The 144,179-nt window shown below is 38.2% G+C and overlaps 5 protein-coding genes across 5 annotated transcripts; 1 reads left to right on the top strand and 4 right to left on the bottom strand.

Moving 5' to 3' along the window:
• Positions 1–33,718: 33,718 nt before the first annotated feature.
• On the bottom strand, positions 33,719–35,061 carry LOC141615322 (PLAT domain-containing protein 1-like). The gene is made up of 2 exons (XM_074433727.1): positions 34,931–35,061; positions 33,719–34,335 (listed from the first exon to the last, which is right to left on the bottom strand). The coding sequence occupies exons 1-2, from the start codon at positions 35,009–35,011 to the stop codon at positions 33,919–33,921; spliced, it is 498 nt and encodes a 165-aa protein (XP_074289828.1). The 5' UTR covers positions 35,012–35,061; the 3' UTR covers positions 33,719–33,918.
• Positions 35,062–43,020: 7,959 nt separating this feature from the next.
• LOC141614679 (PLAT domain-containing protein 1-like) lies at positions 43,021–43,338 on the bottom strand. The gene has a single exon (XM_074433423.1). It carries the CDS (start codon positions 43,336–43,338, stop codon positions 43,021–43,023), a length of 318 nt encoding a protein of 105 aa, XP_074289524.1.
• Positions 43,339–65,599: 22,261 nt separating this feature from the next.
• LOC141615321 (PLAT domain-containing protein 1-like) lies at positions 65,600–67,060 on the bottom strand. Its single transcript, XM_074433726.1, has 2 exons — positions 66,918–67,060; positions 65,600–66,325 (listed from the first exon to the last, which is right to left on the bottom strand). Exons 1-2 carry the CDS (start codon positions 66,996–66,998, stop codon positions 65,909–65,911), a joined length of 498 nt encoding a protein of 165 aa, XP_074289827.1. The 5' UTR covers positions 66,999–67,060; the 3' UTR covers positions 65,600–65,908.
• Positions 67,061–82,965: 15,905 nt separating this feature from the next.
• Positions 82,966–84,507, bottom strand: LOC141615320 (PLAT domain-containing protein 1-like). The gene is made up of 2 exons (XM_074433725.1): positions 84,365–84,507; positions 82,966–83,774 (listed from the first exon to the last, which is right to left on the bottom strand). Exons 1-2 carry the CDS (start codon positions 84,443–84,445, stop codon positions 83,358–83,360), a joined length of 498 nt encoding a protein of 165 aa, XP_074289826.1. The 5' UTR covers positions 84,446–84,507; the 3' UTR covers positions 82,966–83,357.
• Positions 84,508–104,617: 20,110 nt separating this feature from the next.
• Positions 104,618–130,757, top strand: LOC141614678 (uncharacterized). The gene is made up of 8 exons (XM_074433422.1): positions 104,618–105,020; positions 110,914–110,997; positions 111,079–111,154; positions 111,273–111,561; positions 116,273–116,771; positions 116,907–117,302; positions 129,061–129,869; positions 129,939–130,757. Exons 1-8 carry the CDS (start codon positions 104,618–104,620, stop codon positions 130,755–130,757), a joined length of 3,375 nt encoding a protein of 1,124 aa, XP_074289523.1.
• The last annotated feature ends 13,422 nt before the right edge of the window (positions 130,758–144,179 follow it).

Here is a 144,179-nt window from a genome sequence, read left to right as displayed (position 1 = left end):
ATTGACACAGGCGCCTACACGAACATCATGTTCAGGGAGTGCTTTCTTAATCTCGGTCTGAAGATTGGAGAGCTGAGCCCCTGCATTAACCCGCTATACAGCTTCTCTGGGGCCGGCCTGGTACCCCTGGGGTCAATCAGACTGCCGGTGATGTTCGGCCAAGGGGATGCGGCTAAAAATGTTTTGTTTGAGTTCGTGGTTATCGATGGTTCGTCTGCTTACAATGTTCTCATAGGCCGGGTCACTTTGAGCGAGGCCGATGCAGTGATGTCCATCCGGGCCCTGACATTGATGTACGTCTCGGACCGGGAGGAAGCGCAAAAGCTCATCTCAAAGGACGAGAAAGATGAAATAGTCAACATCCAAGTGTCTGCCAGGGGGTGCAACATGCAATCCCTCAAAGTGGCGAAGAAATCAGAGAAAGGGAAGAGCCCATCCTTGCAGCAGGAGGGCGAACCGATGAATACCAATGTCGGCATGGTCGAAGGAGCCGAGACCGAGGAAGTGGAAATTGACCCAGAGCGCACCGTAACTGTCGGTGTTGACCTGGAGCCAAAATTCAGAGCTGATCTCCTAGACCTGCTGAGGAAGAACAAAGATGTCTTCGCATACTCAGCTGCCGAGATGTCAGGCGTGAGCCGGAAGGTGATCGTTCACAAGCTGAACGTACTCTCCACCGCTCGGCATGTCAAGTAGAAGATGAGGAACTCCTCGGCCGAGAAGGATGAGGCCATCAAAGCCGAAACAGACAAATTATTAGCGGCGGGCTTTATCATGCCTTATACTTACCCTGAGTGGCTAGCAAATGTTGTAATGGTGAGGAAATCATCAGGGGTGTGGAGGATGTGTGTTGATTTTACCAATCTTAATAAAGCGTGCCCTAAAGATTGTTATCCCTTGCCTCGAATAGATAGCTTAATTGACGCCAAGGCAGGCTACACTATGCTAAGCCTGCTAGACGCCTTCTCAGGGTATCATCAGGTATTCATGGTCGAGGAAGATATGCCTAACTGCGCATTCATCACCAGACACGGCACATTCATGTATAAAATGATGCCGTTCGGTTTGAAGAACGCTGGCGCAACTTACACTAGGTTGGTGGACAAAGTGTTCCGAAATCAAAAAGGGGAAAACATCGAGGCTTACGTCGACGATGCTATTGTAAAAAGCAAGTCTGACAGCGAGCACTTAGCCGATTTAGGCGAGAAATTTTTTTCACTAAGGAAATATAACATGAAGCTTAACCCAAAGAAATGTAACTTCAGTGTCCGAGCCGACAAGTTCCTCGGCGTGCTTGTCAGCGCCAGGGGAATTGATGCCAATTCGGAGAAAGTCCAAGCAATACTAGACCTGCCGGAGCCGAGAAATCGAAAAGAGGTTATGACGCTGACCGGAAGGATGGCGGCTCTCGCCCGCTTCATCTCTCGGTCGGCCGATAAGAGCACTCCGTTCTTTAAAGTGCTGAAGGGGAATAAAAACTTTAGCTGGGGGGAGGAACAGAGCACTGCTTTCAGGCAACTGAAAGCCCACCTTCTGACACTACCGACCCTGTCCAGGCCGACGCTGGGGGAGACACTATATCTATACTTAGCAGTTACCTTAGCCACGGTCAGTGCCGTAATCGTCAGGGAAGAAAACAAGCAGCAATACCCAGTTTACTTTATCAGCCATACACTGCTGGCCGCCGAAAGAAATTACCCACTAATCGAAAAGGCAGCCCTCGCCGTCGTCGTTGCCGCAAGGAAGCTGAAACCCTACTTCGACGCACATCCCATGACGGTCTTAACCGACCAGCCATTGGAGAAAACATTAGAAAGATTCGAACAATCCGACAGACTTATCAAATGGGCAGTGGAGCTCTGCGGCTTTGGCATTCAGTACAAACCGAGGCCTTCGATAAAGGGGCAAGCGCTTGCAGACTTCCTGGCCGAGTGCACCTATCAAGAAGAATCGCATCCCGGCGTGTGGGAAGTGTATAACGACGGGTCCTCCACGGCGAACAGCTCAGGAGCCGGCATCCTTATCATCAGCCCTAACGGAAACGAGTTTGAGTATGCCTTGAAGTTTACCTTCTCGGCCTCAAATAACGAATCCGAATACGAGGCGGTGATAACTGGAGTCGAGTTAGCTAGAGCTGCCGGGGCGGAGCATATTGTGTTGAAAACAGACTCGCTCTTAGTGACTAATCAAATCCGAGGAGAGTATGAGACTCGAGACGATGGGATGGTAAGGTACCTGGAGAGGGTAAAACCTGACACCTCAAAATTGAAATCTTTCCAAATACAGTGCATCCCCAGGTCTGAGAACAATCGAGCCGACGCTCTCTCAAAAATTGCCAGTTCAAGCATCAAGAATGTCAGTCGAACCGTGCTGGTGGATATCAGAAATGCTAAAAGCATCACTGAGACCGTCGGTATGGTGGACGACATCGAAGTCGAGACGACGTGGATGACTCCGATAATGAAATACAAGCTGACAAAAGGGTTGTCGGAGGACCGCAGTCTGTCTCGGAAGATAATAAGGATCGCTACAAGGTACTTAGTGTTCGAAGGAGAATTGTACAGAAGGTCCGTAATAAGACCACTCTTGAAATGTGTCGGCCCAGCCGACGCGGAGCTTATACTGACAGAGATTCACGAAGGCATCTGTGGACATCACATGGGGGCAAGAACGCTAGCCCACAAAGCTCTCCGAGCCGGCTACTTCTAGCCTACCATGCTGAAAGATTCCAGGGCAAAAACCAAGAAGTGCAAGAATTGTCAGATGCATGCTCCGGTAATACATGCACCTTCCCGAGACCTGCAACCAGTACTTAGTCCCCTACCATTTGCACAGTGGGGGATGGATTTATTGGGACCATTTCCGACGGCCTCCGGAGGAAGGAAGTACCTGATTGTCGCCGTTGACTACTTCACCAAATGGGTCGAGGCTGTCGCGGTACCTGCCAAGACCACGGCGGCCGTAAGAAAGGTGATTTGGGAGAACATCATAACTCGTTTTGGGTTACCCCAAGTCATTGTATTTGACCACGGCCGAGAGTTTTGGAGCGACATGGTGATGAATTGGTTGGAAGAGCTCGGTATCAAATTTGCATACTCCTCCGTCCGCCACCCTCGAGCAACGGGCAGGCGGAGGCGCCTAATAAAACAATGCGAACGGGTTGAAGAAGAAGGTTGAAGATCTAAAAGGAAGATGGGTGATGAACTACCGGCGCCCCTGTGGTCCCTTCGAACCACGGAGAAAGAAGCAACAGGGTACAGTCCATTCCACCTAGTCTATGGGTTTGAGGCCGTCCGCCAATTGAAGCGGCCGATGCCGACATTCGTAACGCAAACCTTTAACCCGTCGAAAATGAAGAAGGCACGAGAGCCTCCCTAGACCTGGTCGAAGAAAGTCGAGATACGGCACGGCTCAACTTGGCAGTATATCAAAACCGAATGAGAAGAGCCTACAACCGTAGGGTCCACAAAAGGGACTTGAGAGTAGGAGATCTAGTCCTGAGAAAGTCAGCCGCAACCAATAAAGGAAACATCCATGGTAAGATGACGGCCAACTGGGAGGGACCCTACAAAGTGGTTGAAGAAATGAGGCCGGGGACATACCGGCTGACAGACATGGAGGGTGTGCCTTTAATGAGCCATTGGAACACGAACAATCTTAGGAAATATTTCATATAACGGCGGAGGTGTCCGAGACCGTTGTGGGCACCCCAACGCGTGATTATATCTTATGAAGAGTGATCCAAGTTTTCCATCGAAATGCTTGTCCCCTCCGAAGTCGTACCAAAGTAGATGCCGCGGCCAAAGCCGGGCAGTCATTACCAAAGTAGACGCCACGGCCAAAGCCGGGCAGTCACTACAAATGCAGTTGATACTCGCGAAAGCGACCAACATGCTTAAGAACGTATAAGTACAGTTGAGAACGCAAATCTGACTGCCCCGGCCAATCCGGGAGTGGCAGAGGAAGCGATCAATATGTCTATAGATACGAGTGCAGTCGAGCCGTAACCTCGATTACCTCGTCCAAAGCCGGGAGCTACGGGGAAACGACCGATATGCTAACATGTTCACAACAGCAGTTGGGAAGCGCAAATCTGACCGCTCGGCCAGACCGGGAGTGGAGGAGGAAGCGACCGACATGCCAACATGTTTAAAAATGTTTAAGTACAGTTGAGATACGCAATCTAACTGCCTCGGCCAAGCCGAAGGTAAAACGAAAAAAAGCGCTCAATATGTTTAAAAACGTAAGAAGACAACTGAATGGAGGATGAGATCAAAGCCTCGGCCAAGCCGAAGGCAAATAAACAAACTTCATTAAAAATGTTTACAAGTGCGACAAAATAAAGTCGACGGCCGTCCCGATAAGGATAGCCTAAACTCAACCTACCAAAGTTTAACAAAAAAAGAGAAGGAACAACAAAAATTACAACATTCAGACTTGAAGCGCCAAAAGGATGGCAAGGAGGAAAGGCTCAAAAGTTGGCACCCGAACAGCTGAAGCTGTCCGAAAGGCCAGGTGAGTCTGGTGACGACCGCCCGTCTCCCTATGCTTGTTGCTGCTCGCCACCGGCAGCAGCAGCAGCATCACCATCGGTGGGCGGCTCAGAGGACGACTTGGCAGCTTCACGTGCCCTTGCCCTCTCAGCCTCCTCTCTAGCCTCCTTCACCTTGGCATCATGGGCCGCCTTGGCCGCAGCTTCCTAAGCTGCCTTCGCCGCCTTCGCCTCGGCCGCGGCCTTGGCCTCCTCAGCAGCCGCCTTCTCATCCAGAAGGCGGTCAAAATCTTGCCACGGAAAAGTGCCTTCAGGAAGGAGAGCCTTAATCGCATCCCTGGTAGCATCTTCAGCTTGGTCCCGGTACCGGGCGCACATTTCAGGGATGATGACGGTTTTCAGCATCTCAATATCCTTCTCCCTCTGAGCAAGGACAGCCTTTGTGCCCTTCTGTTCCTTCGCCTCGACCGAATGCAGGGTCTTCCATCTTTCCCTCTGCTCAACCATGGCCTTATAACCGCCCTCAAATTTGTTTCTCTCCTCCCGCAGCTTAGCGGCATCAGCCAACGCAGACTCAACCTTAGCTCTCTCGGCCAGGACCACCTTCTCAGCGTCCTCCTTAAGCTTTCGCTCAGCGAGGAAGTCCTTCATGGTGGCCAGGAAGTCCTTCTTCGTCTTCTCGGCCTCCGCCTTAGAAGCGGCAAGCTCAAGCCTAAGCCGTTCGAGCGTAGAGGCAGTTTGAGCCACGAGCTTTTCTTGCTCGAGAAGATGAGTGCCGGCAACTTCAGCCCACTTCACTAGCCTTTTGGCCAACCTTATGCCGTCCGCCCTGAGCTGAACGAAGGAAGCCTTCTCGGAAGAGGAGTCGGCGGCGACATTTTTGTCGCCCGTCTGCACATGCTGCTTCTCCCATTGCCGTTCGGTGAGAACAATAGCTGGCGACGGCTGATCTATAAAAAACCCAGACAAAGCGTCCATGTCAACATTCATCGACATATCAGAAAGCCTGTCATCAGGAATACATAAGGAACCTGCTAAATCCGAGCCATGGGTTAGATCCGTACCAGTCTTGGCCTTCTTGGATTGAGGGCCGACTGACCCCTTCTCTTTCCCTGCCTCGGTAACAGCAGCAGCAGGCGTTGTTTCCTTCCTCTTATGAGAAAGAGGAGGACCCTCCAGAATGGTGACGTCCTCGTCAACATTGGCGACCACCTTATCCTTTTGAACTACGGGGATTGGAGAGGTTGACGTCGTAGCCGCCGCTGCTTTTGGTCTCCGGCGCGACACGTTACCGCCAATCTCTGCCTGAGTCGCCCCCACATCCATTGCTTTCAACGCCTGCTCCATGAGTTCGTGCGGGGCCAGTTTGCGATCACGCGGCGCGGCCTTGGGGTGCAGTTCAACAACTCTCCTGTCCTGGTCAAGCCCCAACTTGTTTAGGATGGAGACAGAGAGATCCCGGCCAAATCGATCTGCAAGAAACAAAGTCAACAGTTAAGCGAAAAAAGTAAACCGAGGCTCAAACATCGAAGCATAAAAGCAAAGGAGGGCCTCATACCGACCCCACTCACCCTGGCTGAGGGCCGGTATGAGGCCGACGTGGCAAAGCGGCTCGTCTTGAAGGACGATCTGCGTCGGAGGCATCCATCCCTTCGGCGTGCCATCCTTCTCAGCCTCGAACATGCTCATGGCCCGCACTTCGTCGTCTTTAAGATAGACCTTCTTGGCGTCCATCTTAATCTTGTTACGGGAGACATATCTTTCATGCTCCCCCTTACTCTCACAGCGCAAATTGACACGGCGCTGGAAGGACCGGGGCAGTGGATAGTCCTCCGGCACCTCGACATATACCCACCGCCCCTTCCAGTCTTTGCAAGATGTCAACTTGGAAACGGTCACATAACCCGGTTCCGTCTGCACGCTGTACCACCCCATGACGCCTTGGGTAGACAACCGAAGATGGTGGAGCCGGCGGAAAAGGTTCACCGTTGGGACCTCCCCCTTAAACAGACAAAACCACACGAAGCCAATAATCGTCCTAATGGCCAACGGGTGCAGTTGTGCCACGGCGACATTCATGGCCTTGATTATGGCCGCGACGCGTTCATGAAGAGGAACACGGAGCCCATACTCCAGATGCCTAATATACACGCCTATACAGCCTTCGGGAGGGCAAATGACTGCCTGATCACCCTCAGGGACAATAATTCTATACCCCCTGCCGAAGGAGTAATGGTCTTCAAAAAGTTCAGGCCCGGAGACACTAGCGAACTTGTTCGTCCAAACACGATCGGGTTTAATCGAGCAGGCTTCGCCGTGCCACAAGTAATGCGGCCTCTCTGAATCAGATTGGGTCTTTTCCTCCACATCATCATCAAAATCCTCCAAAAATTTCTCATCAATTTCAGGAGAAGGCGACTTGCGACCCCCGAACCCTACCGGGGTGACAACCAGTGGCTCCTGTTCATCAGGATGCGGCGGTTTGCCCCCCGGGGTTGAGGTACTAGCCGGAGCGTCAGCAGCAGACATGGTGGCAAACGAATACTTAACAAATAAAAGTTGGGGAAGAATTTGTTTTTACCTTGAAATAAAGTGTTACGCCGAGTAACGCTTCGAAAATTAGAGAGAGAAAGAAACTCTTCGAAAACTAGAGAGAGAAATTTTTTCTTGAAAATGAAATTTGTACGACAAAATGAGGGGCACACTGCTCTATTTATAGAGCAAAGCCCATTCAGTGGACCAATCAGAGCAAAGCCCATGAAACGTCCACCAATCAAAACCAGGCCACGTGTCAAGCATGCAACCGCAAAATGTTAATCGACATCTTCTTCAACACGCTTCTTGGTATTTACTTGCCAACGGCCAGCTGATCAACCAGGCTTGGCAGCACCGGCCAGGGGCAATCAAAAGCACACGGCACTCCCAACCTTGGTCTCGGCCAGCGCTATTTTCTTTTCCACATTCGATGTCCATTACACAACCATGTGGAAGGGGGATATGGTACGGCCTGAACAGGACCAAGCCGAGGAAGAAGTTCGACATACGCAGAATACGCTCAACACGCATCGAAGGTCCATACCACGGCATAGACTACGCTGGGGGCAAATTGATGGGGCATATTCTGCACCCACTGACCGAGTCAACATATTGAACAAGGTCAAAGCTAAAAGACAGCAAGTCAACATATTAACAGCCTAACCGACAAAGCCTGTCGGCTGTCACTGGGTCTCGGCCCAAGAACTAGCCGGCCGAGAGGCATTTCCGCGTACTCACATCCAGTCCCCTCGGCATGGAGTCAACCAGGCCTGCCGGCCTGTCATGGGTCCCTCGGCCGAGGGTAAGACAGTCTTTCCACCGGCTACGCCACTTCGCCACTTGGCCACTACGTGACAAAAGGTGAAAGTCTATAAATACTCATCATCTCTCATTAAGAAACTAACTGGAATATCTGGTATAAACTCCCTTATCTCTCTACAATATACTTTGCCAAGTTAACACACAACTTATCTCTCTAAGTTTACTGACTTGAGCGTCGGAGTGAGTACGCTCGGTACCAAGCCGAGCCCTCAGTTTGTTCACCTTTACAGGAAAGAGTGAAAGGAAGAGACAAGCAACGACATCACCTTTAAACCGAATTGTTAGCTAGTTTTTCATACTTTCTCCATTGTTCCTACTGTTACTTTTATAACATTTGTTTCACTACTGTTACTTTCACTACTCCCGCCATCAATATTTTTTTTAACTACTTAATACTATTAATTTCACTATTCTCATTCTTGCTACTATGACTTTCACTATTCTGGCTTTTATTAGTGTTACTCTTACCACTCAAATATATGATATCATATTTATTACATGAACTATTACTACAATTATTTTCACTATTTATTGAGTTATTTGCTAGTTACACAATTTTATCAAGCATATATATTTAAATAAATTTATCAAATTTTTGTTAATTTTTTTTGCTTAATTTTATCATATTAAATATTATATTAGTTTATTATCTAAATGTATTAGAGTTATATATTTAAATAATTACGAAATATTATACTAAAATAATATTAGTCTGATACTCCGTATGATATATTAGACTAAAATAAGTATTATATGGACCTATATTATATATTTAATTAGACTGTCAAATTCGGCTTGACCCGATCCGACTCGTTTTTCAGGGTCAAGACCGAAACTTTTGACCCGACAGCCCGTTTGACCCGCACTTGAAACGACTCGTTATTTTAGGGTCGAGACACTACTCGAATGGATCGTTGGGTCGAAGATAAATCAAGAATTTTATTAAAATATTAATATTTATATATTATATTTGGAAAAATAGTTAAAAAATTATTTTTTTTATCATTCAAATATTTTTACATTTTTAGAAGAATATTTTTTTGATTAAAAAAATCGTTAAATAAAGGCGATATGTATATTGGAGATACATTAAATGTAAATATTGGTACAAGTAATAATAACCATAAGTAAATAAAATATTTTGTTCAATTTTTTCCAAGTGCATTTAACTAACTCAGCAAATACATTACATTGAATATAAACTAAAAGTATATATTTAATAATAGTTATTATAGGTAAATATTATTATAACTCAGATTTTACACATACATATAACAATAGATTTACAAGTTTAATAAAGAGATTGATGTGTTACAATGGTAATAGCAAATATATGTGAACCAAGAGGTCACGAGACTTATCAATTACATTTTGGAGTTTTGACACTTCTTTAATCCAATGAACTAGAATAAGTAACAACTTAACTAGACATGTAAAATTACTAACTTAATCCTAAACTAACCACCTAAGATTTAGCTTAACTAGACATGTAAAATTATTAACCTAATCCTAAACTAACCACCTAAGGTTAAGTCTTCCTAAAACTAGAAGAAAAAGTATTCTCAACATATAAATAAAAATAAAAATATGCCTGGGAAAGTAAGCAAGTACGTTGGATTGAAGCACTTGTGGTCGTTCATAATTCACGATTAAATAATGGATAAAGGTGGCGGTGACGGTGGCGGCAGTGGTGGTGGAGCACGGAGGTTCCGCTTTTTACGAGGTTATAACTTCTCCCTTTAGTTCTGCAAAATTTAGGAATTGGTTTTTTTTGGGTGACGGGGTAATTTGTAGCCGCTAACTTCAGTGCGTACTAGTAAACCCTCGGGCGGAATTGAGACCTTGGGAGTTTTAGCCACTAGACTACCCTTGCGGGCGGAATTGTTTATTGTTAATCGTCATTAAATTGCCTGGTGATTTTCCTCAAATTGCTTTTTTTTTTTTTTTTTTTTTTTTTTTTTTTTTTTTTAAGTTTTTGTAACCTATAGTGTAAAACCGTCTTACAAGAGACGAATTGTCTGATGATTAGCCTTATGCCCTTACAAGACTATGAAGTTTGAAATTCTCTTTCATGATGGAAATTCGAGTTTTTGAGTTTTTAGAATCGTCCATCAAAGTTGTTGTATTTGTAATTAGATGAAACCCTAATTGAATGAATGAATAGTTCGTCACGTTTTACATAATGAATAGTAATATCTTCGTATGTGGTTCTCGTTGAGAGGGCCATTCCTTTATTGGATTCTATATAAAAGAATTGTCATTTTTCTTGGGATAATGCCAAATTTAGAATCATAGTAATATCTTCATCGGTAATTCTCTTATACAACGATGTCGTGTATCTTCATATATGGTTTTCGTTGGAAGGACCATTCCTTGTTTGGATTCTATAAAAAGACGGGTTATGTATTTTTTTTTTTTTTTTTTTTTTTTTGGTACGGGGGTTATGTATTAATGTGACATGGACATTACAATACAATTGAAAAAACGTACCATGCAACTCTATGATTTTATTGGCTCTTAAATTATAAAGAGATATGTCCTGGCCGACCTAGATTTTAGATTTTGGTGTAGCAGAAAAAAAAAAAAATATCAATAAGTCTCTTAAGAGGATATATCCGTATCCGTCTTAAGATAAAACGAGTCAAAGAATCAACGACTTCCATAGATATCGCACGTTTCACTACCTTTCTTCGACATTCGTTTAACCATTCAAGTTTGAATGTCTTACTAATTTGAACATTGGCAAATTTATTATTGAAAAATCAAAATATACTGAGTACTATTATAGAAGTTTAAGACGGTTTGACATTTTTATGCAGTTTACTTAAAGTACTCTATTATTGTTGTTTTATACTCACTCCATGACTCCATACCACACCAAAAGTAACCGTTGATTTTTGGCATTATTTATGATCGTAGGAAATCTTTGATATTATTCTTAATCTATGAGACAAAATATAGTCATGTGAGATCTTGTTAGATTTATCTTGAAGTTACTCTATGTTTGAATTATTGCACAATTTATTATTGTCTTTGTTGTACAATGATCTAAAATCTAATCTAAATTCAGTACATTACATTACATTTGCACCAAATCACATTTAGTCAATAACGCTCCCACCTCATATTCTTTTTGAATTGCCAAGTTTATTTTACGATTTACACCACCATGCTTGTAATTCTTGTATGTTCTCTGTGTTTAGTAACGTCTTTCTCGGCCTCTTTTGTTCGCAATAATCACCCAAAATCCTTTTCCTATGTTAGCTTATTACAGTTTACACCATGCTTGTAATTCTTATATGTTTTCTATCATCTAATGCAGGACGTGTTGTATCGTCACTCGAGCATCCGTATTCCCCTTTCACCTTGTGAAAGACCCCTCAAGTAAAAATGGGTATTGGTTTTGCCACTAAATTTTGTGCCTAATGCGTCCTGTCTTCTTATTGTGTTCATGGATTCATGTATAAAATATTCTGAGCTCTTTACACCTATACAGTGAGGACAATAATGGTGAAGGGTCCCTCAAGGTGAACGCGTTAGGTACTTTCTTGTTTATGTATGTTTATTGTATTATTCGGAGTACAACATTCGTCTATCCATGGGCGGCCAAGAGGGGGAGCATTTCAGCTCTTTGCACCGGGGCCCAACGGCAAATAGGGCCTCAAAATTTTGAGCCAAATCCCTACATACAGTCAAAAATCATACTCGGTGTAGAAGACATCTACTATTCTGCTTCTTTGTTTCCCACTTTCCCCACTTTTTTTTTTATTATTATGTAATTGGTTTATAGTCTACACAATAGTAGTAAACTATTACACATCAGTCAGAATTTTTATAAACACTTTTACCCTTTTTATTTTTGTGTTTTTTTTGTGACAATTTTATCTTTCAACTTTTTACAATAATTATTATATTAAAAGGTATTATATTGTGAGACGATTTTATTAAGTAAAAACAAATCATTGTTAGCATTAAATAAATAGTTATTTTATAAAAATGAACCGTTTTATGGTGTCAGATTATACTATTTTATAATTTGTTTTATTTACAAATGCCTAAAATATATCGTAGCATTTCCTTTTTTCAAAAAAAAAAAATCCCTTTTGATTCGTATCAATTACTGTGAGTCGGTGAACAGTGATCAATAATTTTCATTTAGGAGCGCAAATAAATTGTAATTTAATTTAAGTTTTGGGGCCTCCAATTTATATTCGGTACAGGGCCTCCCGAACTCATTGGCCGCCCCTACGTCTATCATCTTCATTTTAAAATTTCCAGACCTTAATTTAGAGATTGTCATGTTTTTAATATTTTATGCGATCTGGTTTGGTAGGTTTTTCTTGGATTTGGATCGGACCGGTTTGGCAAGAAAGGTTTTTGTGCTTTTTTTTTCAAGTTGGACTTGATCGAACCGGAACTAAAACCAGTCTCCATCTTTTTGTTTATCCAAAGACCGGACAGGGTACAAGACCGGACTAAAAACCGATTACTGTTTTTGTAAACACGTTGACTAGACCGAACCTCACCGGCCCGGTACTATAGCAAGTAGCTAGATTGTTTCAAGGTATCCAGTTCCCATGATTATTTGTATGTGATGAATCCGATAGAAAATCGCTGATATGCACAATTTATGATAATGTAATCAACCTTATTTATTCATTCATTCATTCATACGGAGTAGTACTAAATTAACTAAAACACGAACTGACACGATGGTTGATATATTAGGTAAACATCTTGATAAGCAACTTTTAAGTTGCATTAACTCTTACCCAAGTTATGTCCCTCAAGCAAGGTCTAGCATTTTGAGAACGGATTCCTTAACACCGCCACAGGTGTCCCTTACAACAATAGGCGAGATTATGTCGTCAATGTCAAAGTCCTTGGTTGTGCAATATATTTGGGGAACAAAGTGGTGACGTCCACGTAATCGACTTTCCAAGCGGGATTATCACCGTATTGTCGTGGCTCAACTCGATTTTGCAAATGAGGTTAGCTAAGCATTTAGTTCGGATAGCGAATGCATCCAAATTATTAGGCTCGAAATAGTTGTGACCTTTAGGCATAAGTCCAAACAATTCAAGGTCTGCTATTTCCACCATATTACCTTGGTTGTCATATAGCTTTAGGTTCACCTTCGCATCATTCTGCAGATGTCTCATCTCTTGTCTTCACGTATATATTGTACACACGGTTTCCCGCAACCATATCAACAAATATACTCACACATATATAAGAAAAAAAAATAATCAAAAAAAGGTTTTTCTATGTGGTAAACTGTGTTTTTTCGAATTTTACGTGGTACCCCTATGTTTTTTGAAACATCCGCATACGTTTAAACTTACTAAAATGTTCTCAAAATACCCAAACTACTAAAATTCATATTTTAAAACCATTTAAATTTTGTAAAAAAAAAAAACATGTTTACGATCGAGTAAACAATGTTTATGTTAATGACATGACAAATTATTACAAAAAAATTAATCAAAAATGTAAAGACTAAACATTTAAAAGAGGCTAATTAGAGCATTTTGGGTATTTTAAGATGAGTTAACACCAAGGTAAGAAGGACCTATACTATTGAAGTTTTTTAGTTAAGAGATTCAACTTTAAAATTATCGTCAGTTAAGGACCTTAACGTTAACACCGTTATATTTCCTGTTACCGTAAAAAGCGAGATAAAATACATACACATTTTAATTTGTCGAGAAGTAAAAGTTAACGAGAAAAATTAACAATATTTGAGTTGAGATGCTTAACTATAAACTTTTATAGTTGAAACTAAATTATTACCCTATCTGAGTGAGCAACGCAAGCAAAAGAGAGGAGAAGCATGAACATAAGAGCATTTAAACATGCACCACATGATGCCATGATTTGTTATTTTTGTTAATATAAACTCGTTTATTTGTTTGTGTTATTTGTTGAATATTTTAAGTTGTGGATTGATAACCAATTATCATAGCCTTTTATAGGAAAAGTGGACACCAAAAGTTTGAAGATTATATTTTTAAAATATTTTTTCACCAAAAAAAAAAATAAAAATAAATAAATCACTGATGTATCAAGTACGGAGTCACAACTATTCAACTTAGTAAGTACAACGTTTTTTGTTACATAAAATAATCCCCGCGGGAAAGAACTCACATGGTAAATGTCGGGGAGGATCCAACCTCCTCGTCATCAAAAAAAAAAAAAAAAAACATAAAAAAAATGTAATAAACGTACATATGTCCTTGTTGAAAAAGTCATATTATGATGTACTCCTCTTCTATCTAATTTCATCATTCACACTCAATTTATTCAACTTGTCATTTAGTAATTGGCTCTTTCCCTTTTCCTTGGTCTTTGTGTCAAAACCATAGGATAACAAATGATCGGGACGGAAAGAGTATAATGCAGTGCAGATCTTCTATCCCATTTTGTGTCTTATCTTGTGTCTCATCACTTTTCCTATTGACACATAATCACTATGATATATATTATTACCATTTCTATTATCTTATGTGTGATGTGTCAAGATCTTAAGGTAGTGGGACATGAGATGGGACATAAAAGTGAGACAGTGATCTTAATCGAGTATAATGTATGGTGTATGAGTTATATGGTTTATTTTAATAAGCATTTCACCAAAAAAAATACTCACTCCAATTTGCTATAATGTTCTCTATTTCACGAAACGGATTATTCAAGTAATGTTCCCCTTTTCTTTTTTTGGTAACTTTTACTCTTATTTTATTCATCACTCTCTCCCATTACCAAACCCCACACAACTTTTTTACTCTTATTTTATTACTTTCCTTAATGTTTTGGTCCCACAACTCCTTATTTAACTCATAATAATTCATCTCTATCTCCTATCAACAAACCCCACATTTGTCCTTTGTTCATTTTTATTCATTTTTCTTAAGTATTGTGTTCATCTCAAAGGAGATCATTATGATGAATTGGAGGCAGTATAATAAACGTGTAAGCACCAAGTTAGGGTAAAATGGTAATCGAGGTCGATATACTTTGTTCATGTTGTTCCGGGTGTAATTCCGGAGCAGGATTTGTGACCACGTAAGCTTGATGAATGATGTTTTTGCTTGACTCTTCCTTTCGCTCTTTCCTGTTTAAGATGAACAAACTGAGGGCTCGGCTTGGTACCGAGCGTACTCACTCCGACGCTCAAGTCAGTAAACTTAAAGAGATTAAGTTGTGTGTTACTTGGCAAAGTATATTGTAGAGAGATAAGAGAGTTTATACCAGATTAATAGTGAGTTTTAGGATGAATTGTAGATCGTTTTCTCAATGTGGATTGAGGAGTATTTTTAGACTTTCACCTTTTGTCACGTAGTGGCCAAGTGGCTAGCAGGTGGAAAGACCATTCTACCCTCGGCCGAGAGACCCATGGTAGGCCGGCTGGCCTTGTTGACTCCATACCGAGGGGTCTTGGATATGAGTACGCGGATATGCCTCCCGGCTGGCTAGTTGCCTAGCCGAGACCCAAGTGACAGCCGACAGTCGCGTCGGTTAGGGTGTCTAATACGTTGACTTCTTTGTCTTTTGTCTTTGACCTTGCTCAATATGTTGACTCGGTCGGCGGGTGCGAGAATATGCCCCATCAATTTGCCCCAGCGTAGTCTATGCCGTGGTATGGACCTTCGATGAGTTTTGAGCGTATTCTGCGCAAGTTGAAATTTATTCCCCGGCCTCCTCTTCCTCGACTTGCTTCTGTTCAGGCCGTACCATATCCCCCCTCCACATGGTTGTGTAATGGACATCCGATGTGGAAAAGAAAATGGCGCTGGCCGAGACCAACGTTGAGAGTGCCGTATGCTTTTGATTGCCCCGTACGTCTTTGCCAAGCTAGGTTGATCGGCCGGGGCCGTTTGGCAAGTAGATACCAAGGAGCGTGTTGAAGAAGATACGTCGATTGGCATTCTGCCAAGGAGCGTGGCTGCATGCTTGACACGTGGCTCGGTGTTGATTGGTTGACGCTTCATGGGCTTTGCCCTGATTGGTCCGTTTCATGGGCTTTGCTCTATAAATAGAGCAGTTAGCCCCTGATTTTGGCCACCAAAAATTCACTTTCTCGAAAAACAATTTCCCTCTCTTAGTTTTTCGAAGGAATTTCTCTCTAGTCTTCAAAGCGTTACTCGGCGTAGCACTTTTCCCAAGGTAAACAAACAAATTTCCCCAACTTTTAATTGTTAAGTATTTATTGTTACCATGTCTTCTGCGGATGCTCAACTCAGTACCTCTGCGCCGGGGGGCGAACCGTCGTATCCTGATGAGCAGGAGCCACTGGCCGTCACCCCGATAAGGTTCGGAGGCCCCAGGTCTCCTTCTCCTGAAATTGATGAGAGCTTTTTGGAGGGTATTGATGATGACGATGATGAGGCGACCCCTTCTGTCGTAAAGAGGCCGCAGTTCTCGTGGCACGGTGGCGCTTTGTTCGATCGATCCCCGATCGTGCACGGACGAACAAGTTCGCCAGTTGTTCCGGTTCTGAACTTTTTGAAGACCATTACTCCTTCGGCAGGGGGTATAAAATTGTTATCCCTGAGGAGGGTCAGGCCGTCTGTTGCCCTCCCGAGGGTTGTATCGGCGTATACATCAGACACCTGGAGTATGGGCTCCGGTTTCCTCTGAATGAATACGTTGCTGTTATAATTAAAGCCATGAACGTCGCCGTGGCCCAACTGCATCCGTTGGCCATCAGGACGATTGTTGGCTTTGTATGGTTGTGCCTTTTTAAAGGGGAGGCCCCAACGGTGAACCTCTTTCGCCGGATTCACCACCTTCGGGGGACTACCCTAGGCGGCCCGGGCTGGTACAGTATACAGACTGAGCCAGGTTATATCACCGTCTCTAAGCTGACATCTTGCAAGGACTGGAAGGGGCGGTGGGTATACGTTGAGGTTCCGGAGGACTATCCGCTGCCCCGGTACTCACATCCAGTCCCCTCGGCATGGAGTCAACCAGGCCTGCCGGCCTGTCATGGGTCCCTCGGCCGAGGGTAAGACAGTCTTTCCACCTGCTACGCCATTTGGCCACTACGTGACAAAAGGTGAAAGTCTATAAATACTCATCATCTCTCATTGAGAAACTAACTGGAATATCTGGTATAAACTCCCTTATCTCTCTATAATATACTTTGCCAAGTTAACACACAACTTATCTCTCTAAGTTTACTGACTTGAGCGTCGGAGTGAGTACGCTCGGTACCAAGCCGAGCCCTCAGTTTGTTCATCTTTACAGGAAAGAGTGAAAGGAAGAGACAAGCAACGACATCATCCTACAAGCTCAAGTGGTCACAATCCTGCTCCGGAATTACACCCGGAACATAAATAAAATATTTTCTTAAACCGAATTGTTAGCTAGTTTTTCATACTTTCTCCATTGTTCCTACTGTTACTTTTATAACATTTGTTTCACTACTGTTACTTTCACTACTCCCGCCATCAATATTTTTTTTAACTACTTAATACTATTAATTTCACTATTCTCATTCTTGCTACTATGACTTTCACTATTCTGGCTTTTATTAGTGTTACTCTTACCACTCAAATATATGATATCATATTTATTACATGAACTATTGCTACAATTATTTTCACTATTTATTGAGTTATTTGCTAGTTACACAATTTTATCAAGCATATATATTTAAATAAATTTATCAAATTTTTGTTAATTTTTTTTGCTTAATTTTATCATATTAAATATTATATTAGTTTATTATCTAAATGTATTAGAGTTATATATTTAAATAATTACGAAATATTATACTAAAATAATATTAGTCTGATACTCCGTATGATATATTAGACTAAAATAAGTATTATATGGACCTATATTATATATTTAATTAGACCGTCAAATTCGGCTTGACCCGATCCGACTCGTTTTTCAGGGTCAAGACCGAAACTTTTGACCCGACAACCCGTTTGACCCGCACTCGAAACGACTCGTTATTTTAGGGTCGAGACACTACTCGAATGGATCGAATGGGTCGAAGATAAATCAAGAATTTTATTAAAATATTAATATTTATATATTATATTTGGAAAAATAGTTAAAAAATTATTTTTTTTTATCATTCAAATATTTTTACATTTTTAGAAGAATATTTTTTTGATTAAAAAAATCGTTAAATAAAGGCGATATGTATATTGGAGATACATTAAATGTAAATATAGGTACAAGTAATAATAACCATAAGTAAATAAAATATTTTGTTCAATTTTTTCCAAGTGCATTTAACTAACTCAGCAAATACATTACATTGAATATAAACTAAAAGTATATATTTAATAATAGTTATTATAGGTAAATATTATTATAACTCAGATTTTACACATACATATAACAATAGATTTACAAGTTTAATAAAGAGATTGATGTGTTACAATGGTAATAGCAAATATATGTGAACCAAGAGGTCACGAGACTTATCAATTACATTTTGGAGTTTTGACACTTCTTTAATCCAATGAACTAGAATAAGTAACAACTTAACTAGACATGTAAAATTACTAACCTAATCCTAAACTAACCACCTAAGATTTAGCTTAACTAGACATGTAAAATTATTAACCTAATCCTAAACTAACCACCTAAGGTTAAGTCTTCCTAAAACTAGAAGAAAAAGTATTCTCAACATATAAATAAAAATAAAAATATGCCTGGGAAAGTAAGCAAGTACGTTGGATTCGAAGCACTTGACAGTCGTTCATAATTCACGATTAAATAATGGGTAAAGGTGGCGGTGACGGTGGCGGCAGTGGTGGTGGAGCACGGAGGTTCCGCTTTTTACGAGGTTATAATTTCTCCCTTTAGTTCTGCAAAATTTAGGAATTGGTTTTTTTTGGGTGACGGGGTAATTTGTAGCCGCTAACTTCAGTGCGTACTAGTAAACCCTCGGGCGGAATTGAGACCTTGGGAGTTTTAGCCACTAGACTACCCTTGCGGGCGGAATTGTTTATTGTTAATCGTCATTAAATTGCCTGGTGATTTTCCTCAAATTGCTTTTTTTTTTTTTTTTTTTTTTTTTTTTTTTTTTAAAGTTTTTGTAACCTATAGTGTAAAACCGTCTTACAAGAGACGAATTGTCTGATGATTAGCCTTATGCCCTTACAAGACTATGAAGTTTGAAATTCTCTTTCATGATGGAAATTCGAGTTTTTGAGTTTTTAGAATCGTCCATCAAAGTTGTTGTATTTGTAATTAGATGAAACCCTAATTGAATGAATGAATAGTTCGTCACGTTTTACATAATGAATAGTAATATCTTCGTATGTGGTTCTCGTTGAGAGGGCCATTCCTTTATTGGATTCTATATAAAAGAATTGTCATTTTTCTTGGGATAATGCCAGATTTAGAATCATAGTAATATCTTCATCGGTAATTCTCTTATACAACGATGTCGTGTATCTTCATATATGGTTTTCGTTGGAAGGACCATTCCTTGTTTGGATTCTATAAAAAGACGGGTTATGTATATTTTTTTTTTTTTTTTTTTTTTTGGTACGGGGGTTATGTATTAATGTGACATGGACATTACAATACAATTGAAAAAACGTACCATGCAACTCTATGATTTTATTGGCTCTTAAATTATAAAGAGATATGTCCTGGCCGACCTAGATTTTAGATTTTGGTGTAGCAGAAAAAAAAAAAAAATATCAATAAGTCTCTTAAGAGGATATATCCGTATCCGTCTTAAGATAAAACGAGTCAAAGAATCAACGACTTCCATAGATATCGCACGTTTCACTACCTTTCTTCGACATTCGTTTAACCATTCAAGTTTGAATGTCTTACTAATTTGAACATTGGCAAATTTATTATTGAAAAATCAAAATATACTGAGTACTATTATAGAAGTTTAAGACGGTTTGACATTTTTATGCAGTTTACTTAAAGTACTCTATTATTGTTGTTTTATACTTACTCCATGGCTCTATATATACCACACCAAAAGTAACCGTTGATTTTTGGCATTATTTATGATCGTAGGAAATCTTTGATATTATTCTTAATCTATGAGACAAAATATAGTCATGTGAGATCTTGTTAGATTTATCTTGAAGTTACTCTATGTTTGAATTATTGCACAATTTATTATTGTCTTTGTTGTACAATGATCTAAAATCTAATCTAAATTCAGTACATTACATTACATTTGCACCAAATCACATTTAGTCAATAACGCTCCCACCTCATATTCTTTTTGAATTGCCAAGTTTATTTTACAGTTTACACCACCATGTAATTCTTGTATGTTCTCTGTTTTTAGTAACGTCTTCTCTGGCCTCTTTTGTTCGCAATAATCACCCAAAATCCTTTTCCTATGTTAGCTTATTACAGTTTACACCATGCTTGTAATTCTTATATGTTTTCTATCATCTAATGCAGGACGTGTTGTATCGTCACTCGAGCATCCGTATTCCCCTTTCACCTTGTGAAAGACCCCTCAAGTAAAAATGGGTATTGGTTTTGCCACTAAATTTTGTGCCTAATGCGTCCTGTCTTCTTATTGTGTTCATGGATTCATGTATAAAATATTTCGAGCTCTTTACACCTATACAAAGTGAGGACAATAATGGTGAAGGGTCCCTCAAGGTGAACGCGTTAGGTACTTTCTTGTTTATGTATGTTTATTGTATTATACGGAGTACAACATTCGTCTATCCATGGGCGGCCAAGAGGGGGAGCATTTCAGCTCTTTGCACCGGGGTCCAACGGCAAATAGGGCCTCAAAATTTTGAGCCAAATCCCTACATACAGTCAAAAATCATACTCGGTGTAGAAGACATCTACTATTCTGCTTCTTTGTTTCCCACTTTCCCCACTTTTTTTTTTATTATTATGTAATTGGTTTATAGTCTACACAATAGTAGTAAACTATTACACATCAGTCAGAATTTTTATAAACACTTTTACCCTTTTTATTTTTGTGTTTTTTTTGTGACAATTTTATCTTTCAACTTTTTACAATAATTATTATATTAAAAGGTATTATATTGTGAGACGATTTTATTAAGTAAAAACAAATCATTGTTAGCATTAAATAAATAGTTATTTTATAAAAATGAACCGTTTTATGGTGTCAGATTATACTATTTTATAATTTGTTTTATTTACAAATGCCTAAAATATATCGTAGCATTTCCTTTTTTCAAAAAAAAAAAATCCCTTTTGATTCGTATCAATTACTGTGAGTCGGTGAACAGTGATCAATAATTTTCGTTTAGGAGCGCAAATAAATTGTAATTTAATTTAAGTTTTGGGGCCTCCAATTTATATTGACAGGGCCTCCCGAACTCATTGGCCGCCCCTACGTCTATCATCTTCATTTTAAAATTTCAGGACCTTAATTTAGAGATTGTCATGTTTTTAATATTTTATGCGATCTGGTTTGGTAGGTTTTTCTTGGATTTGGATCGGACCGGTTTGGCAAGAAAGGTTTTTGTGCCTTTTTTTCAAGTTGGACTTGATCGAACCGGAACTAAAACCAGTCTCCATCTTTTTGTTTATCCAAAGACCGGACAGGGTACAAGACTAGGACTAAAAACCAGATTACTGTTTTTGTAAACTTGTTGACTAGACCGAACCTCACCAAATAGTACTATAGCGAGTAGCTAGATTGTTTCAAGGTATCCAGTTCCCATGATTATTTGTATGTGATGAATCCGATAGAAAATCGCTGATATGCACAATTTATGATAATGTAATCAACCTTATTTATTCATTCATTCATTCATACGGAGTAGTACTAAATTAACTAAAACACGAACTGACACGATGGTTGATATATTAGGTAAACATCTTGATAAGCAACTTTTAAGTTGCATTAACTCTTACCCAAGTTATGTCCCTCAAGCAAGGTCTAGCATTTTGAGAACGGATTCCTTAACACCGCCACAGGTGTCCCTTACAACAATAGGCGAGATTATGTCGTCAATGTCAAAGTCCTTGGTTGTGCAATATATTTGGGGAACAGCAGTGGTGACGTCCACGTAATCGACTTTCCAGCGGGATTATCACCGGTATTGTCGTGGCTCAACTCGATTTTGCAAATGAGGTTAGCTAAGCATTTAGTTCGGATAGCGAATGCATCCAAATTATTAGGCTCGAAATAGTTGTGACCTTTAGGCATAAGTCCAAACAATTCAAGGTCTGCTATTTCCACCATATTACCTTGGTTGTCATATAGCTTTAGGTTCACCTTCGCATCCTGCATTCTGCAGATGTCTCATCTACTGTCTTCACGTATATATTGTACACACAGTTTCCCTGCAACCATATCAACAAATATACTCACACATATATAAGAAAAAAAAATAATCAAAAAAAAGGTTTTTCTATGTGGTAAACTGTGTTTTTTCGAATTTTACGTGGTACCCCTATGTTTTTGAAACATCCGATACGTTTAAACTTACTAAAATGTTCTCAAAATACCCAAACTACCAAAATTCATATTTTAAAACCATTTAAATTTTGTAAAAAAAAAAAACATGTTTACGATCGAGTAAACAATGTTTATGTTAATGACATGACAAATTATTACAAAAAAATTAATCAAAAATGTAAAGACTAAACATTTAAAAGAGGCTAATTAGAGCATTTTGGGTATTTTAAGATGAGTTAACACCAAGGTAAGAAGGACCTATACTATTGAAGTTTTTTAGTTAAGAGATTCAACTTTAAAATTATCGTCAGTTAAGGACCTTAACGTTAACACCGTTATATTTCCTGTTACCGTAAAAAAGCAGATAAAATACATACACATTTTAATTTGTCAGAGAAGTAAAAGTTAACAGAAAAATTAACAATATTTGAGTTGAGATGCTTAACTATAAACTTTTATAGTTGAAACTAAATTATTACCCTATCTGAGTGAGCAACGCAAGCAAAAGAGAGGAGAAGCATGAACATAAGAGCATTTAAACATGCACCACATGATGCCATGACTGTTATTTTTTGTTAATATAAACTCGTTTATTTGTTTGTGTTATTTGTTGAATATTTTAAGTTGTGGATTGATAACCAATTATCATAGCCTTTTATAGGAAAAGTGGACACCAAAAGTTTGAAGATTATATTTTTAAAATATTTTTTCACCAAAAAAAAAAATAAAAAATAAAATAAATCACTGATGTATCAAGTACGGAGTCACAACTATTCAACTTAGTAAGTACAACGTTTTTTGTTACATAAACATAAAAAAATGTAATAAACGTACATATGTCCTTGTTGAAAAAGTCATATTATGATGTACTCCTCTTCTATCTAATTTCATCATTCACACTCAATTTATTCAACTTGTCATTTAGTAATTGGCTCTTTCCCTTTTCCTTGGTCTTTGTGTCAAAACCATAGGATAACAAATGATCGGGACGGAAAGAGTATAATGCGTGTGAGATCTTCTATCCCATTTTGTGTCTTATCTTGTGTCTCATCACTTTTCCTATTGACACATAATCACTATGATATATATTATTACCATTTCTATTATCTTATGTGTGATGTGTCAAGATCTTAAGGTAGTGGGACATGAGATGGGACATAAAAGTGAGACAGTGATCTTAATCGAGTATAATGTATGGTGTATGAGTTATATGGTTTATTTTAATAAGCATTTCACCAAAAAAAATACTCACTCCAATTTGCTATAATGTTCTCTATTTCCCGAAACGGATTATTCAAGTAATGTTCCCCTTTTCTTTTTTTGGTAACTTTTACTCTTATTTTATTCATCACTCTCTCCCATTACCAAACCCCACACAACTTTTTTACTCTTATTTTATTACTTTCCTTAATGTTTTGGTCCCACAACTCCTTATTTAACTCATAATAATTCATCTCTATCTCCTATCAACAAACCCCACATTTGTCCTTTGTTCATTTTTATTCATTTTTCTTAAGTATTGTGTCCATCTCAAAGGAGATCATTATGATGAATTGGAGGGAGTATAATAAACGTGTAAGCACCAAGTTAGGGTAAAATGGTAATCGGGGTCGATATACTTTGTTCATGTTGTTCGGGTGTAATTCGGAGCAGGATTTGTGACCACGTAAGCTTGATGAATGATGTCTTTGCTTGACTCTTCCTTTCGCTCTTTCCTGTTTAAGATGAACAAACTGAGGGCTCGGCTTGGTACCGAGCGTACTCACTCCGACGCTCAAGTCAGTAAACTTAAAGAGATTAAGTTGTGTGTTACTTGGCAAAGTATATTGTAGAGAGATAAGAGAGTTTATACCAGATTAATAGTGAGTTTTAGGATGAATTGTAGATCGTTTTCTCAATGTGGATTGAGGAGTATTTTTAGACTTTCACCTTTTGTCACGTAGTGGCTAAGTGGCTAGCAGGTGGAAAGACCGTTCTACCCTCGGCCGAGAGACCCATGGTAGGCCGGCTGGCCTTGTTGACTCCATACCGAGGGGTCTTGGATATGAGTACGCGGATATGCCTCCCGGCTGGCTAGTTGCCTAGCCGAGACCCAGTAATGACAGCCGACAGTCGTCGGTTAGGGTGTCTAATACATTGACTTGCTGTCTTTTGTCTTTGACCTTGCTCAATATGTTGACTCGGTCAGCGGGTGCAGAATATGCCCCATCAATTTGCCCCCAGCGTAGTCTATGCCGTGGTATGGATCTTCGATGAGTTTTGAGCGTATTCTGCGCAAGTTGAAATTTATTCCCCGACTTCCTCTTCCTCGGCTTGCTTCTGTTCAGGCCGTACCATATCCCCCCTCCACATGGTTGTGTAATGGACATCCGATGTGGAAAAGAAAATGGCGCTGGCCGAGACCAACGTTGAGAGTGCCGTGTGCTTTTGATTGCCCCCGGCCGGTGCTGCCAAGCTAGGTTGATCAGCGGGTCGTTTGGCAAGTAGATACCAAGGAGCGTGTTGAAGAAGATACGTCGATTGGCATTCTGCCAAGGAGCGTGGCTGCATGCTTGACACGTGGCTCGGTGTTGATTGGTTGACGCTTCATGGGCTTTGCCCTGATTGATCCGTTTCATGGGCTTTGCTCTATATATAGAGCAGTTAGCCCCTGATTTTGGCCACCAAAAATTCACTTTCTCGAAAAACAATTTCCCTCTCTTAGTTTTTCGAAGGAATTTCTCTCTAGTCTTCAAAGCGTTACTCGGCGTAGCACTTTTCCCAAGGTAAACAAACAAATTTCCCCAACTTTTAATTGTTAAGTATTTATTGTTACCATGTCTTCTGCGGATGCTCAACTCAAGATACCTCTGCGCCGGGGCGAACCGTCGTATCCGATGAGCGGGAGCCACCGGCCGTCACCCCGATAAGGTTCGGAGGCCGGGTCTCCTTCTCCTGAAATTGATGAGAGCTTGTTGGAGGGTATTGATGATGACGATGATGAGGCGACCCCTTACGCCGTAAAGAGGCCGCAGATTCTCGTGGCACGGTGACGCCTTTGTTCGATCGATCCCGATCGTGCACGGACGAACAAGTTCGCCGATTGTTCCGATTCGAACTTTTTGAAGACCATTACTCCTTCGGCAGGGGGTATAAAATTGTTATCCCCGAGGAGGGTCAGGCGGTCTGTTGCCCTCCCAAGGGCTGTATCGGCGTATACATCGGACACCGGAGTATGGGCTCGGTTTCCTCCGAATGAATACGTTTCGCTATAATTAAAGCCATGAACGTCGCCGTGGCCCAACCGCATCCGTTGGCCATCGGACGATTGTTGGCTTTGTATGGTTGTGCCTTTTTAAAGGGGAGGCCCCAACGGTGAACCTCTTTCGCCGGATTCACCACCTTCGGGGGACTACCCTAGGCGGCCCGGCCGGGTACGATAAGATCTGACCGAGCCAGGTTATATCACCGTCTCTAAGCCGACATCTTGCAAGGACTGGAAGGGGCGGTGGGTATACGTTGAGGTTCCGGAGGACTATCCGCTGCCCCGGTACTCACATCCAGTCCCCTCGGCATGGAGTCAACCAGGCCTGCCGGTCTGTCATGGGTCCCTCGGCCGAGGGTAAGACAGTCTTTCCACCTGCTACGCCACTTGGCCACTACGTGACAAAAGGTGAAAGTCTATAAATACTCATCATCTCTCATTGAGAAACTAACTGGAATATCTGGTATAAACTCCCTTATCTCTCTACAATATACTTTGCCAAGTTAACACACAACTTATCTCTCTAAGTTTACTGACTTGAGCGTCGGAGTGAGTACGCTCGGTACCAAGCCGAGCCCTCAGTTTGTTCATCTTTACAGGAAAGAGTGAAAGGAAGAGACAAGCAACGACATCATCCTACAAGCTCAAGTGGTCACAATCCTGCTCCGGAATTACACCCGGAACATAAATAAAATATTTTCTTAAACCGAATTGTTAGCTAGTTTTTCATACTTTCTCCATTGTTCCCATGTTACTTTTATAACATTTGTTTCACTCATTACTTTCACTACTCCCGCCATCAATATTTTTTTTAACTACTTAATACTATTAATTTCACTATTCTCATTCTTGCTACTATGACTTTCACTATTCTGGCTTTTATTAGTGTTACTCTTACCACTCAAATATATGATATCATATTTATTACATGAACTATTGCTACAATTATTTTCACTATTTATTGAGTTATTTGCTAGTTACACAATTTTATCAAGCATATATATTTAAATAAATTTATCAAATTTTTGTTAATTTTTTTTGCTTAATTTTATCATATTAAATATTATATTAGTTTATTATCTAAATGTATTAGAGTTATATATTTAAATAATTACGAAATATTATACTAAAATAATATTAGTCTGATACTCCGTATGATATATTAGACTAAAATAAGTATTATATGGACCTATATTATATATTTAATTAGACCCGTCAAATTCCGGCTTGACCCGATCCGACTCGTTTTTCCAGGGTCAAGACCCGAAACTTTTGACCCGACAGCCCGTTTGACCCGCACTCGAAACGACTCGTTATTTTAGGGTCGAGACACTACTCGAATGGATCGACTGGGTCGAAGATAAATCAAGAATTTTATTAAAATATTAATATTTATATATTATATTTGGAAAAATAGTTAAAAAATTATTTTTTTTTATCATTCAAATATTTTTACATTTTTAGAAGAATATTTTTTTGATTAAAAAAATCGTTAAATAAAGGCGATATGTATATTGGAGATACATTAAATGTAAATATAGGTACAAGTAATAATAACCATAAGTAAATAAAATATTTTGTTCAATTTTTTCCAAGTGCATTTAACTAACTCAGCAAATACATTACATTGAATATAAACTAAAAGTATATATTTAATAATAGTTATTATAGGTAAATATTATTATAACTCAGATTTTACACATACATATAACAATAGATTTACAAGTTTAATAAAGAGATTGATGTGTTACAATGGTAATAGCAAATATATGTGAACCAAGAGGTCACGAGACTTATCAATTACATTTTGGAGTTTTGACACTTCTTTAATCCAATGAACTAGAATAAGTAACAACTTAACTAGACATGTAAAATTACTAACCTAATCCTAAACTAACCACCTAAGATTTAGCTTAACTAGACATGTAAAATTATTAACCTAATCCTAAACTAACCACCTAAGGTTAAGTCTTCCTAAAACTAGAAGAAAAATTATTCTCAACATATAAATAAAAATAAAAATATGCCTGGGAAAGTAAGCAAGTACGTTGGATTGAAGCACTTGATGTCGTTCATAATTCACGATTAAATAATGGGTAAAGGTGGCGGTGACGGTGGCGGCAGTGGTGGTGGAGCACGGAGGTTCCGCTTTTTACGAGGTTATAATTTCTCCCTTTAGTTCTGCAAAATTTAGGAATTGGTTTTTTTGGGTGACGGGGTAATTTGTAGCCGCTAACTTCAGTGCGTACTAGTAAACCCTCGGGCGGAATTGAGACCTTGGGAGTTTTAGCCACTAGACTACCCTTGCGGGCGGAATTGTTTATTGTTAATCGTCATTAAATTGCCTGGTGATTTTCCTCAAATTGCTTTTTTTTTTTTTTTTTTTTTAAGTTTTTGTAACCTATAGTGTAAAACCGTCTTACAAGAGACGAATTGTCTGATGATTAGCTTTATGCCCTTACAAGACTATGAAGTTTGAAATTCTCTTTCATGATGGAAATTCGAGTTTTTGAGTTTTTAGAATCGTCCATCAAAGTTGTTGTATTTGTAATTAGATGAAACCCTAATTGAATGAATGAATAGTTCGTCACGTTTTACATAATGAATAGTAATATCTTCGTATGTGGTTCTCGTTGAGAGGGCCATTCCTTTATTGGATTCTATATAAAAGAATTGTCATTTTTCTTGGGATAATGCCAGATTTAGAATCATAGTAATATCTTCATCGGTAATTCTCTTATACAACGATGTCGTGTATCTTCATATATGGTTTTCGTTGGAAGGACCATTCCTTGTTTGGATTCTATAAAAAGACGGGTTATGTATATTTTTTTTTTTTTGGTACGGGGGTTATGTATTAATGTGACATGGACATTACAATACAATTGAAAAAACGTACCATGCAACTCTATGATTTTATTGGCTCTTAAATTATAAAGAGATATGTCCTGGCCGACCTAGATTTTAGATTTTGGTGTAGCAGAAAAAAAAAAAAATATCAATAAGTCTCTTAAGAGGATATATCCGTATCCGTCTTAAGATAAAACGAGTCAAAGAATCAACGACTTCCATAGATATCGCACGTTTCACTACCTTTCTTCGACATTCGTTTAACCATTCAAGTTTGAATGTCTTACTAATTTGAACATTGGCAAATTTATTATTGAAAAATCAAAATATACTGAGTACTATTATAGAAGTTTAAGACGGTTTGACATTTTTATGCAGTTTACTTAAAGTACTCTATTATTGTTGTTTTATACTCACTCCATGGCTCCATACCACACCAAAAGTAACCGTTGATTTTTGGCATTATTTATGATCGTAGGAAATCTTTGATATTATTCTTAATCTATGAGACAAAATATAGTCATGTGAGATCTTGTTAGATTTATCTTGAAGTTACTCTATGTTTGAATTATTGCACAATTTATTATTGTCTTTGTTGTACAATGATCTAAAATCTAATCTAAATTCAGTACATTACATTACATTTGCACCAAATCACATTTAGTCAATAACGCTCCCACCTCATATTCTTTTTGAATTGCCAAGTTTATTTCTGAGTTTACACCACCATGCTTGTAATTCTTGTATGTTCTCTGTGTTTAGTAACGTCTTCTCTGGCCTCTTTTGTTCGCAATAATCACCCAAAATCCTTTTCCTATGTTAGCTTATTACAGTTTACACCATGCTTGTAATTCTTATATGTTTTCTATCATCTAATGCAGGACGTGTTGTATCGTCACTCGAGCATCCGTATTCCCCTTTCACCTTGTGAAAGACCCCTCAAGTAAAAATGGGTATTGGTTTTGCCACTAAATTTTGTGCCTAATGCGTCCTGTCTTCTTATTGTGTTCATGGATTCATGTATAAAATATTCTGAGCTCTTTACACCTATACAGTGAGGACAATAATGGTGAAGGGTCCCTCAAGGTGAACGCGTTAGGTACTTTCTTGTTTATGTATGTTTATTGTATTATACGGAGTACAACATTCGTCTATCCATGGGCGGCCAAGAGGGGGAGCATTTCAGCTCTTTGCACCGGGGCCCAACGGCAAATAGGGCCTCAAAATTTTGAGCCAAATCCCTACATACAGTCAAAAATCATACTCGGTGTAGAAGACATCTACTATTCTGCTTCTTTGTTTCCCACTTTCCCCACTTTTTTTTTATTATTATGTAATTGGTTTATAGTCTACACAATAGTAGTAAACTATTACACATCAGTCAGAATTTTTATAAACACTTTTACCCTTTTTATTTTTGTGTTTTTTTTGTGACAATTTTATCTTTCAACTTTTTACAATCTATATCTATATATAAAAGAGAGTTTTTTCGAGCGATTCTAGAGCGTACACATCATCAAAAATTAATTTAGGAAAGTGTAATAAATAATATTTTCCACATAAAAAATAAAGTAGAGCATCTTTTAATTATTATAATATCTATATTTCCTATTTTATATTCATGAGAAGTTTCTAATTTTTATATAAAAACTTTGACATTTCATTTGGCAAAAAAATATCATTATAAAAATTATGAAGATAATATAATTAGATTCGTGATAAAAAATGCTTTCATTAGAGTATAGATTTCATATGATTTGTATATATTAAAGATGGTGTAATTCTTAATATGTTATATGTCCCACATTGAAAAACAATGTTAGGGTTGTGAATATAATACGCATAAATTATGGAATTGTCCCACATCGAAAGATGAACATAAGGTGGGTGATCTTATGAGTTATGACTATAAATATGAGTCATCATTGGAATCTATATACCAACGAAAAACCTTTTGAGTCTCTTAAGTATTGTTTTGGAGACTCTTAAGAGTTTATATCATTATTTTCACAGTATGATATATATATTTTCTATATTATATATTATATTCAAGTGATGTTTATAAACTTTGTATAAAAGCTTATACATCTCATTTCCCAAAATTTAATTAAAAAAATTATATTATCCATAGATTCTTGGTAAAAGAAATGCTAGCATTAAAATATATTATCCATATTATTTGCATATATTTTTAATTATGATAAAAAATAAAGAACAAACGTACCAATATTAATAAATAGTTTTCCCTCCATTCAAGGCCAAATACAACATTTTCATTTACACACTTGTCAAGACACAAATTACAACGTCAATATCTTTAAGTTTACATTTAAAAAAAATTAAAAATTTGATATTCTCATTGTACTTTATAGGTAAATCAAATAAGATCCCACATGACCATATTTTGTCTTACATATTACAAGGAATCGTAAAGATTCTATTCGTTCATGGATAGTGTAAAAAAAGGAATGTTGTATTTGGTCTTGAATCGAGAGAGTATAGAATTTGCTGATTATTATTAACCCGGGTTAGATGTCGAATTATGTGCGAAACAGATGGTGTATTTCTAAGTATGTTATTTGTCCCACATTGAAAAATATGTTGGTGTGGTGAATATATTACGTATAAATAATAGAATTGTCCCACATCGAAAGTTTAGCGTAAGGTGGGTGATCATATGATTATAAATAGAAGGCATCCTTAGAACCTAAATACCAACCCAAAACCTTCCGAGTCTCTTAAGCATTATCTTAGAGAGCTCTTAAGAGTTTATATCATTATCTCCACGGTATGATATATATATTTTTTATATTCTGTCCAAGTGATGTTTATAAGAAACCAAAAGAGGAAATAAATTCTTAAAATATGCATTAATTGTATTGGTTAATGTGTAATTTAGTTCTTAATTCCTAAATTAATACCCAAATTAGAAGGTATTTAATGCTTAAATACAACCCACTGGGTTGTATTTAGCATTACCCTTAAAATATAGTATCATATTATTTGCACATATTTTAATTATGATAAGAAGTTAAAAAAATATATTATACAAATATTAATAAATAGTATAGTATTTGCTTATTATTATCAAACTGGGTTAGATGTCGAATTAGATGCGAAAAAGATGGTGTATTTCTAAATATATTGTTTGTCCCACATTGAAAAATAATGTAGCTATGGTAAATATATTACATATAAATAGTTGAATTGTCCCACATTAGAAGATTATCATGAGGAGAGGTATCACATGATTATAAATAGGAGTCATATTTGAAACTTAGGGGTATTAATCCAAAATCTTTTGAATCGCTTAAATATTATCTTAGCGAGTTCTTATAAAAGTTTGTATTGACGACAAACCTTAGTTACAACAATACCATACGAATATTAATCACGTAGATATTTATAAAACCGATTATATATTACTATATTAGTGATATTATAATGTTTATTTTAAGACAATCGATAGTATAATAACTTTATTTAAGACAAAATCATAATTAAAAAATAAAATGGGTGCTAAATATACATAAATTGGTTATTAATGTGTTATATATAATGATAATCTCTACACTAAAATAGAAAATTTATGAATTATAATACAATCAAGTGTTGCATAAAAAGATCTTGAATCCACAAACAAGTCAATAATGAGCTTTTTTACATTGATAAATAGTAGAATTAAATCTTTTTAACTTTCAAATATATGTAATTATTATGCCTCATTACATTTGAGTAACTAAAACACATCATAACTTTTAACCATTAATCAAAATTGCACCAGATTTTTTTTTTTTTTTTTGCATTTGTTTATACATTTTATTCCTCCCTCAATTACATCTAAAAAGTCGTGTTAGGAAAAAAAATGTGATTTAAATCATATCATTTGTACATATTGTAGTTATGATAAAAAAAATGGAAAAAAATGTACGAATATAAATAGATAGTATAGTATTTTCTCATTATTAAATCGGGTTGGATATCGAAATAGGTGCAGAAAAGATGGTGTACTTTTTAGTGTGTTATTTGTCCCACATTGAAAAATAATATAGGTGTGGTAAATATATTACATATAAATAATTGAATTGTCCACAACAGAAAATTATCATAAGGTGGGGTGATCCTAAAAATTAATTTAGGAAAGTATCATAAATAATATTTTTTGATGTAAAAAATAAAGTGTAGAATCTTTTAATTATTATAATATTTATTTCCTATATTATTTTCAAGTGATGTTTCTAATTTTTATATAAAAACAATTACATTTCATTAGGCAAAAAAATACCATTAAGAAAATTATGAAAATAACATAATTTGATTCGTGGTAAAAATGATATCATTAGAGTATAGATTTCATATAGTTTGTACATATATAAAATTATGTACCTCTTAGTATGTTATATGTCCCATATTGAAAAATTATGTACGATTATATAAAAATAATTGAATTGTCCCACATCGAAAGATTAACATAAGATGGGATGGTCTTAAGATTATAAATATGAGGCATCCTTGGAACTTAGATATCAACCTAACATCTTTTCCGTCTCTTAAATAAGATGTTTTGACTTTTGATCATATCTAAGTAAATGATTAGACATAAGATGTAAATATTAAGAACTTATAACCATTTTTTGCACTAAGTTAATTACCCCGTTGCAACGCACGGGCAAACAAACTAGTAATTATTATATTAAAAGGTATTATATTGTGAGACGATTTTATTAAGTAAAAACAAATCATTGTTAGCATTAAATAAATAGTTATTTTATAAAAATGAACCGTTTTATGGTGTCAGATTATACTATTTTATAATTTGTTTTATTTACAAATGCCTAAAATATATCGTAGCATTTCCTTTTTTCAAAAAAAAATCCCTTTTGATTCGTATCAATTCTTCGTGTGAGTCGGTGAACAAAGTGATCAATAATTTTCGTTTAGGAGCGCAAATAAATTGTAATTTAATTTAAGTTTTGGGGCCTCCAATTTATATTCGGTACAGGGCCTCCCGAACTCATTGGCCGCCCCTACGTCTATCATCTTCATTTTAAAATTTCCAGACCTTAATTTAGAGATTGTCATGTTTTTAATATTTTATGCGATCTGGTTTGGTAGGTTTTTCTTGGATTTGGATCGGACCGGTTTGGCAAGAAAGGTTTTTTGTGCCTTTTTTTTTTCAAGTTGGACTTGATCGAACCGGAACTAAAACCAGTCTCCATCTTTTTGTTTATCCAAAGACCGGACAGGGTACAAGACCGGACTAAAAACCATTACTGTTTTTGTAAAACCGTTGACTAGACCGAACCTCACCGGTAGGTACTATAGCAAAGTAGCTAGATTGTTTCAAGGTATCCAGTTCCCATGATTATTTGTATGTGATGAATCCGATAGAAAATCGCTGATATGCACAATTTATGATAATGTAATCAACCTTATTTATTCATTCATTCATTCATTCATACGGAGTAGTACTAAATTAACTAAAACACGAACTGACACGATGGTTGATATATTAGGTAAACATATTGATAAGCAACTTTTAAGTTGCATTAACTCTTACCCAAGTTATGTCCCTCAAGCAAGGTCTAGAATTTTGAGAACGGATTCCTTAACACCGCCACAGGTGTCCCTTACAACAATAGGCGAGATTATGTCGTCAATGTCAAAGTCCTTGGTTGTGCAATATATTTGGGGAACAGCAGTGGTGACGTCCACGTAATCGACTTTCCAAGCAGGATTATCACCAGTATTGTCGTGGCTCAACTCGATTTTGCAAATGAGGTTAGCTAAGCATTTAGTTCGGATAGCGAATGCATCCAAATTATTAGGCTCGAAATAGTTGTGACCTTTAGGCATAAGTCCAAACAATTCAAGGTCTGCTATTTCCACCATATTACCTTGGTTGTCATATAGCTTTAGGTTCACCTTCGCATCTGTTCCTGCAGATGTCTCATCTGCTGTCTTCACGTATATACTGTACACACAGTTTCCCTGCAACCATATCAACAAATATACTCACACATATATAAAAAAAAAAATAATCAAAAAAAAAAGGTTTTTCTATGTGGTAAACTGTGTTTTTTCGAATTTTACGTGGTACCCCTATGTTTTTTGAAACATCTGATACGTTTAAACTTACTAAAATGTTCTCAAAATACCCAAACTACTAAAATTCATATTTTAAAACCATTTAAATTTTGTAAAAAAAAAAACATGTTTACGATCGAGTAAACAATGTTTATGTTAATGACATGACAAATTATTACAAAAAAATTAATCAAAAATGTAAAGACTAAACATTTAAAAGAGGCTAATTAGAGCATTTTGGGTATTTTAAGATGAGTTAACACCAAGGTAAGAAGGACCTATACTATTGAAGTTTTTTAGTTAAGAGATTCAACTTTAAAATTATCGTCAGTTAAGGACCTTAACGTTAACACCGTTATATTTCCTGTTACCGTAAAAAAGCAGATAAAATACATACGCATTTTAATTTGTCAGAGAAGTAAAAGTTAACAGAAAAATTAACAATATTTGAGTTGAGATGCTTAACTATAAACTTTTATAGTTGAAACTAAATTATTACCCTATCTGAGTGAGCAACGCAAGCAAAAGAGAGGAGAAGCATGAACATAAGAGCATTTAAACATGCACCACATGATGCCATGACTGTTATTTTTTGTTAATATAAACTCGTTTATTTGTGTGTGTTATTTGTTGAATATTTTAAGTTGTGGATTGATAACCAATTATCATAGCCTTTTATAGGAAAAGTGGACACCAAAAGTTTGAAGATTATATTTTTAAAATATTTTTTCACCAAAATAAATAAATAAATAAATAAATAAATCACTGATGTATCAAGTACGGAGTCACAACTATTCAACTTAGTAAGTACACCGTTTTTTGTTACATAAAATAATCCCCGCGGGAAAGAACTCACATGGTACAGGCGCCTAGCAGGGTGGGGTCCTGTATCCGGGGAGGATCCAACCTCCTCGTCATCAAAAAAAAAAAAAAAAAAAAAAAAAACATAAAAAAAATGTAATAAACGTACATATGTCCTTGTTGAAAAAGTCATATTATGATGTACTCCTCTTCTATCTAATTTCATCATTCACACTCAATTTATTCAACTTGTCATTTAGTAATTGGCTCTTTCCCTTTTCCTTGGTCTTTGTGTCAAAACCATAGGATAACAAATGATCGGGACGGAAAGAGTATAATGCAGTGCAGATCTTCTATCCCATTTTGTGTCTTATCTTGTGTCTCATCACTTTTCCTATTGACACATAATCAATATGATATATATTATTACCATTTCTATTATCTTATGTGTGATGTGTCAAGATCTTAAGGTAGTGGGACATGAGATGGGACATAAAAGTGAGACAGTGATCTTAATCGAGTATAATGTATGGTGTATGAGTTATATGGTTTATTTTAATAAGCATTTCACCAAAAAAAATACTCACTCCAATTTGCTATAATGTTCTCTATTTCCCGAAACGGATTATTCAAGTAATGTTCCCCTTTTCTTTTTTTGGTAACTTTTACTCTTATTTTATTCATCACTCTCTCCCATTACCAAACCCCACACAACTTTTTTACTCTTATTTTATTACTTTCCTTAATGTTTTGGTCCCACAACTCCTTATTTAACTCATAATAATTCATCTCTATCTCATATCAACAAACCCCACATTTGTCCTTTGTTCATTTTTATTCATTTTTCTTAAGTATTGTGTCCATCTCAAAGGAGATCATTATGATGAATTGGAGGGTGTATAATAAACGTGTAAGCACCAAGTTAGGGTAAAATGGTAATCGGGGTCGATATACTTTGTTCATGTTGTTCCGGGTGTAATTCCGGAGCAGGATTTGTGACCACGTAAGCTTGATGAATGATGTCTTTGCTTGACTCTTCCTTTCGCTCTTTCCTGTTTAAGATGAACAAACTGAGGGCTCGGCTTGGTTCCGAGCGTACTCACTCCGACGCTCAAGTCAGTAAACTTAAAGAGATTAAGTTGTGTGTTACTTGGCAAAGTATATTGTAGAGAGATAAGAGAGTTTATACCAGATTAATAGTGAGTTTTAGGATGAATTGTAGATCGTTTTCTCAATGTGGATTGAGGAGTATTTTTAGACTTTCACCTTTTGTCACGTAGTGGCCAAGTGGCTAGCAGGTGGAAAGACCGTTCTACCCTCGGCCGAGAGACCCATGGTAGGCCGGCTGGCCTTGTTGACTCCATACCGAGGGGTATTGGATATGAGTACGCGGATATGCCTCCCGGCTGGCTAGTTGCCTAGCCGCGACCCAGTGACATGTGGCCGACAGTGTCGCGTCGGTTAGGGTTGTCTAATACGTTGACTTTGTCTTTTGTCTTTGACCTTACTCAATATGTTGACTCGGTCGGCGGGTGCGAGAATATGCCCCATCAATTTGCCCCAGCGTAGTCTATGCCGTGGTATGGACCTTCGATGAGTTTTGAGCGTATTTCGCGCAAGTTGAAATTTATTCCCGGCTTCCTCTTTCTCGGCTTGCTTCTGTTCAGGCCGTACCATATCCCCCCTCCACATGGTTGTGTAATGGACATCCGATGTGGAAAAGAAAATGGCGATGGCCGAGACCAACGTTGAGAGTGCCGTATGCTTTTGATTGCCCCCCGTCCGCCAAGCTAGGTTGATCGGGCCGTTTGGCAAGTAGATACCAAGGAGCGTGTTGAAGAAGATACGTCGATTGACATTACGCCAAGGAGCGTGGTGCATGCTTGACACGTGGCTCGGTGTTGATTGGTTGACGCTTCATGGGCTTTGCCCCGATTGGTCCGTTTCATGGGCTTTGCTCTATAAATAGAGCAGTTAGCCCCTGATTTTGGCCACCAAAAATTCACTTTCTCGAAAAACAATTTCCCTCTCTTAGTTTTTCGAAGGAATTTCTCTCTAGTCTTCAAAGCGTTACTCGGCGTAGCACTTTTCCCAAGGTAAACAAACAAATTTCCCCAACTTTTAATTGTTAAGTATTTATTGTTACCATGTCTTCTGCGGATGCTCAACTCAAGACCTCGGCGGGGGCGAACCGTCGTATCCGATGAGCAGGAGCCACTGGCCGTCACCCCGGTAAGGTTCGGAGGCCCCAGGTCTCCTTCTCCTGAAATTGATGAGAGCTTTTTGGAGGGTATTGATGATGACGATGATGAGGCGACCCCTTCTGTCGTAAAGAGGCCGCAGTTCTCGTGGCATGGTGACGCATGTTCGATCAGTCCTGATCGTGCCTGGACGAACAAGTTCGCCAGTTGTTCCGGTTCTGAACTTTTTGAAGACCATTACTCCTTCGGCAGGGGGTATAAAATTGTTATCCCTGAGGAGGGTCAGGCCGTCTGTTGCCCTCCCGAGGGTTGTATCGGCGTATACATCAGACACCTGGAATATGGGCTCCGGTTTCCTCTGAATGAATACGTTGCTGCTATAATTAAAGCCATGAACGTCGCCGTGACCCAACTGCATCCGTTGGCCATCAGGACGATTGTTGGCTTTGTATGGTTGTGCCTTTTTAAAGGGGAGGCCCCAACGGTGAACCTCTTTCGCCGGATTCACCACCTTCGGGGGACTACCCTAGGCGGCCCGGGCTGGTACAGTATACAGACTGAGCCAGGTTATATCACCGTCTCTAAGCTGACATCTTGCAAGGACTGGAAGGGGCGGTGGGTATACGTTGAGGTTCCGGAGGACTATCCGCCGCCCGGTACTCACATCCAGTCCCCTCGGCATGGAGTCAACCAGGCCTGTCATGGGTCCCTCGGCCGAGGGTAAGACAGTCTTTCCACCTTTACGCCACTTGGCCACTACGTGACAAAAGGTGAAAGTCTATAAATACTCATCATCTCTCATTGAGAAACTAATCGGAATATCCGGTATAAACTCCCTTATCTCTCTACAATATACTTTGCCAAGTTAACACACAACTTATCTCTCTAAGTTTCCGACTTGAGCGTCGGAGTGAGTACGCTCGGTACCAAGCCGAGCCCTCGGTTTGTTCATCTTTACGGGGAAAGAGTGAAAGGAAGAGACAAGCAACGACATCATCCTACAAGCTCAAGTGGTCACAATCCTGCTCCGGAATTACACCCGGAACATAAATAAAATATTTTCTTAAACCGAATTGTTAGCTAGTTTTTCATACTTTCTCCATTGTTCCCTCTTTGTTACTTTTATAACATTTGTTTCACTATCATTACTTTCACTACTCCCGCCATCAATATTTTTTTAACTACTTAATACTATTAATTTCACTATTCTCATTCTTGCTACTATGACTTTCACTATTCTGGCTTTTATTAGTGTTACTCTTACCACTCAAATATATGATATCATATTTATTACATGAACTATTGCTACAATTATTTTCACTATTTATTGAGTTATTTGCTAGTTACACAATTTTATCAAGCATATATATTTAAATAAATTTATCAAATTTTTGTTAATTTTTTTTGCTTAATTTTATCATATTAAATATTATATTAGTTTATTATCTAAATGTATTAGAGTTATATATTTAAATAATTACGAAATATTATACTAAAATAATATTAGTCTGATACTCCGTATGATATATTAGACTAAAATAAGTATTATATGGACCTATATTATATATTTAATTAGACTGTCAAATTCGGCTTGACCCGATCCGACTCGTTTTTCCAGGGTCAAGACCCGAAACTTTTGACCCGACAAACCCGTTTGACCCGCACTCAAACGACTCGTTATTTTAGGTCGAGACACTACTCGAATGGATCGACTGGGTCGAAGATAAATCAAGAATTTTATTAAAATATTAATATTTATATATTATATTTGGAAAAATAGTTAAAAAATTATTTTTTTTATCATTCAAATATTTTTACATTTTTAGAAGAATATTTTTTTGATTAAAAAAATCGTTAAATAAAGGCGATATGTATATTGGAGATACATTAAATGTAAATATAGGTACAAGTAATAATAACCATAAGTAAATAAAATATTTTGTTCAATTTTTTCCAAGTGCATTTAACTAACTCAGCAAATACATTACATTGAATATAAACTAAAAGTATATATTTAATAATAGTTATTATAGGTAAATATTATTATAACTCAGATTTTACACATACATATAACAATAGATTTACAAGTTTAATAAAGAGATTGATGTGTTACAATGGTAATAGCAAATATATGTGAACCAAGAGGTCACGAGACTTATCAATTACATTTTGGAGTTTTGACACTTCTTTAATCCAATGAACTAGAATAAGTAACAACTTAACTAGACATGTAAAATTACTAACCTAATCCTAAACTAACCACCTAAGATTTAGCTTAACTAGACATGTAAAATTATTAACCTAATCCTAAACTAACCACCTAAGGTTAAGTCTTCCTAAAACTAGAAGAAAAAGTATTCTCAACATATAAATAAAAATAAAAATATGCCTGGGAAAGTAAGCAAGTACGTTGGATTCGAAGCACTTGACAGTCGTTCATAATTCACGATTAAATAATGGGTAAAGGTGGCGGTGACGGTGGCGGCAGTGGTGGTGGAGCACGGAGGTTCCGCTTTTTACGAGGTTATAATTTCTCCCTTTAGTTCTGCAAAATTTAGGAATTGGTTTTTTTTGGGTGACGGGGTAATTTGTAGCCGCTAACTTCAGTGCGTACTAGTAAACCCTCGGGCGGAATTGAGACCTTGGGAGTTTTAGCCACTAGACTACCCTTGCGGGCGGAATTGTTTATTTAATCGTCATTAAATTGCCTGGTGATTTTCCTCAAATTGCTTTTTTTTTTTTTTTTTTTTTTTTAAGTTTTTGTAACCTATAGTGTAAAACCGTCTTACAAGAGACGAATTGTCTGATGATTAGCCTTATGCCCTTACAAGACTATGAAGTTTGAAATTCTCTTTCATGATGGAAATTCGAGTTTTTGAGTTTTTAGAATCGTCCATCAAAGTTGTTGTATTTGTAATTAGATGAAACCCTAATTGAATGAATGAATAGTTCGTCACGTTTTACATAATGAATAGTAATATCTTCGTATGTGGTTCTCGTTGAGAGGGCCATTCCTTTATTGGATTCTATATAAAAGAATTGTCATTTTTCTTGGGATAATGCCAGATTTAGAATCATAGTAATATCTTCATCGGTAATTCTCTTATACAACGATGTCGTGTATCTTCATATATGGTTTTCGTTGGAAGGACCATTCCTTGTTTGGATTCTATAAAAAGACGGGTTATGTATATTTTTTTTTTTTTTTTTTTTTTTTTTTTTTTTTTTTTTTGGTACGGGGGTTATGTATTAATGTGACATGGACATTACAATACAATTGAAAAAACGTACCATGCAACTCTATGATTTTATTGGCTCTTAAATTATAAAGAGATATGTCCTGGCCGACCTAGATTTTAGATTTTGGTGTAGCAGAAAAAAAAAAAAAATATCAATAAGTCTCTTAAGAGGATATATCCGTATCCGTCTTAAGATAAAACGAGTCAAAGAATCAACGACTTCCATAGATATCGCACGTTTCACTACCTTTCTTCGACATTCGTTTAACCATTCAAGTTTGAATGTCTTACTAATTTGAACATTGGCAAATTTATTATTGAAAAATCAAAATATACTGAGTACTATTATAGAAGTTTAAGACGGTTTGACATTTTTATGCAGTTTACTTAAAGTACTCTATTATTGTTGTTTTATACTCACTCCATGGCTCTATACCACACCAAAAGTAACCGTTGATTTTTGGCATTATTTATGATCGTAGGAAATCTTTGATATTATTCTTAATCTATGAGACAAAATATAGTCATGTGAGATCTTGTTAGATTTATCTTGAAGTTACTCTATGTTTGAATTATTGCACAATTTATTATTGTCTTTGTTGTACAATGATCTAAAATCTAATCTAAATTCACTACATTACATTACATTTGCACCAAATCACATTTAGTCAATAACGCTCCCACCTCATATTCTTTTTGAATTGCCAAGTTTATTTTACAGTTTACACCACCATGCTTGTAATTCTTGTATGTTCTCTGTGTTTAGTAACGTCTTCTCTGGCCTCTTTTGTTCGCAATAATCACCCAAAATCCTTTTCCTATGTTAGCTTATTACAGTTTACACCATGCTTGTAATTCTTATATGTTTTCTATCATCTAATGCAGGACGTGTTGTATCGTCACTCGAGCATCCGTATTCCCCTTTCACCTTGTGAAAGACCCCTCAAGTAAAAATGGGTATTGGTTTTGCCACTAAATTTTGTGCCTAATGCGTCCTGTCTTCTTATTGTGTTCATGGATTCATGTATAAAATATTCTGAGCTCTTTACACCTATACAGTGAGGACAATAATGGTGAAGGGTCCCTCAAGGTGAACGCGTTAGGTACTTTCTTGTTTATGTATGTTTATTGTATTATACGGAGTACAACATTCGTCTATCCATGGGCGGCCAAGAGGGGGAGCATTTCAGCTCTTTGCACCGGGGCCCAACGGCAAATAGGGCCTCAAAATTTTGAGCCAAATCCCTACATACAGTCAAAAATCATACTCGGTGTAGAAGACATCTACTATTCTGCTTCTTTGTTTCCCACTTTCCCCACTTTTTTTTTATTATTATGTAATTGGTTTATAGTCTACACAATAGTAGTAAACTATTACACATCAGTCAGAATTTTTATAAACACTTTTACCCTTTTTATTTTTGTGTTTTTTTTGTGACAATTTTATCTTTCAACTTTTTACAATAATTATTATATTAAAAGGTATTATATTATGAGACGATTTTATTAAGTAAAAACAAATCATTGTTAGCATTAAATAAATAGTTATTTTATAAAAATGAACCGTTTTATGGTGTCAGATTATACTATTTTATAATTTGTTTTATTTACAAATGCCTAAAATATATCGTAGCATTTCCTTTTTTCAAAAAAAAAATCCCTTTTGATTCGTATCAATTACTGTGAGTCGGTGAACAGTGATCAATAATTTTCGTTTAGGAGCGCAAATAAATTGTAATTTAATTTAAGTTTTGGGGCCTCCAATTTATATTCGGTACAGGGCCTCCCGAACTCATTGGCCGCCCCTACGTCTATCATCTTCATTTTAAAATTTCCAGACCTTAATTTAGAGATTGTCATGTTTTTAATATTTTATGCGATCTGGTTTGGTAGGTTTTTCTTGGATTTGGATCGGACCGGTTTGGCAAGAAAGGTTTTTTGTGCCTTTTTTTTTCAAGTTGGACTTGATCGAACCGGAACTAAAACCAGTCTCCATCTTTTTGTTTATCCAAAGACCGGACAGGGTACAAGACCGGACTAAAAACCAGTTACCTGTTTTTGTAAACCTGTTGACTAGACCGAACCTCACCAGCCGGTACTATAGCAGTAGCTAGATTGTTTCAAGGTATCCAGTTCCCATGATTATTTGTATGTGATGAATCCGATAGAAAATCGCTGATATGCACAATTTATGATAATGTAATCAACCTTATTTATTCATTCATTCATTCATACGGAGTAGTACTAAATTAACTAAAACATTTAACCGACACGATGGTTGATATATTAGGTAAACATCTTGATAAGCAACTTTTAAGTTGCATTAACTCTTACCCAAGTTATGTCCCTCAAGCAAGGTCTAGCATTTTGAGAACGGATTCCTTAACACCGCCACAGGTGTCCCTTACAACAATAGGCGAGATTATGTCGTCAATGTCAAAGTCCTTGGTTGTGCAATATATTTGGGGAACAGCAGTGGTGACGTCCACGTAATCGACTTTCCAAGCAGGATTATCACCAGTATTGTCGTGGCTCAACTCGATTTTGCAAATGAGGTTAGCTAAGCATTTAGTTCGGATAGCGAATGCATCCAAATTATTAGGCTCGAAATAGTTGTGACCTTTAGGCATAAGTCCAAACAATTCAAGGTCTGCTATTTCCACCATATTACCTTGGTTGTCATATAGCTTTAGGTTCACCTTCGCATCTGTTCCTGCAGATGTCTCATCTACTGTCTTCACGTATATACTGTACACACAGTTTCCCTGCAACCATATCAACAAATATACTCACACATATATAAGAAAAAAAAATAATCAAAAAAAGGTTTTTCTATGTGGTAAATGTTAGAATGCATAATTCAAATGTATGCTTAATTTTAGGACTTAGTCAAGTCATTGCCTTAAATTAAGGAGCATTGTCTGGTAGATGTTTTCTGTTTTTCAGCATTCTGTCTTTTTGTTTAGAGTAGTGCTCCTAGTTTTAGGCATGTTTTCAGCCATGCTTTGAGGTGTGGTCCGTGTGGATGCTTCTTTTGTTCCTTATTTAAGGTTCCTTAATTTTCCAGAATTATAATCACAACAATATAGTTTCTCCCTTCCAATTTATTTGGTGTTTGTTAAATATAATTTCACAAAACTCTTAAACAAATACAACAATTTTGGTATCAGGTCTTCAGGTTCGATTCAGGGTGTTCATAATGTCGAATGGATCAGGATCAAATGGGCTCTCTAATTTGCCTATCTTTAAAGGAGTAAAATTTCAGTTCTGGGAGTTGAAGATGAAGACCTTGTTCAGGTCCCAGGAACTGTGGGAATTGGTTGAGACTGGGTTTGAAGATGCCAAACCAGCAGAACCAGATCAGACACTCAAAGATAAGAGAAAGAAAGATGCTAAGGCCTTGTTCATACTCCAACAAGCCTTAGATGAGGAAATCTTTCCTCGTATTGCTGCTGCAACCATATCGAAAGGAGCCTGGGATATTCTTCAGAAAGAATATGTAGGTGACAAGAAAGTAGTCAAGGTAAGACTACAATCTTTAAGGAGAGAGTTTGAGACTTCTCTCATGAGTGACAAGGAATCTGTGCAAGAATACTTGTCTAGAATGACTGAAGTGGTGCAGCAGATGAAGGCATATGGAGAGGAGATGACTAATGAACATGTAGTTGGGAAAATTCTGAGGAGTCTCACACATAAGTTTGATTATGTGGTGGCAGCCATTGAACAAACAAGAGATTTGGAAACCTATCCTCTTGATGAGTTGGTGGGTTCTCTTCAAGCACATGAAGAAAGGGTGAGCAGATCCTCAGAAAAGAAAGAGGAGAAAGCCTTTCAGGCCAAGGAAGATAATTCCAATGATAGGTCGAGCAAGTCCAATACAAGTGGACGAGGCAGAGGAAGGGGAGGCTATAGAGGAAGGGGGCGTGGCAGGTCATCTGGCCAGTCCTCTCAAAGTAATGCCAAGGAGACTCAGGCTGCAAGGGGACCAATGAAGTGTTACTATTGCACAAAGCCTGGGCATAAGGAGGCTAATTGCTGGAAGAAGGAGAAAGATCAAGCTGAACAAAAGAATGATCACAAGGCTAACTTTGCAGAACAAGATGAAAAATTGTTTCTGATAAAGGAGGGGTCTCAAAACACTCAGGGAGGAGTCTGGTACATTGACAGTGGGTGTTCAAACCACATGTCAAGCACCAAGTCAATGTTCAAAGACTTGGATGAGACAAAGAAGAGCTTGGTCAGGCTAGGAGATGATAAGAAATTGAGTGTGGAAGGCATTGGTACAATTGCCATCAGAACTGAACAAGGTAATACAAAACTGTTACATCAAGTTCAGTATGTTCCTCTTCTAGCTTACAATCTGTTGAGTGTAGGACAATTATTGGGGAATGGTTTCTCTTGTTTATTTGATGACAATTCATGTGTAGTCAAGGATACATCTACAAATGAAATTGTGGCCACAACAAAAATGGGTAGTAATAAGATGTTTTCTCTTGATTTGGTTGAAACTGTCAGTAACGCAATGACAGTAAAAGAGGATGACAAAACTAAATTGTGGCATTTACGTTTTGGACATCTAAATTTGCAAAGCCTAAAACTATTGAGTAACAAATCTATGGTAGAAGGGTTACCGAATATAGGAGAAATTGGCTTATGTGAAGGGTGTATTTATGGGAAGCAGTCTAAGGGTTCATTTCCTACTGGTAAGGCTTTAAGGGCAAATGATTGTTTGGAATTGGTTCATGCTGATCTCTGTGGACCAATGCAAACTGAATCTTTTGGTGGGAGTAAATATTTCCTCTTATTTACCGATGATTATAGTAGGATGAGCTGGGTTTATTTCCTGAAATTGAAGTCAGAATCATTTGAGTATTTTAAGAAATGGAAAGCTATGATTGAAAATCAAAGTGGAAAAATTCTGAAGTGTCTCAGAACTGATAGAGGAGGAGAGTTTACATCACAGGAATTTAATGATTTCTGTGAAAGCAAAGGAGTCAGGAGGGAATTAACTGCTCCATATACCCCTGAGCAGAATGGGGTTGCAGAAAGAAAAAACAGAACAGTGGTGGAAATGGCAAGGAGCATGCTGAGGTCAAGAAGTCTGCCAAATGAGTTTTGGGGAGAGGCAGTATCAACTGCTGTCTATATCTTGAATATTTCACCAACAAGAGCAGTTGCAGACAAAATTCCATATGAGTTATGGACTGGCAGGAGACCTAATGTAAGCCATCTCAGAATTTTTGGCTGTTTAGCTTATGCCTTGGTTAATTTGAGATCAAAATTAGATGATAAATCTGTGAAATGCATATTTATTGGTTATGCAACCCAATCTAAGGCATATAGGCTATACAATCCTTTAACTGAGAAAGTAATAATTAGTAGGGATGTGATATTTGCTGAAAATGAAGAATGGAATTGGGAGAATGATGCTGCAGATCACAGAATGCTTACATTTGAACATTCTAGTGACACAATTCAGGAAAATGAAGATGTTCAGGTGACTGCTACCCCACCTGAAACTCCCCAAAGTAATGTATCAAATTCAGATGGCAGTCAATCATCTGGTTCAGATTCAGATGAATCTTCTCCTAGAAAAATGAGATCTCTTGAGGAGATTTATGAGCAGTGTGGTTTTGTTCTTGTTACTGAAGAACCAGCTAATTTCTTTGAAGCTGCAAAGCAAAGTCAGTGGCAGATTGCAATGGAAGAAGAGATTAAGTCTATTCAAAAGAATGTGACTTGGGAATTGGTTGATCCACCAACTGAGAAGAAGCCAATTGGGTTAAAGTGGGTGTTCAGAACAAAATTTAACACAGATGGCAGCATTCAGAAACACAAGGCAAGATTAGTAGTCAAAGGTTATGCTCAAAAGGAGGGAATTGATTTCGAGGAAACCTTTTCACCTGTGGCAAGGTTTGAGACAGTAAGGGTAATTCTGGCTTTAGCTGCACAATTTAAATTGCCAGTTTATCAATTTGATGTGAAATCTGCATTTCTGAATGGTGAACTACAAGAAGATGTTTATGTAGATCAGCCTTTGGGTTTTGTCAAGAAAGGAGAAGAACAGAAGGTCTATAAGCTGAAGAAGGCCCTGTATGGATTGAAACAGGCTCCTAGAGCCTGGTATAGCAGGTTGGATGAATTCTTTGCCAAGAATGGGTTCAGCAGAAGTGAGAATGAACCTACTTTGTACACAAAGAAAGCTGCTGATGCAGGATTTATCATGGTATGTGTTTATGTGGATGACATTATTTATCTCAGTTCATCACAAGAATTATTTATGCAATTCAGAAATTCTATGATGAATGAATTTGAGATGAGTGATTTGGGATTGCTGAAATACTTCCTTGGCTTGGAAGTAAGTCAAAGCAAGGATGGAATTTCTGTTTCACAGAAGAAATATGCTCAAGATCTTTTGAAGAAATTCAAGATGGAAAACTGTGAAGTGGCAATTACACCCATGAATATAAATGAGAAATTGCAGAAGCAAGATGGCACTGGGCCTGCAGATGAGGGTTTATACAGAAGTATTGTAGGAGGTCTGAATTATCTTACTCACACCAGACCAGACATTGCATTCAGTGTGAGTAAGGTTTCTAGATTCCTACACTGTCCTACCAAGCAGCATTTGGGAGCAGCCAAAAGAATACTCAGGTATGTGGCTGGAACTGCAGACAAAGGAATTCATTATGATGTGTCTAGCAAGTTCAGTTTGGTTGGATACACAGATAGTGACTGGGCAGGGGATCTAGATGACAGGAAAAGTACATCAGGGTCTGTATTTTTGCTTGGGTCTGGAGCTGTGACATGGAGTTCAAAGAAACAAGAAACTGTTGCATTGTCATCAACTGAGGCAGAATATGTTGCATCAGGTGCAGCAGGAAGACAAGCAGTGTGGTTAAGAAAATTATTGACAGATTTGGGAAATGTGCAGGAAAATGCTACAATTCTGTGGTGTGACAACAAGTCTGCAATCTCTATGACAAAGAATCCTGCATATCATGCCAGGACCAAGCATATTGAAGTTCAACATCACTTCATCAGAGGGTTGGTTAGTTCAAGAAAAATTGAATTAAAATTCTGTGGCACAAATGATCAGAGTGCTGATCTATTCACTAAGAGTTTACCACAGGCCAAGCATCAGCTGTTCATGGAAAGAATTGGTGTACGTGACATTTGAATTAAGGGGAGGTGTTAGAATGCATAATTCAAATGTATGCTTAATTTTAGGACTTAGTCAAGTCATTGCCTTAAATTAAGGAGCATTGTCTGGTAGATGTTTTCTGTTTTTCAGCATTCTGTCTTTTTGTTTAGAGTAGTGCTCCTAGTTTTAGGCATGTTTTCAGCCATGCTTTGAGGTGTGGTCCGTGTGGATGCTTCTTTTGTTCCTTATTTAAGGTTCCTTAATTTTCCAGAATTATAATCACAACAATATAGTTTCTCCCTTCCAATTTATTTGGTGTTTGTTAAATATAATTTCACAAAACTCTTAAACAAATACAACAGTAAACTGTGTTTTTTCGAATTTTACGTGGTACCCCTATGTTTTTTGAAACATCTGATACGTTTAAACTTACTAAAATGTTCTCAAAATACCCAAACTACTAAAATTCATATTTTAAAACCATTTAAATTTTGTAAAAAAAAAACATGTTTACGATCGAGTAAACAATGTTTATGTTAATGACATGACAAATTATTACAAAAAAATTAATCAAAAATGTAAAGACTAAACATTTAAAAGAGGCTAATTAGAGCATTTTGGGTATTTTAAGATGAGTTAACACCAAGGTAAGAAGGACCTATACTATTGAAGTTTTTTAGTTAAGAGATTCAACTTTAAAATTATCGTCGATTAAGGACCTTAACGTTAACACCGTTATATTTCCATTACCGTAAAAAAGCAGATAAAATACATACACATTTTAATTTGTCAGAGAAGTAAAAGTTAACAGAAAAATTAACAATATTTGAGTTGAGATGCTTAACTATAAACTTTTATAGTTGAAACTAAATTATTACCCTATCTGAGTGAGCAACGCAAGCAAAAGAGAGGAGAAGCATGAACATAAGAGCATTTAAACATGCACCACATGATGCCATGATGTTATTTTTGTTAATATAAACTCGTTTATTTGTTTGTGTTATTTGTTGAATATTTTAAGTTGTGGATTGATAACCAATTATCATAGCCTTTTATAGGAAAAGTGGACACCAAAAGTTTGAAGATTATATTTTTAAAATATTTTTTCACCAAAAAAAAAAAATAAAAAAAAATAAATCACTGATGTATCAAGTACGGAGTCACAACTATTCAACTTAGTAAGTACAACGTTTTTTGTTACATAAACATAAAAAAATGTAATAAACGTACATATGTCCTTGTTGAAAAAGTCATATTATGATGTACTCCTCTTCTATCTAATTTCATCATTCACACTCAATTTATTCAACTTGTCATTTAGTAATTGGCTCTTTCCCTTTTCCTTGGTCTTTGTGTCAAAACCATAGGATAACAAATGATCGGGACGGAAAGAGTATAATGCAGTGCAGATCTTCTATCCCATTTTGTGTCTTATCTTGTGTCTCATCACTTTTCCTATTGACACATAATCACTATGATATATATTATTACCATTTCTATTATCTTATGTGTGATGTGTCAAGATCTTAAGGTAGTGGGACATGAGATGGGACATAAAAGTGAGACAGGTGATCTTAACTGAGTATAATGTATGGTGTATGAGTTATATGGTTTATTTTAATAAGCATTTCACCAAAAAAAATACTCACTCCAATTTGCTATAATGTTCTCTATTTCCCGAAACGGATTATTTTTCTTTTTTTGGTAACTTTTACTCTTATTTTATTCATCACTTTCTCCCATTACCAAACCCCACACAACTTTTTTACTCTTATTTTATTACTTTCCTTAATGTTTTGGTCCCACAACTCCTTATTTAACTCATAATAATTCATCTCTATCTCCTATCAACAAACCCCACATTTGTTCTTTGTTCATTTTTATTCATTTTTCTTAAGTATTGTGTCCATCTCAAAGGAGATCATTATGATGAATTGGAGGGAGTATAATAAACGTGTAAGCACCAAGTTAGGGTAAAATGGTAATCGGGGTCGATATACTTTGTTCATGTTGTTCCGGGTGTAATTCCGGAGCAGGATTTGTGACCACGTAAGCTTGATGAATGATGTCTTTGCTTGACTCTTCCTTTCGCTCTTTCCTGTTTAAGATGAACAAACTGAGGGCTCGGCTTGGTACCGAGCGTACTCACTCCGACGCTCAAGTCAGTAAACTTAAAGAGATTAAGTTGTGTGTTACTTGGCAAAGTATATTGTAGAGAGATAAGAGAGTTTATACCAGATTAATAGTGAGTTTTAGGATTGAATTGTAGATCGTTTTCTCAATGTGGATTGAGGAGTATTTTAAGACTTTCACCTTTTGTCACGTAGTGGCCAAGTGGCTAGCAGGTGGAAAGACCGTTCTACCCTCGGCCGAGAGACCCATGGTAGGCCTACTGGCCTTGTTGACTCCATACCGAGGGGTCTTGGATATGAGTACGCGGATATGCCTCCCTACCTGGCTAGTTGCCTAGCCGAGACCCAGTGACATGCCGACAGGCCGCGTCGGTTAGGGTCGTCTAATACGTTGACTTTCTTTGTCTTTTGTCTTTGACCTTGCTCAATATGTTGACTCGGTCAGCGGGTGCAGAATATGCCCCATCAATTTGCCCCCAGCGTAGTCTATGCCGTGGTATGGACCTTCGATGAGTTTTGAGCGTATTCTGCGCAAGTTGAAATTTATTCCCCGGCTTCCTCTTCCTCGGCTTGCTTTCATTCGGTGCCGTACCATATCCCCCTCCACATGGTTGTGTAATGGACATCCGATGTGGAAAAGAAAATGGCGCTGGCCGAGACCAACGTTGAGAGTGCCGTATGCTTTTTGATTGCCCCGCCGGTCTTTGCCAAGCTAGGTTGATCAGCGGGCCGTTTGGCAAGTAGATACCAAGGAGCGTGTTGAAGAAGATACGTCGATTGGCATTCTGCCAAGGAGCGTGGCTGCATGCTTGACACGTGGCTCGGTGTTGATTGGTTGACGCTTCATGGGCTTTGCCCTGATTGGTCCGTTTCATGGGCTTTGCTCTATAAATAGAGCAGTTAGCCCCTGATTTTGGCCACCAAAAATTCACTTTCTCGAAAAACATTTTCCCTCTCTTAGTTTTTCGAAGGAATTTCTCTCTAGTCTTCAAAAGCGTTACTCGGCGTAGCACTTTTCCCAAGGTAAACAAACAAATTTCCCCAACTTTTAATTGTTAAATATTTATTGTTACCATGTCTTCTGCGGATGTTCAACTCAGTACCTCTGCGCCGGGGGGTGAACCGTCGTATCCTGGTGAGCAGGAGCCACTGGCCGTCACCCCGATAAGGTTCGGAGGCCCCAGGTCTCCTTCTCCTGAAATTGATGAGAGCTTTTTGGAGGGTATTGATGATGACGATGATGAGGCGACCCCTTCTGTCGTAAAGAGGCCGCAGTTCTCGTGGCACGGTGACGCCTGTTCGATCAGTCCTGATCGTGCCTGGACGAACAAGTTCGCCAGTTGTTCCGGTTCTGAACTTTTTGAAGACCATTACTCCTTCGGCAGGGGGTATAAAATTGTTATCCCTGAGGAGGGTCAGGCCGTCTGTTGCCCTCCCGAGGGTTGTATCGGCGTATACATCAGACACCTGGAGTATGGGCTCCGGTTTCCTCTGAATGAATACGTTGCTGCTATAATTAAAGCCATGAACGTCGCCGTGACCCAACTGCATCCATTGGCCATCAGGACGATTGTTGGCTTTGTATGGTTGTGCCTTTTTAAAGGGGAGGCCCCAACGGTGAACCTCTTTCGCCGGATTCACCACCTTCGGGAGACTACCCTAGGCGGCCCGGGCTGGTACAGTATACAGACTGAGCCAGGTTATATCACCGTCTCTAAGCTGACATCTTGCAAGGACTGGAAGGGGCGGTGGGTATACGTTGAGGTTCCGGAGGACTATCCGCTGCCCCGGTACTCACATCCAGTCCCCTCGGCATGGAGTCAACCAGGCCTGCCGCCCCGGCATGGGTCCCTCGGCCGAGGGTAAGACGATCTTTCCACTCGCTACGCCACTTGGCACTACGTGACAAAAGGTGAAAGTCTATAAATACTCATCATCTCTCATTGAGAAACTAACGGAATATCCGGTATAAACTCCCTTATCTCTCTACAATATACTTTGCCAAGTTAACACACAACTTATCTCTCTAAGTTTACTGACTTGAGCGTCGGAGTGAGTACGCTCGGTACCAAGCCGAGCCCTCAGTTTGTTCATCTTTACAGGAAAGAGTGAAAGGAAGAGACAAGCAACGACATCATCCTACAAGCTCAAGTGGTCACAATCCTGCTCCGGAATTACACCCGGAACATAAATAAAATATTTTCTTAAACCGAATTGTTAGCTAGTTTTTCATACTTTCTCCATTGTTCCTCTTTGTTACTTTTATAACATTTGTTTCACTCTTTGTTACTTTCACTACTCCCGCCATCAATATTTTTTTTAACTACTTAATACTATTAATTTCACTATTCTCATTCTTGCTACTATGACTTTCACTATTCTGGCTTTTATTAGTGTTACTCTTACCACTCAAATATATGATATCATATTTATTACATGAACTATTGCTACAATTATTTTCACTATTTATTGAGTTATTTGCTAGTTACACAATTTTATCAAGCATATATATTTAAATAAATTTATCAAATTTTTGTTAATTTTTTTTGCTTAATTTTATCATATTAAATATTATATTAGTTTATTATCTAAATGTATTAGAGTTATATATTTAAATAATTACGAAATATTATACTAAAATAATATTAGTCTGATACTCCGTATGATATATTAAACTAAAATAAGTATTATATGGACCTATATTATATATTTAATTAGACTGTCAAATTCGGCTTGACCCGATCCGACTCGTTTTTCAGGGTCAAGACCAAACTTTTGACCCGACAAATGACCCGTTTGACCCGCACTTTTCGAAACGACTCGTTATTTTAGGGTCGAGACACTACTCGAATGGATCGACTGGGTCGAAGATAAATCAAGAATTTTATTAAAATATTAATATTTATATATTATATTTGGAAAAATAGTTAAAAAATTATTTTTTTTATCATTCAAATATTTTTACATTTTTAGAAGAATATTTTTTTGATTAAAAAAATCGTTAAATAAAGGCGATATGTATATTGGAGATACATTAAATGTAAATATAGGTACAAGTAAGAATAACCATAAGTAAATAAAATATTTTGTTCAATTTTTTCCAAGTGCATTTAACTAACTCAGCAAATACATTACATTGAATATAAACTAAAAGTATATATTTAATAATAGTTATTATAGGTAAATATTATTATAACTCAGATTTTACACATACATATAACAATAGATTTACAAGTTTAATAAAGAGATTGATGTGTTACAATGGTAATAGCAAATATATGTGAACCAAGAGGTCACGAGAACCGCTCCCCCCCCCGACCCTCCCCCGTGATGTCCCCGAACTCTGTAACCCTTTTGTTTGTGGTTTTAATTTAAAGTACTACTTCCTTCCAAAAAAAAAAGAGGTCACGAGACTTATCAATTACATTTTGGAGTTTTAACACTTCTTTAATCCAATGAACTAGAATAAGTAACAACTTAACTAGACATGTAAAATTACTAACCTAATCCTAAACTAACCACCTAAGATTTAGCTTAACTAGACATGTAAAATTATTAACCTAATCCTAAACTAACCACCTAAGGTTAAGTCTTCCTAAAACTAGAAGAAAAAGTATTCTCAACATATAAATAAAAATAAAAATATGCCTGGGAAAGTAAGCAAGTACGTTGGATTCGAAGCACTTGACAGTCGTTCATAATTCACGATTAAATAATGGGTAAAGGTGGCGGTGACGGTGGCGGCAGTGGTGGTGGAGCACGGAGGTTCCGCTTTTTACGAGGTTATAATTTCTCCCTTTAGTTCTGCAAAATTTAGGAATTGGTTTTTTTTGGGTGACGGGGTAATTTGTAGCCGCTAACTTCAGTGCGTACTAGTAAACCTCGGGCGGAATTGAGACCTTGGGAGTTTTAGCCACTAGACTACCCTTGCGGGCGGAATTGTTTATTGTTAATCGTCATTAAATTGCCTGGTGATTTTCCTCAAATTGCTTTTTTTTTTTTTTTTTTTTTTTTTTAAGTTTTTGTAACCTATAGTGTAAAACCGTCTTACAAGAGACGAATTGTCTGATGATTAGCCTTATGCCCTTACAAGACTATGAAGTTTGAAATTCTCTTTCATGATGGAAATTCGAGTTTTTGAGTTTTTAGAATCGTCCATCAAAGTTGTTGTATTTGTAATTAGATGAAACCCTAATTGAATGAATGAATAGTTCGTCACGTTTTACATAATGAATAGTAATATCTTCGTATGTGGTTCTCGTTGAGAGGGCCATTCCTTTATTGGATTCTATATAAAAGAATTGTCATTTTTCTTGGGATAATGCCAGATTTAGAATCATAGTAATATCTTCATCGGTAATTCTCTTATACAACGATGTCGTGTATCTTCATATATGGTTTTCGTTGGAAGGACCATTCCTTGTTTGGATTCTATAAAAAGACGGGTTATGTATATTTTTTTTTTTTTTTTTTTTTTTTTTTTTTTTTTTTTTTGGTACGGGGGTTATGTATTAATGTGACATGGACATTACAATACAATTGAAAAAACGTACCATGCAACTCTATGATTTTATTGGCTCTTAAATTATAAAGAGATATGTCCTGGCCGACCTAGATTTTAGATTTTGGTGTAGCAGAAAAAAAAAAAAAATATCAATAAGTCTCTTAAGAGGATATATCCGTATCCGTCTTAAGATAAAACGAGTCAAAGAATCAACGACTTCCATAGATATCGCACGTTTCACTACCTTTCTTCGACATTCGTTTAACCATTCAAGTTTGAATGTCTTACTAATTTGAACATTGGCAAATTTATTATTGAAAAATCAAAATATACTGAGTACTATTATAGAAGTTTAAGACGGTTTGACATTTTTATGCAGTTTACTTAAAGTACTCTATTATTGTTGTTTTATACTCACTCCATGGCTCCATACCACACCAAAAGTAACCGTTGATTTTTGGCATTATTTATGATCGTAGGAAATCTTTGATATTATTCTTAATCTATGAGACAAAATATAGTCATGTGAGATCTTGTTAGATTTATCTTGAAGTTACTCTATGTTTGAATTATTGCACAATTTATTATTGTCTTTGTTGTACAATGATCTAAAATCTAATCTAAATTCAAGACATTACATTACATTTGCACCAAATCACATTTAGTCAATAACGCTCCCACCTCATATTCTTTTTGAATTGCCAAGTTTATTTTACAGTTTACACCACCATGCTTGTAATTCTTGTATGTTCTCTGTGTTTAGTAACGTCTTCTCTGGCCTCTTTTGTTCGCAATAATCACCCAAAATCCTTTTCCTATGTTAGCTTATTACTGAGTTTTACACCATGCTTGTAATTCTTATATGTTTTCTATCATCTAATGCAGGACGTGTTGTATCGTCACTCGAGCATCCGTATTCCCCTTTCACCTTGTGAAAGACCCCTCAAGTAAAAATGGGTATTGGTTTTGCCACTAAATTTTGTGCCTAATGCGTCCTGTCTTCTTATTGTGTTCATGGATTCATGTATAAAATATTCTGAGCTCTTTACACCTATACAGTGAGGACAATAATGGTGAAGGGTCCCTCAAGGTGAACGCGTTAGGTACTTTCTTGTTTATGTATGTTTATTGTATTATTCGGAGTACAACATTCGTCTATCCATGGGCGGCCAAGAGGGGGAGCATTTCAGCTCTTTGCACCGGGGCCCAACGGCAAATAGGGCCTCAAAATTTTGAGCCAAATCCCTACATACTGATCAAAAATCATACTCGGTGTAGAAGACATCTACTATTTCGCTTCTTTGTTTCCCACTTTCCCCACTTTTTTTTTTATTATTATGTAATTGGTTTATAGTCTACACAATAGTAGTAAACTATTACACATCGATTAATTTTTATAAACACTTTTACCCTTTTTATTTTTGTGTTTTTTTTGTGACAATTTTATCTTTCAACTTTTTACAATAATTATTATATTAAAAGGTATTATATTGTGAGACGATTTTATTAAGTAAAAACAAATCATTGTTAGCATTAAATAAATAGTTATTTTATAAAAATGAACCGTTTTATGGTGTCAGATTATACTATTTTATAATTTGTTTTATTTACAAATGCCTAAAATATATCGTAGCATTTCCTTTTTTCAAAAAAAAAAATCCCTTTTGATTCGTATCAATTACCGTGAGTCGGTGAACAGTGATCAATAATTTTCGTTTAGGAGCGCAAATAAATTGTAATTTAATTTAAGTTTTGGGGCCTCCAATTTATATTGACAGGGCCTCCCGAACTCATTGGCCGCCCCTACGTCTATCATCTTCATTTTAAAATTTCAGGACCTTAATTTAGAGATTGTCATGTTTTTAATATTTTATGCGATCTGGTTTGGTAGGTTTTTCTTGGATTTGGATCGGACCGGTTTGGCAAGAAAGGTTTTTGTGCTTTTTTTTTCAAGTTGGACTTGATCGAACCGGAACTAAAACCAGTCTCCATCTTTTTGTTTATCCAAAGACCGGACAGGGTACAAGACCGGACTAAAAACCGATTCTGTTTTTGTAAACTGTTGACTAGACCGAACCTCACCAGTAGGTACTATAGCAAAGTAGCTAGATTGTTTCAAGGTATCCAGTTCCCATGATTATTTGTATGTGATGAATCCGATAGAAAATCGCTGATATGCACAATTTATGATAATGTAATCAACCTTATTTATTCATTCATTCATTCATACGGAGTAGTACTAAATTAACTAAAACACGAACTGACACGATGGTTGATATATTAGGTAAACATCTTGATAAGCAACTTTTAAGTTGCATTAACTCTTACCCAAGTTATGTCCCTCAAGCAAGGTCTAGCATTTTGAGAACGGATTCCTTAACACCGCCACAGGTGTCCCTTACAACAATAGGCGAGATTATGTCGTCAATGTCAAAGTCCTTGGTTGTGCAATATATTTGGGGAACAGCAGTGGTGACGTCCACGTAATCGACTTTCCAAGCGGGATTATCACCGGTATTGTCGTGGCTCAACTCGATTTTGCAAATGAGGTTAGCTAAGCATTTAGTTCGGATAGCGAATGCATCCAAATTATTAGGCTCGAAATAGTTGTGACCTTTAGGCATAAGTCCAAACAATTCAAGGTCTGCTATTTCCACCATATTACCTTGGTTGTCATATAGCTTTAGGTTCACCTTCGCAGACTTTCGCAGATGTCTCATCTCTTGTCTTCACGTATATATCTTTTGTACACACGGTTTCCCGCAACCATATCAACAAATATACTCACACATATATAAGAAAAAAAAATAATCAAAAAAAGGTTTTTCTATGTGGTAAACTGTGTTTTTTCGAATTTTACGTGGTACCCCTATGTTTTTTGAAACATCTGATACGTTTAAACTTACTAAAATGTTCTCAAAATACCCAAACTACTAAAATTCATATTTTAAAACCATTTAAATTTTGTAAAAAAAAACATGTTTACGATCGAGTAAACAATGTTTATGTTAATGACATGACAAATTATTACAAAAAAATTAATCAAAAATGTAAAGACTAAACATTTAAAAGAGGCTAATTAGAGCATTTTGGGTATTTTAAGATGAGTTAACACCAAGGTAAGAAGGACCTATACTATTGAAGTTTTTTAGTTAAGAGATTCAACTTTAAAATTATCGTCAGTTAAGGACCTTAACGTTAACACCGTTATATTTCCTGTTACCGTAAAAAAGCAGATAAAATACATACACATTTTAATTTGTCAGAGAAGTAAAAGTTAACAGAAAAATTAACAATATTTGAGTTGAGATGCTTAACTATAAACTTTTATAGTTGAAACTAAATTATTACCCTATCTGAGTGAGCAACGCAAGCAAAAGAGAGGAGAAGCATGAACATAAGAGCATTTAAACATGCACCACATGATGCCATGACTGTTATTTTTTGTTAATATAAACTCGTTTATTTGTTTGTGTTATTTGTTGAATATTTTAAGTTGTGGATTGATAACCAATTATCATAGCCTTTTATAGGAAAAGTGGACACCAAAAATTTGAAGATTATATTTTTAAAATATTTTTTCACCAAAAAAAAAAAATAAAAATAAAATAAATCACTGATGTATCAAGTACGGAGTCACAACTATTCAACTTAGTAAGTACAACGTTTTTTGTTACATAAACATAAAAAAATGTAATAAACGTACATATGTCCTTGTTGAAAAAGTCATATTATGATGTACTCCTCTTCTATCTAATTTCATCATTCACACTCAATTTATTCAACTTGTCATTTAGTAATTGGCTCTTTCCCTTTTCCTTGGTCTTTGTGTCAAAACCATAGGATAACAAATGATCGGGACGGAAAGAGTATAATGCAAAGTGAGATCTTCTATCCCATTTTGTGTCTTATCTTGTGTCTCATCACTTTTCCTATTGACACATAATCACTATGATATATATTATTACCATTTCTATTATCTTATGTGTGATGTGTCAAGATCTTAAGGTAGTGGGACATGAGATGAGACATAAAAGTGAGACAGTGATCTTAATCGAGTATAATGTATGGTGTATGAGTTATATGGTTTATTTTAATAAGCATTTCACCAAAAAAAATACTCACTCCAATTTGCTATAATGTTCTCTATTTCCCGAAACGGATTATTCAAGTAATGTTCCCCTTTTCTTTTTTGGTAACTTTTACTCTTATTTTATTCATCACTCTCTCCCATTACCAAACCCCACACAACTTTTTTACTCTTATTTTATTACTTTCCTTAATGTTTTGGTCCCACAACTCCTTATTTAACTCATAATAATTCATCTCTATCTCCTATAAACAAACCCCACATTTGTTCTTTGTTCATTTTTATTCATTTTTCTTAAGTATTGTGTCCATCTCAAAGGAGATCATTATGATGAATTGGAGGGAGTATAATAAACGTGTAAGCACCAAGTTAGGGTAAAATGGTAATCGGGGTCGATATACTTTGTTCATGTTGTTCCGGGTGTAATTCCGGAGCAGGATTTGTGACCACGTAAGCTTGATGAATGATGTCTTTGCTTGACTCTTCCTTTCGCTCTTTCCTGTTTAAGATGAACAAACTGAGGGCTCGGCTTGGTACCGAGCGTACTCACTCCGACGCTCAAGTCAGTAAACTTAAAGAGATTAAGTTGTGTGTTACTTGGCAAAGTATATTGTAGAGAGATAAGAGAGTTTATACCAGATTAATAGTGAGTTTTAGGATGAATTGTAGATCGTTTTCTCAATGTGGATTGAGGAGTATTTTTAGACTTTCACCTTTTGTCACGTAGTGGCCAAGTGGCTAGCAGGTGGAAAGACCGTTCTACCCTCGGCCGAGAGACCCATGGTAGGGCCTACGGGTGGCCTTGTTGACTCCATACCGAGGGGTCTTGGATATGAGTACGCGGATATGCCCTCCCGCTGGCTAGTTGCCTAGCCGAGACCCAGTGACAGCCGACAGTCAGGCTGCGTCGGTTAGGCTGTCTAATACGTTGACTTGCTGTCTTTTGTCTTTGACCTTGCTCAATATGTTGACTCGGTCAGCGGGTGCAGAATATGCCCCATCAATTTGCCCCCAGCGTAGTCTATGCCGTGGTATGGACCTTCGATGAGTTTTGAGCGTATTCTGCGCAAGTTGAAATTTATTCCCCGGCATCCTCTTCCTCGGCTTGCTTCTGTTCAGGCCGTACCATATCCCCCCTCCACATGGTTGTGTAATGGACATCCGATGTGGAAAAGAAAATGGCGCTGGCCGAGACCAACGTTGAGAGTGCCGTATGCTTTTGATTGCCCCGGCCGGTCCGCCAAGCTAGGTTGATCGGCGGGCCGTTTGGCAAGTAGATACCAAGGAGCGTGTTGAAGAAGATACGTCGATTGGCATTCTGCCAAGGAGCGTGGCTGCATGCTTGACACGTGGCTCGGTGTTGATTGGTTGACGCTTCATGGGCTTTGCCCTGATTGGTCCGTTTCATGGGCTTTGCTCTATAAATAGAGCAGTTAGCCCCTGATTTTGGCCACCAAAAATTCACTTTCTCGAAAAACATTTTCCCTCTCTTAGTTTTTCGAAGGAATTTCTCTCTAGTCTTCAAAGCGTTACTCGGCGTAGCACTTTTCCCAAGGTAAACAAACAAATTTCCCCAACTTTTAATTGTTAAATATTTATTGTTACCATGTCTTCTGCGGATGTTCAACTCAGTACCTCTGCGCCGGGGGGTGAACCGCCGTATCCTGGTGAGCAGGAGCCACTGGCCGTCACCCCGATAAGGTTCGGAGGCCCCAGGTCTCCTTCTCCTGAAATTGATGAGAGCTTTTTGGAGGGTATTGATGATGACGATGATGAGGCGACCCCTTCTGTCGTAAAGAGGCCGCAGTTCTCGTGGCACGGTGACGCCTGTTCGATCAGTCCTGATCGTGCCTGGACGAACAAGTTCGCCAGTTGTTCCGGTTCTGAACTTTTTGAAGACCATTACTCCTTCGGCAGGGGGTATAAAATTGTTATCCCCGAGGAGGGTCAGGCGGTCTGTTGCCCTCCCAAGGGCTGTATCGGCGTATACATCGACACTGGAGTATGGGCTCCGGTTTCCTCTGAATGAATACGTTGCTGCTATAATTAAAGCCATGAACGTCGCCGTGGCCCAACTGCATCCATTGGCCATCAGGACGATTGTTGGCTTTGTATGGTTGTGCCTTTTTAAAGGGGAGGCCCCAACGGTGAACCTCTTTCGCCGGATTCACCACCTTCGGGGGACTACCCTAGGCGGCCCGGGCTGGTACAGTATACAGACTGAGCCAGGTTATATCACCGTCTCTAAGCTGACATCTTGCAAGGACTGGAAGGGGCGGTGGGTATACGTTGAGGTTCCGGAGGACTATCCGCCGCCCGGTACTCACATCCAGTCCCCTCGGCATGGAGTCAACCAGGCCCGCCGACCTGTCATGGGTCCCTCGGCCGAGGGTAAGACAGATCTTTCCACGCTACGCCACTTGGCCACTACGTGACAAAAGGTGAAAGTCTATAAATACTCATCATCTCTCATTGAGAAACTAACTGGAATATCTGGTATAAACTCCCTTATCTCTCTACAATATACTTTGCCAAGTTAACACACAACTTATCTCTCTAAGTTTACTGACTTGAGCGTCGGAGTGAGTACGCTCGGTACCAAGCCGAGCCCTCAGTTTGTTCATCTTTACGGGAAAGAGTGAAAGGAAGAGACGAGCAACGACATCATTCTACAAGCTCAAGTGGTCACAATCCCGCTCGGAATTACACCCGGAACATAAATAAAATATTTTCTTAAACCGAATTGTTAGCTAGTTTTTCATACTTTCTCCATTGTTCCTATTATTACTTTTATAACATTTGTTTCACTCATCATTACTTTCACTACTCCCGCCATCAATATTTTTTTAACTACTTAATACTATTAATTTCACTATTCTCATTCTTGCTACTATGACTTTCACTATTCTGGCTTTTATTAGTGTTACTCTTACCACTCAAATATATGATATCATATTTATTACATGAACTATTGCTACAATTATTTTCACTATTTATTGAGTTATTTGCTAGTTACACAATTTTATCAAGCATATATATTTAAATAAATTTATCAAATTTTTGTTAATTTTTTTTGCTTAATTTTATCATATTAAATATTATATTAGTTTATTATCTAAATGTATTAGAGTTATATATTTAAATAATTACGAAATATTATACTAAAATAATATTAGTCTGATACTCCGTATGATATATTAAACTAAAATAAGTATTATATGGACCTATATTATATATTTAATTAGACCTGTCAAATTCCGGCTTGACCCGATCCGACTCGTTTTTCCAGGGTCAAGACCCGAAACTTTTGACCCGACAGCCCGTTTGACCCGCACTTTTCAAAACGACTCGTTATTTTAGGGTCGAGACACTACTCGAATGGATCGACTGGGTCGAAGATAAATCAAGAATTTTATTAAAATATTAATATTTATATATTATATTTGGAAAAATAGTTAAAAAATTATTTTTTTTATCATTCAAATATTTTTACATTTTTAGAAGAATATTTTTTTGATTAAAAAAATCGTTAAATAAAGGCGATATGTATATTGGAGATACATTAAATGTAAATATAGGTACAAGTAATAATAACCATAAGTAAATAAAATATTTTGTTCAATTTTTTCCAAGTGCATTTAACTAACTCAGCAAATACATTACATTGAATATAAACTAAAAGTATATATTTAATAATAGTTATTATAGGTAAATATTATTATAACTCAGATTTTACACATACATATAACAATAGATTTACAAGTTTAATAAAGAGATTGATGTGTTACAATGGTAATAGCAAATATATGTGAACCAAGAGGTCACGAGAACCGCTCCCCCCCGACCCTCCCCCGTGATGTCCCCGAACTCTGTAACCCTTTTGTTTGTGGTTTTAATTTAAAGTACTACTTCCTTCCAAAAAAAAAAGAGGTCACGAGACTTATCAATTACATTTTGGAGTTTTAACACTTCTTTAATCCAATGAACTAGAATAAGTAACAACTTAACTAGACATGTAAAATTACTAACCTAATCCTAAACTAACCACCTAAGATTTAGCTTAACTAGACATGTAAAATTATTAACCTAATCCTAAACTAACCACCTAAGGTTAAGTCTTCCTAAAACTAGAAGAAAAAGTATTCTCAACATATAAATAAAAATAAAAATATGCCTGGGAAAGTAAGCAAGTACGTTGGATTCGAAGCACTTGACAGTCGTTCATAATTCACGATTAAATAATGGGTAAAGGTGGCGGTGACGGTGGCGGCAGTGGTGATGGAGCACGGAGGTTCCGCTTTTTACGAGGTTATAATTTCTCCCTTTAGTTCTGCAAAATTTAGGAATTGGTTTTTTTTGGGTGACGGGGTAATTTGTAGCCGCTAACTTCAGTGCGTACTAGTAAACCTCGGGCGGAATTGAGACCTTGGGAGTTTTAGCCACTAGACTACCCTTGCGGGCGGAATTGTTTATTGTTAATCGTCATTAAATTGCCTGGTGATTTTCCTCAAATTGCTTTTTTTTTTTTTTTTTTTTTTTTAGTTTTTGTAACCTATAGTGTAAAACCGTCTTACAAGAGACGAATTGTCTGATGATTAGCCTTATGCCCTTACAAGACTATGAAGTTTGAAATTCTCTTTCATGATGGAAATTCGAGTTTTTGAGTTTTTAGAATCGTCCATCAAAGTTGTTGTATTTGTAATTAGATGAAACCCTAATTGAATGAATGAATAGTTCGTCACGTTTTACATAATGAATAGTAATATCTTCGTATGTGGTTCTCGTTGAGAGGGCCATTCCTTTATTGGATTCTATATAAAAGAATTGTCATTTTTCTTGGGATAATGCCAGATTTAGAATCATAGTAATATCTTCATCGGTAATTCTCTTATACAACGATGTCGTGTATCTTCATATATGGTTTTCGTTGGAAGGACCATTCCTTGTTTGGATTCTATAAAAAGACGGGTTATGTATATTTTTTTTTTTTTTTTTTTTTTTTTTTTTTTTTTTGGTACGGGGGTTATGTATTAATGTGACATGGACATTACAATACAATTGAAAAAACGTACCATGCAACTCTATGATTTTATTGGCTCTTAAATTATAAAGAGATATGTCCTGGCCGACCTAGATTTTAGATTTTGGTGTAGCAGAAAAAAAAAAAAAATCAATAAGTCTCTTAAGAGGATATATCCGTATCCGTCTTAAGATAAAACGAGTCAAAGAATCAACGACTTCCATAGATATCGCACGTTTCATTACCTTTCTTCGACATTCGTTTAACCATTCAAGTTTGAATGTCTTACTAATTTGAACATTGGCAAATTTATTATTGAAAAATCAAAATATACTGAGTACTATTATAGAAGTTTAAGACGGTTTGACATTTTTATGCAGTTTACTTAAAGTACTCTATTATTGTTGTTTTATACTCACTCCATGGCTCCATACCACACCAAAAGTAACCGTTGATTTTTGGCATTATTTATGATCGTAGGAAATCTTTGATATTATTCTTAATCTATGAGACAAAATATAGTCATGTGAGATCTTGTTAGATTTATCTTGAAGTTACTCTATGTTTGAATTATTGCACAATTTATTATTGTCTTTGTTGTACAATGATCTAAAATCTAATCTAAATTCAAGACATTACATTACATTTGCACCAAATCACATTTAGTCAATAACGCTCCCACCTCATATTCTTTTTGAATTGCCAAGTTTATTTTACAGTTTACACCACCATGCTTGTAATTCTTGTATGTTCTCTGTGTTTAGTAACGTCTTCTCTGGCCTCTTTTGTTCGCAATAATCACCCAAAATCCTTTTCCTATGTTAGCTTATTACAGTTTACACCATGCTTGTAATTCTTATATGTTTTCTATCATCTAATGCAGGACGTGTTGTATCGTCACTCGAGCATCCGTATTCCCCTTTCACCTTGTGAAAGACCCCTCAAGTAAAAATGGGTATTGGTTTTGCCACTAAATTTTGTGCCTAATGCGTCCTGTCTTCTTATTGTGTTCATGGATTCATGTATAAAATATTTCGAGCTCTTTACACCTATACGGTGAGGACAATAATGGTGAAGGGTCCCTCAAGGTGAACGCGTTAGGTACTTTCTTGTTTATGTATGTTTATTGTATTATTCGGAGTACAACATTCGTCTATCCATGGGCGGCCAAGAGGGGGAGCATTTCAGCTCTTTGCACCGGGGCCCAACGGCAAATAGGGCCTCAAAATTTTGAGCCAAATCCCTACATACAGTCAAAAATCATACTCGGTGTAGAAGACATCTACTATTCTGCTTCTTTGTTTCCCACTTTCCCCACTTTTTTTTTATTATTATGTAATTGGTTTATAGTCTACACAATAGTAGTAAACTATTACACATCAGTCAGAATTTTTATAAACACTTTTACCCTTTTTATTTTTGTGTTTTTTTTGTGACAATTTTATCTTTCAACTTTTTACAATAATTATTATATTAAAAGGTATTATATTGTGAGACGATTTTATTAAGTAAAAACAAATCATTGTTAGCATTAAATAAATAGTTATTTTATAAAAATGAACCGTTTTATGGTGTCAGATTATACTATTTTATAATTTGTTTTATTTACAAATGCCTAAAATATATCGTAGCATTTCCTTTTTTCAAAAAAAAAAATCCCTTTTGATTCGTATCAATTACTGTGAGTCGGTGAACAGTGATCAATAATTTTCGTTTAGGAGCGCAAATAAATTGTAATTTAATTTAAGTTTTGGGGCCTCCAATTTATATTCGGTACAGGGCCTCCCGAACTCATTGGCCGCCCCTACGTCTATCATCTTCATTTTAAAATTTCCAGACCTTAATTTAGAGATTGTCATGTTTTTAATATTTTATGCGATCTGGTTTGGTAGGTTTTTTTTGGATTTGGATCGGTCCGGTTTGGCAAGAAAGGTTTTTTGTGCCTTTTTTTTTCAAGTTGGACTTGATCGAACCGGAACTAAAACCAGTCTCCATCTTTTTGTTTATCCAAAGACCGGACAGGGTACAAGACCGGACTAAAAACCAGTTACCTGTTTTTGTAAACCTGTTGACTAGACCGAACCTCACCAGCCGGTACTATAGCAGTAGCTAGATTGTTTCAAGGTATCCAGTTCCCATGATTATTTGTATGTGATGAATCCGATAGAAAATCGCTGATATGCACAATTTATGATAATGTAATCAACCTTATTTATTCATTCATTCATTCATACGGAGTAGTACTAAATTAACTAAAACACGAACTGACACGATGGTTGATATATTAGGTAAACATCTTGATAAGCAACTTTTAAGTTGCATTAACTCTTACCCAAGTTATGTCCCTCAAGCAAGGTCTAGCATTTTGAGAACGGATTCCTTAACACCGCCACAGGTGTCCCTTACAACAATAGGCGAGATTATGTCGTCAATGTCAAAGTCCTTGGTTGTGCAATATATTTGGGGAACAGCAGTGGTGACGTCCACGTAATCGACTTTCCAAGCAGGATTATCACCAGTATTGTCGTGGCTCAACTCGATTTTGCAAATGAGGTTAGCTAAGCATTTAGTTCGGATAGCGAATGCATCCAAATTATTAGGCTCGAAATAGTTGTGACCTTTAGGCATAAGTCCAAACAATTCAAGGTCTGCTATTTCCACCATATTACCTTGGTTGTCATATAGCTTTAGGTTCACCTTCGCATCTGTTCCTGCAGATGTCTCATCTACTGTCTTCACGTATATACTGTACACACAGTTTCCCTGCAACCATATCAACAAATATACTCACACATATATAAGAAAAAAAAATAATCAAAAAAAAGGTTTTTCTATGTGGTAAACTGTGTTTTTTCGAATTTTACGTGGTACCCCTATGTTTTTTGAAACATCTGATACGTTTAAACTTACTAAAATGTTCTCAAAATACCCAAACTACTAAAATTCATATTTTAAAACCATTTAAATTTTGTAAAAAAAAACATGTTTACGATCGAGTAAACAATGTTTATGTTAATGACATGACAAATTATTACAAAAAAATTAATCAAAAATGTAAAGACTAAACATTTAAAAGAGGCTAATTAGAGCATTTTGGGTATTTTAAGATGAGTTAACACCAAGGTAAGAAGGACCTATACTATTGAAGTTTTTTAGTTAAGAGATTCAACTTTAAAATTATCGTCAGTTAAGGACCTTAACGTTAACACCGTTATATTTCCTGTTACCGTAAAAAAGCAGATAAAATACATACACATTTTAATTTGTCAGAGAAGTAAAAGTTAACAGAAAAATTAACAATATTTGAGTTGAGATGCTTAACTATAAACTTTTATAGTTGAAACTAAATTATTACCCTATCTGAGTGAGCAACGCAAGCAAAAGAGAGGAGAAGCATGAACATAAGAGCATTTAAACATGCACCACATGATGCCATGACTGTTATTTTTTGTTAATATAAACTCGTTTATTTGTTTGTGTTATTTGTTGAATATTTTAAGTTGTGGATTGATAACCAATTATCATAGCCTTTTATAGGAAAAGTGGACACCAAAAATTTGAAGATTATATTTTTAAAATATTTTTTCACCAAAAAAAAAATAAAAATAAAATAAATCACTGATGTATCAAGTACGGAGTCACAACTATTCAACTTAGTAAGTACAACGTTTTTTGTTACATAAACATAAAAAAATGTAATAAACGTACATATGTCCTTGTTGAAAAAGTCATATTATGATGTACTCCTCTTCTATCTAATTTCATCATTCACACTCAATTTATTCAACTTGTCATTTAGTAATTGGCTCTTTCCCTTTTCCTTGGTCTTTGTGTCAAAACCATAGGATAACAAATGATCGGGACGGAAAGAGTATAATGCAGTGCAGATCTTCTATCCCATTTTGTGTCTTATCTTGTGTCTCATCACTTTTCCTATTGACACATAATCACTATGATATATATTATTACCATTTCTATTATCTTATGTGTGATGTGTCAAGATCTTAAGGTAGTGGGACATGAGATGAGACATAAAAGTGAGACAGGTGATCTTAACTGAGTATAATGTATGGTGTATGAGTTATATGGTTTATTTTAATAAGCATTTCACCAAAAAAAATACTCACTCCAATTTGCTATAATGTTCTCTATTTCCCGAAACGGATTATTCAAGTAATGTTCCCCTTTTCTTTTTTTGGTAACTTTTACTCTTATTTTATTCATCACTCTCTCCCATTACCAAACCCCACACAACTTTTTTACTCTTATTTTATTACTTTCCTTAATGTTTTGGTCCCACAACTCCTTATTTAACTCATAATAATTCATCTCTATCTCCTATCAACAAACCCCACATTTGTTCTTTGTTCATTTTTATTCATTTTTCTTAAGTATTGTGTCCATCTCAAAGGAGATCATTATGATGAATTGGAGGGAGTATAATAAACGTGTAAGCACCAAGTTAGGGTAAAATGGTAATCGGGGTCGATATACTTTGTTCATGTTGTTCCGGGTGTAATTCCGGAGCAGGATTTGTGACCACGTAAGCTTGATGAATGATGTCTTTGCTTGACTCTTCCTTTCGCTCTTTCCTGTTTAAGATGAACAAACTGAGGGCTCGGCTTGGTACCGAGCGTACTCACTCCGACGCTCAAGTCAGTAAACTTAAAGAGATTAAGTTGTGTGTTACTTGGCAAAGTATATTGTAGAGAGATAAGAGAGTTTATACCAGATTAATAGTGAGTTTTAGGATGAATTGTAGATCGTTTTCTCAATGTGGATTGAGGAGTATTTTTAGACTTTCACCTTTTGTCACGTAGTGGCCAAGTGGCTAGCAGGTGGAAAGACCGTTCTACCCTCGGCCGAGAGACCCATGGTAGGCCGGCTGGCCTTGTTGACTCCATACCGAGGGGTCTTGGATATGAGTACGCGGATATGCCTCCCGGCTGGCTAGTTGCCTAGCCGAGACCCAAGTGACAGGCCGACAGGCTGCGTCGGTTAGGCTGTCTAATACGTTGACTTGCTGTCTTTTGTCTTTGACCTTGCTCAATATGTTGACTCGGTCAGCGGGTGCAGAATATGCCCCATCAATTTGCCCCCAGCGTAGTCTATGCCGTGGTATGGACCTTCGATGAGTTTTGAGCGTATTCTGCGCAAGTTGAAATTTATTCCCCGGCATCCTCTTCCTCGGCTTGCTTCGTTCGGCCGTACCATATCCCCCCTCCACATGGTTGTGTAATGGACATCCGATGTGGAAAAGAAAATGGCGCTGGCCGAGACCAACGTTGAGAGTGCCGTATGCTTTTGATTGCCCCCGGCCGGTGCTGCCAAGCTAGGTTGATCAGCGGGCCGTTTGGCAAGTAGATACCAAGGAGCGTGTTGAAGAAGATACGTCGATTGGCATTCTGCCAAGGAGCGTGGCTGCATGCTTGACACGTGGCTCGGTGTTGATTGGTTGACGCTTCATGGGCTTTGCCCTGATTGGTCCGTTTCATGGGCTTTGCTCTATAAATAGAGCAGTTAGCCCCTGATTTTGGCCACCAAAAATTCACTTTCTCGAAAAACATTTTCCCTCTCTTAGTTTTTCGAAGGAATTTCTCTCTAGTCTTCAAAGCGTTACTCGGCGTAGCACTTTTCCCAAGGTAAACAAACAAATTTCCCCAACTTTTAATTGTTAAATATTTATTGTTACCATGTCTTCTGCGGATGTTCAACTCAGTACCTCTGCGCCGGGGGGTGAACCGCCGTATCCTGGTGAGCAGGAGCCACTGGCCGTCACCCCGATAAGGTTCGGAGGCCCCAGGTCTCCTTCTCCTGAAATTGATGAGAGCTTTTTGGAGGGTATTGATGATGACGATGATGAGGCGACCCCTTCTGTCGTAAAGAGGCCGCAGTTCTCGTGGCACGGTGACGCCTGTTCGATCAGTCCTGATCGTGCCTGGACGAACAAGTTCGCCAGTTGTTCCGGTTCTGAACTTTTTGAAGACCATTACTCCTTCGGCAGGGGGTATAAAATTGTTATCCCTGAGGAGGGTCAAGCCGTCTGTTGCCCTCCCGAGGGTTGTATCGGCGTATACATCAGACACCTGGAGTATGGGCTCCGGTTTCCTCTGAATGAATACGTTGCTGCTATAATTAAAGCCATGAACGTCGCCGTGGCCCAACTGCATCCATTGGCCATCAGGACGATTGTTGGCTTTGTATGGTTGTGCCTTTTTAAAGGGGAGGCCCCAACGGTGAACCTCTTTCGCCGGATTCACCACCTTCGGGGGACTACCCTAGGCGGCCCGGGCTGGTACAGTATACAGACTGAGCCAGGTTATATCACCGTCTCTAAGCTGACATCTTGCAAGGACTGGAAGGGGCGGTGGGTATACGTTGAGGTTCCGGAGGACTATCCGCTGCCCCGGTACTCACATCCAGTCCCCTCGGCATGGAGTCAACCAGGCCTGCCGGCCTGTCATGGGTCCCTCGGCCGAGGGTAAGACAGTCTTTCCACCTGCTACGCCACTTGGCCACTACGTGACAAAAGGTGAAAGTCTATAAATACTCATCATCTCTCATTGAGAAACTAACTGGAATATCTGGTATAAACTCCCTTATCTCTCTACAATATACTTTGCCAAGTTAACACACAACTTATCTCTCTAAGTTTACTGACTTGAGCGTCGGAGTGAGTACGCTCGGTACCAAGCCGAGCCCTCAGTTTGTTCATCTTTACAGGAAAGAGTGAAAGGAAGAGACAAGCAACGACATCATCCTACAAGCTCAAGTGGTCACAATCCTGCTCCGGAATTACACCCGGAACATAAATAAAATATTTTCTTAAACCGAATTGTTAGCTAGTTTTTCATACTTTCTCCATTGTTCCTACTGTTACTTTTATAACATTTGTTTCACTACTGTTACTTTCACTACTCCCGCCATCAATATTTTTTTTAACTACTTAATACTATTAATTTCACTATTCTCATTCTTGCTACTATGACTTTCACTATTCTGGCTTTTATTAGTGTTACTCTTACCACTCAAATATATGATATCATATTTATTACATGAACTATTGCTACAATTATTTTCACTATTTATTGAGTTATTTGCTAGTTACACAATTTTATCAAGCATATATATTTAAATAAATTTATCAAATTTTTGTTAATTTTTTTTGCTTAATTTTATCATATTAAATATTATATTAGTTTATTATCTAAATGTATTAGAGTTATATATTTAAATAATTACGAAATATTATACTAAAATAATATTAGTCTGATACTCCGTATGATATATTAAACTAAAATAAGTATTATATGGACCTATATTATATATTTAATTAGACCTGTCAAATTCCGGCTTGACCCGATCCGACTCGTTTTTCCAGGGTCAAGACCCGAAACTTTTGACCCGACAGCCCGTTTGACCCGCACTCGAAACGACTCGTTATTTTAGGGTCGAGACACTACTCGAATGGATCGACTGGGTCGAAGATAAATCAAGAATTTTATTAAAATATTAATATTTATATATTATATTTGGAAAAATAGTTAAAAAATTATTTTTTTTATCATTCAAATATTTTTACATTTTTAGAAGAATATTTTTTTGATTAAAAAAATCGTTAAATAAAGGCGATATGTATATTGGAGATACATTAAATGTAAATATAGGTACAAGTAATAATAACCATAAGTAAATAAAATATTTTGTTCAATTTTTTCCAAGTGCATTTAACTAACTCAGCAAATACATTACATTGAATATAAACTAAAAGTATATATTTAATAATAGTTATTATAGGTAAATATTATTATAACTCAGATTTTACACATACATATAACAATAGATTTACAAGTTTAATAAAGAGATTGATGTGTTACAATGGTAATAGCAAATATATGTGAACCAAGAGGTCACGAGAACCGCTCCCCCCCGACCCTCCCCCGTGATGTCCCCGAACTCTGTAACCCTTTTGTTTGTGGTTTTAATTTAAAGTACTACTTCCTTCCAAAAAAAAAAAGAGGTCACGAGACTTATCAATTACATTTTGGAGTTTTGACACTTCTTTAATCCAATGAACTAGAATAAGTAACAACTTAACTAGACATGTAAAATTACTAACCTAATCCTAAACTAACCACCTAAGATTTAGCTTAACTAGACATGTAAAATTATTAACCTAATCCTAAACTAACCACCTAAGGTTAAGTCTTCCTAAAACTAGAAGAAAAAGTATTCTCAACATATAAATAAAAATAAAAATATGCCTGGGAAAGTAAGCAAGTACGTTGGATTCGAAGCACTTGACAGTCGTTCATAATTCACGATTAAATAATGGGTAAAGGTGGCGGTGACGGTGGCGGCAGTGGTGATGGAGCACGGAGGTTCCGCTTTTTACGAGGTTATAATTTCTCCCTTTAGTTCTGCAAAATTTAGGAATTGGTTTTTTTTGGGTGACGGGGTAATTTGTAGCCGCTAACTTCAGTGCGTACTAGTAAACCTCGGGCGGAATTGAGACCTTGGGAGTTTTAGCCACTAGACTACCCTTGCGGGCGGAATTGTTTATTGTTAATCGTCATTAAATTGCCTGGTGATTTTCCTCAAATTGCTTTTTTTTTTTTTTTTTTTTTTTTTTTTTTTTTTTTAAAGTTTTTGTAACCTATAGTGTAAAACCGTCTTACAAGAGACGAATTGTCTGATGATTAGCCTTATGCCCTTACAAGACTATGAAGTTTGAAATTCTCTTTCATGATGGAAATTCGAGTTTTTGAGTTTTTAGAATCGTCCATCAAAGTTGTTGTATTTGTAATTAGATGAAACCCTAATTGAATGAATGAATAGTTCGTCACGTTTTACATAATGAATAGTAATATCTTCGTATGTGGTTCTCGTTGAGAGGGCCATTCCTTTATTGGATTCTATATAAAAGAATTGTCATTTTTCTTGGGATAATGCCAGATTTAGAATCATAGTAATATCTTCATCGGTAATTCTCTTATACAACGATGTCGTGTATCTTCATATATGGTTTTCGTTGGAAGGACCATTCCTTGTTTGGATTCTATAAAAAGACGGGTTATGTATATTTTTTTTTTTTTTTTTTTTTTTTTGGTACGGGGGTTATGTATTAATGTGACATGGACATTACAATACAATTGAAAAAACGTACCATGCAACTCTATGATTTTATTGGCTCTTAAATTATAAAGAGATATGTCCTGGCCGACCTAGATTTTAGATTTTGGTGTAGCAGAAAAAAAAAAAAATCAATAAGTCTCTTAAGAGGATATATCCGTATCCGTCTTAAGATAAAACGAGTCAAAGAATCAACGACTTCCATAGATATCACACGTTTCACTACCTTTCTTCGACATTCGTTTAACCATTCAAGTTTGAATGTCTTACTAATTTGAACATTGGCAAATTTATTATTGAAAAATCAAAATATACTGAGTACTATTATAGAAGTTTAAGACGGTTTGACATTTTTATGCAGTTTACTTAAAGTACTCTATTATTGTTGTTTTATACTCACTCCATGGCTCCATACCACACCAAAAGTAACCGTTGATTTTTGGCATTATTTATGATCGTAGGAAATCTTTGATATTATTCTTAATCTATGAGACAAAATATAGTCATGTGAGATCTTGTTAGATTTATCTTGAAGTTACTCTATGTTTGAATTATTGCACAATTTATTATTGTCTTTGTTGTACAATGATCTAAAATCTAATCTAAATTCAGTACATTACATTACATTTGCACCAAATCACATTTAGTCAATAACGCTCCCACCTCATATTCTTTTTGAATTGCCAAGTTTATTTTACGATTTACACCACCATGCTTGTAATTCTTGTATGTTCTCTGTGTTTAGTAACGTCTTCTCTGGCCTCTTTTGTTCGCAATAATCACCCAAAATCCTTTTCCTATGTTAGCTTATTACAGTTTACACCATGCTTGTAATTCTTATATGTTTTCTATCATCTAATGCAGGACGTGTTGTATCGTCACTCGAGCATCCGTATTCCCCTTTCACCTTGTGAAAGACCCCTCAAGTAAAAATGGGTATTGGTTTTGCCACTAAATTTTGTGCCTAATGCGTCCTGTCTTCTTATTGTGTTCATGGATTCATGTATAAAATATTCTGAGCTCTTTACACCTATACAGTGAGGACAATAATGGTGAAGGGTCCCTCAAGGTGAACGCGTTAGGTACTTTCTTGTTTATGTATGTTTATTGTATTATTCGGAGTACAACATTCGTCTATCCATGGGCGGCCAAGAGGGGGAGCATTTCGACTCTTTGCACCGGGGCCCAACGGCAAATAGGGCCTCAAAATTTTGAGCCAAATCCCTACATACTGATCAAAAATCATACTCGGTGTAGAAGACATCTACTATTCTGCTTCTTTGTTTCCCACTTTCCCCACTTTTTTTTTTATTATTATGTAATTGGTTTATAGTCTACACAATAGTAGTAAACTATTACACATCGATTAATTTTTATAAACACTTTTACCCTTTTTATTTTTGTGTTTTTTTTGTGACAATTTTATCTTTCAACTTTTTACAATAATTATTATATTAAAAGGTATTATATTGTGAGACGATTTTATTAAGTAAAAACAAATCATTGTTAGCATTAAATAAATAGTTATTTTATAAAAATGAACCGTTTTATGGTGTCAGATTATACTATTTTATAATTTGTTTTATTTACAAATGCCTAAAATATATCGTAGCATTTCCTTTTTTCAAAAAAAAAATCCCTTTTGATTCGTATCAATTACCGTGAGTCGGTGAACAGTGATCAATAATTTTCGTTTAGGAGCGCAAATAAATTGTAATTTAATTTAAGTTTTGGGGCCTCCAATTTATATTCGGTACAGGGCCTCCCGAACTCATTGGCCGCCCCTACGTCTATCATCTTCATTTTAAAATTTCCAGACCTTAATTTAGAGATTGTCATGTTTTTAATATTTTATGCGATCTGGTTTGGTAGGTTTTTCTTGGATTTGGATCGGACCGGTTTGGCAAGAAAGGTTTTTTGTGCCTTTTTTTTTCAAGTTGGACTTGATCGAACCGGAACTAAAACCAGTCTCCATCTTTTTGTTTATCCAAAGACCGGACAGGGTACAAGACCTAGGACTAAAAACCGATTACTGTTTTTGTAAACTGTTGACTAGACCGAACCTCACCAAAGGTACTATAGCAAAGTAGCTAGATTGTTTCAAGGTATCCAGTTCCCATGATTATTTGTATGTGATGAATCCGATAGAAAATCGCTGATATGCACAATTTATGATAATGTAATCAACCTTATTTATTCATTCATTCATTCATACGGAGTAGTACTAAATTAACTAAAACACGAACTGACACGATGGTTGATATATTAGGTAAACATCTTGATAAGCAACTTTTAAGTTGCATTAACTCTTACCCAAGTTATGTCCCTCAAGCAAGGTCTAGCATTTTGAGAACGGATTCCTTAACACCGCCACAGGTGTCCCTTACAACAATAGGCGAGATTATGTCGTCAATGTCAAAGTCCTTGGTTGTGCAATATATTTGGGGAACAGCAGTGGTGACGTCCACGTAATCGACTTTCCAAGCAGGATTATCACCAGTATTGTCGTGGCTCAACTCGATTTTGCAAATGAGGTTAGCTAAGCATTTAGTTCGGATAGCGAATGCATCCAAATTATTAGGCTCGAAATAGTTGTGACCTTTAGGCATAAGTCCAAACAATTCAAGGTCTGCTATTTCCACCATATTACCTTGGTTGTCATATAGCTTTAGGTTCACCTTCGCATCTTCTCGCAGATGTCTCATCTCTTGTCTTCACGTATATATTTGTACACACAGTTTCCCTGCAACCATATCAACAAATATACTCACACATATATAAGAAAAAAAAATAATAAAAAAAAAGGTTTTTCTATGTGGTAAACTGTGTTTTTTCGAATTTTACGTGGTACCCCTATGTTTTTTGAAACATCTGATACGTTTAAACTTACTAAAATGTTCTCAAAATACCCAAACTACTAAAATTCATATTTTAAAACCATTTAAATTTTGTAAAAAAAAACATGTTTACGATCGAGTAAACAATGTTTATGTTAATGACATGACAAATTATTACAAAAAAATTAATCAAAAATGTAAAGACTAAACATTTAAAAGAGGCTAATTAGAGCATTTTGGGTATTTTAAGATGAGTTAACACCAAGGTAAGAAGGACCTATACTATTGAAGTTTTTTAGTTAAGAGATTCAACTTTAAAATTATCGTCAGTTAAGGACCTTAACGTTAACACCGTTATATTTCCTGTTACCGTAAAAAAGCAGATAAAATACATACACATTTTAATTTGTCAGAGAAGTAAAAGTTAACAGAAAAATTAACAATATTTGAGTTGAGATGCTTAACTATAAACTTTTATAGTTGAAACTAAATTATTACCCTATCTGAGTGAGCAACGCAAGCAAAAGAGAGGAGAAGCATGAACATAAGAGCATTTAAACATGCACCACATGATGCCATGACTGTTATTTTTTGTTAATATAAACTCGTTTATTTGTTTGTGTTATTTGTTGAATATTTTAAGTTGTGGATTGATAACCAATTATCATAGCCTTTTATAGGAAAAGTGGACACCAAAAATTTGAAGATTATATTTTTAAAATATTTTTTCACCAAAAAAAAAATAAAAATAAAATAAATCACTGATGTATCAAGTACGGAGTCACAACTATTCAACTTAGTAAGTACAACGTTTTTTGTTACATAAACATAAAAAAATGTAATAAACGTACATATGTCCTTGTTGAAAAAGTCATATTATGATGTACTCCTCTTCTATCTAATTTCATCATTCACACTCAATTTATTCAACTTGTCATTTAGTAATTGGCTCTTTCCCTTTTCCTTGGTCTTTGTGTCAAAACCATAGGATAACAAATGATCGGGACGGAAAGAGTATAATGCGGTCATGAGATCTTCTATCCCATTTTGTGTCTTATCTTGTGTCTCATCACTTTTCCTATTGACACATAATCACTATGATATATATTATTACCATTTCTATTATCTTATGTGTGATGTGTCAAGATCTTAAGGTAGTGGGACATGAGATGGGACATAAAAGTGAGACAGTGATCTTAATCGAGTATAATGTATGGTGTATGAGTTATATGGTTTATTTTAATAAGCATTTCACCAAAAAAAATACTCACTCCAATTTGCTATAATGTTCTCTATTTCCCGAAACGGATTATTCAAGTAATGTTCCCCTTTTCTTTTTTTGGTAACTTTTACTCTTATTTTATTCATCACTCTCTCCCATTACCAAACCCCACACAACTTTTTTACTCTTATTTTATTACTTTCCTTAATGTTTTGGTCCCACAACTCCTTATTTAACTCATAATAATTCATCTCTATCTCCTATCAACAAACCCCACATTTGTCCTTTGTTCATTTTTATTCATTTTTCTTAAGTATTGTGTCCATCTCAAAGGAGATCATTATGATGAATTGGAGGGAGTATAATAAACGTGTAAGCACCAAGTTAGGGTAAAATGGTAATCGGGGTCGATATACTTTGTTCATGTTGTTCCGGGTGTAATTCCGGAGCAGGATTTGTGACCACGTAAGCTTGATGAATGATGTCTTTGCTTGACTCTTCCTTTCTCTCTTTCCTGTTTAAGATGAACAAACTGAGGGCTCGGCTTGGTACCGAGCGTACTCACTCCGACGCTCAAGTCAGTAAACTTAAAGAGATTAAGTTGTGTGTTACTTGGCAAAGTATATTGTAGAGAGATAAGAGAGTTTATACCAGATTAATAGTGAGTTTTAGGATGAATTGTAGATCGTTTTCTCAATGTGGATTGAGGAGTATTTTTAGACTTTCACCTTTTGTCACGTAGTGGCCAAGTGGCTAGCAGGTGGAAAGACCGTTCTACCCTCGGCCGAGAGACCCATGGTAAGGGGCTGGCCTTGTTGACTCCATACCGAGGGGTCTTGGATATGAGTACGCGGATATGCCTCCCGACTGGCTAGTTGCCTAGCCGAGACCCAGTGACAGCCGACGGGCTGCGTCGGTTAGGTGTCTAATACGTTGACTTTGTTGTCTTTTGTCTTTGACCTTGCTCAATATGTTGACTCGGTCGGCGGGTGCGAGAATATGCCCCATCAATTTGCCCCAGCGTAGTCTATGCCGTGGTATGGACCTTCGATGAGTTTTGAGCGTATTCTGCGCAAGTTGAAATTTATTCCCCGGCTTCCTCTTCCTCGGCTTGTTTCTCATTCAGGCCGTACCATATCCCCCTCCACATGGTTGTGTAATGGACATCCGATGTGGAAAAGAAAATGGCGCGGGCCGAGACCAAGGTTGAGAGTGCCGTGTGCTTTTGATTGCCCCGGCCGGTCCGCCAAGCTAGGTTGATCGGCGGGCCGTTTGGCAAGTAGATACCAAGGAGCGTGTTGAAGAAGATACGTCGATTGGCATTACGCCAAGGAGCGTGGCTGCATGCTTGACACGTGGCTCGGTGTTGATTGGTTGACGCTTCATGGGCTTTGCCCTGATTGGTCCGTTTCATGGGCTTTGCTCTATAAATAGAGCAGATTAGCCCCCGATTTTGGCCACCAAAAATTCACTTTCTCGAAAAACATTTTCCCTCTCTTAGTTTTTCGAAGGAATTTCTCTCTAGTCTTCAAAGCGTTACTCGGCGTAGCACTTTTCCCAAGGTAAACAAACAAATTTCCCCAACTTTTAATTGTTAAGTATTTATTGTTACCATGTCTTCTGCGGATGCTCAACTCAAGACCTCTGCGCCGGGGCGAACCGTCGTATCCCGATGAGCGGGAGCCACCGGTCGTCACCCCGATAAGGTTCGGAGGCCCCGGTCTCCTTCTCCTGAAATTGATGAGAGCTTTTTGGAGGGTATTGATGATGACGATGATGAGGCGACCCCTTATGTCGTAAAGAGGCCGCGATTCTCGTGGCACGGTGGCCTTTGTTCGATCGTCCCGATCGTGCACGGACGAACAAGTTCGCCAGTTGTTCCGGTTCTGAACTTTTTGAAGACCATTACTCCTTCGGCAGGGGGTATAAAATTGTTATCCCTGAGGAGGGTCAGGCCGTCTGTTGCCCTCCCGAGGGTTGTATCGGCGTATACATCAGACACCTGGAGTATGGGCTCCGGTTTCCTCTGAATGAATACGTTGCTGCTATAATTAAAGCCATGAACGTCGCCGTGACCCAACTGCATCCGTTGGCCATCAGGACGATTGTTGGCTTTGTATGGTTGTGCCTTTTTAAAGGGGAGGCCCCAACGGTGAACCTCTTTCGCCGGATTCACCACCTTCGGGGGACTACCCTAGGCGGCCCGGGCTGGTACAGTATACAGACTGAGCCAGGTTATATCACCGTCTCTAAGCTGACATCTTGCAAGGACTGGAAGGGGCGGTGGGTATACGTTGAGGTTCCGGAGGACTATCCATTGCCCGTACTCACATCCAGTCCCCTCGGCATGGAGTCAACCAGGCCTGCCGGCCTGTCATGGGTCCCTCGGCCGAGGGTAAGACAGTCTTTCCACCTGCTACGCCACTTGGCCACTACGTGACAAAAGGTGAAAGTCTATAAATACTCATCATCTCTCATTGAGAAACTAACTGGAATATCTGGTATAAACTCCCTTATCTCTCTACAATATACTTTGCCAAGTTAACACACAACTTATCTCTCTAAGTTTACTGACTTGAGCGTCGGAGTGAGTACGCTCGGTACCAAGCCGAGCCCTCAGTTTGTTCATCTTTACAGGAAAGAGTGAAAGGAAGAGACAAGCAACGACATCATTCTACAAGCTCAAGTGGTCACAATCCTGCTCCGGAATTACACAGGAACATAAATAAAATATTTTCTTAAACCGAATTGTTAGCTAGTTTTTCATACTTTCTCCATTGTTCCTACTGTTACTTTTATAACATTTGTTTCACTACTGTTACTTTCACTACTCCCGCCATCAATATTTTTTTTAACTACTTAATACTATTAATTTCACTATTCTCATTCTTGCTACTATGACTTTCACTATTCTGGCTTTTATTAGTGTTACTCTTACCACTCAAATATATGATATCATATTTATTACATGAACTATTGCTACAATTATTTTCACTATTTATTGAGTTATTTGCTAGTTACACAATTTTATCAAGCATATATATTTAAATAAATTTATCAAATTTTTGTTAATTTTTTTTGCTTAATTTTATCATATTAAATATTATATTAGTTTATTATCTAAATGTATTAGAGTTATATATTTAAATAATTACGAAATATTATACTAAAATAATATTAGTCTGATACTCCGTATGATATATTAAACTAAAATAAGTATTATATGGACCTATATTATATATTTAATTAGACTGTCAAATTAAAACTTGACCCGATCCGACTCGTTTTTCCAGGGTCAAGACCGAAACTTTTGACCCGACGACCCGTTTGACCCGCACTTTTCGAAACGACTCGTTATTTTAGGGTCGAGACACTACTCGAATGGATCGATTTGGGTCGAAGATAAATCAAGAATTTTATTAAAATATTAATATTTATATATTATATTTGGAAAAATAGTTAAAAAATTATTTTTTTTATCATTCAAATATTTTTACATTTTTAGAAGAATATTTTTTTGATTAAAAAAATCGTTAAATAAAGGCGATATGTATATTGGAGATACATTAAATGTAAATATAGGTACAAGTAATAATAACCATAAGTAAATAAAATATTTTGTTCAATTTTTTCCAAGTGCATTTAACTAACTCAGCAAATACATTACATTGAATATAAACTAAAAGTATATATTTAATAATAGTTATTATAGGTAAATATTATTATAACTCAGATTTTACACATACATATAACAATAGATTTACAAGTTTAATAAAGAGATTGATGTGTTACAATGGTAATATCAAATATATGTGAACCAAGAGGTCACGAGACTTATCAATTACATTTTGGAGTTTTGACACTTCTTTAATCCAATGAACTAGAATAAGTAACAACTTAACTAGACATGTAAAATTACTAACCTAATCCTAAACTAACCACCAAAGATTTAGCTTAACTAGACATGTAAAATTATTAACCTAATCCTAAACTAACCACCTAAGGTTAAGTCTTCCTAAAACTAGAAGAAAAAGTATTCTCAACATATAAATAAAAATAAAAATATGCCTGTGAAAGTAAGCAAGTACGTTGGATTCGAAGCACTTGACAGTCGTTCATAATTCACGATTAAATAATGGGTAAAGGTGGCGGTGACGGTGGCGGCAGTGGTGGTGGAGCACGGAGGTTCCGCTTTTTACGAGGTTATAATTTCTCCCTTTAGTTCTGCAAAATTTAGGAATTGGTTTTTTTTGGGTGACGGGGTAATTTGTAGCCGCTAACTTCAGTGCGTACTAGTAAACCCTCGGGCGGAATTGAGACCTTGGGAGTTTTAGCCACTAGACTACCCTTGCGGGCGGAATTGTTCATTGTTAATCGTCATTAAATTGCCTGGTGATTTTCCTCAAATTGCTTTTTTTTTTTTTTTTTTTTTTTTTTTTTTTTTTAAAGTTTTTGTAACCTATAGTGTAAAACCGTCTTACAAGAGACGAATTGTCTGATGATTAGCCTTATGCCCTTACAAGACTATGAAGTTTGAAATTCTCTTTCATGATGGAAATTCGAGTTTTTGAGTTTTTAGAATCGTCCATCAAAGTTGTTGTATTTGTAATTAGATGAAACCCTAATTGAATGAATGAATAGTTCGTCACGTTTTACATAATGAATAGTAATATCTTCGTATGTGGTTCTCGTTGAGAGGGCCATTCCTTTATTGGATTCTATATAAAAGAATTGTCATTTTTCTTGGGATAATGCCAGATTTAGAATCATAGTAATATCTTCATCGGTAATTCTCTTATACAACGATGTCGTGTATCTTCATATATGGTTTTCGTTGGAAGGACCATTCCTTGTTTGGATTCTATAAAAAGACGGGTTATGTATATTTTTTTTTTTTTTTTTTTTTTTTTGGTACGGGGGTTATGTATTAATGTGACATGGACATTACAATACAATTGAAAAAACGTACCATGCAACTCTATGATTTTATTGGCTCTTAAATTATAAAGAGATATGTCCTGGCCGACCTAGATTTTAGATTTTGGTGTAGCAGAAAAAAAAAAATCAATAAGTCTCTTAAGAGGATATATCCGTATCCGTCTTAAGATAAAACGAGTCAAAGAATCAACGACTTCCATAGATATCGCACGTTTCACTACCTTTCTTCGACATTCGTTTAACCATTCAAGTTTGAATGTCTTACTAATTTGAACATTGGCAAATTTATTATTGAAAAATCAAAATATCTTGAGTACTATTATAGAAGTTTAAGACGGTTTGACATTTTTATGCAGTTTACTTAAAGTACTCTATTATTGTTGTTTTATACTCACTCCATGGCTCCATACCACACCAAAAGTAACCGTTGATTTTTGGCATTATTTATGATCGTAGGAAATCTTTGATATTATTCTTAATCTATGAGACAAAATATAGTCATGTGAGATCTTGTTAGATTTATCTTGAAGTTACTCTATGTTTGAATTATTGCACAATTTATTATTGTCTTTGTTGTACAATGATCTAAAATCTAATCTAAATTCAGTACATTACATTACATTTGCACCAAATCACATTTAGTCAATAACGCTCCCACCTCATATTCTTTTTGAATTGCCAAGTTTATTTTTGATTTACACCACCATGCTTGTAATTCTTGTATGTTCTCTGTGTTTAGTAACGTCTTCTCTGGCCTCTTTTGTTCGCAATAATCACCCAAAATCCTTTTCCTATGTTAGCTTATTACAGTTTACACCATGCTTGTAATTCTTATATGTTTTCTATCATCTAATGCAGGACGTGTTGTATCGTCACTCGAGCATCCGTATTCCCCTTTCACCTTGTGAAAGACCCCTCAAGTAAAAATGGGTATTGGTTTTGCCACTAAATTTTGTGCCTAATGCGTCCTGTCTTCTTATTGTGTTCATGGATTCATGTATAAAATATTTCGAGCTCTTTACACCTATACAAAGTGAGGACAATAATGGTGAAGGGTCCCTCAAGGTGAACGCGTTAGGTACTTTCTTGTTTATGTATGTTTATTGTATTATACGGAGTACAACATTCGTCTATCATCTTCATTTTAAAATTTCCAGACCTTAATTTAGAGATTGTCATGTTTTTAATATTTTATGCGATCTGGTTTGGTAGGTTTTTCTTGGATTTGGATCGGACCGGTTTGGCAAGAAAGGTTTTTTGTGCCTTTTTTTTTCAAGTTGGACTTGATCGAACCGGAACTAAAACCAGTCTCCATCTTTTTGTTTATCCAAAGACCGGACAGGGTTCAAGACCGGACTAAAAACAAGTTACCTGTTTTTGTAAACCTGTTGACTAGACCGAACCTCACCAGCCGGTACTATAGCAGTAGCTAGATTGTTTCAAGGTATCCAGTTCCCATGATTATTTGTATGTGATGAATCCGATAGAAAATCGCTGATATGCACAATTTATGATAATGTAATCAACCTTATTTATTCATTCATTCATTCATACGGAGTAGTACTAAATTAACTAAAACACGAACTGACACGATGGTTGATATATTAGGTAAACATCTTGATAAGCAACTTTTAAGTTGCATTAACTCTTACCCAAGTTATGTCCCTCAAGCAAGGTCTAGCATTTTGAGAACGGATTCCTTAACACCGCCACAGGTGTCCCTTACAACAATAGGCGAGATTATGTCGTCAATGTCAAAGTCCTTGGTTGTGCAATATATTTGGGGAACAGCAGTGGTGACGTCCACGTAATCGACTTTCCAAGCAGGATTATCACCAGTATTGTCGTGGCTCAACTCGATTTTGCAAATGAGGTTAGCTAAGCATTTAGTTCGGATAGCGAATGCATCCAAATTATTAGGCTCGAAATAGTTGTGACCTTTAGGCATAAGTCCAAACAATTCAAGGTCTGCTATTTCCACCATATTACCTTGGTTGTCATATAGCTTTAGGTTCACCTTCGCATCTGTTCCTGCAGATGTCTCATCTACTGTCTTCACGTATATACTGTACACACAGTTTCCCTGCAACCATATCAACAAATATACTCACACATATATAAGAAAAAAAAATAATAAAAAAAAAGGTTTTTCTATGTGGTAAACTGTGTTTTTTCGAATTTTACGTGGTACCCCTATGTTTTTTGAAACATCTGATACGTTTAAACTTACTAAAATGTTCTCAAAATACCCAAACTACTAAAATTCATATTTTAAAACCATTTAAATTTTGTAAAAAAAAACATGTTTACGATCGAGTAAACAATGTTTATGTTAATGACATGACAAATTATTACAAAAAAATTAATCAAAAATGTAAAGACTAAACATTTAAAAGAGGCTAATTAGAGCATTTTGGGTATTTTAAGATGAGTTAACACCAAGGTAAGAAGGACCTATACTATTGAAGTTTTTTAGTTAAGAGATTCAACTTTAAAATTATCGTCAGTTAAGGACCTTAACGTTAACACCGTTATATTTCTATTACCGTAAAAAGCGGATAAAATACATACACATTTTAATTTGTCGAGAAGTAAAAGTTAACGAGAAAAATTAACAATATTTGAGTTGAGATGCTTAACTATAAACTTTTATAGTTGAAACTAAATTATTACCCTATCTGAGTGAGCAACGCAAGCAAAAGAGAGGAGAAGCATGAACATAAGAGCATTTAAACATGCACCACATGATGCCATGACTGTTATTTTTTGTTAATATAAACTCGTTTATTTGTTTGTGTTATTTGTTGAATATTTTAAGTTGTGGATTGATAACCAATTATCATAGCCTTTTATAGGAAAAGTGGACACCAAAAATTTGAAGATTATATTTTTAAAATATTTTTTCACCAAAAAAAAAAAATAAAAATAAAATAAATCACTGATGTATCAAGTACGGAGTCACAACTATTCAACTTAGTAAGTACAACGTTTTTTGTTACATAAACATAAAAAAATGTAATAAACGTACATATGTCCTTGTTGAAAAAGTCATATTATGATGTACTCCTCTTCTATCTAATTTCATCATTCACACTCAATTTATTCAACTTGTCATTTAGTAATTGGCTCTTTCCCTTTTCCTTGGTCTTTGTGTCAAAACCATAGGATAACAAATGATCGGGACGGAAAGAGTATAATGCAGTGCAGATCTTCTATCCCATTTTGTGTCTTATCTTGTGTCTCATCACTTTTCCTATTGACACATAATCACTATGATATATATTATTACCATTTCTATTATCTTATGTGTGATGTGTCAAGATCTTAAGGTAGTGGGACATGAGATGAGACATAAAAGTGAGACAGTGATCTTAATCGAGTATAATGTATGGTGTATGAGTTATATGGTTTATTTTAATAAGCATTTCACCAAAAAAAATACTCACTCCAATTTGCTATAATGTTCTCTATTTCCTAAACGGATTATTCAAGTAATGTTCCCCTTTTCTTTTTTTGGTAACTTTTACTCTTATTTTATTCATCACTCTCTCCCATTACCAAACCCCACACAACTTTTTTACTCTTATTTTATTACTTTCCTTAATGTTTTGGTCCCACAACTCCTTATTTAACTCATAATAATTCATCTCTATCTCCTATCAACAAACCCCACATTTGTCCTTTGTTCATTTTTATTCATTTTTCTTAAGTATTGTGTCCATCTCAAAGGAGATCATTATGATGAATTGGAGGGAGTATAATAAACGTGTAAGCACCAAGTTAGGGTAAAATGGTAATCGGGGTCGATATACTTTGTTCATGTTGTTAGGGTGTAATTCGGAGCGGGATTTGTGACCACGTAAGCTTGATGAATGATGTCTTTGCTTGACTCTTCCTTTCTCTCTTTCCTGTTTAAGATGAACAAACTGAGGGCTCGGCTTGGTACCGAGCGTACTCACTCCGACGCTCAAGTCAGTAAACTTAAAGAGATTAAGTTGTGTGTTACTTGGCAAAGTATATTGTAGAGAGATAAGAGAGTTTATACCAGATTAATAGTGAGTTTTAGGATGAATTGTAGATCGTTTTCTCAATGTGGATTGAGGAGTATTTTTAGACTTTCACCTTTTGTCACGTAGTGGCCAAGTGGCTAGCAGGTGGAAAGACCGTTCTACCCTCGGCCGAGAGACCCATGGTAGGCCGGCTGGCCTTGTTGACTCCATACCGAGGGGTCTTGGATATGAGTACGCGGATATGCCTCCCGGCTGGCTAGTTGCCTAGCCGAGACCCAAGTGACAGGCCGACAGGCTGCGTCGGTTAGGCTGTCTAATACGTTGACTTGCTGTCTTTTGTCTTTGACCTTGCTCAATATGTTGACTCGGTCAGCGGGTGCAGAATATGCCCCATCAATTTGCCCCCAGCGTAGTCTATGCCGTGGTATGGACCTTCGATGAGTTTTGAGCGTATTCTGCGCAAGTTGAAATTTATTCCCCGGCTTCCTCTTCCTCGGCTTGCTTCTGTTCAGGCCGTACCATATCCCCCCTCCACATGGTTGTGTAATGGACATCCGATGTGGAAAAGAAAATGGCGCTGGCCGAGACCAACGTTGAGAGTGCCGTGTGCTTTTGATTGCCCCCGGCCGGTGCTGCCAAGCTAGGTTGATCAGCGGGCCGTTTGGCAAGTAGATACCAAGGAGCGTGTTGAAGAAGATACGTCGATTGGCATTCTGCCAAGGAGCGTGGCTGCATGCTTGACACGTGGCTCGGTGTTGATTGGTTGACGCTTCATGGGCTTTGCCCTGATTGGTCCGTTTCATGGGCTTTGCTCTATAAATAGAGCAGTTAGCCCCTGATTTTGGCCACCAAAAATTCACTTTCTCGAAAAACATTTTCCCTCTCTTAGTTTTTCGAAGGAATTTCTCTCTAGTCTTCAAAGCGTTACTCGGCGTAGCACTTTTCCCAAGGTAAACAAACAAATTTCCCCAACTTTTAATTGTTAAGTATTTATTGTTACCATGTCTTCTGCGGATGCTCAACTCAGTACCTCTGCGCCGGGGGGCGAACCGTCGTATCCTGATGAGCAGGAGCCACTGGCCGTCACCCCGATAAGGTTCGGAGGCCCCAGGTCTCCTTCTCCTGAAATTGATGAGAGCTTTTTGGAGGGTATTGATGATGACGATGATGAGGCGACCCCTTCTGTCGTAAAGAGGCCGCAGTTCTCGTGGCACGGTGGCCTTTGTTCGATCGCCCCCGATCGTGCACGGACGAACAAGTTCGCCGATTGTTCGGTTCGAACTTTTTGAAGACCATTACTCCTTCGGCAGGGGGTATAAAATTGTTATCCCCGAGGAGGGTCAGGCGGTCTGTTGCCCTCCCAAGGGCTGTATCGGCGTATACATCGGACACTGGAGTATGGGCTCCGGTTTCCTCTGAATGAATACGTTGCTGCTATAATTAAAGCCATGAACGTCGCCGTGACCCAACTGCATCCGTTGGCCATCAGGACGATTGTTGGCTTTGTATGGTTGTGCCTTTTTAAAGGGGAGGCCCCAACGGTGAACCTCTTTCGCCGGATTCACCACCTTCGGGGGACTACCCTAGGCGGCCCGGCCGGTACAAAGATATACGACCGAGCCAGGTTATATCACCGTCTCTAGCCGACATCTTGCAAGGACTGGAAGGGGCGGTGGGTATACGTTGAGGTTCCGGAGGACTATCCGCTGCCCCGGTACTCACATCCAGTCCCCTCGGCATGGAGTCAACCAGGCCTGCCGGCCTGTCATGGGTCCCTCGGCCGAGGGTAAGACAGTCTTTCCACCTGCTACGCCACTTGGCCACTACGTGACAAAAGGTGAAAGTCTATAAATACTCATCATCTCTCATTGAGAAACTAATGGAATATCGGTATAAACTCCCTTATCTCTCTACAATATACTTTGCCAAGTTAACACACAACTTATCTCTCTAAGTTTCTCGACTTGAGCGTCGGAGTGAGTACGCTCGGTACCAAGCCGAGCCCTCAGTTTGTTCATCTTTACAGGAAAGAGTGAAAGGAAGAGACAAGCAACGACATCATCCTACAAGCTCAAGTGGTCACAATCCTGCTCCGGAATTACACCCGGAACATAAATAAAATATTTTCTTAAACCGAATTGTTAGCTAGTTTTTCATACTTTCTCCATTGTTCCTACTGTTACTTTTATAACATTTGTTTCACTACTGTTACTTTCACTACTCCCGCCATCAATATTTTTTTTAACTACTTAATACTATTAATTTCACTATTCTCATTCTTGCTACTATGACTTTCACTATTCTGGCTTTTATTAGTGTTACTCTTACCACTCAAATATATGATATCATATTTATTACATGAACTATTGCTACAATTATTTTCACTATTTATTGAGTTATTTGCTAGTTACACAATTTTATCAAGCATATATATTTAAATAAATTTATCAAATTTTTGTTAATTTTTTTTGCTTAATTTTATCATATTAAATATTATATTAGTTTATTATCTAAATGTATTAGAGTTATATATTTAAATAATTACGAAATATTATACTAAAATAATATTAGTCTGATACTCCGTATGATATATTAAACTAAAATAAGTATTATATGGACCTATATTATATATTTAATTAGACCTGTCAAATTCCGGCTTGACCCGATCCGACTCGTTTTTCAGGGTCAAGACCGAAACTTTTGACCCGACAAATTGCCCGTTTGACCCTTTTCGAAACGACTCGTTATTTTAGGGTCGAGACACTACTCGAATGGATCGACTGGGTCGAAGATAAATCAAGAATTTTATTAAAATATTAATATTTATATATTATATTTGGAAAAATAGTTAAAAAATTATTTTTTTTATCATTCAAATATTTTTACATTTTTAGAAGAATATTTTTTTGATTAAAAAAATCGTTAAATAAAGGCGATATGTATATTGGAGATACATTAAATGTAAATATAGGTACAAGTAATAATAACCATAAGTAAATAAAATATTTTGTTCAATTTTTTCCAAGTGCATTTAACTAACTCAGCAAATACATTACATTGAATATAAACTAAAAGTATATATTTAATAATAGTTATTATAGGTAAATATTATTATAACTCAGATTTTACACATACATATAACAATAGATTTACAAGTTTAATAAAGAGATTGATGTGTTACAATGGTAATATCAAATATATGTGAACCAAGAGGTCACGAGACTTATCAATTACATTTTGGAGTTTTGACACTTCTTTAATCCAATGAACTAGAATAAGTAACAACTTAACTAGACATGTAAAATTACTAACCTAATCCTAAACTAACCACCAAAGATTTAGCTTAACTAGACATGTAAAATTATTAACCTAATCCTAAACTAACCACCTAAGGTTAAGTCTTCCTAAAACTAGAAGAAAAAGTATTCTCAACATATAAATAAAAATAAAAATATGCCTGTGAAAGTAAGCAAGTACGTTGGATTCGAAGCACTTGACGATCGTTCATAATTCACGATTAAATAATGGGTAAAGGTGGCGGTGACGGTGGCGGCAGTGGTGGTGGAGCACGGAGGTTCCGCTTTTTACGAGGTTATAATTTCTCCCTTTAGTTCTGCAAAATTTAGGAATTGGTTTTTTTTGGGTGACGGGGTAATTTGTAGCCGCTAACTTCAGTGCGTACTAGTAAACCCTCGGGCGGAATTGAGACCTTGGGAGTTTTAGCCACTAGACTACCCTTGCGGGCGGAATTGTTCATTGTTAATCGTCATTAAATTGCCTGGTGATTTTCCTCAAATTGCTTTTTTTTTTTTTTTTTTTTTTTTTTTTTTTTTTTTTTTTTTAAAGTTTTTGTAACCTATAGTGTAAAACCGTCTTACAAGAGACGAATTGTCTGATGATTAGCCTTATGCCCTTACAAGACTATGAAGTTTGAAATTCTCTTTCATGATGGAAATTCGAGTTTTTGAGTTTTTAGAATCGTCCATCAAAGTTGTTGTATTTGTAATTAGATGAAACCCTAATTGAATGAATGAATAGTTCGTCACGTTTTACATAATGAATAGTAATATCTTCGTATGTGGTTCTCGTTGAGAGGGCCATTCCTTTATTGGATTCTATATAAAAGAATTGTCATTTTTCTTGGGATAATGCCAGATTTAGAATCATAGTAATATCTTCATCGGTAATTCTCTTATACAACGATGTCGTGTATCTTCATATATGGTTTTCGTTGGAAGGACCATTCCTTGTTTGGATTCTATAAAAAGACGGGTTATGTATATTTTCTTTTTTTTTTTTTTTTTTTTTTTTTTTTTGGTACGGGGTTATGTATTAATGTGACATGGACATTACAATACAATTGAAAAAACGTACCATGCAACTCTATGATTTTATTGGCTCTTAAATTATAAAGAGATATGTCCTGGCCGACCTAGATTTTAGATTTTGGTGTAGCGAGAAAAAAAAAATCAATAAGTCTCTTAAGAGGATATATCCGTATCCGTCTTAAGATAAAACGAGTCAAAGAATCAACGACTTCCATAGATATCGCACGTTTCACTACCTTTCTTCGACATTCGTTTAACCATTCAAGTTTGAATGTCTTACTAATTTGAACATTGGCAAATTTATTATTGAAAAATCAAAATATACTGAGTACTATTATAGAAGTTTAAGACGGTTTGACATTTTTATGCAGTTTACTTAAAGTACTCTATTATTGTTGTTTTATACTCACTCCATGGCTCCATACCACACCAAAAGTAACCGTTGATTTTTGGCATTATTTATGATCGTAGGAAATCTTTGATATTATTCTTAATCTATGAGACAAAATATAGTCATGTGAGATCTTGTTAGATTTATCTTGAAGTTACTCTATGTTTGAATTATTGCACAATTTATTATTGTCTTTGTTGTACAATGATCTAAAATCTAATCTAAATTCAGTACATTACATTACATTTGCACCAAATCACATTTAGTCAATAACGCTCCCACCTCATATTCTTTTTGAATTGCCAAGTTTATTTTACAGTTTACACCACCATGCTTGTAATTCTTGTATGTTCTCTGTGTTTAGTAACGTCTTCTCTGGCCTCTTTTGTTCGCAATAATCACCCAAAATCCTTTTCCTATGTTAGCTTATTACGATTTACACCATGCTTGTAATTCTTATATGTTTTCTATCATCTAATGCAGGACGTGTTGTATCGTCACTCGAGCATCCGTATTCCCCTTTCACCTTGTGAAAGACCCCTCAAGTAAAAATGGGTATTGGTTTTGCCACTAAATTTTGTGCCTAATGCGTCCTGTCTTCTTATTGTGTTCATGGATTCATGTATAAAATATTCTGAGCTCTTTACACCTATACAGTGAGGACAATAATGGTGAAGGGTCCCTCAAGGTGAACGCGTTAGGTACTTTCTTGTTTATGTATGTTTATTGTATTATACGGAGTACAACATTCGTCTATCATCTTCATTTTAAAATTTCCAGACCTTAATTTAGAGATTGTCATGTTTTTAATATTTTATGCGATCTGGTTTGGTAGGTTTTTCTTGGATTTGGATCGGACCGGTTTGGCAAGAAAGGTTTTTTGTGCCTTTTTTTTTTCAAGTTGGACTTGATCGAACCGGAACTAAAACCAGTCTCCATCTTTTTGTTTATCCAAAGACCGGACGGGGTTCAAGACCAGGACTAAAAACAAGTTACCTGTTTTTGTAAACTGTTGACTAGACCGAACCTCACCGTAGGTACTATAGCAAAGTAGCTAGATTGTTTCAAGGTATCCAGTTCCCATGATTATTTGTATGTGATGAATCCGATAGAAAATCGCTGATATGCACAATTTATGATAATGTAATCAACCTTATTTATTCATTCATTCATTCATACGGAGTAGTACTAAATTAACTAAAACACGAACTGACACGATGGTTGATATATTAGGTAAACATCTTGATAAGCAACTTTTAAGTTGCATTAACTCTTACCCAAGTTATGTCCCTCAAGCAAGGTCTAGCATTTTGAGAACGGATTCCTTAACACCGCCACAGGTGTCCCTTACAACAATAGGCGTGATTATGTCGTCAATGTCAAAGTCCTTGGTTGTGCAATATATTTGGGGGAAAGCGGTGGTGACGTCCACGTAATCGACTTTCCAAGCGGGATTATCACCGGTATTGTCGTGGCTCAACTCGATTTTGCAAATGAGGTTAGCTAAGCATTTAGTTCGGATAGCGAATGCATCCAAATTATTAGGCTCGAAATAGTTGTGACCTTTAGGCATAAGTCCAAACAATTCAAGGTCTGCTATTTCCACCATATTACCTTGGTTGTCATATAGCTTTAGGTTCACCTTCGCATCTGTTCCTGCAGATGTCTCATCTATTTGTCTTCACGTATATCTTTGTACACACAGTTTCCCTGCAACCATATCAACAAATATACTCACACATATATAAGAAAAAAAAATAATCAAAAAAAAGGTTTTTCTATGTGGTAAACTGTGTTTTTTCGAATTTTACGTGGTACCCCTATGTTTTTTGAAACATCTGATACGTTTAAACTTACTAAAATGTTCTCAAAATACCCAAACTACTAAAATTCATATTTTAAAACCATTTAAATTTTGTAAAAAAAAAAACATGTTTACGATCGAGTAAACAATGTTTATGTTAATGACATGACAAATTATTACAAAAAAATTAATCAAAAATGTAAAGACTAAACATTTAAAAGAGGCTAATTAGAGCATTTTGGGTATTTTAAGATGAGTTAACACCAAGGTAAGAAGGACCTATACTATTGAAGTTTTTTAGTTAAGAGATTCAACTTTAAAATTATCGTCAGTTAAGGACCTTAACGTTAACACCGTTATATTTCCTGTTACCGTAAAAAAGCAGATAAAATACATACACATTTTAATTTGTCAGAGAAGTAAAAGTTAACAGAAAAATTAACAATATTTGAGTTGAGATGCTTAACTATAAACTTTTATAGTTGAAACTAAATTATTACCCTATCTGAGTGAGCAACGCAAGCAAAAGAGAGGAGAAGCATGAACATAAGAGCATTTAAACATGCACCACATGATGCCATGACTGTTATTTTTTGTTAATATAAACTCGTTTATTTGTTTGTGTTATTTGTTGAATATTTTAAGTTGTGGATTGATAACCAATTATCATAGCCTTTTATAGGAAAAGTGGACACCAAAAGTTTGAAGATTATATTTTTAAAATATTTTTTCACCAAAAAAAAATAAAAATAAATAAATCACTGATGTATCAAGTACGGAGTCACAACTATTCAACTTAGTAAGTACAACGTTTTTTGTTACATAAACATAAAAAAAATGTAATAAACGTACATATGTCCTTGTTGAAAAAGTCATATTATGATGTACTCCTCTTCTATCTAATTTCATCATTCACATTCAATTTATTCAACTTGTCATTTAGTAATTGACTCTTTCCCTTTTCCTTGGTCTTTGTGTCAAAACCATAGGATAACAAATGATCGGGACGGAAAGAGTATAATGCAGTGCAGATCTTCTATCCCATTTTGTGTCTTATCTTGTGTCTCATCACTTTTCCTATTGACACATAATCACTATGATATATATTATTACCATTTCTATTATCTTATGTGTGATGTGTCAAGATCTTAAGGTAGTGGGACATGAGATGGGATATAAAAGTGAGACAGGTGATCTTAACTGAGTATAATGTATGGTGTATGAGTTATATGGTTTATTTTAATAAGCATTTCACCAAAAAAAATACTCACTCCAATTTGCTATAATGTTCTCTATTTCCCGAAACGGATTATTCAAGTAATGTTCCCCTTTTCTTTTTTTTGGTAACTTTTACTCTTATTTTATTCATCACTCTCTCCCATTACCAAACCCCACACAACTTTTTTACTCTTATTTTATTACTTTCCTTAATGTTTTGGTCCCACAACTCCTTATTTAACTCATAATAATTCATCTCTATCTCCTATCAACAAACCCCACATTTGTCCTTTGTTCATTTTTATTCATTTTTCTTAAGTATTGTGTCCATCTCAAAGGAGATCATTATGATGAATTGGAGGGAGTATAATAAACGTGTAAGCTCCAAGTTAGGGTAAAATGGTAATCGGGGTCGATATACTTTGTTCATGTTGTTCGGGTGTAATTCGGAGCAGGATTTGTGACCACGTAAGCTTGATGAATGATGTCTTTGCTTGACTCTTCCTTTCGCTCTTTCCTGTTTAAGATGAACAAACTGAGGGCTCGGCTTGGTACCGAGCGTACTCACTCCGACGCTCAAGTCAGTAAACTTAAAGAGATTAAGTTGTGTGTTACTTGGCAAAGTATATTGTAGAGAGATAAGAGAGTTTATACCAGATTAATAGTGAGTTTTAGGATGAATTGTAGATCGTTTTCTCAATGTGGATTGAGGAGTATTTTTAGACTTTCACCTTTGGTCACGTAGTGGCCAAGTGGCTAGCAGGTGGAAAGACCGTTCTACCCTCGGCCGAGAGACCCATGGTAGGCCGGCTGGCCTTGTTGACTCCATACCGAGGGGTCTTGGATATGAGTACGCGGATATGCCTCCCGGCTGGCTAGTTGCCTAGCCGAGACCCAAGTGACAGGCCGACAGGCTGCGTCGGTTAGGCTGTCTAATACGTTGACTTGCTGTCTTTTGTCTTTGACCTTGCTCAATATGTTGACTCGGTCGGCGGGTGCGAGAATATGCCCCATCAATTTGCCCCAGCGTAGTCTATGCCGTGGTATGGACCTTCGATGAGTTTTGAGCGTATTCTGCGCAAGTTGAAATTTATTCCCCGGCTTCCTCTTCCTCGGCTTGCTTACATTCGGGCCGTACCATATCCCCCCTCCACATGGTTGTGTAATGGACATCCGATGTGGAAAAGAAAATGGCGATGGCCGAGACCAACGTTGAGAGTGCCGTATGCTTTTGATTGCCCCCGGCCGGTGCTGCCAAGCTAGGTTGATCAGCGGGCCGTTTGGCAAGTAGATACCAAGGAGCGTGTTGAAGAAGATACGTCGATTGGCATTCTGCCAAGGAGCGTGGCTGCATGCTTGACACGTGGCTCGGTGTTGATTGGTTGACGCTTCATGGGCTTTGCCCTGATTGGTCCGTTTCATGGGCTTTGCTCTATAAATAGAGCAGTTAGCCCCTGATTTTGGCCACCAAAAATTCACTTTCTCGAAAAACAATTTTCCTCTCTTAGTTTTTCGAAGGAATTTCTCTCTAGTCTTCAAAGCGTTACTCGGCGTAGCACTTTTCCCAAGGTAAACAAACAAATTTCCCCAACTTTTAATTGTTAAGTATTTATTGTTACCATGTCTTCTGCGGATGCTCAATTCAGTACCTCTGCGCCGGGGGGCGAACCGTCGTATCCTGATGAGCAGGAGCCACTGGCCGTCACCCCGATAAGGTTCGGAGGCCCCAGGTCTCCTTCTCCTGAAATTGATGAGAGCTTTTTGGAGGGTATTGATGATGACGATGATGAGGCGACCCCTTCTGTCGTAAAGAGGCCGCAGTTCTCGTGGCACGGTGACGCCTGTTCGATCAGTCCTGATCGTGCCTGGACGAACAAGTTCGCCAGTTGTTCCGGTTCTGAACTTTTTGAAGACCATTACTCCTTCGGCAGGGGGTATAAAATTGTGTTATCCCTGAGGAGGGTCAGGCCGTCTGTTGCCCTCCCGAGGGTTGTATCGGCGTATACATCAGACACCTGGAGTTTGGGCTCCGGTTTCCTCTGAATGAATACGTTGCTGCTATAATTAAAGCCATGAACGTCGCCGTGGCCCAACTGCATCCGTTGGCCATCAGGACGATTGTTGGCTTTGTATGGTTGTGCCTTTTTAAAGGGGAGGCCCCAACGGTGAACCTCTTTTGCCGGATTCACCACCTTCGGGGGACTACCCTAGGCGGCCCGGGCTGGTACAGTATACAGACTGAGCCAGGTTATATCACCGTCTCTAAGCTGACATCTTGCAAGGACTGGAAGGGGCGGTGGGTATACGTTGAGGTTCCGGAGGACTATCCGCTGCCCCGGTCCTTCCAGGACCGCGTCAATTTGCGGTGTGAGAATCAAGGGGAGCATGACAGATACGTCTCCCGGAATAAGCTTAAGATGGACGCCTTGAGGGTCCATCTTAATGAGGACGAAAAGCGGGCAATGAGGCTGAGAAGGATGGCACGCCGAAGGGATGGATGCCCCCGACGCAGATCGTTCTTCAGGATGAGCTGCTCTGCCACGTCGGCCTCATACCGGCCCTCGAACAGGGTGAGTGGGGTCGGTGTGAGGCCCACCCTTGCTTTTTATGTTTCTGTTTTTGAACCTTGTTTTATTTCTTTTGCATAACTCCTACTTCGTTTCCTTTGCAGACCGATTTGGCCTGGAACTGCCTGTCTCCGTCCTTAAGAGGTTGGGACTTGACGAGAACGGGAGAGTTGTTGAGCTGCACCCCAAGGCCCTGCCACGTGATCGCAGACCGGCTCCTCATGAACTTATGGAGCAGCAGTTGAAGGCACTGGATGTGGGGGCGGCTCAAGCGCAGATCGCCGGTAACGTGCCGCGGCGAAAGCCAAGAGCATTGTCCTTGGCGGCTACGACGTCAACTCCGGCACAATCTTCAATCCCTGCAGTCCAAAAAGAGCAGGTGGTGGTGGTCGTCGATGTTGAAGAGGAGGTCACCGTTGCAGAGGGTCCTCCTCTTTCAAATAAGAGAAAAGAGGCAGCGTCTGCTACTGCCGCTGTTACCGAGGCCGATAAAGAAAAGGGGCCTCCAACCAAGAAGGCCAAGGCTGGTACGGATCTAACCTATGGCTCGGATTTAGCGGGATCTTTAGGCATTCTTGATGACAGGCTCTCTGATATGTCAATGAATGTTGACATGGATGCTTTGTCTGAATTTTTTGTAGATCAACCGCCGCCGGCTGCCGGTCCCACTGAACGGCAATTGGAGAAGCGGCCTGTGCAGACGGGCAATCAAAATGTCACCGTCGACTCCTCATCCCTGAAGGTTTCCCCCGCTCAGATTGCGGCGGAGGGTGCCAGGTTGTCCAAGAGGCTGGCGAAGTGGACTGAAATAGCCGGCGCTCACATTATGGAGCAAGAAAAGCTCATGGCTGTGGCAGCTCCTGCGCTCGAACGGCTTAGGCTTGAGCTTGCTGCTTCTAAGGAAGAGGCCGAGAAGGCGAAGAAGGACTCCGTCGCCACCATGGAGAACCTCCTCACTCAGCGAAAGCTTAAGGAGGAAGCTGAGGAGCGGGTCCTAGCCGAGAGAGCCAAGGTTGAGGCTGCGTTGGCTGACGCCGCTAACCTGCGGGAGGAGAGAGAGAAGCTTCAAGGCGCTTACGATGCTATGGTTGGTCAGAGGGAAGAATGGAAGTCTCTGTATTCGGCTCAGGCGAAGGGGCACAGGAACACAAGGGCCATCCTTTCTTAGAGGGAGAAGGACATTGAGACGCTCCAAACTGTCATTATCCCTGAGATGTGTGCCCGGTACCGGGACCAGGCCGAAGATGCTACCAGGGAGGTGATTAAATAGCTCTTTCCTGACGGCTCCTTCCCGTGGAAAGATTTTGAGCGGCTTCTCGATGAGAAGGCGTCTGCTGCAGAGGCAAAGGCTGCGGAGGAGGCAAAGGCGGCAAAGGCCGCTGAAGAGGCTGAGGCCAAGGCGGCCCATGCTGAAAAGGTGAAGGCGGCCAGAGAGGAAGCTGAGAGGGCAAAGGCAGGTGAAGTCGCCAAGTCGGCTTCTGGGTCGCCCACTGATGGTGATGCTGCTACTGCTGCCGGTGGCGAGCAGAAACAATCATAGGGAGCCGGGTGGTCGTCACCGGATTCACCCGGCATCTCGGACAGTTTCAATTGTTCGGGGGCCAACTACTGAGCCTTTCCTCCCTGCCATATTTTGGCGCTTCATGTCTTTATGTCTGTAACCTTTTGTTGTTCCTTCTCTCTTTTTTGTAAACTTTTGGTAGGTTGTGTTTAGGCTATCCCTATGGGGACGGCCGTCGACTTCTTTCTTGTATCACCTGTAAACATTTTAATAAGAGTTTGTTTATTTTGCCTTCGGCTTGGCCGAGGTTTTTATCTCATTTTTATCTGAGTTGTCTTCTTACGTTTTTAACATATTGAGTGCTTTTTCGTTTTTACCTTCGGCCTGGCCGAGGCAGTTAGGATGCGCATCCCAATTGTACTTAAACGTTTTTAAACATGTTGGCATGTCGGTCGCTTCCTCCTTCACTCTCGGTCTGGCCGAGGCGTCAGATTTGCGCTTCCCAACCGCTGTTGTAAACATGTTCTTGAACATGTTGGCATGTCGGTCGCTTCCTCCTTCACTCCCGGTCTTCGCCGAGGCGTCAGATTTGCGCTTCCCAACCGCCGTTGTGAACATGTTAGCGTATCGGTCGTTGTGTCCCCGCCGCTCCCGGCTTTGGCCGAGGCAATCGGGGTTACGGCTCGACAGCGTTCGTATCTATAGACTATATTGATCGCTTCCTCGTTCACTCTCGGTCTGGCCGAGGCGTCAGATTTACGTCTCAACTGTACTTATGCGTTCTTAAGCATGTTGGTCGCTTTCGCGAGTATCAACTGTTGTTGGCAGATCGCGTTTCCCTCGTCACTCCCGGCTTTGGCCGAGGCAACTGAGTTTACGTTTCGACTGCTTTCCGTATCTATAGACATATTGATCGCTTCCTCTGCCACTCCCGGATTGGCCGGGGCAGTCAGACTTGCGTCTCAACAGTGCTCATACGCTTTTCTTCTTGGGTAGTGACTGCCCGGCTTTGGCCGCGGCGTCCACTTTCGCAGGACTATGGAGGGGACTCTTCATTTTGATGGAAAACTTGGATCACTCTTCATTAGATATAATCACGCGTCGGGGTGCCCACAACGGTCTCGGACACCTCCGCCACTATATGACGTACTTCCTTAGGTTGTCTGTGTTCCAGTGGCTCATTAGAGGCACTCCCTCCATGTCTGTCAGCCGGTATGTACCCGGCCTCATTTCTTCAACCACTTTGTAGGGTCCTTCCCAGTTGGCCGTCATTTTGCCATGGATGTTTCCTTTGTTGGTGGCGGCCGACTTTCTTAGGACTAGATCTCCTACTCTTAAGTCCCTTTTGTGGACCCTTCGGTTGTAGGCTCTTCTCATTCTGTTTTGGTAAACGGCTAAGTTGAGCCGTGCCGTGTCTCGACTCTCTTCGACCAGGTCTAGGGAGGCTTTCAGGCCTTCCTCATTTTCGACTGGGTCAAAGTTTTGCGTTCTAAATGTAGGCACCGTTGCTTCAATTGGCAGGACGGCCTCAGACCCATAGACTAGGTGAAATGGGATGTACCCTATTGCTTCTTTTTCCGTGGTTCGAAGTGACCACATGACGCCGGGTAGTTTATCAGCCCACCTCCCTTTTAGATCTTCAACCTTCTTTTTAATCCGTTCAATATTGTTTTATTAGCTGCCTCCGCCTGCCTGTTGCTCTGAGGGTGGCAGACGGAGGAGTATGCGAATTTGATGCCGAGCTCTTCCAGCCAGTTCATCACCATGTCACTCCAAAATTCTCGGCCGTGGTCAAATACAATGACTTGGGGTAGCCCAAAACGATTTATGATATTCTCCCAAATCACCTTTCTTACGGCCGCCGTGGTCTTGGCAGGTACCGCGACAGCTTCGACCCATTTGGTGAAGTAGTCAACGGCGACAATCAGGTACTTCCTTCCTCCGGAGGCCGTCGAAAATGGCCCTAATAAATCCATCCCCCACTGTGCAAATGGTAGGGGGCTAAGTACTGGTTGCAAGTCTCGGGAAGGTGCGTGTATCACCGGAGCATGCATCTGACAATTCTTGCACTTCTTGGTCTTAGCTCTGGAATCCTCAAGCATGGTAGGCCAGAAGTAGCCGGCTCGGAGAGCTTTGTGGGCTAGCGTTCTTGCCCCTATGTGATGTCCACAGATGCCTTCGTGAATCTCTGTCAGTATGAGCTCCGCGTCGGCTGGGCCGACACATTTCAAAAGTGGTCTTATTACGGACCTTCTGTATAGTTCTCCTTCGAACATCAAGTACCTTGCGGCGATCCTTATTATCTTCTGAGAGAGACTGCGGTCCTCCGGTAACTCTTTTGTTAGTTTGTATTTCATTATCGGAGCCATCCACGTCGTCTCGGCTTCGATGTCGCCCACCACGCCGATGGTCTCAGTGATGCTTTTAGCATTCCTGATATCCACCAGCACGGTTCGACTGACATTCTTGATGCTTGAACTGGCAAGTTTTGAGAGAGCGTCGGCTCGGTTGTTCTCAGACCTGGGGATGCATTGGATTTGGAAAGATTTCAATTTTACAGTGTCGGCTTTTACCCTTTCCAGGTATCTTACCATCCCGTCGTCTCGAGCCTCATACTCTCCTCTGATTTGATTAGTCACCAATAGTGAGTCTGTCTTCAACACAATGTGCTCCGCCCCGGCAGCTCTGGCTAACTCGACTCCAGTTATCACCGCCTCGTATTCGGATTCGTTATTTGAGGCCGAGAAGGTAAACTTCAAGGCGTACTCAAACTCGTTTCCGTTTGGGCTGATGATAAGGATGCCGGCTCCTGAGCTGTTCGCCGTAGAGGACCCGTCGGTATATACTTCCCATACGCCGGGCTGTGATTCTTCTTGGTATGTGCACTCGGCCAGGAAGTCTGCAAGTGCCTGCCCCTTTATCGAGGGCCTCGGCTTGTATTGAATGCCGAAGCCGGATAGCTCTCTCGCCCATTTGATGAGCTGCCGGATTGTTCAAATTTTTCCAATGCTTTCTCCAATGGTTGGTCGGTTAAGACCGTCACGGGATGTGCGTCGAAGTAAGGTTTCAGCTTCCTTGCGGCAACGACGACAGCAAAGGCTGCTTTTTCAATCAGTGGGTAATTTCTTTCGGCGGCCAGCAGTGTATGGCTGATAAAGTAAATTGGGTGTTGCTGCTTATCTTCTTCTCTAATGATTACGGCACTGGCCGTGGCCGAGTTAACTGCTATGTATAGATATAGCGTCTCCCCCAGCATCGGCCTGGACAGGGTCGGGAGAGTTTGAAGATGACCTTTCAGTTGCCTGAAAGCTGTGCTCTGTTCCTCCCCCAGCTGAAGTCTTTATTCCCCTTCAACACTTTGAAGAACGGGGTGCTTTTGTCGGCCGACCGAGAGATGAAACGGGCGAGAGCCGCCATCCTCCCGGTCAACATCATAACCTCTTTTCGATTTCTCGGCTCCGGCAGGTCTAGTATTGCTTTGATCTTCTCTGGATTGGCATCAATTCCCCTGGCGCTGACAAGCACGCCGAGGAACTTGCCGGCCCGGACACCGAAGTTGCACTTCATTGGGTTAAGCTTCATCTTATATTTCCTTAGTGAACAAAATGTTTCGCTCAAGTCGACCAAGTGCTCGCTGTCAGACTTGCTTTTTACAATAGCATCGTCGACGTAAGCCTCGATATTTCGCCCTTTTTTATCTTGAAACACTTTGTCCACCAGCCTAGTGTAAGTTGCGCCATCGTTTTTCAAACCGAACGGCATCATTTTATACATGTATGTGCCGTGTATGGTGATGAATGCGCACTTAGGCATGTCTTCTTAGGCCATGAATACTTGATGGTATCCTGAGAAGGCGTCTAGCAGGCTCAGCATAGTGTAGCCTGCCGTTGCGTCGATTAAGCTATCTATTCGAGGCAAGGGATAGCAATCTTTAGGGCATGCTTTATTAAGATTTGTAAAATCAACACACATCCTCCACCCCCCCTGATGACTTCTTCACCATTACAACATTTGCTAGCCACTCATGGTAAGTACAAGGCATGATAAAGCCCGCCTCTAATAGTTTGTCTACCTCGGCCTTGATGGCCTCATCCTTCTCGGCCGAGGAGTTTCTCATCTTACGCTTGACGGGGGCGGCGTTGGAGAGTACGTTCGGCTTGTGAACGATCACCTCTCGGCTCACGCCCGGCATCTCGGCGGCGAGTACGTGAAGACGTCTTTATTCTTCCTCGGCAGGTCTAGGAGATCGGCTCGAATTTTGGCTCCAGGCCGACACCGACAGTTACGGTGCGCCCTGGGTCAATTTCCACTTCCTCGGTCTCGGCTCCTTCGACCATGCCGACGTTGGTATCCATCTTTTCGCCCTCCTGCTGTAAGGATGGGCTCTTCCCCTTCTCTGATTTCTTCGCCACTTTGAGGGATTGCATGTTGCACCCTCTGGCAGATACTTGGACATTGACAATTTCATCTCTCTCGTCCTTTGAGACGAGCTTTTGCGCTTCCCCCCGATCCGAGACATACATCAATGTCAGGGCCCGGATGGACATCACAGCATCGGCCTCGCTCAAAGTGACTCGGCCTATGAGAACATTATAGGCGGACGAACCATCAATGACCACGAACTCAGATAAAACATTTTTAGCCGCGTCCGCTTGGCCGAACATCACCGGCAGTCTGATTGACCCCAGGGGTACCAGGCCGGCCCCAGAGAAGCTGTACAGCGGGTTGGTGCAGGGGCGCAGGTCCTCAATCTTCAGACCGAGATTGAGAAAGCATTCCCTGAACACGATGTTTGTATAGGCGCCTGTATCAATTAGGCACCTCTTGACCAAGTGGTTGGCTATGTCCAGGTGGACTACCAGCGGGTCGGTGTGCGGGGTTACGACTCCTTCGTAGTCCTTCTTTCTGATGGTTATACCAGGGACGGTGGAAGCGGGGATCGCTGTGGTGGGCACAAAGTTGATGGCTTGGTAAAGCTCATTTAGGTGTCGTTTGTGCCCATTAGCTGACCCTCCGTTCTCGTTTCCTCCGATGACAACCTGGATCACTCCCATCCCTCGGAATGCGATTTTCTATTCGCCCGTCGGAGCTCGTTTCCGGGGCCCCAGCTACATATTTGCTGAGGGCCCCCTTTCGGATCAGCTCCTCGATGGCGTTCTTCAGATGCCGACAGTTGTCGGTCTTATGGCCGGGCTGGCCGTGGTAATCGCAAAACTGGCTAAGGTCGCCGTCCCCCCTCATCCTGGGGGGTCTTGCCCACTTCTGTCCTTCATTCTTGCTCAGGGCAAAGACCTCGGCCGGAGATTTGACCAGGGGGGTGAGACCGTTGTACCGCTTCTGGGTGTATGGTCCCGAACTCCCCCCGGCGCCCGCCGAATGCTGCTTCCTGTTAAATTTCTCAGGCCGTGACCTATTCATGTCACGGCGACCTTCATCAACGTTGTCCTGGCGGCTCCTCCTTTCTGGGTGCCCAGCTTCACTGTGGCCTACCCAGGTCTTGTGATAGTCCTCCACCTTTACGGCTCGGTCGGCCATCTTTCTGGCGGAGTCCAGGTTGAGGTCCTCGCACTTGATCAGCTCATTTTTGAGCTCGCCTTTCGGGAGGCCTTTCATCAGTGCGAAGGCCGCCAGTTCGGTGTTCAGCTCACGGATCTGCTGAGCTTTTGCGTCGAACCTCTTCACGTAGCTCCGAAGGGACTCGTCCTCCCCCTGTCGGATAGTAAGGAGATCTGATGTCTCCACGGCCCTCCTCTTGTTGCAAGAATACTGGGCTATGAAGTTGTCTCTCAGGTCGGCATAGCAATACACCGAGCCATTGGGTAGCCCCTTGTACCAACTTTGTGCCATCCCATGCAGGGTCGTTGGGAAGACTCGGCACCATACCTCGTCGGGCTGCTCCCACACCGACATGTACGACTCGAAAGCCTCGGCATGGTCGGTTGGGTCGCTATCCCTTTTGTATGATAGGGACGGCAGCTTCAGTTTAGTCGGCACCGAGACTTCGAGGACATAGGCACTGAGGGGCTGTCTGACCACGTGTCGAATGACACGCGGCGATCGGCTCCTCGCAACCTTAGTCCGGCTTCTATCCCTCTTGCGGGAAGGGCTTGTTGTTGTCCGAATTCGGAGAGTCGGACTTCTTTCTTCATTTCTTCGGGGCGGGCCTCGTTGTTGCCGCGGCGACGCTGTCCTCCCGCGAGTGGGGGAAAGACTTATGTCCGCCACTGGCACCATGGGCTCCGCCGGCGTCCTAGTATGCATGGCTTCTTGTATCGCCCCGGACAAGTTTTAATGGGGAAGACTAGTGTGAGGAAATGGCAGCAAACTGAGAGGGTGGAACGTGGGGGCGCGTTGGTTTCGCCTGAGATAGCTGATGATGAGGTGATAAATGAAAATAAAAAACGAATGAGGACTGGTGATGATGAGGAGATTGTCGTTGTTTCGAAGAAAATTGCTTGTCACAGGGATGTGTAAATATTTGAGGCGGAGGTTGACCCGAGTCAACCTCGCCGGGCCCAATGAATCTCTTGAGCCTTAACTGCAGGGGGCTGGGCAACCCCGTTGCAGTTGGCGCGCTCCGGAATCTTATCCGGAGGGAGGCCCCAGCTTTGGTCTTTCTGTGTGAGACAAAGTGAGTAGTGAGGAGATGAGGTCGGTTATGTTACGTTTTGAGGATTATTTTGGTATGGCGGTGGATAGTGTGGGGCGGTCTGGGGGTCTTGCTTTCTTGTGAAGGAAGGATGTTCATGTTGTTTTTCGCTCCTCCGCTGTTCATTTTATGGATTTTGATATCCGGACAGATGACCTTGAATGGAGGTGTACGGGGTTCTATGGGTGGCCGGCAGTACAGGACCGTCACTTATCTTGGGCGCTACTTCGGTCCCTTGCAGCTGAGTCGCGGGTACCATGGTTGTGTGTGGGAGAATTTAATGAGATACTTTTTGCTAATGAGATGAAGGGGGGAAGTAGGGCACAACAACAAATGAACAACTTTCGAGATGCGGTGGATGTTTGTGAGCTGAGTGACTTGGGTTTTGAAGGGTATGAATTTACTTTCGATAACGGACAGGCTGGCGGGAACTTTTCCCATATGCGAAAGTGATTAACATGAACCGTGAGTGGTCGGACCACTCACCTATTAAGGTTGTTTTGGACGGTCGTGAGAGGATTGATGGGACCCGAATGCGTAGTTTCCGCTTTGAACAAATATGGGTGGGTGAGGATGGGTGTGAGGACACAATAAAGAAGACGTGGGAGGAAGAGGACTGGAATGTGGTGGATACAATTGCTAGGTGTGCGCGGGAATTGCAAAAATGGAAGGGGGTGAGTATAGGAAAGATAATGAGGGATTTGAATCGAAAAAGGAGACGGCTAGAGTGGTTGAATATAAGTGAGAGAACTGTGGGAAATGTGCGGGAGAGGAAGGCTGTCATTAAGGACATTAATAGTCTACTTCGGCAGGAGGAAATTTTTTGGAGGCAGAGATCGAGGGCACTATGGTTGAAGGAGGGTGATAGAAATACCAAATATTTTCATAGAAAGGCGGGGTAGCGGAAGAAAAAGAATCGGATTGGGAGGGTTATAGTTGAAGGGGAGCGGGTTGTGACCGGGGATGAGAGGATAAAGGGAGCAACTGTAGAATTTTTTAGCTCCTTGTTTACATCTTCGCAGCCGGGTGACTTTGATGAGCTGCTAAGCGGTGTGAAGGATAGGGTGACGATGGCGATGAATTAGATTTTTAAGGCTGAGTACAAGGGAGAAGAGGTGTTTGAAGCTTTATAACAAATGCTGATACGTGCCTAATGTATAGTCTTTTTAGCCTATTTCAGCACGTATTTCTATGCTTTTCTATACTGTTTTTATAGTATTTTGCCCCGAATTGGCTACTTTGGTGTATTTTGTCCTTTTTGTAGGAATGATCGCGAAAGTGGTGGAACCATACTCCTTTTCGTCCTTTTTGCATGCATTTAGAGGAGACGGGATTGTCCCAGAGTGAGGTGCTGCACTTGGAAGTGTCGTGGCACGCACTACGAGGCACTTGGGTGAAGACGTGAGCTGAAATGAAGACACAGTCACTCGATCGAGCAGTTTACCAGTCGATCGAGTGGTTCCTACACCCCCTGATGCTCGATCGAGAGGTTTCCCAGTCGATCGAGTAAGCTGCACCAGATCAAGTCCTCGATCGAGTAACCTGATGGTCGATCGAGTAATGTTTGCTGAGAAGTTGGTCGATCGAGTGTACTAATGCACTCGATCGAGTGGTTTTGTCCTAATGGGCTTTAACTCAGTCCGTGTGTTTAATTATTTCGCTAAACATTGTTTGTTTTGCTATTTAACCGAGGATTTACTAGGTTATTATATCTCTCTTTTTACGATCTTTCATCTATCAAACACTTTTACTGGAACCCTTAGTACGTAGCTTTTTCCTCCACTGCTACTTTCATTTTCGGATTATTATTGCTCGGATTCAGTGTTCTTTACGCCGGATTCGCTCAGATTGTAATTCTTCCTTTCTCCTTATTAATAATAATCATTTGTTGCTTTAATTTCTTGTTTATGTTATCATTCTCCTTTGCCCTAATTTCCTTTATTGCATATTATTGCTATTTCATTATGTCTTCTGCTGGGAATTTAATTGCTGTTAGTTTAATTACGAACATGAGTAGCTAAACCCCTTCATGTTGGGATTAGGGAATCTGCGGTAGGAAAATGACGATGTAGTGAATGAATTAGATGAACTGATAAGAGACTCTGTCACTATAGCAATTTAACTGTAATTCCCGACCTAGTTGAGTGCACGCTTCTATGTCACCCATTAAACTGGCTACAATTAATCCTGGATCGAAAGATTGGACTAAATAGGCCTGCTATAAACATTAGACTACCCTAATGAGGACGAAAGTTAAGTTAGTGGTATTTTAGGATAGAAAGTGGACCGAAAGGACCTTTTAACATCCGTCTCACATTAGTTCGTCTGAGTCATTTACTGCTGAGTTGTTGGACTACCGTAGTGAACCGAAATCCCGACATGTCCCTCTCTTCTTGATAGTTAAATCGTAATTTACTGCTTTATTTACTCTTATAAGTTTAGAATCAAATTTAATCAAACCCCCCAATTGTTACCATAGGATTAGAATAGACAGCTATAATTACATTACCTCCCTGTGGATTCGATACTCGACTGCCTCTGCTACATTTTAGTTGAGACCGTTAGGTTTTATCTTTGATAGGGTTGCGATAGCCGTGTCAAATTTTGGCGCCGTTGCCGGGGAGGCAATTGTTCAATTTATTAGTTGTTTTACTTTAGTCCTTTTTCGGTCTAAGGGACAACCGTTCCTTGGACTATTCTTATTTTCTGTTGTAGTTTCTTCTTATGCGCAGGTCGCAAGATGGTACACTACTACCGTTTGATCTCGAGATTGAAAGATCTCTGCACGTAAAGAGGAGATTGTTTCAAGAACAACAGTTAGAGGAAGAGTCTAGTTCTCGTTCCAACTACTACGAGAACGAACTGTTCGAGGACAACCCACCGTCTTCTCCAGTTTCTACCTCATCAGTTGAAACCGTTACTTTTCCAGACGTTCCTGAGATGGCCGAAGAAGCGGCCATTGCTAGTCACTCTGAACCTACAGCAGCGAATCTCTATAAGGGATTCACGTTACCAGGGGAGGCAAGAAAATTTGAGCCAAAGCCGTCCCTTATAAATTTGGTCGAGAGGAATCTATTTGGGGGAGCTGCAAATGAAGATGCAGCCAAGCACATAGAAATATTCATTGATTATTGCAGTTCCATGTCTCCACCAACTGGGTGACTCCAGACCAAGTAAAAGAAACCATGTTCATTTTCTCACTCCGCGATGCTGCAAGGGAGTGGTATAGGGATTTGGACCGGGTAGCTGAGGGGATTACTGACTGGAATTCGCTAGCTTTGGCGTTTTATAAGATGTATTTCTCCGCCTCAAAGACTATTGTCATTAGAGCTCAGATAACGAGCTTTAAACAAGGGCCTGACGAGACCTTCCACGAGGCATGGGTTCGATTCAAGAAGCTAGTGCGCGCCATACCGCACCACGGGATCGAAAAATGGAGCTTGTACAACCATTTTTATAATGGTTTGTATGATGATCACAGAGCCGTTTTAGATGCTGCTGCCAATGGCCGATTTGCTGAAAACTTGGGAGCAACCAAGGGGTGGAAGATCATTGATGATCTGGCCACCCATAAAGCTGAATATGGGAACTCGAGAGGAAACCAAAGAAGAGCTGCTGAATCTACTTCTGTCGCGGCACTTGAAGCTCTCACTGCAAGATTCGACAAGTATGAGTTAGGAGGGGCCTCCATGGGAGGAATTTATCAAGTTAATGCTGTGACAGACGGTCCTTTCGTCTGTAGAAGATACGGAGGAGAGGGACATGTCTCAGATCATTGTCCCAGTCCTTTTGAGCAATGCGCTGCCTTTCAACACAGGGCGGAACAACAAGTTACTACGAGCCGAATGTCCATCCCAATTTGAGGTGGAGCAATCAGAACGTGCTCAACCCCACGGCTCCTCCAACGCAGCAGCCATATATTCCTCCACACCAGACGCAACAAGGCTATCAGAAGCCTCCATCCTTCAACCCTCCTAACCAAGGTGCATCATCCTCTAGTGGGGTGAGTGAAATGAGCGAGTTAAAGTCCATGATGCAAGCCATATCGAAGCAATTGCAGCTGAATGATCAACAAAATCAACAGCAAATCGCGTGACATAAGGCACTTGAGACTCAAGTTGCCCAACTTGCTGCAAATCAATCCTCGAGGAAGCCGGGTCAATTACCCACTCAAAATGAGAAGAACCCACATGAGACGGTAAACCTGATAGAATTGAGAAGCGGTCTTTCTTATGAGGGACCAGAAGTGAAGAAATCAGACCCAAGATAGTCAGAATCGATGATGAAGCGGTAATCGTCGAGAAAAAGGGGCTCACGACAAAGCAGTTACTCGATCGACTGAAGGCTGGTGTTCGATCGAGTGAAAATGGTGAAGAAAGCCCTCGATCGAGTGGTTGTTCTGCTCGATCGAGTGAACAGGAAGCTGAGGTTGGTCGATCGAGTGGAACTGTTACTCGATCGACTGATGTTGATGAGGAAACTGCTCGATCGAGTGAGCATATTGTTCGATCGAGTGATATTGATGACGGGAAGCTTATTCGAGAGCCTGCTAGTGCTCGTTTAAGCGAGAAATCACCGGAAAGACCTCGTTCGAGAGGTAAGAGGCGTCCAAAGGATACCGAACTTGCACCGAAAGACACTTTGGAAGCGAGAAACAAGGGACTCGAGATACCAATCACGGTTCCCTTCCCGAGGCGGCTGCAGAATACCAAAGTTAATCAACAGTTTGGCAAATTTGTTGAACTTTTGAAGAACTTGGAAGTCTCCGTGCCATTTCGAGTTTCTTTGACTAAGGTACCCTCTTATTTAAAGTTTATGAAAGACATTTTAGCACGTAAGAGGACTATTAATGACAGTGAGACCGTAGCTTTGGTCGAGGTGGGGTCACCCTATTTCAAAATAAGTTACCCCTAAGCAATCGGACCGGGTAGTTTTTCGATTCCGTGTCATATCGGTATGCAGTTGATTGATAATGCACTATGCGATCTAGGCGCTAGCGTAAGTGTCTTACCTTTGTCTCTGGCTAAGAGACTTGGTTTGACAAAACTGAGTTGCACCAACATGACTGTCCAGATGGCCGACCGTAGTCTATCACGGCCATTAGGTATTGTAGAAGACGTACCTGTTCAGATATTCCCGTCGATTTTGTTGTCTTAGATATCCCCGAAGATGTACATACCTCTATTATTTTAGGGAGACCATTTCTATCCACCGCCCGTGCAGTAATAGACGTCAGTGGGAAGACTTTGACCTTTCAGGTAGGGGATGAGGAGCTGATTTTTCATCAGTCCAAGTTTCGGAGAGCTCCCATGCAAGCCCAGCCTTGCAATGCTCTCTCTTCTATTGTTCCTATTATTGACACTCCGGATGAAAATTTGGAGAATACCGCTATTGTTAACCCTCCGTCTCAGATTGAGAGCAAGAAGGAGGCAAGTTCGTCTGTTGTCCTTACTGCAGGTACAGATGAAAGCAAGGATGGGACTGTCAAGGGACATGGTGTAGCCATTATCAATCAAATTGGAAGCAAGGATGCTAAAGAAGATGACAGAGGAGCGAGAACGAAGAAAGTTCGAACCTACATAGATTGGAACTACATTCCTTCTACTGTTGCAAATAGTGATTCAAGTTCATGGAAACTGAAGAGGTCGGTCAGTATTGCTGAGGTGACGTCCTCCAGTCAGAAGCCCACGAAGGGGCTACTGAAAGTTGATGAGAATTAAACGGGGAAATGCCCCGTGTAACAAATTGTAATAGACAATTCGTTTGAATTTCTTTTGAATTTGCTTTATTACGTTTTAATTAGGACAATTAGTTTAGACAATTTTTAGCATAGACTAAGACTATAGACTGTGTTTTCTGCGTATTTGGTATTCTGGGTTGTGTTTGGACGTGTTTTATGCAGGTTTGGGGAAGTTTCACGCATTTCGAGGAAGTAAAGACGGAAATCCAAGAGTCTACAAGAGGAAGTCTTCGATCGAGTACTTTTTGTACTCGATCGAGTGGAAATTGGGTCGATCGAGCTGTCTGGTTACTCGATCGAGAAACGCCAAAGAGGAACAGGTCGATCGAGGGGTTGCTTACTCGATCGAGCAGCAGGGACATCAAAAGTCCTCGATCGAGTGATTTAAAAACCACTCGATCGAGTGGTATGAATAGGACACGGGAGTTTTCTAAACTTAAACTCCTTATTTCCGTTTTCATTTTCATTTTATCCCTAATTCCGTCTAAACCCCTTCCCTAATTGCGATTTCCATTTCCCCAAATCCCCATTTCCTTGCCCAAATCACCAAATCCGCCACCTACAATTCCTTCCTTGCACTTTAATCTTCAATAGCCCCTTGTTTTCCCCTCTATTTGTGTTCATTTTCACTGTTTTAAAAGGGAATTAGGGTTTGCGGGTTTTTCGATTAAAATCCGCCTTTGTTGCTTGTTTATTTGAAGTTTATTTGCTATTGTAGGATCATTCTCACCAAGTAAGCTTTCCTTTTACCTTTTTTGAATTTTAATTTCAATTACTTTGGTTTTTATGAGGTAGAAATCGAATTAGGGTTCTAATATCCTTGTCTAGTCGAATTTTTTCGACTTAATTGTGTTTGTGTGCCCTTATTTTAGCTTGCTTGTTGATCATATCTCAATTCCTCACTGTTTTTACATGCTAAATTCGAATTTCGCGCGAGTTTCCGCGATTAGGGTTCCTGAGTCGAGTTTTTCGATGTCAGACGGTCTTATGCTGTATTGCTTTGTTTAACTTCAGTCCATGCTTCCTTGCTGCTGTTGTTAACTGTTTTTCCGTCCCCTGTCGTTGTTACATGCTATAAGCTGATGGAAATCTTGCACTGTGAGTCGGACTTCTCGACTGCTAAGGGTCTTTCATGCTTTCTTATGCAGTTTTCACGCTGTTTTTAGTCTCCATTAGCAGTCATAATTTTGTCATTTTATCACCACTCACCTACTGCATTTCGAACTTCCGAGGAATTGTTGGTCTTTTATCTGCTGTACGTCGAATTTTTCGACTGTTAGGGCCTTTTATGTGCTGTCACATGTTGGTTAACGGGTTGTTTTAACCACGGTTAGCAGCCGTCTTTTCTTATCGTGCCCTTTAACATTTTGCAGGATGGATAGTGGCTCTCTACCTTCCACTAGTACCATTCCCAGTCCGCCCGTGAGCGAGCCAGTGGCCCCTGCTGTTGCCACTAGCTCTGCCTTAGTCACCACCGCGGCTTCAGTTGTTACTTCTACCCCTGCCAGGCCCCTCACTATGCTGGAACGAGGATTCATCCTTCGTTTTCCGACGCCTGGTATGGTGCCACCCAGGCCGCATCAGCTGGCTACTACTCCCAGCCCTTCTAGGGCTGTTGTTACGGAAGAGGGCACTCTTACTCCCTTACCAGGGATGCCCACGGTACGTTTTGTTTCCACAGCTCACCAGACTCGGTTAGCCGCTTTACTTCGTTGCCCTCTCTCCTCCACCCGTTTCCTTGCACAGACTGACCTAGAGACCTTAGGAATTTATGAGGAGGTCTGTAGTTTGTTGAACGGGACGGGTATGTCGGGTCTGATTACCTTGCAGGAAGCTACTATTCGTACCCCCACTTACGAGTTCTTCAGCTCCTACTCTTTTGACACCGACTCCTATGATACTAACCCCTCTAGTCCTTGCATTCACTTCCGACTCCGCAATGAGTCGCACCACTGGACTTTGGCCAGGTTTGGGGAGGTTTTAGGCCTAGTTAGTGACGGTCCCACCGTCCCACCTCGGGATCTCCTTCAGCCGCTTTGGGCTGCACTTTCTAACACTCCTTTCCCCACGCGGAAGGGAGCTCGCGTTCACTTACCTGCCCCCCGTTACTTTTTGAGACTGATAGGAGAGACCATCTTTGGGCGACCTGAGCCCAATAACGTGACCAACACTGAGCTAGCGATTCTCGCGGGGTACCTTAACATTGACTACGGTACCCCGTTTGTTCTAAACATTGCTTACTTGGTAGCTCACATTGGAACGGGATTGGGACGAGGGTCAAGACCGCTGTTGTCTGCGGCGGGCTAGTGACTAGGATTGCCCGCCATATTTACCCCACTGAGCCTGGGCTTACTGCGCCCGACAGGCAGGCCTACCTTGACATGGCTGCCATGGTTGACTTCGCCTGATTCCCGAAGAAGGGCGCGAGGACGTGGAATATTTGTGGTTCCACGTCTGTTACCTTGCCGTGCTCTACCCTTCCTCGACTTTTACCGCTCCCGACTGCTGCTGAGGGAGCGAGGCCACCTCCACCCACCTACCACCTTACCCTTACCCCTACTTCTTCTTCTAGGAAGAGGAAGCGGGAGGCCGGAGAGTAATCTACCCCTCAGGTTCAGACTCCGGCTCAGACTCAGACTGGACCCACACAGACTCCCACACCTACACCTTCACTCACTCCTCCTTCTGGTCCGGCCTTTCCGGCCAATTTTGTTTGCCCTCCTGTTTTAGGGGCGCCCGAGGTCATGGACCAAGGGCATCGTGATGCCTTGCTTTTGGATATGTGCAGGTACATTACTGAGATGAGACGGGATATGGCCTTGGCTGTATTCCCGCTCTACGAGTTCCATATCCAAGCACGGCGACCGGTTCCAGCAGGGTGGCCGCATCCTTCCTTCTACCGATACCCAGAGGGTGGGTACCCTCAACTCCCTTCTGACTCAGAGGACGAGGCGGAGAAGACACCGGTAGCACGAGAGGTGCGGTTACGGGCTGAGCAGGCGGCACAGCGAGCTGCCAGAGAGGAGGCGAGTGACCCTCCGTTTACACCCACTGCGGAGGATGTGGGTGGAGATGACGACTGAGTTTCCCCCTTATTTGTTGCTGGTTTGGGGAGACCGTTTTGTTGAGTCGGGGTACTGGGAGACGGCGGTGCCGACGACGAGTAGCTACTGGTCTACTCACTTCCCCAGTTTTCTGGCTGGTTTGGGGAAGTTCGCTTTTGTATGTACCTTACTCTTTCTACTTTGTCTCCTTTATCTTTTTATTTTTTATTTTGCTGGCTGTATACTCCCATCCCCCATCTTTCTGCTGGTGTATGCTGGAGGACAACGAGGGCGTTGTCCGTTTTGGTTTGGGGAGGGTATTGCATCCTTTTGAGTCTGTATCTGCATTTGTTTTGCATTCACGTTTAATTTCCAGCTTGCATTGTTGTTTATTTTCAAAAAAAAATCCAAAAAATTTAGAAAAATTTCAAAAATTCAAAAAACATTTCACGTTTACATATAGGTTGAGTCGGAACGGTAGATTCCTGTGATGAAATTGCACTATAACTTGTCATTTTACTTGAGCCCTGCACTTTTATTGATAGTTTTTAGCCTTGTCATACGCATAATCTACGAATTTCTGTTCAAATAATAGCTGACTGTTTAGACTTGACCTATAAACTGGCAAACTACTTAAAAATTCTGAGTTTTAGAGCCATAACTGGTGACATTCATGACCAGTTCATTAGGAATTTTGAGAGTAGTACTCCTTGCATAGCATGTTTGTCTCATTTGCACATTTATGAAATTCAATTTCTCGTCAAATGCACATATTCGGGTTTGTGGTTGGTGTCACATGCAGGGAGGGTCTTGCAAATTTCCCTTTCCTTATATCTTCACCCATTTAGCTCCACTTTAGCCAAAACTTGCCTTTTTGACCCATTAGCTACATCCCAAACTAAGCCTGCCTAGTCAAGCTAGTTAGTATGTTCTTTTGTGGTATGTTTTCCGTTGCAGTTTGGTCCTTAATTCTTGTTGGAGTTGGTGTTTGTATTAAGGAAGGAGGAAGGAGAAAAGAAAAACAAAAGAATTGAAAAAAAAAAGAAAGAAAACGTGAAAAAGAAAAAAAAGGAAAATATACATGAAAAACAGAAAAGAGAGAGCTGAATCGAAAAAGAAAGAAAGAAAAATTGTGAAAATAGTTGTACCCTCTTGTCAGAGTTGAGAAGATGTTCGAAGATGTACAATCGACAAGAGTTGTTGTTCAGTTAGTTATTTCAGACGGTGTCTTTAAAAGGGAAGTTTGTGACCGTCTGACTCCTCCGTTGTATCCCATATTTTTTGAGGAGATTGTGTTTGAGTCTAGTGAGTTTTGTGCCAAGTGAAGGGCACTTGTACTTAGTTTTCAGTCAGTTGAGATCCGGATGGTTTCATTATGGTCCTGTTAGGAACTAGCTTGACGCTTTTACCTCCACTTTTCCATAACTTGTTTTGCCTTTTCTCACCTGAACCTCACTATTCCCATATTATTTACAAACCCTCGGCTGTGACGGACATTATTGGTTGGAATTGGTGCATTAGTACTTGAATTGTCTTTCATTTTTGTTGCATGCATGCTATGTAGGTCGCAGTTAGGTGAGTGACTGTCCTTTCTTCTCTCTTTTACATATTACATTTGCCCTTTGCTTCATGAGAGAAGAGTGACCACGTGAGAGTCCAGTTTTGTTGGTCTTGCAAGGTCGATAGGTCGGCTTTATTTTCGAATGACCCATAATTCGTTTTGCGTCTTGTTGCTTGGCTTTAATCGTTGATCTTTGTTGTATTAAATTGGTTCAAGTAGACAAGTTAAGCTAGCTCTGAGTTATCATTTCCGTTCCATTAGTTTAGTTTTGAGTTTACTCGAGGGCGAGTAAAGGTTTGGTTTGGGGAGATTTGATACGTGCCTAATGTATAGTCTTTTTAGCCTATTTCAAAGACGTATTTCTATGCTTTTCTATCTTTGTTTTTATAGTATTTTGCCCCGAATTGGCTACTTTGGTGTATTTTGTCCTTTTTGTAGGAATGATCGCGAAAGTGGTGGAACCATACTCCTTTTCGTCCTTTTTGCATGCATTTAGAGGAGACGGGATTGTCCCAGAGTGAGGTGCTGCACTTGGAAGCGTCGTGGCACGCACTACGAGGCACTTGGGTGAAGACGTGAGCTGAAATGAAGACACAATCACTCGATCGAGCGTTTACCGATCGATCGAGTGGTTCCTACACCCTTCGATGCTCGATCGAGAGGTTTCCCGATCGATCGAGTAAGCCGCACACAGATCAAGTCCTCGATCGAGTAACCCGATGGTCGATCGAGTAATGTTTTCTTTGAGAAGTTGGTCGATCGAGTGTACTAATGCACTCGATCGAGTGGTTTTGTCCTAATGGGCTTTAACTCGATCCGTGTGTTTAATTATTTCGCTAAACATTGTTTGTTTTGCTATTTAACCGAGGATTTACTAGGTTATTATATCTCTCTTTTTACGATCTTTCATCTATCAAACACTTTTATTTGGAACCCTTAGTACGTAGCTTTTTCCTCCCTTTGCTACTTTCATTTTCGGATTATTATTGCTCGGATTGAGTGTTCTTTACGCCGGATTCGCTCAGATTGTAATTCTTCCTTTCTCCTTATTAATAATAATCATTTGTTGCTTTAATTTCTTGTTTATGTTATCATTCTCCTTTGCCCTAATTTCCTTTATTGCATATTATTGCTATTTCATTATGTCTTTCTTTGGGAATTTAATTCTTTGTTAGTTTAATTACGAACATGAGTAGCTAAACCCCTTCATGTTGGGATTAGGGAATCTGCGGTAGGAAAATGACGATGTAGTGAATGAATTAGATGAACTGATAAGAGACTCTGTCACTATAGCAATTTAACTGTAATTCCCGACCTAGTTGAGTGCACGCTTCTATGTCACCCATTAAACTGGCTACAATTAATCCTGGATCGAAAGATTGAACTAAATAGGCCTGCTATAAACAGTAGACTACCCTAATGAGGACGAAAGTTAAGTTAGTGGTATTTTAGGATAGAAAGTGGACCGAAAGGACCTTTTAACATCCGTCTCACATTAGTTCATCTGAGTCATTTACTGCTGAGTTGTTGGACTACCGTAGTGAACCGAAATCCCGACATGTCCCTCTCTTCTTGATAGTTAAATCGTAATTTACTGCTTTATTTACTCTTAGTTTAGAATCAAATTTAATCAAACCCCCCAATTGTTACCATAGGATTAGAATAGACAGCTATAATTACATTACCTCCCCGTGGATTCGATACTCGACTGCCTCTGCTACATTTTAGTTGAGACCGTTAGGCTTTATCTTTGATAGGGTTGCGATAGCTGTGTCAAATGCATCCTCTGAAAGCACCTGGACCTGATGGTATGAACGCTCTCTTTTATCAAACTTATTGGCATATTGTGGGTCCATCTGTCACAAGGCTGGTACTTCGTATTTTGAATGGAAGTGAGAGCCACAGAATTGTTAATAGCACTCATATTGTGTTATTCCCAAAAAAGAAGGCACCGGATAAGTTCATTGACTATCGGCCGATAAGCTTATGCAATGTATTGTACAAATTAGTAGCTAAAGTGCTCGCTAACAGACTGAAGCAATTTCTGGGAAGTTTAGACTCGGAGAATCAAAGTGCTTTTACTCCTGGGAGATTGATTTCTGATAATATATTAATTGCCTTCGACATGTTTCATTATATGAAGAATGCGCGTAGTGGGGGAGGGCACATGGCACTGAAGCTGGATATGGCGAAGGCGTATGATAGAGTTAAATGGGTGTTCTTGGAGAAGGTGCTTCTAACTATGGGGTTTGCTAGGAACTGGGTGGGTAATGTGATGAGGTGTGTTCGAACAGTGTAGTATGAAGTACTAATAAATGGGGCTCCGTCTGCGGTTTTTGTGCCTAGTAGGGGTTTGCGTCAAGGTGATCCGTTATCTCCTTATTTGTTTATTCTTTGTGCAGAAGTACTCTCAAGTATGATTAGGCGTAAGGTGGAGGAGGGCGTGATACATGGAATTCGGGTGGCGCCGCTATTGCCGGTTGTTTCTCACCTTTTCTTCGCTGACGATAGCATAATTTTTGTTAAAGCTTATGAGACCCAGGCTCGTGTTGTCTTGGGTTTGTTGAGTCAATATGAAAGTGCTTCTGGGCAGCTGGTTAGTAAGGAGAAGACAACAGTGTCATTTAGCAAGGGTACAGCTGCTTGTAGACGGGATAAGGTGTCTTCAGTTTTAGGTGTACAGGTTGTGCAGGAACAAGGAAAATATTTAGGATTACCGACGGTTATAGGACATTCTAAGCAGGTTCTCAATAAGATTGTTCGGGACAAATTACATAATAAGATGCAAGGTTGGCGTGGTAAGTTATTTAGCAGAGCTGGTAGAGAAACTTTGATAAAGGTGGTTGCCCATGTTGGAATATGTGTCATCCGACAATAATGCGATCACAATTGTCGATCATATTGATCACATGTTTAAATCTCATTTTAAGAATACGTAAGGGATGATTCATTTTATAGTCAACTGATCAACATTAATCGGTAACGATTGGCTTGCTAGAGTTTGACGTTACTGTCGTGGGACGGTGGTGGTCAGTTGATCCCTTAAGGTCACACCTAAAGGATGATGCCCTTATCTATAAAGTTGATTAATTGTATGACGATGCAAGTTGATCAATTCCTTAAAATTGAACAATTCGATTTGTGAGAGAGAATAATTATCTTATTATAATGGGATTAAATAAGATTTATTTTAGTAATAAAATGCTTTGTTACTAAAATTGTTTATTGTTTGAGAAACAATAGAGATAAGAATGAATGGTCAATTATAATTACAAGATGTTTGTGAATTATAATTACATGACCCATTTTATTTATGTGATCAAGTATCACTAGTCAATTTATTGGATGCAATTTAGTTAATTCATAAAATGATATTTATGTGATAAATATGCATTAAATTAATTAATAACATGTATCATACTACATGTGACATATTGTGTGACAATTGACAAATTGACAAAATAAAATGGTGGTCCATATTATGAGTAAACCGAAATGGAGGAGGAGTTAGTGGGTTGTGGTTATTTTAATTTATGTGATAAAAACAAAACAATGATGCCTATATACCTAATAGCCTTACACACCTACTCACTTGAGAAGAACAAAAGTAAAAAGAAAAAGACCATGCATTGGTCTTAAGACCTCCCTCCACCGGTTTTGTTTAATATAGGAGAGAATTTTATTCTCTTCAATTGAACATATATTCACACACATGCAAAAGTCTCTCTCTCACATGTTCATCTTTTTCCTTCATCAAAACATGAGTTTTTGATTGAAATTGTTCATAGAGATTACTAAAATTATTAATGTAATATATGAGTGTTAGTAATCATTTTTAAGGTAAACTACTAAGCTAATATCTAGCTAATATTATTTAGTGGGGATAAGAGATAATCTTGGATGCAATCAAGAGGAGTGACTTCTACACTTGAGGTCTTTGGAGGATCATCCTTATATTCATGGAAAGCTCAAGAACTAACAAGAAGGAGATCTTGTTGGTGCCCATATGATGACCGAAATTTAGATGGTGAGAAATCGATTTTCTCATCTTTTGTTTTTAGTTTGCATGCATAAGATTTGCAATTTATTTTATGACTAAATAGATTATCACATATATGAATATGTTAAGTAATGAGATGTAGATTTCTAACAAGCGGTATCATGAGCCTTAGGTTGTTTGCATGCAAATCGGTTATAGTTTTTCCGAGTTATACGATTAACATATAAAACTCATAAATTTGTGTTATTATGATATATCACGAAATAAATTATGCATGTTAAAGTTTCTGATCCTAAAATATATTTAGGATATTTTGGTTAATTTATGTTTTTTTATTGTTCATCCTATATAATAATGGCATTAAAAATGTTATTTTATGATTAAAATGTCATTTTCGGACTAAAATTAGCTAAACTTCGAATTTTCCAGTGGTTTTTGGATATGTTATCACATATTTTATTTTTAGATGACCTGTAAATTTTCAGAAGTTTTGGAGTTTTTATGCTCGAAATATGGATTTTTCATGATAAAAATCGGATTTAGATGAAAAATAGGTTAATATGAGATAAATTTCGAATCTGGTCATAGAAATTTGGTATGTTGTCTCATAAAAGTTTACAAGATGTGTGTAAAATAATAGGCTATATTGAAGTCTTTATGCATGATTTATGAATTTTTGATGAAAAATAGCATAAATAGTGACTTAATTAGTGAATAATTGCTAAAACATACTTCATGACTAAGGAAAAACGTCACATGTTGCATTTTATTATCTTTTCCAGATCTAAAATTTAAAAGTTGATGAATATAATTTTTCTCATGTTTTTATGATTATAATTGATAAATCCGATAATCCGCAACATAGTTTTTTCGATATTTTTTTTTTCGAAATTTTAACCTAAGTTTTTGAACATTATAAGTGTCATGGTATTTTTTCCAGAATGTTCATGAGTTTAAATTTTGAATTTTGAATTTATTTGAAATTTTTGTGATTTATTTGAAATTTATAGCATTTTATTGAAATTTTGAGTCCACTAATGAACAATTTTAAGAAATATAAGTTAATTATAGTCAATATGTTAGTGGAGACTAATTTTGAGTCCTAAGTTGGTTAGGGTAATTAACTTGTGCATAAATATGATTTTATGTAATTTATTGTGATTTTAAAAGGTTGAATCACGCAAATCCATAAAAACCGTTTAATATACGATATTGGCTCCTTAGAGGCAATTTAGCATAAAATTGGGCATGTTCATACATATTATAATGCTGCATTTTATTTATGATTGTCATAATTTTATTTTATGTAATTTTGAATTATGTAAATTTACTTAGTATGACCTTAGTTTTAATTGGTATTACCCGAAATGTATGGGAATATCGATTCGGTTGTAATTTATTGTGATCTCGTATCACCGTTTTGTAATTTAATAGATTTATTTTATTTTAATTACAAATGTATAATAGGAAATTATGTAATTTGTTATGTAATTTAATTATTTCGGAGTTCCTTGAAGACGGTGTCACTCAAGAAGGCGATACATAAAGACGGTGTTACCTCGAGATGCGTGCCAAAACCGAAGTTCAAGGGACCAATGGAGTTGGTTTCCGAATATGTAATAGTTAATTAGATTTTCTATTTTATGAAGGCCATACTAGGATTTAATTTATGCTTTGCATTTTATTTATATGTCGCATGCATCGCTAAATCGCCATAACTAAAACATGCATTATCATTTTAATCGAGTTCATCGACCGTGTCAATTACAATTATCGTATTTCACCGCTTTAGTTCACTTAAAACGTGATAGATAATAAATTGACATGACCTCTCGCTAAAAAATAAACAATTGAGACTTAGCCTTACCAAAAAGTAGAAACCATGAAAACTTATTTCGTGAGGGAGTGCACTCGGCCACACCGGGGTACAAACCTTGTTACGTAGGGGAAGTGGGTGATAAATGTCTATCCGCCGAATTTATGTTAATGAAGGGTATTTCGGCACACCGTCCCCTAAGTTGATATGAGTTTGGATCATGGACACATTTATTCGAAATTTGGGTTGAACTCAACGAAAGTATTCACGACGATTTCCGGATGTGTTTCGGGCTAGAGATAAATATTAATGTAATTTTATCGACCAAGAGTTCTAAAAGTAGAATCGATTAAAGAGTTAATCTACCGAGTTATATTAATAAAGGGTATTTCGGCACACCATGCCCCAAGTTAATATGAATTTGGATCTTGGAATCATTTATCATAGTTGGGTAGAGGTCACTATGTAAATGCTCTCCTTACCACGATGAATGTTTTTTTTTTCATTATTCCGTTATCATATTGTTCTATTTCTTTACCACAATTCATATACGATATCATTTCGATTTTTGATTCAAATCTCCATTAAAACATCGTAACTAAAGACAAAATTTGAATTTTCTTCTAAAACCTCGTAATATCCATTGGAAGGATCTCTTATGAAGAGTATAGATAAAAGTTATTCATTATCAAACAGGTTTTTGATTCTTGACTAACACATCTACTTACAATGGATTGTTTTTCATATACTTAATTGAATTAAGTACCTTGAAGCGATAAATTGTTTTGGTAATTAGATTTGTAAGAATTCGTAATTGACCAAAATAACGCAACCACTTCATTGAAAGTTCTAAGACTAAAACGATTGAATTGAAGAGTAGTCTTCATAAGATTCAACTTTGCTTCTCTAAGTAAAGATTCTTTGAAATGAGTGGGAGCATTCTCTTAAACCGTTAAGAAAAGGACGAGGTTCAAGAAGTAAAGATTATAATGGAATTGATACAAGGTAATGTTAAAAGTAAAGTTATTGAGAATAACGACACTAAACCTATCAATCCCGACCGATAAAGTTTCCATTGTCTTAAATGTTGGACACTAGAAAGGAAACTACCCCAAATTATTGAAGAATCAGCAAGTTAGTTGTGGGACATCTAATGAGACCTTCTTATTTAAATGTTTATTCGATTAACATAAGTTTTGCTAGTACTTAATTGTGACTATTAAGTGCATAAACTCTAAATAAGAATATAAACTTGTTAAGATACAAAAGAGGTTTTACTTTTTGACCCTATACACCATGTTTTGATGTATGGCTAGCCTATTATCAAGGTGATTATATTCTAAACCAAACTAGAATGACATGTCATGTAGTTGATGCAAGACTCAAATCGGTAACCCAAGATTAAACCTTAAATTATGGAATGATGAACGCAAAGAGTTATTGAGTACTCTTGAAACCATTAGGTTGTTAATCTTATGGTATATGCGTATCTTGTATTCAAAGCAAGATGTCTCGTGCCTTTTGGTTGAAAAGGAGTTCGAGGTTGTAAATCATTGATCCAAAATAGGTTAATCATTTTCTTTTACCAACGATTTAAGTTGACGCTAATATGTTCACTTAATAAGGTAAATAGAGAAATCTTTGAAGAAGTTCAAAGTGTTCAAAGAATCACGATTTAGTCGTGATGGGATTATCAAAGTGAAGACCTTGATATAAGCCAAAGGAAATGTGATATAGAATCACAAGTTAGTCTATCTTAACACACATTATGGGATAATGTGTGGTTGGATAAAAAATCAAACACTATTCGATATGGTTTGGACTTCAATCAAGTTACCTTGAGTTACTTGATCATTTTGGGGATTTTATCATTTTGTCTAAATTATTTTTCCACTAAATCTAAAACGAATCATATGAGATATGAAATGGTAGGGTACCATGTTTGTAAGTTTTCAAAATAAACAAATGCTCATTTTTCCTTATTATAAACATGAGTACAACGGGTTTGTGGCTCGTGAAGTTGTCCTTCAAAAATACAAGTTTATTTCTAGAAGACAGAGTGGGAGAAAGTATTCAAGAGCCACAAATTGTATTGTGCCAAAGAATGTTATGTCGAAAGAAACTGGTCCTTCTTGGCTACATGAGACGTTTTGTGTAAGACGTTGTTTCTTCAAAACCTAGGAGGTTAAAGTCATCACTTGTTGAAAATGATGAATAAGCAACTTACAAAGAAATTGTTTGATTCAAGTTGATTACTTCTGGAAAGTAATGAACATATGACTTACATGAGAGTGTTTAAGTCACAACTCAATACAAGGCTTAGAGCCATGAAAATCCGAAATAAAAGGGTTGATTAGTTGCAAAGGGTTTTGCACTAATAAAGAGAGAGAGATTTCAAAGCTTGATTGGTTGCAAAGGGTTTTGCACTAGTTGAAATGCTTAAGTCTATTTGGATCTTCTTAGGGATTGTATTTCATTATGAGGCTATTCATACAACAAGTGAATCTAAAACCCACTTCTTCAATTAGAAGGAATGTATTCAATACATGTCATGAGTTTTATAGATTCTAACAATCCTAAGATAATGTGAAACTTAAGAAAGGATCTTAAGTAGGACATCAACGAGTTGGAATCAATGATTTGATCATGTTATAAAACTTTTCTCGATAAGTCGAGAAGTTGTTTTTATATATGAAGTTTAGTGGGAGTTACGGTAATTTTAATTAGTCTTATATGTGGATGACATATTGATCATTGGGAATGATTTAAGACTTATGGAGTATTATAATACATCTTTAATATCCGGATTTATGAAGATAAATCTACATGTTATGTTGATAAGATTCATGACTATTTCAATTCAAGTTGAACATATTTGATTGATTCCATTTGCTTCCGCTGCCGAATCAATTAAATAGGATATGATGTATAACACTTCATATACTTTGAGTATGATGAGTTGTTTCAAATCGAATTTAAGTAATTGTTACCAAGTAAGACATAAAGATTAACCTTAAGTGCTTGCAGAAGCATTAAGGATGTAATGCAAAGTGTTTTTGATGCAAAATTTTGTGTAAGAGTGTTACACAAGTGACAATTGACAATTGAGATTGCGCATGGTTTCTGACAAAACCATAATCAAAACACATTAGGATGGTTAAGATACCATTGTGGCTATGTTATTTAAGGAATAAATTTTCTAGAATCGTTCTAGGCAATAAAGAACAATGAGAAATGTTTATAACGGAAATTGAGTACACTTGCAATCATGGGATGTGCAAGAGGGATGGGTCCCGCACACTGTGAAAACAGTGGGAGCTGTTCTAAGGCTAGAGGGCCTATGTCTTGATTGGATCTCGACACATACTCAAAAAGTTTCGTAATGCAAATGTATACATTACAAAGGAAAACGAGTATGTAGTATGGTTGAGTAAGGTACAAGAAGTTGATAAAACCTACTAACCAAAGCCTTCTCATAGGCTTAACATGATGAGTCATGTCATTTCAATTAAATTGAAATGAACAACTACATTAAAGATCAAACTGGATTATAGAATATGAAGTAGTAATCAAGTATTGACTACTCATATGATAATCACATTTATCGTTCGAGTTTTTAAATCTGAAAACTCCTTTATACTTTGTTACATCCAAACGGGTTGTAGAGATAATATTAAACCGCGTTAAAGTGAACCCGGCTTAACATGGTATTCGCCCATAGTCACTTGTATGAGGTGACGTCTCGAAGTGACTAGAGTGTGATGGGATTGATGGTAAGCTCAAGTGTCATAGAGTCATGTGAGATGACTAGTCGATCACATAGGCAGACTGTTAGGAACACTTTGTCGGGCAGTGACTGCTTATAGAGTTCTGGCAAATTTATTAAGCTTGGTCGTGGCGAGAGCTACTATAGTATTCTAATGAATCGATTCTTTTGACTAAAGACTGTTCGCCTAAGGTGGCACAATTTCAGATTAACTTTGATTTGTGTTACTACGACCTTCGTAAATGGGGTCAAATGGGCATATTTTGGGTTATGATGGCTGTGGCTAGTCGAAGGGAATAAGTGCGATAGGTATTGTCCACCCCCTTGTCAGGGTTAAAACAATATCTCAGGGCCACTCGAGGAGTAATGAACTGGAAATGCGTGGCCACGCTCGGAAGGTATCTATGGTAGATAAATTCCGGTCAATCAGTTAATCTCCAGATCGAGGAATCCACTCTCGATATGATCACTTGCAAGTACGACCAGAAAGACACCTTGCATTAAGTGGGAGATAGTAATAGGACAAGAGAATTGGTGACGCACACTTGTCGAGGACAAGTGGGAGATTGTTCGAATATGTGTCCTCCGACAATAATGCGATCACAATTTTCGATCATATTGATCACATGTTTAAATCTCATTTTAAGAATACGTAAGGGATGATTCATTTTATAGTCAACTGATCAACATTAATCGATAACGATTGGCTTGCTAGAGTTTGACGTTACTGTCGTGGGACGGTGGTGGTTAGTTGATCCCTTAAGGTCACACCTAAAGGATGATGCCCTTATCTATAAAGTTGATTAATTGTATGACGATGCAAGTTGATCAATTCCTTAAAATTGAATAATTCGATTTGTGAGAGAGAATAATCTATAAATATAATTAAAAGGCTACTCTAAAATGACAAATAAACGCCACCTAGAGAAAGCCACGTAGGATCCAAAAAGCCACCTAGATTAAAATTTAATGTGACGTGGCATATTTAAATGTGATGTTGCATATTTTTAATATGACATGGCGAATTAATGTGACATGGATTATTAATTTATTATTACATGACATTAATTTAAATCATTTATCTATAAATTAATTTAATTCACTTATATCTATAATATGAAATGATATTATCATTATTCTTAAATTAATTTTTTATATTAAATATATAGTCTTCCAAAATTTATATAACCCTTAAAAATTTACATCAAATTTCATAATTTATAATTAATATTAACATTTTAATTGAAATTTTTGTAATAAAACATGTTAATAAATTTCATAATTTATAATTAAAATTGAATTTTTAATTGAATTTTTTTAATAAAACATGTTAAGGAATTAATTAAACCTCTTCATATTACTAAACACTCACCATTATTAACATTTTCCTATTTAATTCACTGTTTTTAAAATTTTTGTAATAAAACCTGTTAATAAATTAATTAAACCTCTTCATATTAATGAACACCCACCATTATTAATATTTTCCTATTTAATTTTTTTTTAATTAAACATGGTAATAAATTGATTAAAACTCTTCATAATACTTAACACACACCAAATTAATTAAAAGTTTTTCCTACTTAACTAATTTTTGTAATATAATATGTTCATAATTTTATTAAAACTCCTTATATTACTCAGCACCCATAATTTTCATTAAAATTTTGTCCTATTTAATTCATCTCTTGAGGTTCTCGGCAATCAATTATCTAATTTAATAATACCACAAACTAAATTAAAAATTAAATTAAAATATGGAAATTTATGGTTGTGTAATGACTATAAAACCTACAATACCTATAATAGTTTCTATTCACTTTATTTATTTAAAATATGCCCATTTGTCATGAGTTTCTAAGTTGTGGATTGTATTTTATGGTTTAATTTATATATTTGATTATATTGATTATATTGAGTATTATTGTCGAGTATTATTGTCGAGTATTGTTGTTGTTGTTGTTGTTGTTGTTGTTGTCGTTGTGTCCAATAAAGTATATTTTAATTTGTTATATTGTTGGTTTTATGAATCGTTTGCTTTATATTTGAATTCATGTTTTCCAGTTGGTTTAATTTAAGTGACTTACATGTGACAATGTTTTGATTCGTTTGTCAAGCTTTTGCCAGGTTGATGTTTTATCTTTTGGTCAACGTATTTTTTATATAACTTTAAAGCACCATGAAACGTATGTGAATGCATATAAGGCAAACTATCACGTGAGTAACCTGAAGAGGGAAGAAATACAAAAGGCATGAAACTGAGGTAAAATTAAAGGTAAAAAAACGTAAGGTAGAAATTGATAAGTAATGGATGATTGTTGATTTCAAAATAGAAGTTTTATAATATTTCTTTTAGTTTGTTATTAAACGTATATTGTGGTGTAATTTTACTATTATACTTTCCTGATCAACCTATTTGAATTTGTATTTTTGTATTCATGAGCATAATCATCTCTAACATATGTTTTTCTTTTTCATTTTATATGAACTATTATCAAGACATGTAATAAAAGGAAGCGAAAGTGAACCTTCGGGTAAATATTAAATAGTATGATTTCTAAATTCTACTTCGTATGTTTTTAAGTTTATGTGTTTTTTTTGTCAAAACAGGAATAATACATAAAACTTACTCTCATAATTTCTTAAAAAAAACAAAAAACAAAAAGACCTACTCTACTCTCATAATTAATGGTAAATAAATAAGTACAAATAATTGAATGAAAAATGTTTAAAATTTCACAATTTACTTTTTGAATCATAATGACAATAATTAATCATTTTAATTATGTCATTTCCTCTTCCAATTTAAGTTTTCTCCAACTCCCACCTTTTGATTGTTTTTCTATAAAATTTACTTTACTTTTTAGCGGTTTATGCTTTTTTAACCATTATAAGATGATCGTTGATCTCAAAATGGAGATCTTATAATATTTCTTTATTGTTAAGCGTATATTGTTGTGTAATTTTACTATTATGCTTTCCCGATCAACCTATTTGAATTCGTACTTTTGTATCCATGGTATAATCATCTCTAACATATATTTTTCTTTTTTCATTTCATATGAACTATTATCAAGGCATGTACTAAAAGGAAGCGTACTAAAAGGAAGGGAAAGTGAACTTTTAGATAAATATTAAATAGTATGGTTTCTAAATTCTAATCCGTATATTTTTAAGTTTATGTGTTTTTTTTTTCAAAACCTGAATAGATTATTTTATAGTCTTTAATACTATTTTTATTTTTATATAGGATCGTGGACATAAGTATAACAAGAGATATCAAATTCTTGAAATAGTAATAAGGAACTAAAAAATTTTATGAACCTTTTGGAATTCGAATTTAGCGAATATAGTTTTTTAGATTATCGAGAAATTGAAATAAAAATTTAATTCGTAATACATGGAGTAGATAGCGACCATACCGGTGAAGCGTATCTAATATTTTTCTATCGATATAATAAATATTTTTCGGTTGTAAATAATATTTGAAGCATGCACGTGGTGATAAAACTTCAAAGATATTTCTATGAGAGGGTTGATGGAGAGGTCTGGAAATAATTTGGAGATGACTATACTGAGTTATTGAGTTTACAACCTTGTAAGGCGTCATTGAAGATTTTTCCATACGGAATTTATTATATACGGATGGTTTCAACTTTTAATATTTTAAAACTCACTTTATTATATTGCGGAGTAAAATACACGTATATATAATGAGTCGTCTTTGTCATTACTCCGTTGTCAAGTTTCTCAAAATTAGTAGCTACCAAATTGTCACTTGCAAGATTCGATTTAAAAAAATAAACCAAAGTTATCAAAGAAATAAGGTATTAACTAACTAATTTTGATGTATTTTAAGACTATATATTTTTAAATGGATCAATAACTAATTGCTCGAACAAATATTAACAATACGATAAAAATATCAAAACTAAAATAGATAAACCCGTGAATTTCACGGGTCACAAACCTAGTTATCTTATTATAATGGGATTAAATAAGATTTATTTTAGTAATAAAATGCTTTGTTACTAAAATTGTTTATTGTTTGAGAAACAATAGAGATAAGAATGAATGGTCAATTATAATTACAAGATGTTTGTGAATTATAATTACATGACCCATTTTATTTATGTGATCAAGTATCACTAGTCAATTTATTGGATGCAATTTAATTAATTCATGAAATGATATTTATGTGATAAATATGCATTAAATTAATTAATAACATGTATCATCCTACATGTGACATATTGTGTGACAATTGACAAATTGACAAAATAAGATGGTGGTCCATATTATGAGTAAACCGAAATGGAGGAGGAGTTAGTGGGTTGTGGTTATTTTATTTTATGTGATAAAAATAAAACAATGATGCATATACCTAATAGCCTTACACACCTACTCACTTGAGAAGAACAAAAGTAAAAAGAAAAAGACAATGCATTGGTCTTAAGACCTCCCTCTACCGGTTTTATGTAATATAGGAGAGAATTTTATTCTCTTCAATTGAACATATATTCACACACATGCAAAAGTCTCTCTCTCTCTCACATGTTCATCTTTTTCCTTCATCAAAACATGAGTTTTTGATGGAAATTGTTCATAGAGATTACTAAAATTATTAATGTAATATATGAGTGTTAGTAATCATTTTTAAGGTAAACTACTAAACTAATATCTAGCTAATATTATTTAGTGAGGATAAGAGATAATCTTGGGTGCAATCAAGAGGAGTGACTTCTACACTTGAGGTCTTTGGAGGATCATCCTTATATTCATGGAAAGCTCAAGAACTAACAAGAAGGAGATCTTGTTGGTGCCCATATGATGACCGAAATTTAGATGGTGAGAAATCAATTTTCTCATCTTTTGTTTTTAGTTTGCATGCATAAGATTTGCAATTTATTTTATGACTAAATAGATTATCACATATATGAATATGTTAAGTAATGAGATATAGATTTCTAACAGCCCAATATATTCCTACATATGCGATGAGTGTTTTTAAGTTACCAGCTAATTTTTGTGCCGAACTTCATTCTATTGTCTCGAGATTTTGGTGGGGTTCGGATAATGGGAAAAGGAAAATATCATGGGTGGCGTGGGAGGCTATGTGTCGCGCGAAGGCTGGGGGGATGGGCTTTCGGGATTTTGGTCAATTTAATTTGGCTATTTTAGTAAAGCAAGCTTGGCGTTTGATATGTGATGAGGGGAGCTTGATGGTCCGAGTTCTAAAGGGTAAGTATTTTCCGAATTGTTCTTTTATGGATGCTGTGGTAGGGAATAATTCGAGTTATACTTGGAGGATTATTTGTGATGCGAGGCAAGTGATGGGGTTGGGAGTACGGAGGAGGATAGGTGACGGGAAGGGGACAAGGGTGTGGTTAGACCCAAGGATACCAGGGACGTCATCTAGGTGTGTAATATCGCCGCAAGGAGATTTCGATCTGGAGATGAAGGTTGAAGAGCTAATGGTGGCAAGGGAGGCTAGGTGGGATATGGAGAGAGTTGAGGCTATGTTTCTACCTTTTGAAGCGGAGAGAATCATGAATATACACTTGAGTGAGTTAGTACAGGAGGATAGTTGGTGCTGGGATGGAGCGCGTGAAGGGGAGTACTTGGTTTGGGAAGGGTACCGGTTGTTAGCTGCGGAGGATAGTGATGAAGGGAGGCAGTCGGACACTGCGATGGGGAGCTGGCTCTGGAAAGCGATTTGGGGCGCATCGATGTTACCACGTATTAAAGTGTTCATGTGGCAGCTGTGTAGTGATGCGCTTCCGGTTAGAGGCAATATTGCAAAACGGGTTCAGGATTTTGATTGTTCTTGCCCTAGGTGTCATGTCGTTTAGGAGTCATGTATCCATGTTGTTCGAGATTGTGGTTGGAATGAGGAAGTATGGGAGATGGTCAAGCTGAAGGTTTTCAGGAACCATGGAAGTATGTGCATAAGGGAGTGGGTGGAGGTCGAACTTCGTCGTATGGGGGAGGAGGAGCGTGTCATATTTGTGACTTCGTGCTGGCTGATTTGGGAGAAGAGAAATAAAATGTTATTCGACAACGGGATGTGGACAGGTGAGGGTGTAGTAAGGAGGGTTACAGACGTGGTTTGGGAGATGGCAAGCTTGTTGGTGGAGAGGGTTGAGAAGGAAAGAGGGAGGGGTGAATCGACGGCCGATGGTAGATGGGGTAGACCGAGTGACGGTATGTGGAAGATAAATGTCGATGCAGGTGTTAAGGAGGGAATGGGTGTCGGGTTGAGAGCTGTCTGTAGGGACGGTGATGGAAGGGTTGCATGGGCGGTGGCTGTTCAAGCTGCGGGCACTTGTTGTGTGCAAATGGCTGAGGCGGAGGCTATTCTTCTTGGCTTGAAAGAGGCTAGGCGTGTTGGGATGCGGAGTGTTATCATCGAAAGAGATTGTCTTAATGTGGTTGCTGCTTTAAAGAAGAGAACAAAGGGTCGAAGCGATATTTTTCTTATTTACGATGAGATTTTAAGTTTAATTCCGTTTTTTGATTCTATTAGTTTTAATTATACTCGTAGGGATTGTAATAAGCTAGCTTACTTAGTAGCTCATGCTATACCGTGGACCATAGGTAGGAGATTTTGGTTGGATGATTTGCCGATGTCTTTTGTGAATGTTGCAGAACAGAATTTAATTAATATATAATAAACCGAATTGGTTTATTTCAAAAAAAAAAAAAAAATACTTAATAAAAAATATTTTGATAATAAAAATTAAGTCTCTATATATATTATTGATCCATACTGCTATTAACACCTTTAAAACATTTATATGTTCATTCAAAATGAATGATTTTCATTTTCCATTTTCCACTAATTACTCATAGTTGATAAGTTCAGCCCACTTTATCTTGTATATGCTTTCGGAAATGATTACACCCGTGTAATTTGGGAAAAAAGTACTTGAAAAATGATTTTAAAAAAAGCTCCTATAAAATTTATATTTGGATTATTATTATAGTTGTTCATAAGTTAACTATAAAATCAATTAAAATATTTTTAAAGAAGATAGGGAATACATCATATATTATTTTAAATTCATTTTTATTATAGGAAGTTTTAAATTTGTTGCCATATTTGTGTTTTGAACTTAGTTGTTTCATTAATTGACATGTCATCTTGAGATCAAATTTTTTGATGCCATGTTAGCGGCGTTGGCTTTTACTTTAGATAAATATATAATGAGAGCTTTGATGACAAATCTAAACAAAGAAATTTTTAAGAATAGGATAGATATCATTTGTAAGAGTTTTAGCAAAATAAATTTGTAAGATTAGGATGGACATCATTTGTGAAATTAGAATTGTATAGTAATATTATTTGTGCATTTAGTAAGAGATATTCAGAGGGAAGTGAGAAAGAGTGCTTGACGGGTGGAACTGTGGAAGGCAGGTGATGAACAGTATTTTAGTCGCTTTTTCCCCTGCATTTATATTTTATTACGACTCGATTTCGCGTGCTTAATTGTCTAATTAGCTCATTTATTTACTAATTTATAATAATAGTCGCCGTAGTTATATTTATTAATTAGTCGGAATTTTTATTTAATATTAATATTAATATCACTATATTTTAATAATGTGTAGTTAAGGAGAAAAGGGAATGGATTGCATTTAGCAAAGTCAAGCTTGCCATTTGACTTGACTAAAATCCAAACCCCCCTGCTACTTTTGAGTTCATCGTCCCTTTGTTATACACATCAGCAAATTGTGAACAAAATAGCCAACACTACTACAAATACAGGCAACCAAAACGGCCCTTTAACAACGCTTATTCACGAAAATCATCAAAACACGTTGTAGAATTTATTCCGCGAATTTTACCAAACTTAATTACAACGGTTATCTGTTGTTAGCCGTTGTTATTTGTTTTAACAACGGGTCATACTTAAACAACCGTTGTTAATGAAAAAACTAATAACAACGGTTAAATTTTAACCGTTGTTAATGGTTTGGCGCCAAAGTAGTGAAAAGTAATCACAACGGTTATATTAGAACCCGTTTTTAATACTTTTTAACAACGGTTGTAGACTCAATAACCGTTGTTATTAATATTATGAAAATCTTAAGAACAACATATTGCTTTATTCTGCTATACGCTACAAACACAAACACAAGCTAATACTGCTACTATATCATCCTCCATTCCTCCCTGATCGTCTCTCTGTCTTCATCTCCGTCACTGTTGTCACGTCTTCTCTCCCTCATCGTGTTTATCAATCAGGTATATATATGTTTCTTAGCAACGCTTATAACTAGATATAGGATTTTTTGGGTTAGTATCTAATTTGTTGATAATTTAGCTTAATTGCTTTCCTGAATTTCGTTTATTTCTTTGCCTATTATTGTATTTTCTGAATTAGTTGCCTATTATTACGAATGTAGAATAATGACTCGAACTTGGATGATTGATGCAAATATGAGTGACCGCACCTACAAGGATGGTTTAGCTGAATTTTATGAATTCGTTTCGAACAATTTGAAAGGTTCTTCTAGTATTGCATGTCCTTGTGAAAGATGTGGTAATATTAGCTATATGGCTTTTCCGGACGTTAAAATACACCTAGAAAAGTGGAGATTTAGTCGATCCTATACACTTTGGATTTTTCATGGGGAATCATTAGAGGAAGAGAATAACTCGGAAGAAGATGATGTTGAGGTACACGAAAGGCTAACCGATGATCCTGAGTTTGCCGAGTTTTTGAGTTGGAAGAGTTGGAAGTAGAGAAGTTGAATGTTGGGTCTATAGATAATGAAGAGAATGATGATGAGTCCATTGCTTTTGAAGATGTAGGTGATGACACTAGTAATTGGGATGACCTTAACAACATGTATGAGAAGTTGTGTGAGTCTGAAGCACCTCTGTATCCTGGTTGTAAGTTCACAAAAATGTCGGCTGTGGTGAAGTTGTATAATATCAAGGGGGAAAATGGGGTGAGTGACACGTGTTTCACTAGTTTTTTAGCCTTGATAAAGGAGTTGCTTCCTGATGGTAATGTTCTACCTGTTAAGACATATGAGGCGAAAAAACTAATAAGAGGAGTGGGTATGAAATATGAGAAAATACATGCATGTCCAAATGATTGCATATTGTATCGGAAATTATATCAAAACTTAACCAATTGTCCTAAATGTTTGGAGTGGCGTTATAAGGATAAGGAAGGGATCCCGGCTAAGGTGTTGTGGTATTTTCCATTGATACCAAGAGTCATAAGGATTTATGCGAATCCCGATGATGCAAAAATGTTAACTTGGCATGAAACAGGAAGAATAAATGATGGAAAGCTAAGACACCCGACAGATGGTAAGCAATGGAAATCGTTCGACGCTAAGTATCCCGAGTTCGGCAATGAACCTAGAAACTTACGTCTAGCGCTGTCCACTGATGGAATGAACCCACACGGAAACATGAGTAGCCAACATAGTACTTGGCCAGTAGTGTTGGCTATTTATAACTTACCTCCATATGTGTGCATGAAAAGAAAGTATTTGATGTTGTCGTTGTTAATTTCCGGCCCTAAACAACCTGGAAATGATATAGATGTATATTTGGAACATCTTCTAGATGATTTGCGATTGTTGTGGGATAGTGGGATAGAAGTATTTGATGTATATAAGAACGAAACTTTCAATTTGAGAGCGATGTTATTGTGTACAATAACTGACTATCCGGCTTATGGCGACCTTTCTGGGCACACAGTTCATGGGAAAGAGGCTTGTCCATTGTGTGGGGAGGATATCGAGTCTGAATACTTGAAGTCTTCTCGTAAGTATGTGTATATGGGAAATAGGAGGTTCTTGTCTCATGACCATTGTTATCGCAAGATGCAGAAAACATTCAATGGAAGACAAGAATTTCGTCAACCTCCTAGAATTTTGAGTGGGCATGAAGTTTATCAGAAAGTAAAGCATATTGAGATAGATTATGGGAAGAAGAGCGACTCTAAATTGTCTACTCGTGGGTATAAGAAAAGATCCATATTTTTTGATAAACTTCCATATTGGCCTCGACTGGAGGTCGAGGCATTGCCTCGATTTCATGCACATTGAGAAAAATGTCCGTGATAATATTATCAATACCCTTTCGAATGTTCCTGGTAAGACAAAGGATAACGCCGCAGCTAGGGAAGATATGAAAATGATGGGTATTAGGCTAGAGTTGGCACCACAGAAGAGAGGTAATCGTACATTTTTACCGCCAAGCACTTTTACCCTTTCACGGAATGAGAGAAAAGAGTTCGTGCATGCTTGAATGGAATTAAAGTGCCACATGGTTATTCGTCGAACATCAAAAGCCTAGTGTCGATGCAAGACCTAAAACTCACCGGGTTAAAGTCACATGATTGTCACACTTTGATGCAACAATTACTACCTGTGGCTATTCGTTCCATTTTACCTGAAAAGGTAAGATATGCTATAACTAGATTGTGTCTCTTCTTCCAGTCCATATGCGAGAAAGTCATCAATCCCGATGACGCGGATTCATTGCAGGACCTCGTTGTAACCTCTCTTTGTCAGTTGGAAATGTATTTTCCACCCTCTTTCTTCACTATCATGATTCATCTGACCATTCACTTGGTTAGGGAGATTTTGTACCTTGGGCCCGTGTACTTGAGATACCAGTATCCTTTCGAAAGATTGATGAAAGTCTACAAGGACTATACATTTAATCGGTATCGTCCGGAAGGTTGTATTGCTGAACGCGCTATTTTAGACGAAGCTCTTTCATATTGTTACGCTCATCTCTCCCCTGAGGAGTTGATTGGCGTTCCTAAGAATCGTCATAGTGACTGGATGACCGGAAAAGGTATTAGGGGCCGGGTTGAAAAAATTGTGACACGTGAAATGTTGCATTTAGCACACATGTATGTGCTAAACAACGAAGATGAGGTGCAACCTTATATTCAACAACACAAAGATGAGCTCAAATACGATCACCAAAACAAGACCGAGAAGTGGATTGCGAACGAGCATACGAAGACGTTTCGAGAGTGGTTTAGGAATATTGTCTTACAAATGTCTTGATCAAACTGGTGATGACATCTCTCCTAGGTTACTACGTCTTGGTTTAGGTCCAAATGCCAGGGTCACCTTTTACAACAGTTTTGCCATTAATGGATATACTTTTTACACCCGCGAGCAAGATGAGGTGAGCACAATGCAAAATAGTGGTGTGAGTTCAGAATTTGAGGCAATGCACTTTGCTACTTCAAAAGATAAAAAGCCTATTTGGGGAAAATGCCTTTATTATGGTGTTATTCAAGAAATATTGGTACTAGATTACATTGATTTCACAATGCCTTTGTTTCGATGTAATTGGGTTGATAACAACATCCATTGTGTCCGAAAGGATAAGATGGGATTTACGTTGGTCAAACGGGTAAGGTTGGCAATAATAAGGATGATCCTTTCATAATGGCATCCCAAGCTAAACAAGTGTTCTATGTCACCGATCCTATGGATAAGAAGTGGTCTGTTGTACTGTCTATAAGGAAAAGAAGGAGTAGTCCATCCGATAATGGTGATGATGATCAGGATGTCGTTTTTGAGGGAATGGATCGGTCTACCACTGTATCTTATTTCGACGATGTTGACACTGATCATGAGGACACCGAAAGCATCTATATGCGTGATGACCATGGTGAAGGTATTTGGGTTAACGAAGAAACTATGACATCCAAGAAACGCCCCGATCCCGAGATAGTTCATCGGACACAAAGTATTCATACATCTTTGGTGTTGTCTTATTTTCTTGATCTTATTATTAGATGTGGATCTTTGGTGTTGAAATTCTTTGAATAATGTTGCAAAGTATATGGTGCTTCAACATTTACTGAGTATGTATTGTTACAGTTTGACCGTAATGGAATTACTGATAATTTTAAAAAAAAAAAAGAGGTTCAACAATAACAACGGTTATATTTAAATTACCCGTTGTTAATACTTTCAACAACGGGTGTAGTACCTCTACCCGTTGTCAATTATTTTTTTTGACATATTTCATTTTGGCGCTAATTTGGTGAAAATATATTACAACGGGTGTATTTTAACCGTTGTAATAAACTTTTAACAACGGTTGACTTTTATTGACCCGTTGTTATTAATATATAACAACGGTTCTTCTTTGAGCACCCGTTGTCAATAGTTTGTCTTAATAAAAAATTAATATAGAAACCCATACAGCATGCCATACACAAACACACACAACATTATTAGTTCAACCGTTGGTATCCTGTGTTAATTCTTCTCTCTTCCTCGTTTTATACATTCTCGTCGCCGGCCGTCGCCCAGTTTTCGAAGCCCAGATTCCGGTTCCTTCCCTTATCATCCTGCTCGTTCTCTTTATCATCATCATCAACAGGTATGTTCACTTTAATTTTGTGTTTCGTCATTAGGGTTTTAAGACGATCATCTTGTTTCTTTTTCATGCATCTGTTTGTTTTTCGTCTTCTTTGTTATCTTTATCATCCCGCATCATCTACTTTACTCCTCTTATCAGGGTTTAGGATTTTAGAAGCTCAATCTGTTGTTTTAAATTTTTATTCCTATTAGGGTTTAGGGTTTTAGATAATACTCTGCATGTACGTTGTTAAGTTGTTCATTTCCAGCAATATCATTCATATTTGGGTTTTAGGATTATCATGGGTGAAAAACGTAAAAGAAGTCAAAAGAATAATGAGCCTGGTGATAATAAGCCTGGTGAGAGGGGTGCTACGAAGTGCAAGAAAGTCCTTGCAGCTATAGCCGCTAAACAGCCGTTCACAATAACATGGAGTGAGATGGGTTTCCCTACTGGTCCAAATGCGGGTCTTTTCTCCAGTTGGATTGGTGCTTGCACAAGACAGTTTGTGCCTATCCATTTAGATGATGTTAGAACTTTGAATCCAAAATTGGCGGAGTTATACTTGGCTCGTGTAAAGGAAGGCTTTATTATACCCGATAAAAGCCATGATGAGTATTTAATGCATAAGGCCGCGGATGTCCACAGCGGTGGAGGTGTGGCGTTGCTAGGGATTGGTTGTATGTGGACAAGGCAACGGGGGAGATGCGTAAGAGCCCACCGGAAAACAAGTGTCCCACCATCAAGCAGGAAGATTGGGATCTTTTCAAAAAGATGAGAACTACTGAGAAGTTTCAGGTTAAATATCCTCGCCTTTTAACGATTTACCTATCATTTTTTTAATTAATGAGTCCTTTATATATATAATCTTTTTATTATCTCATCTACTTGCGCTTTTATATAATTATTTGAAGGCCGTTAGCAGAAGAAATCGTGCTAACATTTCATGCAAGAAGGGGAAATTCTATGGTTCTCGAGGCGGTTACAGAAAGATAGAAGAGGACCTCGTAAGTAGCATGCATTATTCCCCTGCAGACTTTATTTTTTTAATCACACTTGGACTTGCATTGATACACATTTACGTGTATAAATGTTACCATGTTAATGTGTACGTAGGTGGCAAAGGGAGTGAAAGAGGTGGATCGGCATGTAACTTATAAACAAGGGCACACGCCTAAAGGATCCCGGTCGTCGCCTGAAAAATATGATCAGGAAGTTTTGGCCAACATAGTAAGCATTATTTTATTCAGACGAGTTCATTACTAACTTTATTATTTTAGTCACAAATATAATTTGAAGTTGATTTAATATATTATAGGAGAACGTATTGAAAGAGGTAGAAGAAGGGAAATTCACTCCCAGTGGTCGTAATGACGTTCTTGCTAGAGCGATCGGCCGACCCGAACATCCAGGTCGTTTGAGGGGCGTCCCGTTACAGGTTGGAGTAACGAAATATTATGGGAAAACTGCCCAGATAAAGAAGAAAAGGAAGACTAAGTCTGAGAAGGCTGACATGGTAACATTTCTTCTATTATTTTCATTTAAGTTCAATTCACATGTTATTGTTGGGATAAAAATTGCTGACACATTACATTCTTGGCAAGCGCTTGATTAGCTTAATGGCATCCGTACTACTAAAGTGAATCTGGAGGTAAGCTTTCCGAAGAAGAAGTGAAGATGATGGAGGATGTCATTTCTAAAGGGGGTAATAATAAGGTACAACAGATTGGTCAAGAGGCCGCTACTACCTTGGCAATACATGAGAAGGAAGTATCGGTCAATGAGATTCAGAAAGATCAGGTACCTAATAATGCTTCTGAAGTTGTAACAACTAAAGCCGATCAGGTACCTAATACTTCCTTATTTTTCTTTTGTTTTTTTTTTGGGTAAGATCAGGGGGTGTGTTCACTGCCAGCTCTAATGCTATAACTTCGACATGCTTTGCCATTGAATTGGTTAATTTTATTAGGTAAATAATGGGTCTAAAAAGGAGATGCAACTTGAGAAGACGGCTGATGGAAAAAAGCATACATCCCCTTCAAGTCGGTTCCTGTTTTGATAAGGTATGCATGAAGTGTTTAATTAGTTAAATTTATATGAATGTGAAGTTTGTGCCTACCGAGAGAGAAAGCGTTTTTGCAAAATCTTTTGAATCTTTGAAGCGTTTTTGCAAAGATATAATAATGTATGTGTATATTCTTCAGGCCGTAAACAAGAGGCCAGTTTTTCTTGCTGACCCTAATAGAACCGAAAAGCCACCTGTGCGTGTTGGCCGGGGTCTCGTAGAAATGCACCCCAAATCTGTAGCAGCGGAAACTGTAGTTCATGGCGAAAAACTTTTGCCGAATCATACCAAAGTAGAGATAACTACAGTCTTTCCAGGCCATGAAAACTTGCAATCGCTCGTCCCGATTCGTGACGACATTACCATTCGGGAGATGCGCTTGGAAGTTTCATCCAATGGCCTCGAAACTCACATCTACTTGGCGAAGATATCTCGCCGCCTCACCGTGAAAGCAGTTGGGGTTAGAAGAAATACCTTTATATATATGTTACATTTTTAATTGTTGAATGTTTTTATATGTTAAATTTATATGTTAATTTTTTTTTTGTAGGGAACAAAAAAGACGGCTTTGGCGGATAAGCCTAAGTCCACAGACATGCCAACGACCTCGACTTCACAACAACTTGATGAGGTATTTAATTAACTTCTCCATTTTTTTAAAAATTAACCTCGCCCCTTTATTTATATTTTGTCTGTATTTATAAAAAGCATGGTAATTTTGTGTAGGGGACAAAAAAGACTGATAAGCCTAAGTCCCCAGTCTTACCTGCTACTACTACCTCATCATTGAAAGAGCAAGTTGACGAGGTATTTAATTAAGTACGCTTTTATTTTTATTACTCCAACTAGGATATGTTACCTTTGGATTTTTTATTATTTTAATTATCTATACTACATGTGTAGGCTGGTGGTAGTAGCACCACATCAAAGACTCATTCTTTCCCGGTCGTGAAAGTTAGGAGTATAAACTCCACACAATATAAAGGGAAGGATTACATGCAAAAAGTAAGAACGGGGACGATGATGAGACTGTATGAGGAGGCTGGCCATCGCATAGCCTCCGAGCAACTGATAATTATTCCGCTCGAGGAGGATATTCTAGGGGCTGAGCGCCAAACACATCTATCATGGGATGTGCTAGCCGTATGGGCTGGCCTAGACCAGATTGATATCCAACACATATTTGTTTGGATGAAGTAAGTTTCTTAATAAATAATTTCATAGTCTAATATTCTGACTACTAGGTAGATAGTGTTTTAAATACCGGAATTAATACCGTAATAATGTAGGATATTGCAATTGAGAGTGATCCCCGAGAAGAATATTCCATCTGATCAATACGGATTCCTGTGCCCCTATGTTTTATCTTTATTTATTCCGGATTTCTCGTTCGAACAACGGGTAGATTATATTGCTCAGCAATTGACGACAACCAAGAAGCTGATTTTTGGCGTTTATAATGAAAAAGGGTAATAAACAAATTAATATTACGTTTCCCCCTACAATTGCATTTTCATAACTAATATATGTACTTGTTAATAATGATGATGTCTCTTGATGTAGGACTCATTGGGTGCTAGCGGCCATCATGCCGACAAAGAAAAAGTTTTTCGGTTGGACTCTTTACATCATCAACCAAGCGAGACTTTTAAGCACTTGATTAAAATGTAAGTTTATAATACTGATTTATTTATAATAACATTTTCAATTTTTATTTATAGAAAAAAGCTCGTTCATATTTTTGCCCCTAAAAAAATTAGTTTCTGCCTCCTTTTTTATTTTTTAAAAAAAGGGCCTTTAAGAAGAAAAGAGCAAACGAGGAGGATCAACCCACGAAAGATTCTGATGTTGGCCCTGATTTTATTACGATAACAGGGGTACGTGCTCAAATACAATAACATTAAGTGCAAAATCTGTGTTTAATACTAATACAATACCTAAAGTTCAAGATTCTGATGTGAGCCTTCTCTCGTCTGTTTTTTTTATGTAATAATAGGCCCCTCGCCAGCCAGATAGCATACAATGTGGATACTACGCTTGTCGGTTCATGTTGGAGATTATTAGGCGAAGATATCTCGTTATTCCAGAAAGGGTTAGTAATAATTTAAACATGTGTTTATTACTTTTTTTAAATTAGAGCTAATGTTGTCTTGCAATTCTTTGCTATATATACCATGATGTTGCTAATGTTGTCTTGCTTGTTGCTATATATACCATAATGTATTCTCTTTGTTTTTTCCGCAGTATGTAATCAACCAGTCACAACAGATTGAGCAATACTCAAGTATAGATATAGACGAGGTAAGAGACATATGGGGCAACTACGTCTTAGAATATATATAGATAGAAATGCATGATACTCACAGTTTAGATTAGCTTATTAGTAATTTTTTTGTTGAAGTTAGGGAATGATTAATTAGTTCATGTAAATTCAACTCCTTGTAATTATATATATATATATATATATATATATATATATATATATATATATATATATATATATATATATATATATATATATATATATATATGATCTTCTTCGTTGTGGTTGAATTGAATCTATTGAGTTCGATGAACCCGGCTATGATTTATCTTTGTCTTTGGTATATGGTGTCTGCTTGATATATGCAGGTTTTTGAATGGCATGAAACAAATTTAATTTTTCAGAACATTAGGTGTACGTAATAAAAACGGTTACTAAAAAAACCGTTGTGAATACCTTTCACAACGGTTAATAAAACTAACACCGTTGTGAATGACATTTACAAATACCCGCGCATAATATTCAACAACAGGTTTTAATCAAAGAACCGTTGTTAAAAGTATTCACAATTTTGGAGGTAAAATTACAACAACGGGTATTAAGCAAAGAACCGTTGTTACTAACAATTTCAACAACGGGTATGTAACATAAACCCGTTGTCAAAAGACTTCACAATTTTGGAGGGAAAGTTACAACAACGGTTATACATACGACAACCGTTGTTATATAATTCCCTCCAAAATTTTGAAACACTTTCCACAACGGAGAGCATCCAATAACAACGGCTTTTAACCGCTGTGAATAATTTAGACAACGGTTCCACTAAATAAGCAAACCGTTGTAAATACCTTCTACAACGGCCGCTTTAACAACGTCCGCTTTTTTATTTTACAACGGTTTTTACCCGTTGTTATAGGCTGTATCTGTAGTAGTGCAAGCACTCAAGCTCCCTCCAGATTTACCAATTAGCCATCACAAATTCCACCTCCATCAGATTCAATAATCACCATTCATATTCACCTCACTATCATCTTCAAAATTGACCCATCACCATAGCTCATCACCATCATCATCAACCAGTTTTATTCATCTCTGCTTCTCCATCTCACACCTGCATCAACGGTCCATTTTCCTTCGCCATGAATTCAACCACCATGCTTCACCACCATGAACAACACCAGCCACCATTCACTCTCCCATCACCAGCTGCAACCATTCCCCAATCACAATTTACGACAAGCAGTAGCAGCAACACCTGCCACCACCATTCACCATGACCAATTCATCAGTCACCATGTCGACAAATTCGACAAACACCAGCAGCAATCTACTACTACCACCGCTACTTCCTGCTCAAATTGCTCACCTACATCCATGGCTCGACTTCATCGAGTCCCATCAATCAAGCTGCCCAGATCCGCCACACGGGCAACAGCCGCCATCATCAAGCATGAAATCGGGATCGAAACCGAGTTAATTGGAATAGAAGCAATCGTTCTCTGAGTCGGGTCACCGGTTGCCGCCTACCCAACCGGCTGGGAATACGCAAAGAATTGACTCCATTTTCCAGAGAACTCCCAATCGGCCTTATCACCGGTGGCCGGCCAACCGGCTCGCAACACAAATCGACCCCAATCTGCTCTCCCAGACGGGTACTCGTGTGTCGTCCCCCATCCCGGCTGGGAATACATAAAAATTCAACTCCACTTTCCAGAGAACTCCCAGCCGGTGTCACCACCGGCGGCCGGTGGACCGGCTGAGCCCCTTTTTGGCGTGATTCCTGTTTTCGCTTTTGTCGTCTCTTATCCCCCTTCCCCTTTGATTTGGTTTTTTGTACGTGTCTTTGATTTGGGGGAGATAAGTAGGATTATTATTATTAATTATTATTGTTATTATTAGATTATTAATATTACTATTAGACTATAGTATATAAATACATGATTACTTTACCTTAGAAACACACACCCACTCACTACCCACTTACCTTAGAAATTAGACTAGATTATTATTCTCTCTCAATATTGTAGAACCCTAATATTTCCCTCTCAATTTCATTCAATAAAAAGTTATAATCTTTCTTTAATCATTAGTTTAATTCTTCTTTAGTCTATGCAAGTTCTTCTCTTTTCATTAGTTTACAATTAGTAATTTTGGGTTGTATTTGGAGAATTGAAGAATCCTTCCATATTTCAATCCAAATTTCCACCTTTATGGTAGTTAGTATAATTCTCTCCCTTAATTTCATTTGTTTACATTTATTTTCATTCAAGTTTTGTTAATTGTTTATGCTTGAATTCTTCTCTTTTGTTGTTAGATTGTTATTGTCTCTATCTTGTTCATCTTATTCATGTTCACCATTGTTGTTTCTCATCTAAAGGTTGAACCTTTGGGTGATTGTGTTAAAGTTTGAGTCAATTTGTCTTAATCCTTGCTCTTCTTAGTTAAATTAGCATTTTCTCTTAGGTTTGTTAGGTAATTGCATGATTAGTTGTGGGATCCATTTTCACATCATGTTCATGATTAAGGAATCCATCTTTATTGTCTCTTTTGTCTTAAGAACCATGGTTAGTGAGTAGTCTTCTACTAGGACTCGGTTTGACCCGACATGAGTAATTTCATTAATTGACTCTCATAAAGGCTAATTGTTGGGAGAGATTAGGGAGGGTAGTCTAGAGGATTGAATTGGTTTATGGGTCAATTGTGGGTAGTGTCGATTTGTAACACTTGTCCACCAACGAAAGTTGGTTAGGTTGTGAATTGGATACCCGTAAATTGGTCTTATCACTAACCTAGGTTGAGACCGAAAGGGAGAACCAAGGGAGGGTACCTCTAGGCTAGTGTTTGAAATTTACCTCCGAGAGGAGGAGTGGGATGACCCGGAAAACGATGAGGGCTTAATGACCTTAGCCATTACTAAGCCACCTTGGGAAAATGCATGTTCTTAGGGTAGCCGGGTATTAGGTTAGGGATTCCGACCTTCAAACCCGAGAGGGGGGTTGGTGGGTAGTTCTAGTGTCCTATTTCGAACCCGAGAGGGGGGTTTTAGGCGAATTAGAGTCATCTCCTCCTTACTTGTCTACCCGAGTGATTAGCCTAGGGAATCGTGACGTGGATTTATGAATCGTTGTGGGAGAACCGAGTTCTAGGCCTTTTTTATCATTTGATTTACAACTTAATCCTTTCTTGCTCGTTGTTACTTCTCTTGTTTAATTGCATTTTAATTTGTTAGCTTAGTTGTTAGATTATTACCATTACCTCATTATTGCTCGACTTAGCTAAGCTTAAGGATTAGAACGATTAATACTCTTCCTAGCTCCTCGTGGGATCGACCCTCAATAGTGTACAACGACAATCGTGCACTTGCGAGGTATAATTTGATACCATCAGCAGGAATGTAATTT

This window comes from Silene latifolia, chromosome 11 (genome assembly GCF_048544455.1).
Source record: "Silene latifolia isolate original U9 population chromosome 11, ASM4854445v1, whole genome shotgun sequence".
Taxonomy (NCBI): Eukaryota; Viridiplantae; Streptophyta; class Magnoliopsida; order Caryophyllales; family Caryophyllaceae; genus Silene; species Silene latifolia.
This window is presented reverse-complemented; position numbering and strand designations above follow the sequence as displayed.

Bases quoted from the DNA above. Each gene is read 5' to 3' on its own strand.
- LOC141615322 (XM_074433727.1), bottom strand. From the start codon at position 35,011: ATGGCATCATGTGGTGCATGTTTAAATGCTCTTATGTTCATGCTTCTC. The intron at 34,336-34,930 runs GTAATAATTTAG...ATATGGTTGCAG, and splicing joins GCGTTGCTCACTCAGATAGG to GGAAACTGTGTGTACAGTAT.
- LOC141614679 (XM_074433423.1), bottom strand. From the start codon at position 43,338: ATGGTGGAAATAGCAGACCTTGAATTGTTTGGACTTATGCCTAAAGGT.
- LOC141615321 (XM_074433726.1), bottom strand. From the start codon at position 66,998: ATGGCATCATGTGGTGCATGTTTAAATGCTCTTATGTTCATGCTTCTC. The intron at 66,326-66,917 runs GTAATAATTTAG...ATATGGTTGCAG, and splicing joins GCGTTGCTCACTCAGATAGG to GGAAACTGTGTGTACAGTAT.
- LOC141615320 (XM_074433725.1), bottom strand. From the start codon at position 84,445: ATGGCATCATGTGGTGCATGTTTAAATGCTCTTATGTTCATGCTTCTC. The intron at 83,775-84,364 runs GTAATAATTTAG...ATATGGTTGCAG, and splicing joins GCGTTGCTCACTCAGATAGG to GGAAACTGTGTGTACAGTAT.
- LOC141614678 (XM_074433422.1), top strand. From the start codon at position 104,618: ATGAACCGTGAGTGGTCGGACCACTCACCTATTAAGGTTGTTTTGGAC. The intron at 116,772-116,906 runs GTAATGTGATGA...TTCTTTGTGCAG, and splicing joins GTTTGCTAGGAACTGGGTGG to AAGTACTCTCAAGTATGATT. The intron at 129,870-129,938 runs GTTAGAGGCAAT...CATGTCGTTTAG, and splicing joins TGTGTAGTGATGCGCTTCCG to GAGTCATGTATCCATGTTGT.